The following is a 144,179-nucleotide window of genomic DNA, read 5'->3' on the forward strand; positions in this document are numbered from 1 at the left end:
AAACCGCACTGTGAGAGTGAATAATGTCTTTACCTCCCACGGAGGTGTATCTTTAATAGGAGTGTATATAGATAAAAACATCCAGAGATTCTGGTGGCAAGGGTGGGAGAACCGTCATTCCGATCTTTATTCTTCTCTGTTTTGTCCCTGTCCGGCCTTTGTGTCTGTCAAACTCCCTATAAAAATGGCTGGTAACCAATTGTTCCTAAACTCGATAAGGCGCATGCGCGCGAAATGCGTTGTCTAGGTTACCGGCCCAGCTTGCGCTCCAAGGCAGGATCCTCCTTCCGCTTCCTCCGTGATCACGGTGACGTCAGTTCCGGGATGCTGTGAGCTCCAGCAACTCCAGCTGTTCACGGAGCAATCTCCCCTCGCTACACCTGAGGAACAGACGGTTCTCCCACCTTGCCCTTGCCACCAGAATCTCTGGATGTTTTTATCTATATACACTCCTATTAAGGGTACACCTCCGTGGGAGGTAAAGACATTCACTCTCACAGCGCTGTTTGTTTTCTGGACACACGTAAAATAACTTGGACCAGTTCTTGTACCAGAAACCATTCCATCATTAAGTTTATTTTAAAAAAAAAGATGTTGGCAGAAAAGGATTTAAAGCAATAGTATTAAATGAAACAAAGCTACCCTACCCAAAAAGCCCATACCCTCCTAATGAATTCAAGTAAATTTCACCATAGCATCGATGCATGAAAGTGAACATTTCCATTTCAGCGAAATCCATTTTTATTACCATTCCCTTGACCTTCCCGAACACACATTTAGATTGGGGCACTTATACTATATATTTGTAAAGGATGATGTAATCAGTGTCTTAGCAAAGCATCTTTGTGAACATGAACCTGATGAACATCACTGAGGTCTGACTGTCCTGGACTTTCTATGAGACCCAGGAGTCAGGCTGCTGAATGGGGACTGAAGCTGTTTCTCCTACAAGTTAGGTGTCAGGACAGAATCCCTGTGAAGCTGAACATCCAGCTAGTCAGACAATTAACACTTGTGTATTTAAGCTGTTTTCATGTTTCCCTAGATTTCAGCAATAAACACTATCAAAAGTATTCAGAATTCTATCATATGTAACAAAAGTCTGATATTGCAATTCAAGCAACCCACTTAAACTTTGCAGCCTATTTATTTAGATGTTGCAAAATGAATCAGGTTTACAAGCACTTGCTTTAAAAGGAATGTAAAAGAATGAGTTGTTTCTGATGTATCTAATAAGTTGCAATTTACAGACTGGCAAGCTTTCAAATAATACCTTTTTTTTTTTTTTTTTTTTTTAACTTTTGTGGTGATAAAATGGCTCTTTGATCAACAAATCAATGACAACACCATGTCAATGCTGACATGATAATTGCATGGCTGTATTGATAAACAAAGGGTTAAATTTTGTGTTAGGGTTACCGTTAACATTAGGTTTAGGGCTTACATTAGGGCTAGGCAGGCCATAGACGTTGAAAATTTCTTTCTTGCAGCCTCGTTCAATTCCCCCATTGAGACAACAGAGGAGTCCCTCCCTCGAGCTATAAGACAATGACTATTGCTATAACAGCCGCTAGCGATAATGGCATGTAAAATCTGGCAGGCTGGTTGTACCCAAGTTGATCGATCAATCATCTTGGGTACAGTCAGCCTTCCCATACATGGTGTGAATCTCAGTTGGTTCCTGCTAAAACAGGTGAGATTCGAACCATCTATGGCAGGTTTTAGAGTTAGTGTAAAGCTGGATACACACTTACAGGTTTCTTTTTCGTTCAACCAGAGGATTGGAAGCAAAAACTGACAGATCCCTGAATCCACACAAGCGATGTGTACAGTGGTGTATTTAGGTTTTGTGCTGCCCTAGGCAACACAAAACTCATCTGCCCCCAAGGACATCGACCAACACCCCTGGCCCCTTCTTTCATCCCTTCTTCTGGGGGGAGGTGCTGCCCCCCTGAAAAATGCCACCCTAGGCAAGTGCTGTGTTTTCGTTGTAGTAAATACACCCCTAGATTTGTATGCAGGGCTCTCTCCTGCTGAGACACTGCATTCTGAGAGCAGTGACTCCAGCAGTTTAAAAAAGGAGCAAACTACCAATGGCCTGACAAAGATGAAAAAGACCCAAACGAATCCACTGCCCAGTGGACTCCAAAAACAGTTAACCAGCACTGGGGCCCTGGATCTCCCATTGGAGTGCTCATTCCCACTGCGAGTGTTAGTAAGGCCTCGAGAAAAGGTCAGTTGAACAAAGCCAATTCTTCAATGGCAACAAAGTTAGACTGAATAACATGAACAATTGACTAGAAGGCCCATCACCACTCCAGATGATCCCTGATATGTTTGGTGACTTCTCCCTCTCTCTCAGAATTTTCAGCAGCAGGGCCTACTGACCATAGCTCAGTCTCTGGAGTGCTGAGCGCATCACTCCCCTCACAACAGTATAGTCTCTGCCAGGTGCACAATGGCAGCTCTCAGTACAGCAACAGTTGGATTCAGCACAGGAGCAGAAACATTGTCTCTGGTGGGCTCAGCCCCGTACTCAGCTCTCAGTAGCATGGTCTCTGTCCACAGGTTCCAGCAGCAGCTTTCTAAATTTCTCTTCAGCCATAATACAGTCGCCTGGGCATGCTGCACTGTCTACCAATAACAGAGTGGGAGTACCAAACCTAAGAGGAAAGAATGTTCTGCTGCACAGCTTAAAGGGCCAACAACCAGGCAGCTGGATTACCATGCAAACGCCAAGCAAAGCTCTCAGAGAAGCTTTTGTAAATAGGCTAAACTGAATAATAGAAAAATTAGACCAAAAAACAGGCCAACTTCTGTTTCTTTTTTAGATGCTGGTACTTTTCACTGTACAGCTTTTACTTATTGGCATGCATTAGGCATGTTATGTTGAGTAATCAATTAAACTGTACAAAAAAGGAAAATGAACATTGTAAACTAATGAGTAAAGTTTCATTCTACCTTTTGTTTTGTCTATCATGTTAGATTTGTTAAGGACCCATTCACACTACTGCGTTGTGGCAACATTAGTACTGCATCTCACTACAGCAAGTATTGTCATTCTGAATGGCCCCCCAAACTACATTACAAATGGAAATATATTGCAGAGCAGTGAAACGCCTGTTAATGCCCTATTGTATGTTGTGGTACTCTTCCAGAAAATACATGCACCATGTTTGGTGTATTCTAGTGTGATAGGCAGCTTGTTAATGCACCACAACAATGTGAATTGGCCATAAAGCTCTTGGTCATGGGGGGGCTTATTAAATAGAGAAAAGACAAATGTAAAAAGTGAATATAGTAGTTATAATCACCATGAAAAGTTTGTTGTGAAATTATTATAAACAACACATTTTAGATTTTGAAAAATTATGAGAGCATGGTGACCTTTCAACTTTCAGTACGTACACAGGGATTCTGTCTACTACAGGCTTTTGTTCTGCTGATATAACCCTTTGATTATATGGATTGAGCAATAATGCTGGAAGAATAGGTTATAGAAAGTCAGGCTGGTTGCAGCATTGTGTGCATGAGAGTAATAAATAGCTAGTAAATCACAAAAGTATATTCCACTCAAATGTTGTTTGAAAAGAAAAAAAAAATGTTAGACTTTTTGAAAAAAATAGACATCATGTAAAACTCTTTTCTCTTCATTCTAGTTTTTTTTTTACTGTTTTTGCATTGCCTGCAGCACATACGCAAGACAGTTTATACTTTTGGCTTACTCACGGTATCTGTAAGATGCTGAGAATGGAGCTGAGTGCTGAGACACTGTAATTGCAGTGTGAATGCGGTGTGAAGGCAGGCCAGAGAAACAGTGCATGCTATGTACACTTCCACATTATGCCAAGTGCTGCTGCCCCTGGACTCTGCTACATTACTTCTTTAACCACTTCAATACTGGGCACTTTCACCCCTTTCCAGCACAGGTCACTTTTCAGCTGTCAGTGCTGTCGCACTCTAAATGACAATTGCATGGTCATTCAACACTGTACCCATATGAATTTTTTATATTTTTTTTTTAGACAGATAGAGAGCTTTCTTTTGGTGGTATTTCTTAATTTTTGTTATAATATTTTGCAAATTAAGTAATTTTCCTTCTTCACTGATGTGCTCTGATGGGCACTGATGAGGCTACACTGATGAACACTGATGAGGCTGCAATGATGGTCACTGATGAGGCTGCACTGATGTGCGCTGATAGGCACTGATTAGGTTGCACTGATGAGGCAGCACTGAGGGGCACTGATAAGCTGCACTGATGAGGAGGCACTGATTAGGCGGAAATGATAGGCAGCACTGATGGGCCCTGATAAGCGCACTGATGGGTACTGAATTGCTGCACTGATTGGCACCAATGATCAGTGCCCTGAATATCAAGGTAAACCATGTACTGACAGCCTTGCCAGTTATTAGCTCTCCTTTCCTTACGCAGACACAATGTGTGAGGAAAGAACTGACGATAGCAAGTCGGTTTTCATGTGATCAGTTGTGATTGGGCACAGCTGATCACTTGGTAAAGGGCCCCTGTGACTGGCCGTTCACAGAGCACACGGAATCACTGGATGTTAAAATAATTTTTGCTAGCAATTGCTCTAACCCCCCACCCCCATAAAAAAGTGTATATTTTAAGAAAGCAGAGACTCTGGAGAAAAAAATCCTGTGCTGTTTACAAACATACATTGTTAGACAAGTGGTTAAAATGAAGCTTTGAGATGCATAAAGGAACCACAACCTTCCTGCTCACTGCTTCAGTTTCCATTAAGGGATTTATGTACTGCCCCCTAGCCCAGCTCTTCACCAAAGTTGGCCCTGGGGCTATGTCAGCAATCACACTTATGAGAAGCCTCTGGCTCCAGTCATTCCAGGTGTAGTCCAAAGGAGGACACCCGAGACCGATGAGAAACAGGGGCCCAGGTTATCAGGTGCATGCACTCAGGGATACCTTTCCTACCACCATCAAGCAGGTGGGACCCTGCTCCAGTAGGCTACCAGGCTACCACTTACTTAAGACCAGAATCAGATGCAATTTCCACACTTCCCAGGTATTAGCTATATTGTAAATTTCTTAAAAAGAATACCTGACCAGTCCAACACTTATGACAGCTGTCCAAGCCATTACCTTATGTTAGGGATCCTGTGCAGAACTTACATAGTTTCAAGGTTAGTCTGGCTGAAAAAAGACAAAAATCCATCCAGTTCAACCATTAAAAAAAAAAAAAAAAAAAAAAAAAAAAGTTAGTTATAATCCTACACCCTACATCCAGAGGAAGACGAAAAAAACCCAGCAAAGCATGGTCCAATTTGCTCTTGCAGGGGAAAAAATTCCTTCCTGATCCCCCAAGAGGCAATCAGATATTTCCTGGATCAACGTTACCTATAAATGTTAGCATCCAGTTATATTATGTGTATCTAGGAAACAATCCAGGCCTTTTTTTAAAGCCCCCTGAGCCACTGAGCTGGCCAGAATCAGCTCTTGAGGGAGTCTATTCCACATTTTCACAGCTCTCACTGTGAAGAAACCTTTCCATGTTTGGAGATTACATTTCTTTTTCTCCAGATGTAGAGTGCTCCCTTGTCCTCTGTGATGAGCTCAGGGTGAATAACTCTACACCGAGTTCACTATATGAACCACTGATGTATTTATACATGTTGATCATATCTCCCTGTCAGGGATTCCTTTGTGCAGCCGTGCGACGGCACCGGATCCCTTCATGCTGAGGCGGTGCAAGTGCGCATGCGCAGTAGCGTACACGTCACCGCAAGGCGGGCTATTTAAACCTGCAATACAGTTTAGTCAATGCCTTCTGGTCTATAACGTTCTGCACTTCATAACCTGATTCTGTTGCCTGTATCTGATATGACCTGACTAAGAGAACTCCGCCTGCACTGACCCTTATCCCTGACTATCTGCTTGCCTGCTCCCTTGTACTTGATTTGCTTGTTTGATCCTAACCCAGCTTGTCTGACTCTGCTGCACCTACTTACCTGTATCTGCACCTGGCTTGTATCCTGATTGCTGCCATACTTACCTGCTGCTGCACCCACTGTCCTGCACCTGGCCTGCATTCTGGTTACTGCCATACCTGCCTGCTGCCGCATCCACGCTCCTGTGTCCGTTCCCGGTCTGCATCCTGATTGCCGCACCCACGTTCCTGCATCCACACCTGGCCTGCATCCGGATCTCCTGGGTCTTCACTTGCCTGCTACCAGCTCCAGACCCACCCAGCACTCGTGCCACTCCTGGCTCTGCACCCTCTGTTCACACTATCAGGGGCTCCGAGCGGGAGTAGTAAGAGGACGCCTCCTCTCCAGGTCAGGCTCCCCAACCAGGTACATGACACTCCCCTTAATCTCCTCTTCTCAAGAGAGAATGAATTCAGTTCCTCTAATCTTTCCTCATAGCTGAGCTCCTCCATGCCTCTTATCAGTTTGGTTGCCCTTCTCTGTATTTTCTCTAGTGCCCCAATGTTTTTTTGTGAATTGGTGCCCAAAACAGAACTGCATATTCCAGAACTTGATCTTGATCCTGCATCTGTTTGCCTGGCTGCTGCTGAACATAGCTTGTGACCGGACTACATGCTGCCTCTGAAATGACTCCTTTGTTTCCAAGCTCAAGTTCACTGCTCCAGCTTCCTGGTACCTGCACCCTTCCGCTGCCCTAGCAGTCCCTGTCTCACCTGACTCTTGCCCCCTAACCACTCCCCCTTAAATACTTTGCTCCTACCTCCCTTGAGTAATATGAGGTCATAAAACCAGAACAGCCCTAACAGGAGCCTCCACCCTACTAAATCTACCCCACTCTTATTCTTCAATAATCTAGTGATTTTAGGAGATGCTTGATGTGGAACACCCCTGCAAGCTCTAGGCTGCCTCAGGCAGTTATAATCTATAAAATAATACCAATTTTTTTTAGTACATTTGTTCTTAAATGCTTTGGCCATAACTACACATCTATGTTTACCAGTCCTTGCACTAGAACACTAGTTCTTATGACAACTGTCTAAAAAGGAAATTACCCTTGAAAATTACCTTTCCTATTGCATTCCTTGTTTTCCCCCTCAATGGGACACGGAAAAAATAAATTTAGGAGTCTTTTAACCATTACCAACTCTACCAAAAACAAAACTGTTTTGGCAATGGATACACCTTAAGGCATATTCCAGTCTGCAGATTCACATACGAAGTTTGTTGGCACCATTAGTCTTGACGCTGCACAAATGGCCATTCTTTAAATATTGGGTTGATTTAATATCTTGATTTATCTAACCACATATTTTGTCGCATTTTAGAAAGCATTTGTTTACGAGCAAAATGTTGGAATGAAAACATTATCTGTCAGCACCAAATGAAGGTGACCCTGACTGAGAAATCATTACATATTCACAAAATTATTCTTACCAAAATGGATCTGTCATCAATACTAAAAAGCAATTCTAAAATATACTACATTTAAAGTGAACCTGTACTGATAAAAGAAGGTATGCTGACATTGTTGATTTATCGCCATGAAAATGCTAGGAGCATGGCTGCAACAAGCATGCATTCCAAGAGTTTTGACTTCAGTTTCTACATAACTGCCCCATGTCAGTGACTCAGACCTGTTAATTTACTGTTATGCATTTGGTTAAAGTCAGGGATTAGGGGATAAGGTTGAGTTTTGAGGGGCTATGTTTAGCATACCTAAACACAAAATGAAACATTTAAATTTTGCAGTGTTATGTTGCTATGGTGGCTTCTCTAAAGAGGAGCAACAGTCACCCTTGGACGGCAGCATATGTGGAGAGGATATTGTAGGATGGACCAGTAGACTTAGACAGACTTTACAGAAGTGACTAACAAATCAAAGCCTAACAGTTTTTTTTGCTTTCGGGATAAAGGTTTTATACAAATAATTAAAAGCTGACCATTGCAAGCACCCCTGTCATTTTTAAATGGTTTGTCTTAACCCTCTAATTGTCACTTTTACTAGATAGCTTGGTATGTTAAAGAAAGTTGAGTAGTAGACATACTGGCTGGATCACCAAGTGAAAATACAGGAAAAAAAGTCTAAAATATGCTGCCACATTTAAAGATAGTACGCTGCAATACATTAAAGTTTGATTTTGGTATTAGATATACTTTCAGTTTATGAGATAGGTTACATACTCAGTGTTAGGTTGATGATTGGGGGTAAAGGGTTATTTTAGAGTTAAATTACATTTTAGGGCTCAGGTGACTGCTAGGAATGAGCAGACCAAGCAAAATGCAGTTCACTGCAGGTTTGGCTAACCTAAGTCTGCCTCCTGCACATGAGCATCTGAGCTCTTTCCACCTAAAATGTTCTATTTTTTGCATATGCCTATATGCTAATGTTTACACTAGCACCACTGTACACCTGAGTGCAGTAGCACACAGTTATTCATGCTTTCTGCTGTCTTTCGTGACCGCCCAGGCTGAATAAGGGCCTAGCATAAATTTAACGAGGAACCCTATACCTTTTTTGTTTGCACAAACATTTATCTTAAAAAAACCCCAAAAAAACCCTCACAATAGAGTTCCTGGGAAGAGAAGACAGCAAAGCCTCCCCTCTTGCAAAACACTTTATACCCACAGTGACAGGATACTAATCTCCAAAAGGATGTGGGGATTTGTGTGGGGGGGGACTGAACCTGGAATCCTATTTATAATAAAGGACCCCATAGATATCCCCTGGAGTGTTGGGTACATTAGTACCACCTATCAGTCATTCCCAAAGAAAAGTTAAAAGTAAATAAAAAACAGATGCTATGACAAAGTCCTTTATTTTAAAAAGGAATGAAATAAGGTCATATAATGTTAATCTAGCATCAGTCACATTGGCTAACAATGTGCTATAGTTCCTAATCAATCACGATGACCTGCTGCCATAATAACTCAATGCACAACAATATTTCCCCACTGCTACTCCCACTGCATATGGCAGATCCCTGAGCAGCTACTGTTTGTAAACAAACCAGCCGGGGATCATTGGTGACGTCACTGATCAATATGGTCATAACCATATTTGGACAATGATGTTGTTCATCCCTAGTGAGGGGGAGTTAGGCTCATCATACACGTCACAACTTAATTGTATAATCTCCTTTAGATCTACCAACAAATATGTTAGTCAAGGTCTTGTCTGATTGGATACGGTTGGACAGGATAGTTTAGGTAGATCCCCATATAACAATTTAGTAGATCTAAAGTTCATTGTACAAAGATTGTATAGTCAGATTGTAATGTATATTGCAATCCTTAGATGCACTGGATGGTCTACGGTTTAGATTACAATTAGGGTTAAAGAAGAACACTAAACCAAAATGTTTAAACTTTTATCCCCCAGAGAAGCAAGTGCATATAGCCATCTCAAGTGCACTAGATAAGCACTCAGCCTACTCCAATGTACCCTGACTATAAAAGAAGGGTTGTAAAACCCCACTAGCAGAGGCCCTTTAAATAGTTTTGCAGAGAAGTTGAAGAAATACTGTATTGTCTCATGTACTGTCTCCCACTATAATGTACAGCACTGAGCAAACTTTTTGGCGCTATATAAATACTGTATAATAATAATATCAAATCATGTTTTTGTTCAGTGCAATATCATCTTATTGGGTAGACTAACATATGGTCATTTAGTAAAATTGGCATCAAGGAAGTGGCCACTTGTTATGGCTCACCCGGGAGGTGACACAGGCTTACTCAAGGCACAGGGTCTAAGTGACAGTTGATCTTCATCATTGCTTCTGATAGTGAAGATGGGCCAGAAACAGAAGCGGTCTTGGTTTTCTTCACTGCAAACAGTGTATATTATTTAGTCTGTGTGAAAGTTATAGTGTCTACAAACTATGAGATATATGTCTGAAAATTGATCGTTTGAGACCCTACAAATGCCGGTCGCTGGTATGGGGTGGTGATCAGGACGTTGGTATGAGGCATGGAAGTGATCAGGACACTGGTATGGTGATGATCAAGATGCTGGTATGGTGGTGATCAGGACACTGGTATGGTGTATGGCGGTGATCAGAACTCTGGTATGGGGTGTGGCAGTGCTCAGGATGCTGGTATGAAATATGTGGTAATCATAACACTGACATTGGGTATGGCGGTGATCACGATGCTGTTATGGGCTATGGCAGTGATTAGGGAGCTGGTATTGTGTATGGAGGTGATCAGGCTGTTGGTATGGTGTATGGTGGGGACCATGGCACTGGTATGGCATATGGTGGTGATCATGACGCTGATATTGGGGTGATAAGGATGCTGGTATGGGGGTGATCAGGACATTGGTATTGTGTAAGGCTGTGTTTTTGTGAGCACTGGGACAGATGACAGGTGTTGGCTGCAATTTTTATTAGGACTTCAATAGGGCAAAGATCAGGGACACTGGGTGGCTGGCACTACAGTCCGTGAGTTTACAAGGAGCCTGACAGGCCGCTGTACACTCACAGGCTGCATCATCGCTTCTCTCTGCTCTCATAGTGAGAGCAAAGAGAACTGATGCTTACTTTCAGTTTCTATTGTTTGTTATGGGATTGCTGTGATTGGACACAGCAATCACATGGTAAAATACCATGGGATCATCTGGACACAGTGGTAATGCGATCTGCTGTGTCCAGGTGACCCTAGGATCGCAGGGCTCTGGGCTGCGCAGTCTGTGAGCTGTGCATGAGTTGCTGTTGTGAACTGATGTACAGGTACCTTAAAACGCATTGGCACTGCTTCCCATCCACCGTTTATAGACAATGGGCAGATGGGAAGCAGTTAGACATACAGAGAATGGGCACCTCTGCCAATTGATGGAGTCACCTGGTTCAACACTCACCTGAGAATCCAGCAGAGGATCCAGATGAAATTGAGAGCAACCTTTCCTATCCTGTGTGGAGACAGATTATTTTTCACCTGCAATTATGTATGGTTGCATGTATTCACCCTACGGGGTCACTGCAACCTCGGCAGATGTAAGTTACTTTCTTTTAGATTTTATGGAGAAACCTTTTAGAGGTAATCATTATATTTGAGTCATTCACTACACTATAAGGGCTGTCCCTCCCCCCTCTTTTCTTTTCCAATAGACTATCCGAATAGCCTCAAGGGTCTACAGGAATATCAGGAACCGTGTACACAAAAAAATAGAACTGAAAAGCAACTGGAGAGAAACTACAGTAAGAAGTAAATCCATCCCCCCAATCCCTACTAAACTGAGACCACATCTGAAAGGTATGAGAACCTAGTGAGCCTTCTCTAATATAAGTCTACACCCTTACAGCCTAGAGCTACTTGTTTGTGTCTTCACACACAGCTTTTAAGGGACTGTAAAAGAAAGGAAAAAAGAAAAAGGCGATATTTGCAAACTTGCGTGATTTACCAAGATATGTTGACAAAAAGAAAAGAAAAACTAATGTGTGCTTAATCTTCAATGGGTCATACAACTGTTTATAGACAATGGTCCTGGACTTCGGCCTGTTCAGGTTTTCTTTGTATGATCACTGCCAGTGACTATAGCCGCCAGCAGTGATTATTGTATTCTGATGAGAGAAACTGAGAAACCTGCCACTGTTAGAATACAATAGCGCAGAGAGAGGGATCCCACATCCACCCTGACTGTGTTGATGGGTGAATCGAGCAATTTTCGTTTCTTCAACCTGTGGTTGAAGGAAAGAAAATTGCATAATCTATGGCCAACCTTAGACTTAGGACAGTCAATTGTGCAGGTACAAGCTACGGGTAATCTCTTGGCAGTAATTCATCAGCTTGGTTTGACCTAAATTAGAGTAAACAGTGGTCAAATTTTCTAAACTGCTCAATTGAATGTTCCCTGAGACACTCACCAAATGTCAACCACCTATTTAGAAATTGAAAACAGTCACATCACGTGTCATCTCATGTCTGCGGGGAAATTTGTTAGAACATTTGTGAGTTCACAGATACTTGTTACTCAAAGCATTCCAAATTAACTAAATGTACTCAAATATAACTATGTTTTTACTATATCTACCGTATTTTTCGCACCATAAGACGCACTTTTTTTCCCCCCAAAAAGGGGGGAAAATGTCAGTGCGTCTTATGGAGCGAATATAAAGCGGCCGGTCCGGTATTTTTGCGGCCACCATGTCAGAATACCGGGCCGGCCGCTCAGCTGTTGTCTCCTGCAGGGCCTTACCTGTTCCTCGCTCCAGCGCTTCACAGTCTTCCCGCGCTGGCTTCTGTGACAGCCGGGTGCCCACTGCGCATGTGCTGCGCTTTGTGAATGATCCGGTGTCTTCTGGGACACATGAAGGGTCCCAGAGGGCGCCGGGCCATTCACAAAGCGAAGCGCTTCTCGCACCTGCGCAGTGGGCACCCGGCTGTCACAGAAGCCGGCCCGGGAAGAAGAGGAAAGGCAACTCCGCGGAAGTGGGAGCGGGTACCTGTCAAATTCAGGTAACCGCTCCCCCTCCCTTCCCAAAGGTCAGCAGTCTCTGGTCATCCCCTGCACTGTCTGCAGTCTCTGGTCATCCCCTGCACTGTCTGCAGTCTCTGGTCATTCCCTGCACTGTCTGCAGTCTCTGGTCATTCCCTGCACTGTCCGCAGTCTCTGGTCATTCCCTGCACTGTGTCCGCAGTCTCTGGTCATTCCCTGCACTGTCTGCAGTCTCTGGTCATCCCTGTACTGTCTGCAGTCTCTGGTCATCCCTGCACTGTCCGCAGTCTCTGGTCATTCCCTGCACTGTGTCCGCAGTCTCTGGTCATTCCCTGCACTGTGTCCGCAGTCTCTGGTCATTCCCTGCACTGTCCGCAGTCTCTGGTCATTCCCTGCACTGTCCGCAGTCTCTGGTCATTCCCTGCACTGTCCGCAGTCTCTGGTCATTCCCTGTACTGTGTCCGCAGTCTCTGGTCATCTCCTGTACTGTGTCCGCAGTCTCTGGTCATCTCCTGCACTGTGTCCGCAGTCTCTGGTCATTCCCTGTACTGTGTCCGCAGTCTCTGGTCATCTGCACTATGTCTGCAGTCTCTGGTCATCTCCTGTACTATGTCCGCAGTCTCTGGTCATCTCCTATACTGTGTCTGCAGTCTCTGGTCATCTCCTGCACTGTTTCTGCAGTCTCTGGTCATCTCCTGTACTGTGTCCGCAGTCTCTGGTCATCTCCTGTACTGTGTCCGCAGTCTCTGGTCATCTCCTGTACTGTTTCTGCAGTCTCTGGTCATCTCCTGTACTGTGTCCGCAGTCTCTGGTCATCTCCTGTACTGTGTCCGCAGTCTCTGGTCATCTCCTGCACTGTTTCTGCAGTCTCTGGTCATCTCCTGTACTGTGTCCGCAGTCTCTGGTCATCCCCTGTACTGTGTCCGCAGTCTCTGGTCATCTCCTGTACTGTGTCCGCAGTCTCTGGTCGTCTCCTGTACTGTGTCCGCAGTCTCTGGTCATCTCCTGTACTGTTTCTGCAGTCTCTGGTCATCTCCTGTACTATGTCTGCAGTCTCTGGTCATCTCCTGTACTGTGTCCGCAGTCTCTGGTCATCTCCTGCACTGTTTCTGCAGTCTCTGGTCATCTCCTGTACTGTGTCCGCAGTCTCTGGTCATCTCCTGTACTGTGTCCGCAGTCTCTGGTCATCTCCTGTACTGTGTCCGCAGTCTCTGGTCATCTCCTGTACTGTGTCCGCAGTCTCTGGTCATCTCCTGTACTGTGTCCGCAGTCTCTGGTCATCTCCTGTACTGTGTCTGCAGTCCATTGGTTCAGAATATTTTTTTTTCTTGTTTTTCACCTCTAAAACCTAGGTGCGTCTTATGGTCAGGTGCGTCTTATGGAGCGAAAAATACGGTATATAGTAAGCATAAAATCACATACAGTACACCTAAACAGTGTAAATTTAATATTTAAGCATAGGGCAGGTCATCAGTTAGTAGAACAGGACATTCCCAGAATGTTTGGTTAACTTTCAAGGAATGTAATAAAAAAGTAGATAATAGAAAATGATACATGGATGCATGCATTTTGTTTTATTAAAAAAAAACATTTTTATAAAAAGTCAGAACTGGCGAAAGCCTCTTTAAAACCAACAGTTGGCAGATCATGGCACTCCATCTGTTGAGAGCTCAGCATGACCTGTTGGAAAGCCAAGCTGTTTGGGCATACTGTATCTGTGATGGTATCTTACTTTCATTCTGCGAGTAACAAAATGTTAGTTTTTAATGGGTTATAGTTTCAAGCTCAGAAAAAAGGCAAATGGGTGCAACATGATGAAAGAATAATCAGCCTAGATACCTACATAAAGCTTTGCTTAGCTAGATCTATTTGGCATTTTAACAGATACTGGCCCAAGTAAAGTAACAAATGAAGGATGAGGAAACTTATGGAGATCTTGGCTCTTCTTGCTCAAGGATTGCCAGCTCAAGGTTTGGCTGTCCTATTTGTGACCACAGCAGCTCTTCCATTGACATGCCTGGTCTTGTGTTCCTCACTGGGGAACCAAAACCTACACAAATGTGCCTTTGTCTATAGACATTTAAGATATAGTTCTTAATGTACAAGAGTGTGATGGTATCTTGCCACAACATGATAATGCCAAAAACTTTTTTTATTAACCTGTTTTCTGTGCTGTGTGTATTTGGTCAGCTGTTGGTAAAACGACTCGGTTTTCCTTCAGTCCTTCCAGCAAGAGCTTTTTGTAATGTAAATGGGCTTAGACATGTTTTAATTTTTAAAGACATTGAATAAAATATGAGCCCATGTGCCAGTTGCTCTTTTATGTGCAGAAAGATTTAGACACTCGCTTGCTTATATAAATGCTTTTACTTATCTCTCGTCCTACATTCAAATCTCTAAAGTAAATAACGTTCTTCCTGACAGGCAGAGAAGCAGATAAAATAAGCAGCACAGAGGAAATTAAATGGTGGCCGCTGCCACTGAATCTAGGAAGCCTGTGTAATGGAGTGTGTTCATGTTTGTGTGGTGGTGTAGAGATCGATATGCAGACTTTCAAAAAATGATAGATTCTTTTTCAAGTATCTTATAACATATCTAGTAATTTGTGATGACAACCCCATAATTATAAAGTAATGATGTCACAAAGTAAAGATTTTGTAGCATTTAAAGGGTAGTGATGTCACACCTGTGAAAAATATCTTGTATTGGGCGCATATTGTGGTAATGTTAGCACTGAAAACGAATTTAAACATTTACAAGTGTAAGGAAAAATGTCTTATTAACTGGCATCCATTTTGTTTAATGCCTCCATTTTAGATGTGTGAACAAGCTAGTTTCATTTTTTTATATGTCACTTGTAACAACTCTCAAAAAGTGTTATAATTATTATTATATTATACATTATAAGTATTATACACTGCTCAAAAAATTAAAAGAACACTTTATTAGAGTATAGCATCAAGCCAATTAAACTCCTGGGATATTGATCTAGTCAGTTAAGTAGCATAGGGGGTTGTTAATCCGTTTCAGCTACTTTGGTGTTAATGAAATTAACAACAGCTACACTATATGGGCAACAATAAGATGACCTCCAAACAGGAATGGTTTTACAGGTGGAGGCCACTGACATTTTTTTTCCCTGCTCATCTTTACTGACTGTTTTTCACTAGTTTTGCATTTGGCTAGGGTCAGTGTCACTATTGGTGGCATGAGGCCATACCTGGACCCTACAGGGGTTGCACAGGCAGTCCCACTCCTCCAGGATGGCACATCCATACATGCCATTGCCAGAAGGTTTGCTGTGTCTCCCAGCACAGTCTCAAGAGCATGGAGGAGATTTCAGGAGACAAATAGTTACTCTAGGAGAGCTGAACAGGGCCATAGAAGGTCCTTAACCCATCAGCAGGACCGGTATCTGCTCCTTTGTGCAGGGAGGAACAGGATGAGACTGCCAGAGCCCTACAAAATGACCTCCAGCAGGCCACTGGTGTGAATATCTCTGACCAAACAATCAGAAAAAGACTTTATGAGTGTGGCCTGAGGGCCCAACATCCTCCAGTGGGTCCTGTGGTCACTGCCTGGTACCATAGAGCTCAATTGGCATTTGCCATTTAACACTAGAATTGTCAGGCCTGCCACAGATCAGAGCAGGTTCACCCTGAACACATGTAACAGATGTGAAAGGGTCTGGAGAAGCCATGGAGAATGTTATGCTGCCTGTAACCTCATTCAGTATGACTGTTTTGGTGGTGGGTCAGTGATGGTCTGGGGAGGCATATCCATGGAGGGATGCACAGACCTCTAGAGGCTATACAATGGCAACCTGACTGCCATTACGTATTGGGATGAAATCTTTGACTCATTGTCAGACCCTACGCTGATGCAGTAGGTCCTGGGTTGCACCTCAGACTGACCAGGAGCTCAGTGATGCCCTGCTCCAAATCTGGGAAGAAGTACCCTAGGACACCATCAGTCATCTCATTAGGAGCATGCCCTGACGTTGTCAGGCATGCACACAAGCATGTGGGGGCCATACAAACTACTGAGTACCATTGCAATGAAATTTCAGCAAAATGGATTAGCCTGATGCATCATTTTTTCACTTTGATTTTCGGGGTCTCTTTGAATTCAGTCTTCTGTAGGTTGATCATTTTAATTTCCTTCAAACGATGGGGCATCTTTACGTTCCTAACACATTAGCTAGTCCATATCAGTATAGATATCCAGCATGATATTTTTCCCCATTGAGATTTAATGTGTTTTCAAAGTTTTCCTTTAATTTTTTTGAGCAGTGTATTATATTATACAAGGTTTATATTAACAGCACCTTACAAAGGGGAGACCAATGATACAGTTACAATACAATTCAATACAAGAAGAATCAGAGGACTCCTCTCATTGGAGTTTACAATCTAAAAGGAGTCAAGTGATACAAAAAGGTAAAAGGTAAAAGTTCAGTTTATTAGAGTCAAAGACCTTTTATAGCCGAGCAAATGATTTTAGGTTCATTTAGTTTCCATTTGAGATCAGTTTGCTATGGATTCATAGGAACATCCTAGCACCGTCTGACCTGCATTTGATCTCCTTCTAAGCTGCAAAAAGCTTCTTCAAGCTGCTGTCAGGAGCATGGAAATACTCCTGTTCTTTGACAGCTGCTGGTCTCATTCCAGCATCTTGATTTTGGCTATGATGCATCCCTGTCTGTCTTTCCACCTGCAAGGAGATTTATGTGGTCAGTCTCTGGGTAGTGACCAAACCTGATTTAATCCAGCAAAGCCTGCAGTCTCATGCTTTCAAGATTACATTTGTAAAACATGCTGCAAGCTCCCTGTTTGTCTGTCCTGCTCTGCTGTTTGGATTCCCCCGTTTATGACCTTGGATCAGATAATCGACTATTCTCTGAACTCTGCCTGCCTTTTGACTATGGATCTGATTCGGACTATTCTGAACCTTTCCTGCCTTGTACCTGGACTGTCATTGAGCCACTTTGCCTGTCTGCTCACTGCAAGCATCTGTTTGCTGTGCTCAGTTTGCACCTGACCCAGCATGGTAGCCAGGTACTATAGCATTGTGTATATGTCCTGGGGGCAACCGAGTACCGTAGGCCTGTGTGCCTTATGGGAAAGGGGGCTGCTATAGATGAAGAACACAGAAGCCAGCTATAGTGTCTGACCATGCGTTAGGGGTAAGCATAACAGTTGCTGTGGCATTCCCATTGACTTGTACGAGTAGGTAAGCCATTCTCACATGAACAAAAGCCCGTGTTTGATGGCTCTTTTGAATGTTGTACGAGAACTGCACAATTTTTTCTGTGCTTATAATAGGAAGTGACTAGGGGAAACTTTCTAATGGGCTGCACAGGCTTTAGGTAGATGGCCTGCCAAAGACAGGGCCCAACCACCAATTTACCATCACATTGTTCAATTGCTTTTCCTGCATTTTCATCCCAGGTTCACAGGCAGAGCAATACTAATGTAGTAGAAGCATACTGCAATAAATATATTTTCCGATGTGGTTAATGTGAGCAATGACCCATATGCAAACATTATACAAGCATTTGGTAAATGCTTGGAAATGCTCCTTGTATGAACAAGTGTTCCTCATGTTCCAGTGGCAGTATCTCCTCATTTGCAGTCTACTACCACTTCCTATCATAGATTTTTACTCTTCTAGTTGCATTCTTAGTAATATGAAATGCATGAAGAATGTAAGAGCAGTTGGACTCTCTTGAGTTGATCACATCACATAGGGGATCAAAGTGTTGCTGTTACAGCATCAAAAAAATATAATAAAGGTTAAAAGTACCTTCAGCCCATAAAATCTACCTAAAAACAAATAATCAGTATCCAAGGCTCAATTGAGATTATTGCACAGAAAGACATCTGCATCTGAGAATATGTATCTCCCCTCAAAGAGAAAAAAATTATCACTGGTTCTGATAACCTCCTGAAATCCTTACGTATACACATCTGTGAATTTTACACTTTTTTTTATAGAAACATTCCTAATTCCTGAAATATCTTCAGTAGCTGGAAATGTGTTAGTGTCTTTAAGAATGATTGGTCTATATCTGTGATCTAGCAGAGACATCTGTTCCCATGAACAATCCTGAAGGCCACTTAGCATTTTTCTATGCATCATTTACTTTTCTCACAGAAGAAAGAAAATGCTATTTACATACTTTATTATTGTAACATTTGACCATGACCACTTTCCTGGTTTGCCCAATAAATATTCGACTCACTGTTAGATGGTCAGCAATAATGATTACATAAACAACTGCCATATAAAAGTTGACTGATAGATAAATGTCTCCAGAAAAAAAACCCTCAAAATTACTTACTCTGAACATTTTATATTGGACATTTTTAAAATGTCTTAATGGAGAACCCTTTTTTTAAATAAAAAATATTTGGGCTAATCAAAAAGAACTAGACCTGCAATTACGCTGCTTGCACACTCACAGACTGCAGTGCCAACCAGCCCTAGTGTCCCCGATCACTGCCCCAGTGTAACCATAATAAAAAATGCAGCCAAACACTGCCATACACCATAACAATGTCCTGATCACCGCCATACCAGTATCCTAGGGTTGCCACCTCATTCCTCCAGTAAACCCTATAATTTTCACACAGGCTAAATAATAAACACTATTTGGGGTTATTTTGTACTAAAAAAAGTAGCAGAATATATTTTGGCCTAATTTTATGAAGAAAGATTATTTGCAAAATTTTATAACAAAAACAAAGCAAAACATTTTTTGTCAACATTTTCGGACTTTTTTCAATTATATAACAAGAAATAAAAAAAAAAAAGTGGTGACCAAATACCATGAAAGGAAAACTATTTGTGTGGAAAAAAAATTATAAAAAATTATTTGTTTACAGTGTTGTATGACCTCGCAATTGTCATTCAAAGTGCAACAGTGCTGAAAGCTGAAAATTGGCCTGGACTGGAAAGGGGGGACAGGTCTGGAGTTGGAATGGCTAATAGAACTTCAGTAATCCATGTGGATCACTTTAGCCATTCACTGATTGATGGTAATTGTTGCTTTTTAAAAGAATCACACACCTTCAGCACAACATGGCTTATTGAAAAGAACTGAGAGCAGCAATTACTGACATCTACTTGAGTTTCAGGAGCTTATCAGAACTGCATATATTAGAAATAATGAGCAGCATACAGTTTCCTGTTTGGATATCTCACTGGAGGGGATAGCAGTCATCTTTTCCCCATCCTGCAAAAGCTGATAAGCTGCCACAATAGGCTGTACAGTAGAGGCTAATACAATGTGAAAACCTTCAAATTCTAAGGACAGAGTGTGACAATGTAACAATACTATTTATAGCCAAATGTTTTATTTATGGGAAATGTTCTTTCACCTCCCATGAGTTATCAGCCTAGATCTTGGCGCTTGTAGAGGTTAACATGAGGCTGTTAGGCTTCGGTTCCAGTAAAACAGATATACAGTTTTTAAGGACTAGTTTATTGTTAAGTCAGCCATACATGGTGCGATTTTCTTTTCTGCAACCATGGACAATGCATCGACATGATCTATGTATGAGCAAAATACACACAAATAATATGTGATAAAATATTTCTGTACTTGCCAGTATCCAGCAATTAACTCTAAATAAAGACATACTGTATATACTGAGAATAACGGATTCTTTTTCTGGAAAGCCATATCATAGGTTATAAAGTAAGTACAGTCCAATTGACCAGTCCACCTGTGGGGGTAATGGTTGCAGCTTGTGTCTATAAACTTGCATTTCAGAAAACCTGCTAGCCAATAGGTCAACTTTAGCTGGAAGATCCCAAAGTAGACTCTGCTGGAATCTAGTGAACATTTTCTTCACTCCAGGTGAATCTATATTAGAATATCAAGGTCTTCTTTATTTTTTTGTGGCAACTTTTGCCACATATACAGTACATCTCCTTGATGCTTGAAGATTACAATGGTGGGCATGGGGGGAATGGAGGAAGATTTCAAGGAAACCAGGAGCCAGCAGCACAAAAGGGACAAAGCATAAATCCTTAATAAAAAGTCATATCCCTGGTGCTTATTTTTGTGTTTTTTTTTCATTTATTTTGACTACACTTTATTTTTTGCGGCAACGTTGCTAGATGCACACTGACATCTCATTGATTTAATGTTCATATGAGCTGAAGGAAACTCCTGTCTTTCAGCTATGAAGACCCATCCATATTACTATCATATACTCTGCCGGAATAACATTTGGACAATGTATTCTTTCTTTTGTATCCTTCTCAATATGTATTTATAGCTCTCTGGCTTCACCCTCGTATTGACCTTAACCATCACTTGCATGAAGCTAAATTATTGTATCTGGATTTAGCAGTGAAAGCTCCTGTGTAATTTACCTTCACTGGGCAGAATGACAGAGAGCTGCTAACAGTGCTCTACAATGAATGCACTCCTAATAACACACTTACATACTGAATATGGAAAATGCTTAACAATGGCTTCAAGTACCTAGCAACCCAAAGTAAGAATATAACTATTAAGAAATGTATAATAAAAAGCACCCACTTTTATTCTGTGTATCTCTCATAGTAAAGGTCAGTGGAAATGAGTCATTTGATTTGCAAATCAAAATATTATTTTCTAAAATGTATCTTATAGGGCAAGTTTAGTACTTAAGAAAAAAAAAAAAAAAGTAATTCACACACCCCACAGGCCCTTACTTACCTCCTCTGACAGCAGCGGCACCTTGAATTGTCTACAACCCAGAGAGTAAAAATCTGGTGCCAGAAACATTGAAACTGAAGCACCACACCACTGGCCCAGATACAACTTTAGTCCAATAAAGTGTAGACCTACACCCTTAAAATGGTATAAAATCAATCATTAGAAAAATTATGGACAGGCAGGATTTTTATAACAGAATATACCCTAGAGGTCTGTTCTGTCATAAATCTCTCCACTGCCTGTCAGCGAGTAATGTGATCTAAGCCACACATGCGCAGCTCAGACCACATTTACGGCCCTCTCTGTGTTTACGGCCCTGTGCTATGATGTGACTCCCATGTGCATGCATGGGAGTAACATTGCCCTGGCACAGCCAAATGGCGGAATATCACAAATCTGGAAGAATGTCTGAGTGAAGATGGAAGCTGTCGGGGACAAGGGAGAGTAGTGACTGCGCAGCGCTGGATGGCTCCGTCTGTAGCTAAGTCTGTCATAATGTGATAGTTTCCAGTGCATACTGGTACATTATAGTTTAAAGCTGCTGGGGGAACCATTTTTTTAAATAATAAGAAAAACTTTTCTACTGCTTGTAAGAGCTGCTGAGCATTTTTTGGGTTCTCTGTCTGTTCTGAGCCTGATTTGGAAGCACAACCCCTGCTGACACCATCGTAAGACCTTTTACAAGGAGAATCCCCTGGCCCTGAAACAAGAAGCAATCACACAGTTTAAGGTGAACCAATATTCTAATTGCATTGAGATTAAAGTAAAAAAAAATGCAAAAACAAAAGGAATAAACAGTAAGCATGTACAATAGTTAGACACTCTGAAAGGCTCAGCCAAAAAATCAAGTAGAGTACTGCTTTAGAACAAATCCAAAATGTCCTGCAGGACCAGAGTTTAAACACCAATTCCCATACTGAGATATATTCCCAAAATGAGATGTAGTAGGCTGTCTAGAATTTGGTCTAAATCACTTTAGGGTTCTCAGTGACTGGGAACAAGGTTTAACTCTAAAGATGGATAAATAGATAGTAATACCCTCTTTAGTACCACCCCAGAACATAAAAACAGCTATTCTGCGAGCTTGTTGGGGCCCTAGTTGGTGCACATTAAGGTTGAGGTCCTTTTTATTTGAGAGCAAGATATCCTGAAGGATAAAAAGCAGAGTAGTAGGGAAACTTCTCCTAACTGATGGTAGCAGAAATAGAAAGGGTCCCTTTGTGGGAATAAATGAAGGCACATATTGATATAGACAAGGAGGGGCCATGAGTAGACTTTGGTAGAATTTGTATTCCAATAATTAGGGAATTGGCTTAATGAAACAAGTTCCTTTACAGTTGTAATGTATTGAAGTTGAGGTATTAATAGTGTTACTGTCTCCCAAGACATGTGTGCTGCAGGTCACATTACTGAATTGGGCTAAGAAGTCTGTATTTCAAGTGGAAGACTGTGATGCAACGTGTACTGCACTGAAGTAAATTAAAAAAACAGCAGGATAACTGATAACTAGAGACAATTTGGGTTTTGATACCCTCTATCAGGTACCTGGTGATGGAGGCCAATGGAGAGTGGGCTTCCCTTGCGGCTAAGTTCTAGACTCCCCTGAAAGTGGGACAGCGGGAGTCAGGCCCAAAGTGGCACAGGTCGCCTGTAGGAGTGCTTGTTGGTGGTCTACCCAGGAGCACAGCTGATGCACGGAGATGAGGTCTGCAGACAGATGGCGCCTGTGCGAGGTATGCAAGCCCTTTCAGGAATAGAAGATTACTGGATAGCTGGTTCAAGCCAAGGTCAGGTACCAGGTGGTAATCAGAGCAGACATAGTCAGATGGGTTAGCCAAGCCGAGGTCAGATCAGGGGTTAAGCAGAGTAGACAGGTCCAAGAGCAAGTCGAGTCGGTATCAGGAAGTCACAGATCACGATAACACAGGAAACAGGAACAAAATTCGGGGAGCTAGAGATCATCCAGCAACTTGAGGGAGTGAAAAGCCTCCTTATAAAGGCCGTTTGGTGCCAAAATTGGGCCTGATCGGGCATTTCCACCAGTACCCTACATGGCCGCAGAAATACACACGTCTTCCAGGACTTCTGCCATGGATATAACCCTGACACCCTCTCACCAAGTCTGTAGTTTTAGCAAAGAGAACAACATTTTCTTGGGGGGGGCCCTTGTCCTCTTGGTCCCTCTGAGAATGAAGTGATACTGGTCACAATTCCATGATCTCTCTGACTGCAGGGTCAACTCTCCTGCTTGTCAGCAACAGCCTGGACCCCCTGAGTCCTGCGCTAGTGTCCAGCACATGTCCTCACCCTCACAGAGTCTTTCTCCTCCTCCCCTGGAAGTTCCAGGGCTTTAGATTATATAAGCTCCCACTACAAGTCTGTAATAGCTAAACTGTGAAACACACATCGTATGTACTCTCCAGCACCTCAGGATATGCACAGCCAAAAGGGAAGCCAAGGGTACCAGGACAGCGACAACCAAAGGAAATGCTTCAGGGGTGCAGCCCTCCTCAGATGGGGAAATCAGCCACTGGATAGAGAGAAAACAGGTGGCGCACACACCTAGTGCATTATCCAAGGTTTATTGTAAGAGTGAAAGAATAATAAAAATGGCTGATGCGTTTTGGGGACGAATCCCTTTCCTCAGAGCTGATGACCAACCTCTGATGCTGATGTATGATGAATGGAAAGTAAGAGCCTTGCTGTTGATGCCTTACTTTCAACATCAACAGCAAGGCTCTTACTTTCCATTCATCTTACATACACATATATGGTGGGAATGTCCTAAAGTTCAGAAGTTCTGCCAGGAAATAATCCAATATATAGAGGAGATTTCGGGGACTACCATACAGAAGGACCCGTGGGTTTGTGTATTTTATAATACTGAGACATCTGTAAAACAATATAAAAATAGTGCATTATATCACCTAATTAGTACGGCTAAAGGTTTTATTCCCAAATTCTGGTTAGCCCAAGAGCCCCCAAAAATAAAGAATTGGGTAAAGAGAGTTCAATACATAAATAGGATGGAGGAGCTATATCATTTGGAGGAGGATAAAATGGAAAAATTTAGAAAAGTGTGGAGCAGATGGTATGACTTGAAAACATCTCAAAGATATTGGGATGCTGTAGGAGTTTACGGTAGTAAGAGTTGGGAGAGTTTAAATGAGTAGCTTTGGGTCCTCTGATGAAGGAATGAGAGAGAGGAGGTATGAAAAACGGGATATAAATATAGGCCGAAAAATATAGGAAGTTATTGAAAGAATATGGAATGTGGACTGGGGGGGAAGTGGGGGAATAGGTTTAATTTAAGCGGAATTTATGTAATTTTTGAATTGTTGGATACAATGTGGATTTTTGTAATGGAAAACATTTAATAAAAGATTTAAAAAAATATATATACATTGCACATGGATATTAGATGTTGTATTATATGGACAACGTTATTTGTTTGCAATATATTGCCTTCAAGTTTTTGATTCTCTATGTTCACATTTGGAGATTTGTTATTGTGTTTTTTTTATTTTTATGCTGATGTGATACACAATTTGTTGATTTATTTTACATTTTTTGTGGTAAAAGTTATGTATTATTGCATTTGGTGATATACAGTTGGTGCATATATATATATATATATATATATATATATGTAGCACTGCCCCTTGGGACAAGCTGGAATATATTATGGGTCCTGCGCTCAATAGATCCAACCCTAAGCAAACCCAATCCCTCTGGCACAACTGATAATGAATAGCAAATACCCCGCCAAGAAATTTGCTGACACAGGGTTAAATGAAACAAGAACAATTTTATGGAGAATGAAATGCAGTGTAGAGGGGTGGGGTTCCCCTTTCAACTTCAAAACTTACTTTTCTTCTTTTATGCAATGCAGTAAATTTGGTCTGCCACTAGAGGGCTTCACAGCCAAGAGTCTCCGGATGGCAGAGTCGCACTTTAAGCAGAATACAACTGATATCAAACAAATAAACTTACTTATACTCTATCAATGAAATGTATTACCCACACCGGTGTATGATTCTGCTTCTGAGGGGCGTTAGCCAAAAATCACCTCAGAGTCAGAACAGAATGCAATAAAGAGGTACCTCTAATAAGGCTACTAAGCCAGATTCCCCCACTTCAGTCCTTGTAACGGTGGAGCTCTAGTTGGTGCATGTTTAGTCCTTACAATGAAGTAAATAGCAGCTGAAGGCTTCTTTGGAGTTTCAGCTGGTGTGGGTTACATCCAATTTCACTAGGTTTCTGGGCTGAGAGGGTCCAACCTCAGTGTCTAAACACAAAGCACCCCAAGACCAGGGGCAGTCGCAGGATGCAATCTCCCAGTATGTGTCAGTCCCCGGGGCAGACAGTCTCAATTACACTGGTGGTGAGGGGCAAAGCAGGCATGGGAATCTGTGGCTTGCACAGGGCCCCGGATGGGTGAGATCCCAGCAGTGGGGTGCGGATGTCCCAGTCTATATGCAAAGTGTAAATGGTGTGTCTTACTCTCTCCAGTGGGACAGCTCACCAGACTCTGAACACACAGCAGGGTCCCTCTATCCGCGCTGGGTGCTGTAGTGCCTCCTCCTCTGCTTGGACGGGCTCCACATGTCCCTGTCTTTTCTCCAGCCTCGTGTCTCCCTGTTCTCCCCTTCACTTCCTGCTTCCTCTCCCTCCCAGCGTTCTTTGCTGTGTAGTGGATGAGTCATGAACTTGGCAGAATGCCCAGGTTTTACAAATAGGGGAGAGAGAGGAAAAGCTGACTGCTGAACATGCGATTCCTTCTGAATCTTCTTGTACAAGGAGCCTGCTACATATATATATATATATATATATATATATATATATATATATATATATATATATATGATAGGATTGATTTATATGCATTTAGTGCAACACATTTTGTTGAGTGATTTTATTTCACTTCAAATGGCAGCTGCTTAGGTTACGTGTATAGCGCTAGGTAGCTTATAAGGAACATTTATAAATTTAGCTAGCAAATGCTGTAAGAAAGCACTGATCACACAGGAGACCCTTGCAGCACTCCCAGACAGACCAGGACCCACCTGAAACTTTTTCTTGTAATCAACCAACTGGCTGGAGGAGGATTCCCTGTGCATTTGAGTTACACACGGACTCGTTTAGCGGATAGGCTTGCTAAGCGGAGGATCTCTCCGCTGATCCCTGCTGAGCAAGTGGATGACAGCTCTGTGTCTGCTCCACTGCTACAGAGCAGACACAGAGCTGCTCACTCTCCTAAATCCCCTGTCCGTTTTCATACAACCCCATCTGACAGATGGAAGTGAAATTGGATCCCCATCCATCCTTTTTTGGCAGATCGGATTGGATGCTGCTCCGTAGAGGAGGAAGAAGGTTCCGATCGGGTCTGCCTGAAAAACGGGCCGGCTTCTGATTGTAACGCCCATGTGAAAGAGCCCTTAGACATAGTCTTTGTATTTTTTTTTTCTGACAGGTCCTTAGGAAGGTCATTCACTACTTAACTTTATTGATGACAGTAGCCACCAGGAGTGGAAATGGCAAGCTTTCTAAGATGAGACACAGCACTAAAATTCAGACAGAGCTCTACTTTTATTGAAAGATCGGAATTGTGAATGTAATTTTTACTGCCAATTTAATATCGGTTTCCAACTATCTTTTCCAGAGTTCCTATTAAAAAGCGTCTGTCATTTCCTTTTACAGCAGAAGCCAATATCTACAGAGAAGCTCTGGAGAATAAAACTGTTATTGCTTTCAAATTCTCCACATCAGCCATTGGAGTGGTATCATCAAAGTTGTTATTGCAATCTAATGATTCAACTTATACGATGGATGCAACCAGATGGAGAATGCATATTGTAGGATCCCAGGATTTCCTCTTGACAACCCATCATATAAAGGCAGGGAAAGGTAAGGGGCCATGCAAAATACAGCTATGTTTTAGGCCTCCTTCACACCTATAAAGTGTGTTGCATTTTGCAGCTGCATGCACATTAACTTACAGGATTGTGCGCTTTAATGTACAATGACAATAGACCACAATGCACCAGAAACTGGACATATACCCTTTTTTTTTTATATGTACCACACAAGCAGTGGAGAGCATTTGTAAGTTGTGATGAGATGGCTTTCAAAATAAATGGCACTACAATGGCAATTGTATGTTGCAGTAAAAGTAACACAGTAAAATCGAACCACACAGATGTGAAGCCAGCCTTAGTCTTTTTGTATGCGAAGTAAAGGGGAATTTGATCTCATATCAGCATATTTAAAGTACATCTAAACCCAAAACCAAAAATGTAATATATTGCAGATGACTAGTTCTTGGTGTGGTGGCTGCATGGTTTCTTCCTTTACTTTCATCTGATAATAATGCAAATAACATATTTCCTGTCTCTGGGTGGATATATCACTCCTCTACTGTATTTATGATGGGAGCCAGGGTTGTCAATCTTGGCTGCTTTCCTGGTATGGATGGACTCTAAACAAGTCCTATTTTTTCATCTCCATTGCATGAAGAGCAGGGCAATTTGTTGTTTACAGCAGATATTTAGTAAGGAAGATATCCTTCAGTGCATCTCAAAAGTTATTGGGTTTAGCCATCCTGTAAACTTGGTATGTGATTGTTTTGGTTTTATTCTCTTGCCAGGTCTTGTTATTTTTTTTTTGCTGTGGTTATGAGATGCATTCATTGACAAGGTTTGCCTCAGTGTTAGCCAGATCAAGTCATATGCTACCTGTTCTGTCTCTCCAATCCAAGTATTGAAAGTGTGATCTCTGTAACTTACAGTTGTGATGAGATAGTGATAACTCCAATCTCAGTTGAATACCACAGTGAGTGACCACATACAGAAGATCTCTTGTAGATCTTGTGAAGTTTATTCCATAAACTGAGAGATTCTTACAACAATGAACATATGATAGGTCAAAAGATCATAATGTGTCCTGCTTCATGACATGAGACTAGAGCTGCAATGCATTTCTTGGAAAAGGGGTGGGCTATCTATACAGCATTAACTAAACCAAAGAAAAAGAGAGAGCAGAGACAAAATATAGAAAATACTTAAAGGCATATGACAGTCATGTGAAACATGACACTACCATTCTGTGTTTGTAGAAGATGATTGATTTACATGATTGAGCCCAACAATATTTCAACATTATTTCTTACTGAGGACCCCCAGCTCATTAATTAATAAAAACACACATTTGCCATAATGTTGATATATTGCGAATATATTCCCAAAACTTCACAAGAGTAAGTTTAGGGTTATGTCAAGGGGTAAGTTTATTTGGTAGAGTTAAAGATTAAATCAAAAGTTAAGTTCAGAGGTTTCTTTAGGTTAAGGAGAAGGTTTAAAGTCCAATTTCTAGAGGAATGGAGTTTTGGATGCAGTATTACCCATCACCCACATTATTCATAGATATTATAAATGTTTTATTGTCTAAAGTTCATAGGTCTTTGCACTAATAATTAAACGATCATTAGTTTATTAACCTGTTTTAAAGACCTTTGTCTGGACCAACACCTTATTGATAAAATAGAACTTCTAATCAGTATATTTCTCAAGTTACGTTCCTATTCTGTGATGTTGTGGAAAGTTAGGGCAGACAAAAATAATCATGTTCTTTGCAAATTCTGTCTTGGGATGACATATTGGGGTTGATTACAAAATCTGGTGCAGCTCTGCATAGAAACCAATGAGCTTCCAGGTTTTTTTGTCAAATCTTAATTAAAGAAGATAATGATAGAAGATTGGTTACCATGTACAGCTGCACCAAATGTTGTACTCTCTTATATGAATAATAATATGCATGTATGAGCACACAAAGCTCACTTTATCACTTATAGCAGGGGTGTCCAACCTTTTGACTCTCCTGGACTGTCTTTCTTCGTGCATTATCGTGGTGAAACACAAGTTTATTTGAAAGCATATAACTACATACTCACAAAGCAAAAGGGGGATAAAACAGATAGAAAGCAGACCTTTGGTGAGGTAGGCTAACACGTTTTGGGAGACTACTCCTTTCTTCTGAGCTCTGACTGGTCCTGATGTGCAGTGCATTACAGGAGGCTAGGATCTAGTAGCATTCATGTAGTTATGCTGGGATACATTTACCTATTTTCAAGGGACACATAACTATGCACAAGTTATGTTTTTGTATATCTGCCTGGAGTTTAGAGTTAAAATCATCTCCACTTCATCTGCTGGTAGCTGGGTCAAGTGTTTTTCTTTCTAGGGCCATAGATATTTTTTTTTTAATGGACTTTTAGCTTTTTTAGCCTTGGGAACCCAGAAGAATAAAATTAGGTGGTACACTCAGTGCATCAGGTGCCTGGTGTGGCTGTCAGCCCTAGATGCTGTTCAGCGGACAATCTGGGGAGGGGTGGCAGCCTACCATCTATGCCCTAGTTTCCATTACCTACTGTCAAGGACCGACTGACAGAAGCCTCTAGCGCCCCACAGGCCGTAATTCCCAAGGCGCGGAATCTAAGCCCCGACCTGCTTGTTCACCAGAGCCCCTGATGGTGGGGATGGACTTGGAGCAGACCGAAACCAGGTTGCGGCCCCTGGGTAAAACCAGCCGTGGTAGAGGTACTTGCCAGTGGCAAGTAGCGGGTGCGAGCCTGATGCGAAGAGGTGAATTAAGCGTAGTCAGACAGGCCGGGTCGGTATCGGTGGAGGCAGAACGGTACAGAGCGGCAGGCAGAGGAATAAACGGGTCACAGGCCAGGTTCAGTAACAGGAGGTCAATATGTTCAGGAGCAAACAGAAGAATGGTCAGACAAGCCAGGAATCAGAGCAGGAGATGGTCAACGGATCAGGGTCAGGCAGGGTCGGCAAAAAGCAATCTCTCATGACACAACAGGATAACAGGAATAAGACCATACGGCACTTGAGCATTGCAAGAGCCGGTCTTTAAATAGAGCGCCCTGTGCTGTCATTGGTGACAAATGCGCGCTCGTGTCTGCGAGTGCACATGCGCGGCCGCCATGCGCGTATCTCGGCAATCTGCGCATGCGCAGACCTACATGCTGCGGCAAACCCTGACACCTACACCTTGTTGCTCAATCTACTCCCCCACCTATTGATTCTGCTGAGACCAATCACATGACTAATTATGAAACCTAAGCGAAGCCCTTCCAGCCCCCTTGGTTAGGTACAAATGTAAAGAGGTACTGCCACCTGCTTTCAAACAGATGAAGTCAATCAGCATATCATCTTGGATCATTTAGAAGATAAAGGTTTTTTAAGCTATTTTGTCATAAAGAATTATTAGAACAAAGTGTAAATAAATAATTAGCAGAAGCTTCAGTCTGATGATATGTAAATTATTTGTTGATTTTTTTTTTTTTAATGAGCTCAATTCAGTACATTTTGTTTTTCATGAAGGATGAAGGATTTGTGAAAATGTTATTAAAGATTCATTTTCATTCCTTTCGCAATTAAAAATCTAATGTTTCTAGCAATCTGCTGCATTAATTGGTACCTCTGCAAACAGTAGATTGATTCCTGTGATTTTGGTATGTGTGATTGTTGTATGTTTCCAAATACTTCAAGTCTCATTACACTTTGGCATTCCCAAGTGCAACTTGGATGGTTCAAGATTCAAATCTTAAATGCAATATATAGTGATCTTGTATATGTATTTATTAGGAGCTGAAATGTAAAAAATTATTTTAATCTTTTCCTTTTTTTTTTAATGTAAGTTAAAGTTTCTGGATCTCTTTATCACCTTTGTAGGAAAAAAAGCTTTACAGACTTCAATAGCTGAATCTGAAATTTCCACCAATACAGTATGTGAATCAAAAATGTGAGTCAGAGGAGTGACTTTGGCCCCTGTTCTGCCCCTCTGAAATTATTATTTGTTATACACTGACCAGCCTCTTTATTAGGTACACCTGTTCAATTGCTTGGTAATACAACTCGCTAATCAGCCAATGACATGGGAGCAACTCAATGCATTTAGGCATCTAGACATGGTGAAGACGACTTGCTGAAGATCAAACCGAACATCAGAATGGGGAAGAAAGGTGTTTTAAGTGACTTTGAACATGACATGGTTGTTGGTGCCAGATGGGCTGGTCTGAGTATTTCTATAAAATACTGAGTATTTCAATAAAATGCTGATCTGCTTGGATTTTTACATGCAGCCATCTCTAGAGTTTACAGAGAATGGTCCGAAAAAGAGAAAATATCCAGTGACCAGCAGTTGTGTGGATGAAAATGCCTTGTTGATGTCAGAAATCAGAAGAGAAATGACAGACTGGTTCAAGATGATAGAAAGGCAACAGCAACTCAAATACTCACTAGTTACAACCAAGGTATGCAGAATACCATCTCTGAATGCACAACACATCAAACTTTGAAGCAGATGGGCTACAGCAGAAGACCACGCCGGGTGCCACTCCTGTCAGCTACAAACAGAAAATGAAGGCTACAATTTGCACAGGCTCACCAAAATTGGACAATAAAAGGTTGGAAAAACATTGCCTTGTCTGCTGAGTCTTGATTATCTACCTGAGTATTGTTGCTGACCATGTCCATCCCTTTATGACTACAGTGTAACATTCTTCTGATGGCTACTTACAGCAGGAAAATTCACCATGTCACAAAGCTCGAATCATCTGAAATTGGTTTCTTGAATATGACAGTAAGTTCACTTACTCCAACGGCCTCCATAGTCATAAGATCTCAATCCAATAGAGCACCTTTGGGATGTGGTGGAATGGGAGATTCACATCACGAATGTGCAACCGACGAATCTGCAGGAACTGCGTAATGCTATCATGTCAATATGGACCAAAATCTCTGAGGAATGTTTCCAACACCTTGTTGAATCTATGCCACAAAGAATTAAGGAAGTTCTGAAGGCAAAAGGGGTCCAACCCAGTAGTAGCAAGGTGTACCTAATAAAGTGGCCAGTGAGTGTATATTAAACATTTAATTGTAGAAGAAAGATATTTCAAACAGTTGACTGAGATGCTTTAAGCATAATCATGAAAAGGAGAAGCATGTTAAGTAAATTTGATTCCAGTGAGGTGTTTTTTCATTTTTGGAATAGGTTAAACTTCAGGTTTTAGATCTGCTGAGTAGAAGGTATGGTAACAGTGGAACAAAGCCAAACACGTGCACTTTGGGGATGGCAATAGTTGAAGTATAAGTACAAGCATTATTGCCATGGAGCAAAATTGAATCAAAATAGATGGTTTATGGTATACACATATATATAGGATTACTAATGATATGCTCCTCCATCTCAACTCTCCCTAATGGCCTTAAAAAGTTTCAGTTGACCCTTGAATGTAAAACAGTTTAAATACTTATACACCTAAATAATAAAATACAGATGACCCAAAACTATGACGTTTTTCCCATGCCATAACAGTACCCTCTGCTTATTCCCTTTTAGTTACAAAAAGGCACACTTTCCTATAGTAGCATTACTCCTTTGCAGCTGAATTTGAAAAAAACCTTAGCTTTTTTCTGATTTAGCTCATTAGCCTAGAGAAAGTGTGACAGTGCTGTGCCTTGTCACATTGTGAAAAGGGTTTGGTATCTCCCAGGATTCTCATCCAGGCAGGTTGAGAGGCTCCAGGGTGCTTGTCTCACACCAAGGAAACTGGTCTTTCAGTGTCCTAGTTGGCTGTTAAAATCTGATTTGTTAGCTGGAGCCTGGAGATTATTTATAGACTTGGGTGGGATGAAATCTTCAATCCTGGGTCCTGATTTTTGGAACCAGCGGCGTACTTATTGTGCAGGTGCGTACTAGGCTTTTTGTAGAGTCTGGACTAAGGCTCTGGGCTCTACAATGGCAAACAAGGGAGGTCTCTGCCCAGGAGTCAGGAGAGACAAGTGGAAGCCAGAGCAACAAGGGTTGCTAAGGGTACAGACCCAAACTTGTGTGTGAAGACTGTAAGAGGAAGACAAGGGCCTAAAGAGTATGGACAGTGAAGCAGTGCTGTGTGTGAGCCAGGAAGCTGATTGACCCTGCAAGAGAAATTCACGTTTTGTGTTTTCTGAAGTTTCTTTTAATAAAACTGGGCATGAAAAACACTTAAGAAGAAAAGCAAGTAGCTTCGTCCTTAGAGTTCTACCATTTGAAATGAGTTCTTACAAAAGTCCCATATAATGAAAGACTTACTACTTTCCTAAAACTATCATTGCCATGCAAATTACAATCGCTGGCTGCCATCACTGGACCTGCTATATGAAAGTCCCATTTGTGATATACTGTACAGTATATCATTTGACTTACCTGTTTTACAGACTATTAGACCCAGTATAGTCCTGGTTATATAGATACTCCAGTTTCAGTTTATTTATCCTTAAATATTTAGATGTAAGGAAAAAAAAAATATTCTTCCAAGTGTTCTTTTTAATTGATATAAACATACACTTGTTTTACAGCAATATCCTAAAATATAGATGTAGGATGCAACCGAAATGCTTGTTTGTTGTACATGTGAAGAAGAAAAATTCAGCATTAATCGGAGTGTGCTGCAGATACACAACAAAACTTCAGCACTGCTGGTGGTTTTACTGTTTCGCTCATAAAAGCGACTGAGAGTATCTATTAATATTTTACTGCAGTGTTGTAAGTTCTGAAGGGGGATACCACAGTTTGTGATACCGAATCTGACGTGGAGGATTGAGCGGTTGGCTGTGCTTAACAGCAAAAAAGCGGTTTGACCCTGTGGGGATGCTTCATGAAGGTGAGGTGGCAATCTTACTGGGGAAGGATTATACTTTTTGTTCACCTGCTAGATTTATATTGATCGCTGGAGGTTTCTATATATCCAGCCATATTGAAGATTACACACGTGGACGATTTGTTTATTGATTATTAATAATTGGTGGCATGTGTTTTTGTGGACTTTGTTATAAATTTAAGTTATGTGTTTATCATAGAGTGTCACTGGATTTTCATTTGTGGATTCACTCAATATTTAATTATTTTTAATTTTTTTTTTCTTCCTGCTATTTATATAGCAGTATAGTCCCAAGTTTAGGGACTAGAGCACGGCAATTTATTTTGGTACATGTGGGCACTTGTTGAGTGGTGGTTGCACATATATGTTGAAGGATTTGTTATAGTCCTTGTAGATTGTCTTATAGTCAGGGTTAATTTATCCTGACCATCCTATTGTTTGTTTTTATAGGCACAATAGTGCCATTTGTCAGTCTGTTTCCACTGCACCTTTGGGCAATCATTTATGCCAAGTGTTTTATCACGTGTGGTTTAAAACAAGTTTGTGATTTCACCCTGTTTAGGGACACAAGTGGGTTTATGTATTGTGTTTTTATGCGTTTTGCACATTTATATTTTGTTTCATATGGTTTATCAAACATCACTGTGTAAGCTTGTATAATAATATGAAGAATTGAGTATGGTATAATTACACACAGGAGGATTAACAAGGGGAGTAATTGAAACCTCATTTTTGATTTAATTATTTATATAAGTGTGGGAGAGCAGCACCAATTTTGTTATAAAGCTTCAGCACTGCTGGTGGTTTTACTGTTTTGCTCATAAAAGGGACTGAGAGTATCTATTAATATTTTACTGCAGTGTTGTAAAACAGACCAAGTATATATTTATACTAACTGGGAAGTGTACCTGTAATTACACTATTTTTCATACACTATTCAAGGTCTGTGAAGGACGTAGCTCAGCAAAGTGCCAAATTAGCGGCATGCAGCCATTTTGTTTTTTTAAAATGACCAAACATGTGAGATGAAGCATTTGGAACTGTTCCCAGGCATAAGTGTGAATTTCTATGACACCTCAAATGCAAACTGCTGAATATATCAGCTGAAAAGAGGGGTAAGTAATACAAAAAGCAAAGTAGGGAGGTAACCTAGTTCTAACATCAGCAATGAGCAGACTGGAAGTAGCAGCAAAAGGGCACTGCTCCCACTATTTTCTGAAACCTGCAAGGTGAATACTTTTTCAAGACTAGAGGCTCTTAGAGGAGTGAAGCAAGGACAAAAAGGGGCACCCTAAAACTTGCACCTTCCCATCAAATTTGCAAGGGCTGCCCCCATATTCCTATGCTGACTTGTTTCCTTTAAAGAATAAAGTATAGCATTAATGTTTACTAATGTGTTAAGTTCACCAGGGGACAAAATACATGTACTGTCTGTCTCATCAGATGCTGGAGCTCGGTGTGATAGGAAGTCCTCTCGGCTCTATCATACTGGCAGAGCAAGAGAGAAGACTTTTTCTTACACTGTCACTGAGGCACCTGGTGCATACTCACTGGAGGTGCCACAGCCATGAGGGGCAGCACCATGGAACACAAAAAAAATGTCTGGTGGATGTGGCACCCCCAGGAAGTATGCACCAGGACACAAAAAAATGTTCTGGCATCAGTGTGAGGAAAATGCCTGAAGTTATTGATCCGGGGGGGGGGGTTGGGTTGAATACCTTGTTTCATTGGTCAGTTGGACGAAAAAAATGCCCCAGCATTAGTGGTCAGTTGCTTCTTAACATCCAGACCCCAGATCAGCCTCATTTCATCCACATTTCAGACCACCAAGCAGCACCTCTTGAGATCTCAGATCAATCCCCTATAATCTACTTCTAGTCCACTAATCAGCCCCCTCTTTGGACCTCAGATTAGCCTCCTTTAATCTCTTTTTCAGATCCCCAATCAACCCCTCTGCAGATCTCAGATCAGCCCCCCTCCACCATCTAAAACCCCTTCAAACCTCAGACAAGCAATGTGCCCCAAAACAAGAGAAGTTCATCCTTAAATTCTTCTGCAGCTCAAGTCATATGACTTTTCTTAAGCTTTAAACTATTTGTAAGGCCAAACTTTTTTTTTTTTTTTTAGTTCTGGATAGAATGGAAAAGGATTGAATTGTTGTCATGCTTTTATTGTTATCAGGACCTCCAGTGGAGAGATTTTTCCTTCCTGTGTCCAGGCGACAATGGTTTTACTAAAGGGAACATCTCCAACATGGACTCAGACAGCAATAAAAATGTAACAAGCGCTCTAGCCTTACCCATCTCTACTGAAAAAAAATGGCATTATATGCATTTTAAACACATGATGAAAAGAAAACAATGACAAAACTACTGTATATATTTGCATTAAAAATTGATGATGGTAGATTCTGGGTAAAATGGCAGTTTTCACGGTATCAAAATAATCTATTTTACTCAGTTGTGTGTCTCATTCAATGCCTGGGCTCTACAGAATATTAGTGTCTTTGAATAAATTTTAGCTTAATGTTAGTGAAGATAGTTAATCAAATTACATTAAATAAAACTCTTTAGCTAGCAGTGTGTATATTAAAGTGATTGTAAAGCTTTTAAAAAAATGTTTTAATTAAAATAACAAACATGTAATAATTATCTGCTCTGTGCAATGGTGTTGCACAGAACGGCCCAAAACCTCCTCTTCTAGGGTCCCCCGCAGGTGCTCTCTGCTACCCCTGTGTATCTGCTCCCATAACAAGCACTTGCTACAGGGACAAACATGCAGACTCGCTCCCAAGCCATGCTGTGTGTGTCTATAGGCACACACAACGCAGCTTGGCCCAGCCCCCTCTCCCTCCTCATAGAATCTTACTGACAGCAGCAGGAGCCAGTGGCTGTTCTCAGCCAAGCCTGTGAGAGAGGGGAGAGGTGAGTGCTGCTGCAGACAGGAAAGCACTGGATTGAGAATGGACTCAGATAAGTGTTTTACGGAGGGGCTGTGGGGGAGCTGCTATTTTTTTACCTCAATGCAGAGAATGCATTAATGTGTTACTAAACCCATAACCCTGCATTCACTATATCTGGTCTCCCACCGCACTCAGAACATATACATGCAATTATTTTAGTAAATATAAACTGCTAAATACCTTTTCTCATCAGCAGTTTATAGCAGTACTGTGACTTCTATCAGTGTCCATCCGAGCACTGGTTAATCTTGTAGGAGTAGTTTTCATTCTGCCCTGATTGTCCTATGAGGCTGCATAACAACTGACCCTCTGTCTGGACAGTGCCAGTTGGCCCTCTGCTGATCAAATGCACCCTCCCAAAGAAAAAAAAAACTCTCTAACAATACACACTAAACTGAGCATATGCAAAGTGACTCCTGGAGCACTGTAGTATCAGCAGATAGATTGGGGACAACAGAGGAAGGGAAGATCAGGATCAAACAGCCTTTTTACACAATGCAGAGGATTAACCCCTTAGATTCCACAGTGAGTATAAGAAGCATGCTTTACTGCATATACAGACTGATTTTACTGTTGTGGGTTTAGTAACAAGGTTAAAAAAAACTTTTTGATTTTAGAACTATTTAGGTGCAGCTCGGATAGACTAAGAAACAGGATGTAGGAAATAAAGGTACTATGGGACAGTACTAGGTATCCCAGAGTGATGTAATCCAGATCAATGACAAAAAAGATGAAAGCAAAATACTGAAGTATACATTTAATGCAATTTTAACAAATCCAGTTGTGCACATGTCTTTGAAAAGCTCGCCAGTGACCTAACAGAAAGTTATTACTTTATGTCTTGAAGTAACTTACACAGAAAGACAGCCACAATTTAACATACAAGGCAGATGTATAGATTTTATACAATTAGCTAGACCAAATCCTCTTCCTCTTCCATTCAACATCGGCTTTTTCCAATAGCCCCATTTCCATCACCTGATTCTATAGTAACCCTAATAAACCCCTTTGTATCTTCTCATTCCCTATATTGTCCAGGGGTATTGGGAAAATACGGGGAATGGGATGATGCAAAGTGATTTTTCAGGGGGCAAGGAATCAGGTGATGGAAAATGGGTTAGTGAAAGAAATGTTCAAATACTTATTTCCCTATCTGACCCTTGAGTAACATCCTAATAATTTGTCAAGTAATGCCTTTTTCTAACACCTTACACCCACCTACCTTAGATTTATCCAGCTAAAAGTTTGAACCTGCAACACTTGAATGCACAGTGTTGTGATCGTTTATGCCTGTGACATATTTCTGTATAATCACTGGATTATGGGTTTTGCAGCCTTCCAGTTACTGGTACATCTTTACTGATCACTGGCACTATAGCACTGTAGGCCATACAAATGCAAGGAGTTTGTATGCCAATAAAAAAAATATGATTTCATGGAAACCTTTTGCTGCACTTATAGGGAACAGCAATCATCTAGATTATGAAGCTTGATTTCACCAGTTAACGTCTTGCGGTGCTCTGCAGTATTTTTTTTGTCCTTCAAGAGATGAAGGTGACTGACAAAATGCACATAAAAAGCCTGTCAACTCATTAATATTCAACAGGTGGTCTGATATCTGAATAATAAACAGCTTGAAAAAATGCTTTTGACCAGACAATGTCACCAGCCTGTAAAGGATTTTCCAAAAGGAATTTATGGAGTAATGCCCTGGATGTCACTGGGAAGGGAAGTGAGGGGACACTTCTACAATGGGCAAACAGACAACCATAAATGTAACAAGAAACAGTGCAGCGCTCAAGAATTAATAAATAAATGAAAACCAAGTATATATATATATATATATATATATATATATATATATACCGTATATAAAAAAGTCTGTGCAATATCCGTGGTATCGTCTGGTAAGGTGAATACACATCCGGAGTATATACTGCCTCGAAATAATAGCAATGCGCACTCACCAGAAACGCATGGATTATGCGCATGTAGGGTTAATCATCCCAGATATCAGATCCAACGAAGACCGAGTGGTGGGCGTCCTACTCACGGTGGGTCATCAGAAACACCAAGACTGATCCAGAGGTCCCTTTAAGGCTACTCAGGTAATCCACACTGATGGTATTAATCCCTCTTCAGGCTGGTAAAGGCACCCTTTCTGTGGGAGTAACAGCTCCACAAAGGAGCCCCAAAAAACAGGTGCCAGAGATAGTGTAGTATGCTCTTAAGTGTTTTTATTGGTCAAACATAGCAATAGGGCAGTATGCATATCACAACATAAGTGTAGAGGTGAAAGACAGCATTTACTGACCCCAATAAAGATGGCCGCCGGGCCTCCTCGTGGCTCCGGCGGTAGGAAGTGACGTCACGCTCTGCACAGCTCCTCCTTAGGCCTTTCGTGCTACAGGCACATCATCAGAGGTACAGCCTCCCCTCTGATGATGTGCCTGTAGCACGAAAGGCCTAAGGAGGAGCTGTGCAGAGCGTGACGTCACTTCCTACCGCCGGAGCCACGAGGAGGCCCGGTGGCCATCTTTATTGGGGTCAGTAAATGCTGTCTTTCACCTCTACACTTATGTTGTGATATGCATACTGCCCTATTGCTATGTTTGACCAATAAAAACACTGAGGAGCATACTACACTATCTCTGGCACCTGTTTTTTGGGGCTCCTTTGTGGAGCTGTTACTCCCACAGAAAGGGTGCCTTTACCAGCCTGAAGAGGGATTAATACCATCAGTGTGGATTACCTGAGTAGCCTTAAAGGGACCTCTGGATCAGTCTTGGTGTTTCTGATGACCCACCGTGAGTAGGACGCCCACCACTTGGTCTTCGTTGGATCTGATATCTGGGATGATTAACCCTACATGCGCATAATCCATGCGTTTCTGGTGAGTGAGCATTGCTATTATCTTGAGGCAGTATATACTCCGGATGTGTATTCACCTTACCAGACGATACCACGGATATTGCACAGACTTTTATATATATATATATATATACTTGGTTTTCATTTATTTATTAATTCTTGAGCGCTGCACTGTTTCTTGTTACATTGATATACTTATATTCTAAAGGTATTGTGGTTACCTGAAGTGTTCCAGCTGCTATATATATTTAAGAGCGCTTACTACACATTTCTTTATTATTAGACAACCATAAATCATTTTTGCAAAGGATGGGAAGCAAGAAAAACCTGACAAATTAACTAACTTGCCCTCACTCTATCTAAAATTAAAAAACAAAAAACAACCGCAATCCTACTTTACGTTGTTTGTAGACAAAAGAGGAATGTTGAGAGTGCAGAGATGGTCCAATTGCCATCCAGTGTATCTCTCTGCTGGCTTGCACAGAAACGCCCTTGTTCAGATTTGCCTTTGAAGACAGAGAATGAGGAAAGCATTGGTAGGCAACTCCCAGGGATGCTTATAATGGGGCAGTATAATCTAAGTCGAGAGTTTATTTTTACCTGTCTAATCGATTTATCCACCAAGATCAGTCAGCCAGTAGGCATCTGCTTATAGAGATGAGTCTGTTCCAATCAAACTCAGTGAGATCAGACAACTGTCATCTTATGTGTTTGGCCAATTTTATCTGTCTTAATCCCTCAGTGAAAAGAAGATCAGAGCTGGTGACCTCTTTAGAGGTTAAATTAGTGTTCCCTAACACATCAATGCGTTAATAGAGTATTGATTTATCAGAAAATTATTCTAGACTGTGACATTTATTGGTGGAACTGACAAAGGACATTAGGTCAAAGGCTACTGTCTGCTTATATTGGCTGCATGGTGACACAGCTAGTAATTATGTTAATTAACAACAAGGTTCTGTTCTGCTCTTGGCAACTACACTTAACATATGTGCTGTGAGGCAGATAAAACAGATCAGACAAGACAACAAAATAGATTTCACAAAGTTTATTGCATGATGATCCTTGAAAATATCTTAGATTACCATAGAAACCAAGAAAATGCTGCCAGTAAATCAGCTATACAGGAGAGCAGCCCATAGGAAGGAGACAGACGCCTAGTTCAGGTGAAACTGGCAACAATCTCCTGACTATGGGCAGACCTTGTCACTTTTTCCTCCTCTCCAGAGCCTACACAGAGATTAGATCTAAGGCTTCCAGAGATGTTAAACATCCTTCATTCAGCTACATGAGCAACACATGGAAGCAGGTATTTTTCTGCAGTTGCTGGTACATTGTGACCAGAGGCAGAATTGCGTATTGCAATCCTGCAGCACAAGGTGCGGTTATTTGCAGGAACTCCAGGTAAGAAATTTTACAACAGATTAACAAAAACATTATTTTGCATGCGACTGTACACAGCGAGGCACGATGACAAAACACAGAGAAAAGTAGATCTAAGTTGTACATACATTTTAAAGGATAAAATCAGAATTTGACAGACCTGATTGCTCTGACACTGGCTTTTGAGGTAAATGCCAGCTACCCTGTGATTGTCAGATTCAGCAGGAAGGTCTACATACAGTATATGATCATGTGTACTAAAAAGGCGTGCAACACTTGATTCAGCGACTTTTTGTAATTTCAGCTAAACATTACATGCTGAATTATATTGCAACATCTGTAAGATCAATAAACGTTTACATTCCACTATTATATGTTTTAGCATTGGAAAACGTGACATAAAGAATGTTAAATACTTTACAGACTATGCACCTGTGTCACTTTTTTGAAAAAAAAATGAATCTATCAACATCTGACCTGATAAGTGGCCATATAGTTAATTATATAGTGCATTTTATCACACTTTGAGTACTTTTGATGTTATTGCAATATAGCTACAGGTGACTGCCGATTATCCAGCAAAGGGTAAGATCATCAGATCTAACAAGACTACAAATGTGATCACATGTACTAAAGATAAAGAACTTGTGATTTGGCCATTTTTTTTAATATATTAAATAATTTGAGACCAAGAGTGCACAGCTTAATAATCAGTGTGAACATCAATTACAACATATAAATAAGCAAGTCCAATAAAGCAATACATAGGAATTAACATAAAAGTCCCAAACTCCAAGTGGAGTGAGTAACTGGGAAAATCTCTTTATAAAAAAAAGGGGAAATCTTTCACATTCATAAAAAACACACCTCAGAGTTCTTTCACTGCATGCTCTATAAAACACACCAAAATATTTTGACTCTCTTGCTCTGTCAGTCAGAACTCCAAGGCTCCACCGCATCCAAGAAAAAGGAACCATGGAAGCCACATTGTGTAAAACTGCAAACGTAAGATTAAATAGTCAGAATGCAGAATAAAAACAATAGTGCCAGTAATACTATAAAGCTGGTCATGGTAATTAGATGGTCCGCTTCCGGGTTTCGAGATGCGTAATGACGTCACCAACGTTGGCTCTTCCCTATGTGATATCTTCTGGGGAGTTTTATAAAGAAGATATTTTCCCAGTTACTCCCTACACTTGGAATTTTGGACTTTATGTTAATTCTTATGTATTGCTTTCTTGGACTTCACATGTGGTGATTGATGTTTATACTGATTATTAATAGCTGCACTCTTGGTGTCAATTCATGGAATTGATTCCCCTGTCCACACATTCGATGTGGATATGGGAACCTTCCCTGGGTCATTGTATTCTGACAGCAGGGAGACTCCCCCACTTCCATACCACCAGAATACACTAATCAACTGATCTAACTGAAATTTTCCAGCAGTCCCGTGTCTTTGTCCCTGTCTTATGAATGGGAACGGCCATACATGGATTGAAATTCAGCCAGTTTCTGTTAAACCAGCCAAATGTCGATCCATGTATGGCCATCTTAACTGTGTTATGGGACCTATCAGCTGTACTTAAACTTTTGCTCCCTTCAATAAACACAGTTCATCCTTTAAACAAATGCTTGTAGTGTGTAATTCCTTCAGACATAAATTATTGAAGAAGCTATTTTAAATGTTATTGTGCACTTACAGAATATTTACATTGTAAAGTTATGAGACATAAACACATTTAGGAAAAATGCTTTCCCAGTCAGCTATAATTACAAGTTGGAGACAATGTAAGAGTAATGGCAGTATTAGTTTATATATGTAGTATGTGCTTACCATACAGTGTACACTTAACATGTATATTAAACAGTTCACGCACAGTGCGCATACCTGTATGTTTGTGTGTGTGTGTATATATATATTATATATACACACACACATATATATACATATACACATACATATACACATACATACACACACACACTCACAGTTCAATGCAAAAGTCTTAGGCAGGCGTAAAAAAAAAAAAAAAAGTGCTTTTAGAAATAGAAGTGCTCATAGTTTATTTTTTATAAATTAACAAAATGGAAAGCAACTGGACAGAAGCAAAATCTAAATAAAATCAATATTTGGTGTGACCACCCTTTGCCTTCAAAACACCATCAATTCTATATCCTCATTCATAGCCAGCCTTACTGGTAATTTATTGGAACTTAATCCTGCTATGGCTCTATTAGGTATTAACTAACCTAAATATATACCCTCCTCAATACAGAACAATTATAACACATATGTATTATTATACCTGCAAGGCTCACTATATCTAACCTTTGGAAAAGTAAAGATGCTCCTAATTTATCTGCTATTATTCGATTAAACACCCAAGCTCATTATGAGTTAATGATGGCGCGTAAGAATTATACTGTGTCAAAATTTAAAGAAAAGTGGCAAAATTGGTTATCCCACCCTAAAGCCTCTAATTACTCAAAGAAATGTTACCAAGACTGATTCTTAAGTTTGTAAATGTATTACCATTGAAACTATTACATTAAGCCTGTTTAATAGTTTTTCTGCCTTCTCTCTTTGCATCTGTTTTATTTTAAAGCAGTGATCTATTACAAAATTTAAGGTCCACTCTGTGTACAGTCTGAACCCACTAAGGGGTATGCAGGGTATATTACAATATCATCTAAAATATTCATACTTTGAAGGGTTATGCGAATATTTATTCATTTATTTCAGGTACTTATACAGTGCTGTCAATTTACACAGCGCTTTACACACACACACACATATATATATATATATATATATATATATATATATATATATATATATTCTGTACATTCACATCAGTCCCTAACACTTAAGGGGCGTACAATCTAAGGTCCCTGACTCACATCCATACATGCACGTACAAGGGCCAATTTAGTCAGGAGCCAATTTACCTACCAACCTGTGTTTGGAGTGTGGAAGGAAACCAGAGGAAGCCCATGCAGGCACAGGGAGAACAGTTAAAAAAAAAAAACAGCATCGATTCTTCTAAGTATACTTGCACACTATGCAGGTAGGTTTTTTTCAAACATCTTGGATCTTCTGTGGATGTAGGCTGCCTCAAATCCTTCTGTATCTTCGTGTAATCCCAGACAGACTCAATGATGTTGAGATCAGGGCTCTGTGGTGGCTAAATCAGCACTCCTTGTTCTTAATGCTAAAGATAGTTCCTAATGGCATTGGCTGTATGTTTGGGGTCCTAATCCTACTGCAGGATACATTTTGGCCAAACGCACGCCTCCCTGATGGCATGACTTGATAAGTATCTGAATGTATTTCCTAAGACATGATTGATCCTGACCAAATCTCCAACACTATTTGCACAAATGCGGCCCCAAACTTGCAAGGAACCTCAGCCATGCTGTGCTGTTGCCTGCAGATACTCATTACTGTACCACTCTCTAGTCCTTTGGCTAATAAACACCTTCTGCTACAGCCAAATATTTAAAATTTTGACTCATCAGTCCAGGGCACCTGCTGCAATTTTTCTGCACCCCCGTTCCTATAGTTTTGTGCATAGTTGAAATGCTTAGCCTTGTTTCCACTGTGGAGGTATGGATTTTTGGGCTGCAACTCTTCCATGTAGACCACTTAAAAAAAAAAGTAGGTGCACGGTCTGCTTCAAACTTAATGTGGTAATAAATCTGTTTAAAAATGTATTTCAAATCATACCCCCTGCAGGTTAATGCCATACTCTGCTAGTATGCACTACATATTAGCACGATATGGCAAACTTACCTGTCAAAATGCACCCGCCAATATTCTGCTGTCACTGATCTCATGGATCCTGGGTGCTTCCATCTTTGCCTGGTCTTCCTTCTGTATCTTTGGCCACTTCAATGGCTAAGCTGCGATCAAGTCACACCACCATGGCACAGTTCAAATGCCGTTAATGCAAGTTGGGCTGCCCATGTGCAGCTCAGTGTACATGAGTGCTAACATGCAGGGGAAGCATTTGTGACATTACTGATAGGGTCTCTACTGTCATAAAAACAACTTGTCAGCAATTTTGAAAAAGTGAAAATAATACCACTTTAAGGTTTAGTGAATATTTTAACATTAATTGATTCACGTTAATCATTAACCACTTGCCTACCAGGCACTTATACCCCCTTCCTTACCAGGCCAATTTTCAGCTTTCAGCGCTGCTGCACTTTGATTGACAATTGCGCGGTCATGCAACATTGTACCCATATGAAATTTTGATCATTTTTTTCTCACAAATAGAGCTTTCTTTTGGTGGTATTTAATCGCCACTGGGCGCTTTACTTTTTGCGCTATAAATTAAAAAAAGTGCAAAAAATTTGAAAAAAAAAAAAAGTTTATTTGTATCTTTTATAAAATTTTTCAAACAGGTATCTTTTCTCCTTCACTGATTTGCGTTGATGAGGCGGCACTGATGGGCACTGATAAGCGGCACTGATGGGCACTGATAGGCAGCACTAAAGGGCACTGATAGGCAGTACTAATGAGGTGGCACGGATAGGCGGCACTGATAGACAGCACTGATATGCAGCACTGATAGGCGGCACTAATAGGTGACACTGATGATGGGTACTGACAGACGGCACTGACTGGCATCACTTCTGGGCACTGACTGGCGGCACTGACTGGCACAACCCCTGGGCACTGACTGGTGGCACTGACTGGCAGCACTGCTGGGCTGCACTGGTGGGTGGCACTGGTGGGCAGCACTGGTGGGTGGGCACAGGTGGGTGGCACTGGTGGGCACAGGTGGGTGGCACTGGTGGGCACAGGTGGGTGGGCACAGGTGGGTGGCACTGCTGGGCACATGTAGGCGGCACCTCTGGGCACAGGTAGGTGGCACTGCAGAGTGGCACAGGTGGGTGCACTGCTGGGCACAGGTGGGGGCACTGCTGGGCACAGGTGGGGGCACTGCTGGGAACGGGTGGGCGGGGCAAGTGGGCGCACTGCTGGGCGGAACTTGCGGGTGTCACTGCTGGGCACCGATCATCAGGGCACTGATCATCAGTGCCCTGATGATCGGTGCCGATCCCCGCTCTGACAACTGCCGGTTCTCGGCAGTACTTTCCTCACGATCTGACAGCGTGAGGAAAGTGCAGCCGAGAACCGGCACTTGCATTTCCCTGTGATCAGCGTGTCATTGGACACCGCTGATCACGTGGTAAAAGGCTGGTGGGATCGGCCTTTCACCACATCACGTGATCAGCTGTGTCCGTAGGACACAGCGATCACGGAGATCGCCGGGTGTGCGCCCCCTGGGGCGCGCAGGAGAGCGCGTTCTGGGAGGACGTCATATGACATCCACTCAGAACTGGCCGGCCGCGGTGAAGCCGTCATTCGGCTATGCGCGGTCGGCAAGAGGTTAAAGTGGTTGTAAAGGCTCAAGGTTTTTTTTACCTTGCCATACCATTGTATGCACGAAGGTAAAAAACTTTCTGTGCGTAGCAGCTCCCCCCAGCGCCCCTAACACTTATCTGAGCCCCATCTCAATCCAGTGATATCCACAAGAGCCCTGGTTCTCCAGGGTCTCTCACTCCTGATTGGCTGAGGCAGCAGGGGCAGCCATTGGCTCCTGCTGCTGTAAATCACAGCCAGTGAGCCAATCAGGAGAGGGAGGGGTGGGGCCGAGCTGCAGCTCTATGTGTAAATGGACACGCAGAGCCACAGCTGCTTGCTATGGGGGCACCCAACAGGAGGGAGGGGCCAGGAGTGCTGGGCAGGGGACCCAAGAAGAGAACCCAGGCTGCTCTGTGCAAAACCAGAGCAGGTAAGTATGACATGTTTGTATTAAAAAAAAGATGTTAGTATCACTTTAAAGATTAAATGTCACATACAAGTTGCATTTTCCCTAGATACACTATGATCTTTTAGGTCGGAATATTTTGCCAAAAAACAATAGGACATTGTGAGAGCTCTATGCTAGAGTTAGGTTAAGACTAAAGGATAGCTGAACTCAAGAAAACAAATGTAATATATTACACCTTGCCAGTCCATAGATGTGGTGCATTAATTTTGTTTTTGAGGGCTAAAAACATTTTCAGCAAGTGCAGAAAACCCCTACTATGCTAGAAATGCAATGTTCTTGTTACTTTTCGTGAATTAAACTTAATCACAAACAGTGTTATTTTCCCAAGTTATCTTCTGCATGCTAGTAATTTCCCTTCTCCCATGTGATAGATATGAAGAGGAGAAGATGTTTTTGTAGTTCAAACCAGAAGAGCAGCCTGGATGACAACCAAGGTAAAGGAGGAATGAGAGAGTATAGCCACCCTACAACAGGAAGTGTATTACTGGTGGAATCACCAAAAGAAAAAGTAAAAACAAAAAAGCAGGCAACTCTTGAATTCTGGTACCTATAGACTTAGACACTTTCAGGATGCTTCCGGCCTGAAATCTGATGTACTGTACCTCTTTAACAGATATTTTAACCTCCTCTTGATATGTGGCACCTTCAGCAATTATCCTTTATCTGTCCTCTGTCCTCTGTCCTTAGAAGAGGGGTGGTCTTGAGGCCGGAATTGTCCTTTGAACGTCTTTATGTGGCTGCAGGCCCATCCTCCCATACGGTTTTGACTGCATATAAACTATTGATTGTGCCATCTGAGGATTTTATGCCCTCATTCTTGTTAACATGGGAGAGGCACTTAAAGACTGGAATTTTCTTCCAAAAGCTGATGAGAGAAATCAAGCACCCAGCTAGGAGTCCCTCACCAGACAAAAACAGTAGATCACAGATCCCCAGATTATAGTGAAGCCAAAAACTAAATTTAGCCTAGCAGCCTAACTAGAAGAGGGCGCTTCATGAAAAGGTTTTAGGAACGGGGGTAAAAAGGTCTTGAACAGATAATGCAAACTCCTATCAGTACTATGTAAAAATGTTTCCCCGGTCATCCAACGTCTGCTAGTAGTGATGGAAAGCAGAGGGCACACTCCTTCACATATTTTGGACATATGACAATACTCCGAGGCTTCTGGGCCCAGGTGAAGACCATTAATAAACAATTGATGGACTGGGATCTGGGGACTGACCCAGCCAAATATCTGTTACTTTCTCACCTTCCTTGACAGATACAAGAAAACTATGCCGATTCCCCTTGAGAATGCAGCAAAGGCATTTATTTCCTGGAATCAGAAAATTTCCACACTATGACTGTCTAAAATTACCAAAACTCATCATATGGAAAATATTACTGCCACTTCTAAGGGGAAGGACACAAAGTTCAGGCGCACATGGTTCTACTGGACAATGTTCAACTGCTCTTGGAAAATGAGATACTACTGGCAGGTGATGACTAACGCTGTTGGGACCTCCTCCTTATGTCCACAGATGGAGGGTGAGAAGTACATATTGGGATACTCCCTCCCTTCCCTTTTTTCCCCACCCCACCTGTGTTTTTTTTTCTTCCTATTTTTGCACTCTAAAAAATTCTAGGACTAGGTAGGAATCTGCAAGCCAACTTGCTTGTTCATGTTAATGCAGAGGAAGGGTGGATTATGGTTATACTGACTTTTCAGGTTATACAGTTTTGAACAGGAATTGTTAAGTGTATCTTAATCTTTCCTGTGTCTGTAGATCTGTATTATATTGGTACTGTAGCACCCTCCTAGGTTGCTAGGGGCTGAGTAGCAGCCCAGGTGCAATAGTTAGAGCGGGGTAAAATTGTGGTCAGAGCTGAGAGGCTCTGTAGAACAGCTCTCCGAGACATTCCCCAGTAAGGAGTGGCTGATCTGCACTTTTGAGGGATCCTGACCAATCCCAAACAGGAGGTTTGGCATGGGGTCAGGACAGTCCTTTAAAGTGAGAGCCTGCTCAGCAGCAGGAGAGTTCGTGTGGAAGATGAAAATTGAGAGGCTGGAGAACAGGAGCCAGGGAAGAAGCCCCAATGGGAAGGGGCTCATCTGCAAGCTGGGAAGCTGGAAAGGAGGAAAGCTTAGGGACCCCAGCGCGAGGACCACCTATGCAGCAGGGAAGGAGCAGCACAGCTAGAAGGCCTGGTAGCAGCTACTGACCCATCAGCAGCCTAGGATAAGGACTGAGTGAGTAGACCTTCACTCCATGGGCCAGTAAGGAAAAGGAGCACTTTGGTGGGAAACTGAATTAGCTTAATACCTGGGACTGTCTTCTTTTAAAGTGGCAGATACTGGATCCCCTGCCCAGGGATTCACCCAGAATAGCTGGATTGGGAGAGTCTGGGGTGGTACTACAGAAGATGCTGGCTAACTTGCCGAGAAGAAGGATCTGTTCTTTTGTTCTTAAAGAGACTTGTATATAGTTCCAGGAAAGTGTGTCCTCTGTTGTCATTACCCTTTGGGCATCCCATACACCCCTTACCCCATCCAAGTTGAATTCCCCTAATAAAAAATCCAAAAACCAAGCTCAAGGACTGGTTACCATCTCCTGGATGCAAGTCTGAATGAAGGAAATGCGTGGCTGTACAGGACTATAGGGGGACCCAAATCTCTAGTGACTCCTAAGGGGGTAGTGCTACGAAACATTTGGCTACCCTGTCATAACAAAACTCTTATAAATAAAAAGAATAAAAAAAGGAATATGAAAAATGAAACTGAATGCAGCCACCACATCTAAGGACTGGAAAGCTACAATGTATTACAATTTTGTTTTGAGGTTTAGATATGCTTTAATGATTAAATTAAGAGTTAAATCTGGAATTTAGATATGGCAATTTTCACAGTTACCTTGGTCCAGCTTGTAAATATGTAAGTTTGTGCCATATCTGAGAGATCCCCCAGAAGCTGGAGATCACTGTACTATTCACTGCCACTACAATGGCAGACACTTGGCATAGGACTTGGAACTTAGTGGAGATCACTGCAGTAGTGGCGTTGATGACAGTTTGGAGTACTGCTTATTATTCAAGTTTACAGTTCTGAACTGACAGCACCATAAACTAATGCAGCTGAATATTTCATAATAACCTGCTTCATTCCAGGCCTTGGCACCCTCACAAATGACATCAGTGGGGAATGCTAAAAAATTGAACAGTGGGACAGTGTTGCCTCATATTCCTGTTCTGTCCCATTTCTATACATTTTTTCTGTAATGTATTAAACTGCACGAGGTTACTGTTGTATACTGAGCTGAAATTAGTGGAGTTTTAGAGCAACTACAACTTGTTTACTTTACAGTATGTGATCTGCAAGATACCTCTGCTGACCCCTCCTCTTTAAGCCTAGTTAGGTCAGTCCTTGCTAAACCTTCCCTGCTTCTTCCATAGTCACTCAGTTGTAGTTCATAGAGACAAAGCTTAGGAACGCCATTGTCTTCTAACACTTCAAAAGAATGGAAAAACATCCTCTGTACTGCAATAGCTGAAGTAAAATTGCATTGGGTTCACCATATTGTATGTGTCTTATTGAAGAGTTACACTGCCTGTGGATGGTGCCAAGTGAGCAAGTAACTATGCTCCCTCCCTCCTAGATTGTAAGCTCCAAGGAGCAGGGCCCTCGAACCCCTCGTGTATTGTATTGTTACTGTACTGTCTTGTGTTCTGTCTCCCATTATAATGTACAGCGCTGAGCAAACTGTTGGCGCTATATAAATACTATATAATAATACTGTCCAGACAGATTGGGTCTAAGGAGGCATATCAATGCATAAGGTGGCGTTTGAAACAAAACAATCCCTCTTTTGTATTTTGCCACTAACAGTGCTATATGGTAGAATGATTGAAAATTGTTCTAAAGACTAAACATTTTTTTATTTTAATGTATTCCTTGCATTAAGGTAAAAAATGTTTAAGCATCGGTTTTGGCCCCTCACCCCCCTTTTACTTACCTGAGCCCTCGTTCAATCTATCGCTGTGCACCTCTGCAGCTCTTCTCTCTCCTCACTTCCATGTCTCACTGGCTTTGCTGGGGTACCGGGAGCCATTGGCTCTCACTGCTGTCAATCAAAACCAGTATGAGGTTGATGGGAGCGGGGCCGAGTCCTGCTGTCTGTGTCAATAGATGCAGCATTGGGGCTCGGAAGCAGCTTCTCATGGGGGCACTGGACAGCGAGGAGATGCCAGGAGCACCAGAGGAGGACCTGAGAAAAGCAGGTTCGGGGCCGCTCTCTGCAATTCCATTGCACAGAGCAGGTAAGTATAGAGATGCTTATTTTTTAAATTTTCCTTTACAATCACTGGAAGTCTTTGGTGCATCTAAGCAATCATTTGGCAGAGAGAATTTCTTTCTTTTTCAGTTACAACTACAGTTATTGCACGGGCAGACAAAGCTGATGAATTATCCTATCTACATCAATCCTCCCCATCATAATCCTGCTATTCTAAAGATGAAATTGGTGCTACTGTATTATGGACAGTTGTCTCCGACTGCCCCCCAATTGGATGTCATATGACCCTTGTTATGTCACATTTACTTTTCTGGTCTATCCCAACAAAACAAAGTAAACGTTCCCTTAACCGCGTTCCCACTGCCCTATAGCAGATATACTGCTACAAGACAGCAGGGGTGTGTAAAATCACGTATATATACACAAGATGTTGCAATGCCATTCATGGCCTTGGCTGTAATCACCGGGTCCCAGCCGCTGATGACTTGCTGGCATCAGGTGATCGAGTCGGATTACCGACAGAGGGAGAGAACTGTAAGCAAACCAAACAGTTCTCTCCCCTGTCAGCTCCTGCTCACTGCTATGTATGGCTTTGTATAGCAGAGCCATGCAAAGCAGTGTGATTACAGTGAAGCACACAGACACAGCACACTGTAAAACCGCAAACAGTTAACCCTTTGATCGCCCCTCATGTTAACCCCTTCCTGCCCAGTGCCATTAGTACAGTGTTAGTGCTTTTTATTAGCACTGATCACTGTATTGGTATCACTGCGAATGTCAGGGACACCAAGTCAGTTCCTACCAGTGTCAGAATGCCCGCCACAGTCCTCCTATAAGTTGCTGATCGCCGCCATTACTAGTAGAAAAAAAAAAATAACCCAGTATATATACCGCCATTTGTAAATGCTATAACTTTCAAGTAAACCAATTAATTTACAGGTATTGGGATTTATTTTAGCAAAGACATGTAGCAGAATACATTTTGGCCTAAATGTATGATGAAATTTTATTTTCAACATTTTTTTACTGGATATGTTTTATAGCAAAAAGTCAAAAATATATTTTTTACACTCAAAATTGTCTTTTTTTTTATAGCATAAAAACCGCAGAGGTGATCAAATACCACAGAAAGAAAGCTCCACCCATGGGAAAAAAAGGACGTAAATTTAATTTGGGTGCAGCGTTGCATGACCACGCAATTGTCAGTTAAACTAACGCAGCGCTGTATCGCAAAAAATTGCCTGGTCCAGAAGGGGGGTAAATCCTCTGGAGGGCAAGTGAAAGGGAAATGCAATTAAGCTGTACCAAACAATGCCTGTGCCACAGAGTGAGACTGCATCCCGTATTGATACAAAGACTCAGAACCAGATGGCGCAGTTAATGTAATAAATGATTAAATCGTGCTTGCAGCACATTTGTAGTAGAAAAAGACATCCAGGTGTAATTATTATTGTGCCATCCCGTGTTAATGGTACTGTGTGTAACAAGAGCAGCAAATCCATTAGATCTATCTGATCTCATTTGGAAATGCATCTTAAAACATTTCAGATAAATCTAATAGCTCCTATATAATTACAAGTTATATTTTATCTGGTAGAATAAATTAAGTCATTCAAAAGCAACTGTCATATAATCACGTATAACTGATTCTGCAGATTATTAAAGGTTCCATTTAACTTGCTTTTAATCATATTTGTGAATTTGTCTTTTTTATGTGAAAGTTCTGTCGTGTTATGTATAAAGACAGACAAAATAGCTTTTTCCAATTAGATGTTAAAGAACATATGTATCCTAAACTTTACTTTTTTTTTTAGTAGGGAGCTAAAGTGTGTGTATATATATATATATATATGTCCAATGTAAAAAGAAAAAACTCCAACCGAGACCTCTACGCCTCCAAAGCTACTTCCCACCACTAGAGGGGGGCCCTTACCAACAGTCTTTAACATGGGCATTGGGACAGGTTGGAGGGGTGCAACACCACAATAGAAATGTGTAAAATTTGTCTTAGCCTAAAACCAGAAGTATTGAAATTTTGGTTGGGCCTACAGCAGGAAGCATTCAATGAGACAACCGTTGCGTGCGTTTTCATCCAGTGCGTTTCTTGGAAAGGGTCAGGGACTTTTTTTTTTTTAATACAAAATGTTGTGTTTTTGATTCTATAGACTTCAATGGGAATGCTGCAGAAAAGCATGTATTGCGTTTTTGCTTCATTTGCAATAAAATCTGCCTAACAAGAAAAATAAAAAAAATTAACCCCCCCACCCCTCGAAAAAACACATCAAAAACACTGCAAAAAAGCAATGCAAAATGCAATGCAGAAACGCCTCAAACGCAACCTACATAGGTGTGAATCTAGGGTTATAAAGATAGAGGGATTTGGAGATGTATGGCAAAGCTCAAGACTTCACAGGTTTTGGAATGTGGTGGCCTGGAGTTCTGCTACGCATGGCATAGTTGCCAACAGTCCTGAAACGCCCAGGATGCTCACGGAATTTGGACATCTGTCATGGACAGTTCTTGTACTGGGTAGAGTCACCAAAATTTTGATTTGTCACGGACAGTCAGCTCTATCCTGTGACATTGATGCAGTTGCGTGCTGCTGGCGATGCTGTACACCGATATCCTCTGTTCAGTGTCTGAATACATCCCACTCAGCCCTGCGATCCCCCTGTCCCCCTTGCTGGGACTGCCAATCAAAGATTACAGTGATGCTCGCCTCTCTTACCTGATTGGTTGGCCCTGTGAGGGGGTTGGACCAGCCGAGGGGTGACCACGTCAGCCCACCTTTAGCCCTTAGGGCTCATTCACACTTGACTGTTTTACCAACTCGCCCCTATAGCGTTTGGCAAGCGTTGGTCCAGTGTTTGCGGAGCGTTGAGCGCTTGGCAAACGCCGCATGCGCGTTTCAGCGGCGATTGCTAGGCGTTTGCTGAGCGTTAAAAACACCCTACAAGCGCCTATAATGAAGTTTGAATGGTGTTACCGCTCCGCAAATGCCCCGCAACCACGTTGCAACCGCACTCGCCGGCTGGGCGTTTGCGGAGCGGCACGATAGACTAGAATAGGAGGCTTCAATGCCTCCTGACTCGACCAGAGGCATCCGTTTTGCCGCGCCGCTCCCGTTAGAACAGCACCATGTGCTGCAATGTGCAGAATTGTCCGAGGCGTTTGGGAAGGAGGAGAAACGCTTCCCAAACGCCTTTCTGCCGCCTGCACACAACGCTAGTGTGAACGTAGCCTTACAGTAGTAGGGAGCATAAGTGAGGCAGAGAAGAAGCTGCGGCAAGGCGGACTCCAGGGACTCAGGAGGCCTGCAGACAGGATGACAACAGAAAGAGAGGAGACAGAGTGACCGGAAGAGGATTGGAGGACAGAGGTGGTGCAGCGCCAGCCAGCCTGAGAGTGGACGACCAGACCAGCGACCTGACTCACAGGTAAGTTGCTGACTTTATTTGGAGTGGCGGTTAGGTTTATGGCCTCAGATAGAGAGTTTTTATTTGGGGGGGTTGGGGAACAGTGGGTGGAGATTGTCTAATTTGGCTGTGAGGGTCTTTGTTTTTTTGAGGGTGGGGATCAGTGGGTGAGGGTTGTCTCATTTGGCTGTGATGGAGGAGTGAATCTGTTTTTTGGGGGGCAGGGTAATGGTTCCCCTCCCACCTAAAAACAAACACAAGAGACTCACTCCTCCCTCACAGCCAAATGAGACAACCCTCACCCACTGATCCCCACCCTCAAAAAAATAAAAAATAAAATCTAGCTCCTCTCAGGTCATGATTACTCCCCCCCCCAAAAAAAAAACACCAAAAAAACAGACTCACACTCAAAGCCAACTGAGAAGATTCCCCCCACTCCCGAAAAAACAGTCTCTGACCAGCTCCTGTACTACGCCTGCAGTCTCTGACAAACTCCTGTACTATGCCTGCAGTCTGACAAATCAGTGAGTGTGGATCAGTTCTTAATGTTTACAATTTTAAAGTTTTTTTTTTAGATACGTTTATGTGTGTGTGTATATTTTTTGGGGGGATGTTGGGGTGGATAGCAAAATTGCATGGGGGGAGCCCAAGAAAATCTTAGACTCCCCTTTAAGCCATGCCCAATATTTAGCACAATTTAAACCACACCCATTTTGGCACAGTGCACTTAGTGTGCCGCCATCTTTTTGGGGCTAAGTCATGCCTACAGTTATATGCTCCACCCCTAATTAGCATACCGATCCTACGCTAGCTTTCTGGACATACAGAAAAAAAAAGTGTCCCTAAAAATTATTTTTTAAATGTTGGCAACTATGTCCTTTGCTACATTGCAATTATGCTTCTCAAACTGTTCCTTGAAGATCAACCACTGGTAAAGACAAATTAACCACTTCAAGTCCAGACACTTTCACCCCCTTCCGGTCCAGGCCAATGTTCAGTGTAGCCCAGTGCTGGCTAACTTACCTGTGCCATCGCAAGATATTTATAATAGGAACTATGTTGAGCTAATGCTCCTTCTAGTGTTTAGTTGTAATAATGACATTTTGTTCAGAGGCACCGAGAAAGAGAGGAGGACCCAACAAAGAGTTGGGGATTTTGGGACATGTAGTCCAGAAGGCTACGATTTGCAGGGAGCCAAGACTGTTCTGAACTACAAGTTCCAGCTGGATGGAGGAAGAGAAGTAGAATGCTGGGAGAGGATATATATTTTGGACTCCGGAGAAAGCTCTTCCTCTTGGGACTACGGGCTGAAGCTGCAAGGAGGGAAGCAGTGAAGAGTTAAAGAAGAAGTTCACCTTTTTAGGCAGAATTTCACTTTTCATAACAAATAGAAGTGTTTTCCAATGCCATTTCTGACCCAGCCATCCCAATGTGCTTTTCTCTCACTTCATCCAAAGAAAATTACATTTTTTGGCAGTTTATCTGAGATTTTGAACCGATTTTCAGATTGCATTATTTCCTGTCAATGGTCCCTCAGCATTCACTTCCTGTAGGCCATCTCCCAGAAGATTTCACTTCCCATCATCTATGTAGTACAAGGGCCGGTCTGATTTGAAACCAATTGAATAGATTGTTCAGGTGGGTCCTCCTATTCCTTAGTTCTGGTAAATCTAAAGGAAATTGTACAGAGATTGTAAAATCAGAATGCATAGGGCAGAGCCATCTTTATACAAGTACATAGGAGGGAGTGGACGGAGACACTCAGTTATCAGGACCCGTTCACATCTCTGCATAGAGAAAACTCACATTCTCGAATGCATTTGTTTTGGAGCGTTTTCACTCGTTGCGTATAGGGCAACCCATTAACTTGAATAGGCTGCCATACACACAATTGCCCAGAAACACTCCAGAACTTTTTTTCTGAAACACAAAGCAAAGCACACATTTTCCCCTTTCGTCTTTCAGGCCAGCACCTTGAGAGACCTCGGCTCCTCCCCCTCTGAGGAAACACCTCCACCCTAAAATAAAAGAGCTACACTCCCCTCCGACCTCAGTTCAGGTGTTTTCTCCGGTGGGGAGACACGAGGAGGCGCAAGGTGCTGTCGCACAGATGGCAGGGAAGCCGAGGGCCGGATAGCCGGCTGAGAGGCTCGACGCAGCCGGGAGTGAAGGCCGGAGTGTCCGGCTGCATATCCTCCCTGGGCAGGCTGCGGTGCAGTGGGCGTGCACCCTGGGTGATGGGGGTAGGCATGTACCTGCTCTTCACCCCCCGACCCCCTCCGGCGAGTTGGGGCATCGGGGTGGCTGTGGTGAGATCTGGAGAGGACCGGGGTGGAGTCCCGCTCCTTCCCATGCTGGCGGTCAGGTGACTTTGCTGGGCATCGGGAGACAGCGATTTCCGGTGGAAGGGGAGGGGCTTCGCCCAGGGCTGCGACTTCCGCTTCCGGTCGCGGCCCTCACACCACGGCGGCGCGAGATTCAAAAGGGCGGTGTGGTGCACAGCTGCCTGGGGGACAGGCCAGCACCAGGTGACCACCCTCCTGAGCGGGATGTCGGAGGCACCGGGACCAGGAGATGCCAGCACCAGCCAGACACGGGTAAGGTGCCTCAGTGGAGGCCTCCCCTACCTGTTGGCCCCTAGCTCAAGGGGTATTCCCGGACCCTTGGGTGGTGAGGGTGTGTTAAGGGGTAGGGCAGGGGGTCTGCGGTGGGAGCAGGCCCTTAGGCTCTGCTGGGAAGGAGAAGGGGGGGTGGCTTGGTGTGAGGTTAGGTTTGTCAGGCTTCCCTCCTGCCCCTACTTTGTGTCTTTCAGGGCAAGGCTCGGGCTAAGCTCCAGCACCAGGAGCCTAAAAGGAGATGCCCATCCTGCAAGGAAATTTTAAAAGAAACCTGGAAAAAGGTTCTTTGTGGCCCATGTATAGAGGGGTTAGTAAGGGAGGCCTGAACAGGGGGACTTAGCCAGGTCTGTGAAGGAGTTGGCTAGCACCTTCGACTCCTTCAAATCCCTCATGGAAAGGTTTGCCCTTCCCCAACCTACACCTTCCCCCCCCCCCCGGTAGCCTCAGTAAGTCGGAGCGGGGAACCCCTCGTGACTGGAGAGGAGGAAGGGCCATTGGGGGATTCCCAGTCTGAAGTGAAATTGCAGGGGAGGGTCCCTCGGAGGAAGGCAGGGGTCTCTTCCGGTACAAATTGACCCTAGAGGAGGATGATGAGCTCCTGGGGGCTATATACGAGACTCTGGACATTAAGGAGGAGGTTAAGACCTTATCTCTCCATGACCAAAATGTATCAGGGATTGGAGGAGCAAAAGCACAGAATATTTCCTGTGCATGACATTTTGGTGGAGACAATTAGTCAGGAGTGGCAGGATCCAGAAAGGAAGCCGTTCTTCTCTAAGGCGTTGAGAAGGAGGTTTCCGTTTAGTGAGGACCCAGAGGCGGTGTGGAACAAGAACCCTAAGCTAGATTAGATGCGGCCTTTTCCCAAACGACTAGGACGACAGATCTGGCGTTTGAAGACATGGGGGTCTTACCGGATCTATTAGACAGGAGGGCGGAATCTCTCCTTAGGAAGGCCTGGGATTCGACCCTGTACAACCTGAAGCCGGCCATGGCCATGACGGTGGCAGCGAGAAACTTAGAATACTGGCTTACACAATTGCAGTCCCATATTGTGGCAGACTCTCCCAGGGAAAAAATCTTGGCCTCCTTTGAGACCCTTTTGCAAGGGGTAGGATATATCGCAGACGCTTCCGCGGAGTCGGTGAGGTTGGGGGCTAGGTCAGCTGCCCTGACCAATTTGGCTAGAAGAGCGCTGTGGTTAAAAACGTGGCAGGGGGACATCACTTTGAAGGTTGGATTGTGCGGCATCCCCCTCACAGGAGACTGTCTATTCGGCCCAGGGTTGGAGGAATTGTTGGAGCAGACGGCTGACAGGAAGAAGTCCTTCCCCCTCAAAAGGAAGTTGCAGGAGGGGGGGGGGGCGATTTTTCGCCCTCCTGAGCAGCCCCGGAGACCGCAGTGACTCGGTTTCTCCTGTGGGAGGGAGACTGGCGGCCTTTCTCCCGCAGTGGGAAGCCGTGGTCTCCAGCCCCTTCATTTTGGATATCATCAGAAGGGGTTATCGGTTGGAGTTTGCAGGACCGCCACCCGAGAAGTTCCTTGTGACGACCCGTCCACGGGATCCGGTGAAGGCCGCTGCCCTGGTGGACGCCTTGGAGGACCTAGAGGACCGAAGGGTCATCACCAGGGTCCCGATAAGGGAGCAAGGGAAGGGGGTTTATTCCCATGTGTTCTTGGTTCAAAAGCAGTCTGGGGCGTTCAGGCTGATTTTGAACCTGAAACCCCTGAACAGGTCAGTGTGCTACCAGAGATTCCACATGGACTCCATCTTTACAGTCAGGTCCCTAATCCCGTCAGGTGCTTTCATGGCGTCCATAGATTTGAAGGACGCCTATCTGCACGTGCCCGTTGCGGAACCTTCTCAGCGGTTCCTCAGGTTGGCAGAAGGGGGAGAGGGAGGAGTTCGACATTGGCAGTTCAGGGCTCTTCCATTCGGGCTTTCCTCCTCGCTGAGAATATTTACCAAGGTTTTGACGGAGGCACTGATTCCTATTCACATGAAGGGGATTTCAGTAATAGCCTATCTGGACGACTTGCTGCTCTTCGCAGATTCAGAGGCTCACCTTCAGCAGAATCTGGTTATAGTGAGGGGCCATCTAGAAAACCTGGGATGGATTTTGAATCTAGAGAAGTCCTGTCTGGTGCCTTCTCAGAGAGTGGTTTACTTAGCTTACACTCTGGATTCAGTAAGTCAGAAGACCAGTCTGACTTCGGAGAAGGTTACCAAGTTGGAGGCAGGGATCAGATTGGTGCAGGGGAGCAGGTCGATATCCATAAGGCAGGCCATGTCAGTACTGGGATTACTAACAGCTTCTATTCCAGCAGTACAGTGGGCAAGTTTGCATATGTGTCCCCTCCAGCTGTGGGTCCTGAGAGTTTGGGACAGGAGGGCTCACTCCTTAGAGGACCGGGTCCTGGTTCACGCCAGTGTGAAGAGGTCTCTGTGGTGGTGGAGGAGATCGTCCAGCATAGCCCCGGGGCTGTTGTGGTGCTTTCGGGTGTCCAGGGAGGTCACGACAGATGCCAGCTCCAGGGGTGGGGAGCCCACCTGGGAGGCTTAGTGGCTCAGAGGGAATGGTCCTTAGCGCAGAAGGGCGAATCCTCAAATTCAAGGGAGTTGAGGGCAGTGGGGGAGGCTCTGCACGCCTTCCAAATGAGGGTCACGGGCCAGCACGTGCGAGTCCTAACAGACAATGCCACGGTGGTGGCTTATATAAACAGGCAGGGAGGAACAAGGAGCAAGGGCCTTGGAGCATTAGCTGTTGTCCTGGGCAGAGGTGAACTTGGCGTCCCTGTCTGCAGTACACTTAAGAGGGGATCTAAACCAGAAGGCAGATTTCCTGAGCGGGACATGGCTCAGGGAGTCGGAATGGGCCTTGAACCCCGAGGTCTTTCAAGAGATTGTGCAGAGGTGGGGATCCCCGGACGTGGATCTTTTTGCCTCGGGAAGAAACAACAAGGTCCCGAACTTCTTCTCCCTATCCCGCAGGGACGGGTCAAGAGCGGTGGACGCGTTAAGTCAGAGGTGGGATTACCAGCTGTGTTACGCTTTCCCCCCGGTTCCCTTGCTTCCCCTGGTTCTAAGGAAGTTCAGGACAGAGGGGACCTCGTTAATCCTGATAGCTCCCTTCTGGCCGCGACGGGCGTGGTTTGCGACCCTAAGAAGTTTAGCCTCTCGTCCACCTGGGGGCTGCCACCAAGGGAAGATTTGTTAACGCAGGGGCTGGTCCTTTGCCCCAGCATGGGAAGATTGAGGTTAACGGCCTGGTTTCTGAGGCAGCTCCTCTTAGAGAAAGGTTTCTCGCCCAGGGTAGTGGCAACATTACTGGCCAGTAGGAAAGAGGAGACCCAGGCCATTTATGGTAGGGTCTGGAGTCGCTTTACAGCCTGGTGTGACCAGGCGTCAGTAGCAACCCATAGTTTAGTTTCGGTGTTAGAATTCCTCCAGGTGGGGGCAGACAAGGGGTTGTCTGTTAGCACGCTCAAGGGCCAGGTCTCAGCCCTCAGCGTGTTCCTAGAGACGCCCTTAGCCAGGGAGGCGTTGGTGGTTAGATTTTTTAAAGCTCTGGTGAGACAGAGGCCTCCGAGGACCAGACCGTTTCCGATGTGGGATTTGGCCAAGGTGCTCGGAGTGATGACTAGGGCTCCGTTCGAGCCCCTGGAGTCCTGCCCGATTGGTGAGCTCACCATTAAGAGAGCCTTTTTGGTGGCAATTACCACAGCGAGGAGGGTATGTGAACTAGAGGCCCTATTGATCAGAACACCTTATCTCTGTATTTTTTCAGACAGAATAGTTTTTAGGACGGACCCTTCCTTCATTCCGAAGGTGGCCCAGACATTCCAGAGGGCACAGTACATAGTCCTTCCCTCGTTTTTTCCTGACCCGGTTGGGGTAGATCAGGAAAAACTTCATTTTTTGGATGTAAGAAGGTGCGTACTCCAGTATCTAGAGAGGACTAGGGAGTTTAGGAGCACCAAATCCTTTTTTGTTTTTTTCAAGGGGGCTAGAAGAGGCAAGAAGGCGTCTAGAAGGACGCTGGCCAGTTGGTTGCGTCTGGCAATTCAGGAGCATACCGGGCTGAGGGCCTGGAGGCCCCGGAAGGTATCAGGGCGCATTCCACCCGAGCGGTAGCAGCTACCCAGGCAGAGCTAGCAGGGGCTTCCCCAGGGCAGATCTGCAGAGCGGCAACATGGTCCAACTATGACACGTTTGCCAAGCATTACAGACTGGACCTGGTCTCGGTGCAGGAGCAGGCCTTTGGTCGTAAGGTCTTGCAAGCAGTTAGCCCGCCCGAGGGGTGAGTACTCGCTTATCTTCTCAAGGTGCTGGCCTGAAAGACGAAAGGGGAAAAATCAAGTTACACTTACAGTAACGTCTTTTCCAGGAGTCTTTCAGGCCAGCACCAGTTTCCCACCCAGTGTTGATATTGGTTATCTGAGGATGGCTTATTACGATTATGTTGTGTCTCCCCAGGTGACCGGAGGATGCTTGGAGAACTGAGGTCGGAGGGGAGTGGAGCTCTTATTTTAGGGTGGAGGTGTTTCCTCAGAAGGGGAGGAGCCGAGGTCTCTCAAGGTGCAGGCCTGAAAGACTCCTGGAAAAGACGTTACCGTAAGTGTAACTTGATTTTTCTGTGCAGTTTACCATGCGTTCGGAAACACACAGATGTGAATGGAGCCTCATTGTTCTGTGTAAACGCACCATTTTCACTTTCAGGCCCCATTCACACCTAGAGAAGAGGGAGCTCATGTTTTTTGGCTCGTTTTTCCAGTGACACACATAAGGCAGTCTGTTCATTTCAACGAGCTGTGCTACACGTTGCAAATTAGCTCATGGGACATTTTGGCATGGTCTGTGTTGAGCATTTTGTTAATGCACATTTTGCTGCATTTTTCACCTGTTTTTCATGTGCAAAATGTGTGCTTGTTTCTGTGTTTGGTGTGTCGTTAACAATTAATGACACTGAAAGCACGACTAGTTAATTTTAGGTGTATAAATGTGACCATACACTATACAATCTGATTGTACAATCTCCTTTAGATTTACCAAAACCAAGGGCGGACTGACCATTTGGAAACCCGGGCACTGCCTGAGGGCCTGGGGTCAGTAGGGGGCCCCATGAGATGCCCCTGGTACCTTTTTCATAGGCTTTTTTGAGTTTGGGCAGGACACAGGGGCCCCATGATCCCCTATTGCTCGGGGGCCCCATGAGTTTTCAGTTCGCCCCTGACCAAAACTATATAAAAGCAGGACACAGCATTTATCCAGTCACTCTATATCCAATCAAGCAGACCCTTGCACTATATCAGGGGTGTCCCGTGGGCTGCATGTGGCCTGAGAACATCTGAGGGGATGCTGGGGTAGCCAGGCGAATGCACGTGGGGAGAGATCCTGGGCATGCTGTGTAAAAAATAGTTGATGCGTGAAGGGTGTGTACTAATGAGGTCAGTGCAGGATGTGTGTGCTAAAGAGACCAGCTGGTAATCTGCTTCCTGGGTCCTACTGGCTCCTCTGTCCTCTATCTACATTCCAGGAAGTGAAAAAGCTTTCTAAGAAATTTACCAAAGGCTAAGGTAAGATCTTGCTCTCCAGATCAAAGAGAGCTTGAATATTTTTGCAACTGAGGTACATTATTGGTATATTGGTGCAAAGGGGAGCTGGATTTTAGAAATAAAAGGTGAACTTAGCTTTTAAGTAGGCCGCGCAATTCGGATGGTGTAAAGAGTCTTTGGTGGGTGAGCTACAGACCTGCAAGCAGATCATCCTTCCCCAGCTTCCCGTTGGCAGAGTGACTGACCAGAAACGTGTGCTTCGTCACCGCCACAGCGGAATCCCAGTGTTACAAAGGGCTCAGCCAGGCGCCCCCTATGCTGGTTGCAGATTCTGCAGGAGGTCTTCCAGGACATCCTGATTCCCTTGAGCCGCGGTGTTATCAGGAATGGTGAGCAGACAGACACCCACACTGTGTACACTCCTCACTAAGGGGCACTGCATGCAGACACCTTCTACCCCACGTCTTTTCATGTGATGTCCCCTATGTGATAAAGTTATGTAAAAAAAATTTTTTATTGCAAAAAAAATAAAGCTACATCCAAGTACATAGCATCCCTGCCCAAAAAACTGAGACCCCTTCCCACCCCCACATATATGCATGTATGAAAATAAAAGCACACGTTGGGGCACCTACATGTGAAAACTTCAATTGCGATACACGTTACATGTCGCCGCGCACGCTGGAGTCAGAGTAATATTTCTAGAACAATACCTCCTTTGTAATATTAAACTGATGACCTATAGGGGCTTCTGAAGCATCATCTACAGAAAATATAGGGTACTGCAGTTTGTCGCCATTTCACAGGCGCACACAAATTTTAAGTTTTGCATATTGGGTATCTGTTTACTCGGCACAACCTCATCTTTTATATTTTGCCAAAAATTTGGGTAATTCATTGAGTTTGTTTGCCCTAAAATGTACTTTAGTGTGTTTTTTACTGAAATTCTGCATTTTCTAGACCTTTGCAGTAATATCTGGTAACATAAATAATTGTAACTACCACTATTTTATTCTCTAGGGTGTCTGCTTTCAGAAAATATATGTTTGTGGGATTTGTATAATCTTCAGGCCTGAAATAATTTTTTAAACGTGTGCAAAAATGGCTCTGACAGCGAAAGGGCTAAATGTGGTGACTGCATTAGTTTACTTTTTTAAAACTTATTTCCCTCTGTTTTCACCTGGTGATTTGGTCAGCAACACACATCCTGTACAAACGTGCCTAAATTCTGGATGAAGGAGCAACAGAGACACTTTTCGACAGCAGCATTGTCAGTCTGTTTGGAGGGGAGTGTTAGAGGTACTAGCAGATTTAGATACACTAAACAAATTAAAGCCAAACTCCAGCTCACACTTTTTAAGTAGTTACAGCAACAGTTTTGTTCCTTTTGGGATAAAGGTTTTATATAAATAACTGACCATTGTAATCACCCCTGCCAATGATAAATAGTTTGTCTCAATGCTCTAACGGCTACATCTGCAGCACAGCTTGTCCTGTCGAAAAACAACAGACTTACAGGCTAGATCACCAGGTGAAAATAAAGGAAAGAAAGCCTAAAAAGAAAACTAAAACAGCTATTATATATAAATATTAATAAGCTGCAATATATTACATGTTGCTTTTGTATTTAATACATCTTTAAACTTAGAGAAAGGATCAATGAGACTCACACACTACACAGAATTTAGAAGCAATGTCTGCAGATGTAACATACAAATACATGTACACATATACAGTATTAACACACCAAACAGAAACCAGGTTGTTCAGATATTTACATAAACATCTGCAGATTTTACAATACTGAGCAACAGAATGATTTATTTATTTATTTCAGGTACTTATATAGCGCCGTCAAGTTACACAGCGCTTTACATATATATTGTACATTCACATCAGTCCCTAACCCTCAAGGGGCGTACAATCTAAGGTCCCTAACTCACATTCATATACAAGGGCCAATTTAGACAGGAACCAATTGACCTACCAGCATCCTTTTAATGGTACATATATAATTTTATAGTATACTGGTCACCACAAGGAGTAAGCCCTTTGCTTATCATTGCTCTTTTCTTTTAAAAACAAAATTATATGAGTAATTGGCAGTAATTTATTATAATATTGAAACTTTTGAATCATATTATGCAATTTGGAGTCTTATAGTGTTGATGCATTTGTTTTATGCAGATTAGTACTGAAGGGCTTATCTGTATAGGGTGTGACTTGCTATCCACAAGGCAATGTTTCTGCTACCCAGATGGTCACTGATAACACTGCTGCTAAACATACAGGGTAGACAAGAAATAAAGTTACATTAATATTAAATATGATGAAACCTAAACCTAAGAGTGTATTAACCACTTGCCCTCCAAAGGATTTACCCCCCTTGCTGACCAGGCCATTTGTTGCGATACCGTGCTGCATTACTTTAACAATTGCGCTGCCATGCAACGCTGTACATAAATGAAATCTTTGTCTTTTTTTTCCCACAAATAGAGCTTTCTTTCAGTGGTATTTGATCACCTCTGCGGGTTTTTATTTTTTGCGCTATAAACAAGAAAACTACAATTTTGAAAAAAACCCCAAAAAACAAATTTTTTACTTTTTGCTATAAAACATATCCAATAAAAAAATTTAAATAATCACATTTCTGTATAAATGTAAGCCAAAATGTATTGTGCCCATGTCGTTGCTAAAAAATTCCTGCTATGTGTTGATTAGTTGATTTGCTTGAAAGTTATAGCGTCTACAAATGGCGGTGTGTGTATATATGTATATATATATATATATATATATATATGTGAATTTTTTTTTTTTTATACTAGCAATGGTGGCGATCGACTTATAGCGGGACTGTGGCGACAATTCTGACACTGGGTGGGAACTGACTGCCACTGACATCCCCAGTGACACTAATACAGTGATCAGTGCTCTTAAAAAGCATTGACGCTGTACTAATGACACTGCGCAGGAAGGGGTTAAGATCTGGGGCGATCAAAGGGTTAACTGTGTGCTGTGTGTGTTTTTACATTGTGTACTGTCTGTGTTTAACTACAGATACATGCTGCTTTGTATTTCTCTACTGTGCAGAGAAATACAAAGCAGCATGTCCTTGCTGACAGGATAGAGACCTGTGTTGTTTACACACAGGTCTCTCCCCTGTCAACTTTCCCCGACGATCACCGAGTGTCTCTAGCTGCCAATAGCGGTGTAATTAGGGCGGCACACACATGTTCCCCCTACCCGGAAATGCAAATCACACACACATCTCTCTCTCTCTCTCTCTCTCTCTCTCTCTCTCTATATATATATATAATATCTCTATATATCTACACACACACATGATATGCACGTATATAAACGGGCCACTCTGTACCAGTACTTCTACTATAGGGCGGCGGGTAATTGGTTAATAAAAGTATCTACATGAAACGATTAAAAATCTTTGTTACAGTATCTACTGTACGTTTCCAGCCTTTAAAAAAGGTAGAATAACCACTCATAGGATTACATCAAGATTGACATTGTTGACCTCTCATTCTGAAAATTCAAGTTGCCTGGCTGTCAGGATGACCCTCTAGCTTTAGTTCTTGGAAAGTGACTTAGAAAGTATAAAAGCCACTGGTAAATATAATTGGCAAGCAAATAACATTTCCAAAAGCAAATCATTAATTGCAGCTTCCATAGGTATCTTGGCACAGGCTTCCTGGAAAGACTTTGTAATTTTTAAAAAACAATTGTCAAGATTAATCATATCCTTCTGCCGGGCTGAATGAAAGGTAGCAAAGTATAGGCTCACATATCTACTAAACAAAAGCAATTGAGATGCTGGATTTCATCACCCTACTGATGTTGTGAACACCATGTGCCCTTTAATAAATGAAAAGTAATTAACAGAGATGGAAAGTAATGCCTCCATGTCTACTGCTTGTGACTGGATGGGAATATTTTAATATCTAATCTGCAGGTGCTATAGGATATGAGATCTGGTAACATAATAATATTTTCAAATATGTAACTTTTCATAATGCAATTAAAGTCCTACATAGAAAAACATTCTCATAATAAAATAATAATAGTAATGCAATTACAGTCTTGAATACAATATGCCATCATAATAAAATGCCAACTGCACATCATTGTCAACCACAAATAACTCAAATGGTTATAGTTACAAATAGGAAGATAGCATTGAGAGCAATGTACAGTGAGTACTTATCACTCCTCCTGAAAGGGGAATTCTTAGGCCTCATTCACATGGCACTTGACTCCAGCTGCTGTGGATTCCTGCAGGTGAATTCATAGGTGGTTACAGACCTGTAATTAGGAACAGATGGTCACCCCAGGATGCATGTAGCTTGGGTCCAGGAGCAATCATCTGTTAATAACCACAGGTAATCACTTCTTATGTGATTATATTCAAGCATCCATAGACAGCTGAGGCCACAGGCAGTCTGTCATTGATTTGTATAGACTGAGCAATTGCAACTGTCTGCACCTACCTGTAAATCCAGCCACAGGAATCTGCTGGATTCTTGGTGCAAATGGAGTTAATTCTGTAAGGAGAATGAGTCTTTTTCACACTGGCAGTCCTGCATTTAGCCTTCCTAGACCAGAAAGAGTTATCTTTTATGCCTCCTAGATCACTTTTTTAGATGTTCCTGCTTTAAGCGGAGTTCCACCCATTTTTACTAATTTACCTTATTCGATAGTCCCTGTGAAAAGAAGCACAAGTCAGAATTTTATTTTTATGCATACCTTATTATCCTCTGCAAGCCTGCAGTTCCGGTCCCGATCGCCTAAGCGATGACGTAGATAGGCGATCTGCAAGGTCTCCTGGGATGTCATTTCCTGTATCCCAGGAGTCCTTTGGTTTCCTGTGCTCGCGAGCCTTCCTTGCAGTGCTGTACAGATTGCCTGATGGGGGCGGGAACTTCATCCATCCCCGTCATTGCTATGGCAACCTGTACTGCACACGAGGTGCCGAGCATTGTCTTTACTGCGCATGCGTGAGAATAAGTGTTGCATGCTGGGATAGCCAGCAGCACGAATTCAGGAAATAAAGACCTGTGGGCTTCAGATGCCCACAGCCTTCATGGCGACTGTCTGCTTCACTGATCCTGGTAAATATGAACGATATGCAAAGTAATTACAATGATTATAATATTGAATTATTCCAATTCTGAATGATATTTGTAATGTTATCGTGGATCTGCTTTTAAAAAAAAAATGTTTTAGGGGGACTGGAACTCTGCTTTTAGGTCCCATGCACCCTGGGTGTTTGACCCCAGTGCATGAGGCTTTTAGGTGTGGTCTGAGGGCACTGGTGCATTGTTCAGCTCCACTGATGGCAGCCTGTGAGAGGCTAGCAGTTGCTGTAGCTGGATGGTTCACCCAGCGGTACAAACATTTAGGGCATTGTGCGCTCCGGGATGAATGCCCAGAATGCAGACCGTCTACTGTGCATGTAGCCTTATAGTAGATTAAGCCATGTTTGGGTCTCTTTCACACTGGGCATATCAATGCATACCCCATGTCAGGGCCGTATTTACCTGCACAGCCCCAAACATATGGATATCATATTGGGAGCAGCCGTTGTGTCTGTGCAGTTTCTGAATGAAAGTTGATTCAATTGGACTGCCTGGAAGAGGGGTAAACACAGCCCTTACACGGGGTATGCATTGATATGTGTCATGTGAATGGGGCCTTACATGTGTATAGTTGCGTTTAGCTGCATTCCTGGATGCACAGAATTCTATGTTCTCCAAATGCAGCTTAACTGGCCACACCTACAGGTGAAACTCGAAAAATTAGAATATCGTGCAAAAGTTAATTTATTTCAGTAATGCAACTTAAAAGGTGAAACTAATATATATGAGATAGACTCATTACATGCAAAGCAAGATACTTCAAGCTGTGATGTCATAATTGGGATGATTATGGCTTACAGCTCATGAAAACCCCAAATCCACAATCTCAGAAAATTAGAATATTGTGAAAAGGTGCAATATTCTAGGCTCAAAATGTCCCACTCTAATCACTTAATTAAGCCATAACACCTGTAAAGGGTTCCTGAGCCTTTAAATGGTCTCTCAGTCTGGTTCAGTAGGAATCAAAATCATGGGAAAGACTGCTGACCTGACAGTTGTGCAGAAAACCATCATTGACACCCTCCATAAGGAGGGAAAGCCTCAAAAGGTAATTGCAAAAGAAGTTGGATGTTCCCAATGTGCTGTTTCAAAGCACATTAATAAAGTTATGTGGAAGGGAAAAGTGTGGAAGAAAATGGTGCACAAGCAGCAGGGATGACCGCAGCCTGGAGAGGATTGTCAAGAAAAGGCCATTCAAAAGTGTTGGGGACTTTCACAAGGAGTGGACTGAGGCTGGAGTCAGTGCATCAAGAGCCACCACACACAGACGGATCCTAGACATGGGCTTCAAATGTCGTATTCCTTGTCAAACCGCTCCTGAACAACAAACGTTAGAAGCGTCTTACCTGGGCTAAAGAAAAACAGACCTGGTCTGTTGCTCAGTGGTCCAAAGTCCTCTTTTCTGAAGAGAGCAACTTTTGCATCTCATTTGGAAACCAAGGACCCAGAGTATGGAGGAAAAATGGAGAGGCACACACTGCAAGATGCTTGAAGTCCAGTGTGAAGTTTCCACGGTCTGTGTTGATTTGGGGAGCCATGTCATCTGCTGGTGTTGGTCCAATGTGTGTTTAACTGCACTTGAACTAGCTTAGTCAGCAGGATTAAAACCTGGGCGGAGAAACCCTAATGGATTCCTAGTTCATGGCCTTAACCACTCAGCCAAAACTACAGCTAAATTGTTCTGGGACACACGGTTCAGTCATGTCCCAATTGCATTCTTTCAGACCAAGGCCTGAATTTTGAGCCGCTGTTCATGTCTGAAATGTGCCTCAGTGTTATCCAATACCACCCCTTACCACATGCAGGACAATGGAGCTTGTGAATGGTTCAATGTTGTGGACTCTTGAGCAGGGTCACAGAGATCGCTGGCACTACAATAACATGGTACACAAGGCACGGGCGATACTCTGATGTTCAGCCACTATGACCGCTTACCTTAGATCTCCTACTGGGCTCCCCAGAGCACCCTACATCCCAGACACCTAGCACTTGGCTACGAGCACAGTGTAGAGACCCATCTTCCAGAGACAGAGCTTAGGTTCAGGGAAAGGTTATGAAGGAGTAGAGACAGTCCAGGAACACGCCAACCTTCCTAGAAGCCTTTCCACCTGGGTACGGGCCCGCCAGGCTGCATTCTGCTCCTTGAGACAGACACCTCTGGGTTTTCTATCTACTGTAGCATTGCTGCCATATAACCTGTGAGTGTTCCTGGTCAGGCAGCCTTCTTGCCAGGACCATTGTGTGTTACTGGACTTCCTTTACAATGTATTCATGTTACTGCACTTGTGTGTTTTCGCCTGCTGCATAACCCTGTGCTTACCCACAAATATACAAAGAAAAGAAACTGCCAACAGAATTACTTATACAAGTAATATATTAACATGACATCACCATGCATAGCGGCCACCAGCCGGAAGGAACCTGTAGTTGACACTATGATCACTACAGCCCATGGGATTGTGATGCCTTTTCATCTTATACCAAATGTAAGTGTAATATCTCATCTTAAATAAATTGTATATAAGGATGTACTCAAGGCTTTTTTTTCCTCAGAGAATAGGTGCAGGAACTCCCCCTTCTGAGTCACTTCTTGTCTACGCCCCCTACCCTCCTCCCAGTACCACCCCTTTTAAAGACTACAGAGTCAAGTATAATTTTGTGGTGCTAAGTAATTTGTATGTAATTTGTCCATTAACAACTAGAAAAGCAGTAAATTAGATTCTCCATAGCCAGCAGCAATAGGCCCTCCCCAGCAACAATAGACCACCCCAGCAACAATAGATTTTCTAGCAGCCAGCAACAATAGACCTCTCCCTCAACAGCAGATCCCTATTCAGCAACAATTGACCCCCCCAACAATATAAGCCCCGCACCAACAATAAACCTCCCTAGCAAAAGTAGACTGTCACGCAAAAATAGATGCCCTCCAGCAACAATAGATCTCATGACAGCCAGCAACAATAGACCCCTCTCTCAAAAGTAGATCCCATTCAGCAATAATTGACTCCACACCAACAATAGACCTCGCTAGCAACAAAAGAACACCATGCAAAAATACACCCCTTCAGCAATAGATACCCCAGCAGCCTGCACACCCCAGCACTCCTTGCCATTACATACACTATATTGCCAAAAGTATTGGGACACCCCTCCAAATCATTGGATTCAAGTGTTCCAATCACCTCCATGGCCACAGGTATATAAAATCAAGCACCTAGGCATGCAGACTGCTTCTACAAATGTTGGTGAAAGAATGGGGTAAATTCAAGCGTGGTACCATGATAGGTTGTTACCTGTGCAATAAGTCCATCTGTGAAATTTCCTTGCTACTAAATATTCCACAGTCAACTGTTAGTGGTGTTATAACAAAGTGGTAGCAACTGTGTTATAACAAAGTGGAATCAACTGGGAACAACAGCAACTCAGCCACAAAGTGGTAGGCCACATAAAATGACAGAGCAGGGTCAGAGCATGCTGAAGCACACAGTGCGCAGAAGTCGCCAACTGTCTGCAGAGTCAATAGCTAAAGACCTCCAAACTTCTTGTGGCCTTCAGATAAGCACAATAACCGTGTGCAGAGAACTTCATGGAATGGGTTTCTATGGCTAAGCAGCTGCATCCAAGCCTTACATTACCAAGTTCAATGCAAATTGTTGGATGCAGTGGTGTAAAGCACGCTGCCTCTGGACTCTAGAGAAGTGGATATATGTTCTCTGGAGTAACGAATCATGCTTCTCTGTCTGGCAATCCAAGGGAGGTGTTTGGGTTTGACAGTTGCCAGAACAGTACTTGCCTGACTGCATTGTGCCAAGTGTAAAGTTTGGTGGAGGGGGATTATGGTGTGGGGTTGTTTTTCAGGGGTTGGGCTTGGTCCCTTAGTTCCAGTAAAGGGAACTCTTAAGGTGTCAACATACAATACATTTTTGACAATTTTGTGCTTCCAACTTTGTGGGAACAGTTTGGGGATGGCCCCTTCCTGTTCCAACATGACCATGCACCAGTGCACAAAGCAAGATCCATAAAGACATGGATGAGCGGGTTTGGGGTGGAGGAACTTGACTGGCCTGCACAGAGTCCTGACCTCAACCCAGTAGAACACCTTGGGGATGAATTAGAGTGGAGACTGCAAGCCAGGCCTTCTCGTCCAACATCAGTGTCTGACCTCATAAATCCGCTTGTGGAAGAATGGTCAAACAGTCCCATAGACATACTCCTAAACCTTGAGGACAGCCTTCCCAGAAGAGTTAAAGCTGCCATAGCTGCAAAGGGTGGGCCAACACAATACTGAATCCTACAGACTTAAGACTGGGATGCCATTAAAGTTCATGTCCGTGTAAAGGCCACGTATCCCAATACTTTTTGCAATATAGTGTACATTCTGTGCTGGAGGTGCTGGAACTGCATTCCCCCGCATAACCACTGAAAACAAAAAGCCCTGGATATACTGCACCATGAAAATTTGTATTTTTTATGTCCCTACTGATTGGAAGTGAAGTTGGAGTGGAGCCAAGGGTCAGAGTGCTGCTCCATCATCCATCGTGGTTTTGTTCGGGGTTTATCCCTAAAGCACTGTTGGCTTTTCATTTGTTTTGAAAGCCAAATAATTCTGGTAAGCACTCAATTTCCCTTTCCTCCTCACTGGATTTCTGGATTGTTTTTCTCTGGAGTTAGCCCTATTGGATTAGTGGATGTCCCCCTGTTGGATTTTTGGAAGCACTTTCTGCACACTTGTGGACTTTGTTATATTTTTTTCAACACTTGAGCACAAACATTTTTTGGGAAAAGACTGATTTTTATTTTCACTTTTATTTTGATTCTTAAGTTTAATGTATTGATTGTTTTATGATAGCGCTGCCCTTTGTGTGAAAAAATGTCATCACTTTTAGTTACTGTTCATTCAATAAAAGACACTCGACGTTCACATTAGTAGGGTGGTAAGATTCAGCATCTCAATTGCTTTCATGCTGGCATGAAATTGTGTGACCTAGTGTTGTCATGTTGCAGGATAACATTCCCTTAGTCCTTGTGAAATTGTTCTCATAGTTTTTCCAGCTGAAGCCTGCCCTGTAACTTTTTTCTGATGTGAATTTTTGAGTCTGTATTCCATGCACTGACGTTTTGTTTCTGGTTTATAATGGTCACTTATGTTTCATCTCTTGTCACTGAGAAATGACAAAACGTCTGGCTCACTTTAATATCAACTCCCTTAGCTTTCATCTTAGCTGTGAGCTTCCAAGTAACTCGTTGCACATAAACCTTGTGGTTCCCAAGAATTGCAATAATGTGACCCGCATGCTGTAGTGAAATGCTTAGTCTGTTTGATATTTCTTTGAGTAATCTTCCAAGTATCATTTGAACTGAACTCCAGGAGTGATCTATATTGCATAAATACATTGGTCCAGCTTGCACACAATGTAGGTATACATGGTTCATACCTGTGGGACTCTGGGAGAGCTGGAAATCACCGTAGTAATCTGTGCTGCTAAACTGAGTGCTGCATGACCAACCCCCTGTGGTCAGTGTACTATGGTGAAGCCGCTGAAACAGAACCCCAGCAGGACCCAGAAAATTGTAGGTGTTGCAGCAGTAGTACAGACTACTACAGTGATTTTCAGTTTCTTTAGCAGCTCATGAGGTATTTGCCAATCTGGACCAATGTAAGTACGCAATACAGATCATTCCCAGAGTTTAGCCTGAAAATGTATATCTAGGTAGCCGCCCTCTCTTGCTTGCTCCCAAGATGAATTATGATCTATGGGATTTGTCTTGTGCTTAGAGCAGTACACATGACTGCAGCTAATGTGCACTATATAATAGAAATAGATCTCCTGAGCCACTATATACAGATGGGTAATTTAAGCAGCCAGTATTGGAAATGCCACAGCCACGGCACCAAGACAATAAACTAAAATAAAACAAACAATACGGCGCTATATTAAAATTAACATGCACGCCACTCAATAGTATATGGCCCAGATATACAAAAAACCGTATGCACAAATATATATATCATCGGTGTGGGGTGAAGCAGACAGATATGAGGATATCATGCATTAAAGTGACATAGATATAACTTAGTGAATAGTGTCCTTGTGTAACAAACAAATTCCATGCAGATGTGAACTGCAATGTGCCAATCCTCTATAGCTGGGGTGCCCCCTCACCTTCCTGCCCAGGCCCCTAAGGACCAATGAGCCTTGGGTAATGAGTAGAATGTTCCTCCGGATATCAGGTGGATCCCTCCGGCAGTAATGGTGGAACTCCCTCCTCTTGGCTATATCATTAATGGTGGATGATACCAGTGGTGTCTCTCCAGTATATGGCTCTCCAACACGGTCACCAGTAAGGCAAGAGAGACTCATATAGTATAAAACCTTTTATTAAATTCCAAAAAGAACTAAAAACCTACTTACACAGAACTGCAAGCAGACAGGCCTTCACACCACTCAAGGGGTGTACTGTATGTCGGAAAACGGAGCACCAAGATGGCGCCCGCGCCGGATATGACGTCAAGCCGTCGATCGTCAAAAGCTCCTCCCACTCGTGTATCTACGCGTTACGTCACTGGGACACGTGACTTCGTCAGGATATACGCCTTCTGCTGGTGGAGCTTAATTTATCTAGCCGATTGGCCAATCAACATTCCTAGTAGGCGGATCTAAGCCGCCATTAAAGTGAAGTGCAATCCCCGATCACAGGAATGAGCACCCTTAAGGCGGCCCTCTACGGATGTATACGGCAATATATGAATACAGTGCCAGAATGCATAGCAAGTGGGGTACTTTTAAATTAATAAATAAGATGTAATTAAACATGTATTGCATAAAAGGTAATTTAAAATTATTACCAGCAATATAATGTAAGGAGCCCACTACCGATGTATAATCGCTATGAACCAATTAGATACGATTACCCCCAAGATAATTTTTTAGAGAGAAGCAGAGTAGCAGGAAGTCCGGAAAGGGAGAGAAGGAGGAGCCCCCCAAGAAATACAGAGGCTGCAGAGCAGGAGCAAAAGAAAAAAGAAAAAGAGACCACTAGGGGTTGGAGTATTCAACCTCAGTGGGGCAGACCTCTCTAGGGAAGAACTAGAGGTACTAGACAAAGGTTTGAAGTTTGCTCCACCTAAACCTGCTAATAAATTCAATGTTTATGTAGATATGCTTAAGTTTACTAGGAAACTCAACATTAAAAAATATTTCTTAGGAACATCAGGAAGCATAAATAGCACAAGTAGAGTGGCCAGTAAATTTACACATACCGACCTAAGGAATAAATCATTGTTCAATCCTCAGATTGTCAAAAACAATCAGATTGAAGTCTTTAAAAAGATGATACAACAAGACATTGAGAAACTTAAATTACCATGTATACCCTGTAATAATATGATCCAAGTAGGTATAAAGAAATTGTCACAGCGGGAGGACATAGTAGTCAGACCAGCTGACAAAGGAGGTGGGATAGTAGTTCTATCAAAAGACCATTATTTGAAGGAACTTAATTCACAATTGGCGGACACCACTACATACAAAATCTTACAAAAGGATCCAACTATTAAATATAGAAAAGAATTGGAGACCCTGGTAAATAAGGGACTACAGGATAAGATCCTAAATAAAAAAGAAGCAAGATTTCTGATACCTGATACATGTAGGATACCGGTCATCTATCTAGTCCCTAAAATCCATAAGGATCTCCATAACCCCCCGGGGAGACCTATAGTGAACGGCATTGATTCCATCTTATCCAGACTGGGACAATATGTAGACATTTTCTTGCAACCCCTAGTTAAAGTGACACAAGTTTACCTTAGGGATACTAAGCATTTGATTCAAATACTTGATACTATTCAAGACACAAATAACCTGAGAGTAGCCACTGCGGCTGTCTCCTCTTTATACACTATAATTGACCATGAAAATACAATTGCGTCCACAAGCTGGGGCCTGAGTAAATATAGTAATCTGTTAGGGAAACAACAAAAGTACATCATCGATTGCTTAGATTTTTGCCTCGCCCACAATTACTTTTGGCATGGACATCAATATTTTAAACAGATCAAAGGAGTTGCCATGGGCGCTCGCTTCGCTCCAAGTGTGGCCAATTTGTTTATGGCCCACTGGGAACAACATTCTATCTATTATCAAACACCCAAGGAATTAGCGTTATATAAATGGTATATTGATGACGTGATAATCTTCTGGCGGGGGGATGAGATATCCCTACAGTCATTCTTACAATCACTTAATACTAATGATAAAAGCATCTTACTTTCATGGGAAACTAGCGAGGAATCCATTCATTTTCTGGATCTCAATATCTTAATTAAAAGAAACAAACAAATTGGTTACCACCACTTATTTCAAAAACGTAGACCGTAATGGCTACATTGCCTTGGACAGTTGCCACTATCCTCAGTGGCTCCTGAATATTCCCAAGGGACAATTTGTCCGCTTGAGGAGAAATTGCACTACTATAGAAGATTACAATAACCAGGTCCAAAAGCTAGGTGATAGATTTGAACAAAAAGGCTATAGTAAACACTTTATTTCTAGGAAGATTGAAGAAGTGGAGAAAATGGATAGAGCCCAATTACTTAGGGACAAGAATAGGGAGGAACATCTAGATGACCATGTATCCATTATCTTGGACTATAATATGCATTATAAGAAAATAGAGAAATTATTTAGGAAATACTGGCCCATCCTCCAATCGGACCCTCATTTAGAAAAGGTTATACCTGCTAAACCAAAATTTATATACAGGAAGGCCCCTAATATTAGAACTAGTATAGTTAAAAATGTGATCGACCCTCCTCAGACTAATCGTAGTACTACTCTCTTTGATCTAAAGGGCTTTTACCCGTGTAAAACATGTTACGCGTGTAAGGCAACAAAGGGGGTTAACATGAGAACGAAACAATTTCAAGCAACCACCACAGGAGTGACATACACCATTAAGGATTTTATAACATGTCACACTGAGGGAGTAGTGTATTGCCTACAGTGTGAGTGTGGGTTACAGTACATAGGAAGAACAAAGAGGCCCATGTGGAAGAGGATCAGGGAACATGTACAAAACATAAAAAAGGGCCATTCCAAACATAGTGTTTCCAGACATTTTGCTACCCACCATCATAGCGATCCTTCTAAACTCAAATTCTGGGGCATAGAGAAGTTTAAAAGTCACTGGAGAGGGAAAAATAAGGTTCGATCGATTAGCCAAATTGAATCCAAATGGATTTTTCTTTTGAGGTCTCAAGCCCCAAGGGGTCTTAATGTTGAATTCGACCTGAATTGCTTCATCAGTAATTTCTAATCAGGTCCTAATCATTTGATTATCTATGATTTCAAGGTCTTTATTATATACATTAGGTATTCTTATTGTTTTTATGTATATATATAAATATGTCATATAAAGTAGCCATTACAATGGTGTACTGTATAAGAGGGCTCTTGTAGCATGTTTCGGTTTTTTATTATTCTATTTTTATCTCTCACTTAGACTCTCTGTGTACCATTGTACAACAGTATTTATCCCTATTTTAAATTACCTTTTATCCAACACATTATATTTTACTTATTATTAATTCACAAGTACCCCATTTGCTATACATTCTGGCAGTGTAACCGTAGAGGGCCGCCTTAAATGTGCTCATTTCTGCGACCGGGGTTTGCACTTTACTTTAATGGTGGCTGAGATCTGCCTATTAGGAATATTTATCCCTATTTTAAATTACCTTTTATGCAATACATGTTTAATTGCATCTTATTTATTAATTTAAAAGTACCCCACTTGCTATGCATTCTGGCACTGTATTCATATATTGCCGTATACATCCGTAGAGGGCCGCCTTAAGGGTGCTCATTCCTGTGATCGGGGATTGCACTTCACTTTAATGGCGGCTTAGATCCGCCTACTAGGAATGTTGATTGGCCAATCGGCTAGATAAATTAAGCTCCTCCAGCAGAAGGCGTATATCCTGACGAAGTCACGTGTCCCAGTGACGTAACGCGTAGATACGCGAGTGGGAGGAGCTTTTGACGATCGACGGCTTGACGTCATATCCGGCACGGGCGCCATCTTGGTGCTCCGTTTTCTGACATACAGTACACCCCTTGAGTGGTGTGAAGGCCTGTCTGCTTGCAGTTCTGTGTAAGTAGGTTTTTAGTTCTTTTTGGAATTTAATAAAAGGTTTTATACTATATGAGTCTCTCTTGCCTTACTGGTGACCGTGTTGGAGAGCCATACACTGGAGAGACACCACTGGTATCATCCACCATTAATGTTATAGCCAAGAGGAGGGAGTTCCACCATTACTGCCGGAGGGATCCACCTGATATCCGGAGGAACATTCTACTCATTACCCAAGGCTCATTGGTCCTTAGGGGCCTGGGCAGGAAGGTGAGGGGGCACCCCAGCTATAGAGGATTGGCACATTGAAGTTCACATCTGCATGGAATTTGTTTGTTACACAAGGACACTATTCACTAAGTTATATCTATGTCACTTTAATGCATGATATCTTCATATCTGTCTGCTTCACCCCACACCGATGATATATATATTTGTGCATATGGTTTTTTGTATATCTGGGCCATATACTATTGAGTGGCGTGCATGTTAATTTTAATATAGCGCCGTATTGTTTGTTTTATTTTAGCTAATGTGCACTGCTTGTCCCAAAAACATGGAAGTGAGTGGGAAAAGGAGAGGTCCAGGAGTTCATGAAACATATTACAAGGAGGCAGACAAATATAGTGATGTGTCGATTTCAAGAAAAATAAGCATTTAGGTAGTGAATGTTTATGGATTAATCTTGTTTAGTGTCACTGTTGTAACTATCAACCCCACCCCAAAGCACCCCCCCCAATGCTGAGGACATGTGGCCTGGTATGGTTCAGGAGGGGTGGGCTGCAAGCTCGGATAAGAGTCTGGTATGGATTTTGGGGGGTACCCCATGCCATTTTTTTTTTTTACATTTTGGCATGGGGGTTCCCCTCAAAATCCATACTAGACCCAAAGGGCTCAGTATAGATGGGAGGGGAAATCCCACTCCGTTTTTTTCTTTTAAATTTAATTGCCGGGCAATGCTGACAATATTTTTGACATTCAGCTGTCAGCGGGGAATCCGGCTGACAGCTGAAACATTAAAGAATGTTTCTTTACTAAAATACTACATGACTTAATATTATAACTATATAATGTGGTATTTTAGTAGCTGAGTGGTATCTTACTACATACTCAGATGCAGTAAGATACCGCTCAGTAAATTGTCCCTGTTCATAGTTCGCAGAAGAACTTTCGGTAGGTTCAAATGTTTGGCTGCGAACTCAGTAGGGTGGCGTTCGGCCCATCACTACTTCCAGTATCCAACAGACACTCTTCAGTGAGGGAGAAGTCAATGCCCACAATAACACGGGACAGCTAGACCCTTTCCTACTTCCATTGGGAACTCTTCAATGAGCTCTCCAGATCAGGTCTTTTTAGGTGAGACCACTTAGCTAGCTCCATCAGGGATAGACCCCCAAGCTCTGCCACAACAAACTCCATCTAAAACTGCTTCAGAGGGGCAGAGCCCCTGAGGCTGTGAAACTTCCTTAGCAGGACAAGGACAGAGCTGCTCCATGTATAAGACTATGTATGTCATTCTCCAGCCACCTACTGGGCACACCTTTCCAAGGTTTGGTTGAAGCACCATAAATAGAGATGAGCGAATCGAACCAGGCGAACCGGAATTCGATACGAATTTCAGGAAAAATTTGATTCGCGTCGAATCCGAATATATGCCTACTTCGGGTGCGCGAATCGGATTTTTCCCGATCAGCCGGCAAAAGTGTCCCTGCAGAGAGCTCCGCTATTTCTGACAGTTCTCTGACAGAAGGAACACATGTACAGCGGTTGAAACATTGTATCTATTAGTTTCCATTTAGGATACAGATGTTTCAACCGCTGTACATGTGAAGAAGCTGTCAGAGAACTGTCAGAAATAGAGGAACTCTGCACATACACTTTTTGCCGGTTTGGAATTCTTATTTTCATCCTACTTCTTCTTCTTCTTCTACTTCTTCATCCTCATCCTCAGAAGAAGAAGAAGAGGATGAGGATGAGGAAGAAGAAGTAGGATGAAAATAAGAATAATTCCAAGCCGGCAAAAAGTGTATGTGCAGAGTTCCTCTATTCTGCAGATACACTTAGAGGAGCTCTGCACATACACTTTTTGCCGGCTTGGAATTAATCTTATTTTCATCCTACTTCTTCTTCTTCTTCTTCATCCTCATCCTCATCCTCAGAAGAAGAAGAAGAGGATGAGGATGAAGAAGAAGAAGAAGAAGTAGGATGAAAATAAGAATAATTCCAAGCCGGCAAAAAGTGTATGTGCAGAGTTCCTCTATTCTGCAGATACACTTAGAGGAGCTCTGCACATACACTTTTTGCCGGCTTGGAATTAATCTTATTTTCATCCTACTTCTTCTTCTTCTTCTTCTTCATCCTCAGAAGAAGAAGAGGATGAGGATGAAGAAGAAGAAGTAGGATGAAAATAAGAATAATTCCAAGCCGGCAAAAAGTGTATGTGCAGAGCTCCTCTATTCTGCAGATACACTTAGAGGAGCTCTGCACATACACTTTTTGCCGGCTTGGAATTAATCTTATTTTCATCCTACTTCTTCTTCTTCTCCTTCTTCATCCTCATCCTCAGAAGAAGAAGTAGAGGATGAGGATGAGGATGAAGAAGAAGAAGAAGAAGAAGAAGTAGGATGAAAATAAGAATAATTCCAAGCCGGCAAAAAGTGTATCTGCAGAGCTCCTCTAAGTGTATCTGCAGAATGTCATTTATGGAAACAAATAGATACAATGTTTCAACCGCTGTATGGAGGGAATGTCCCAGAACTGTCATAAATAGTCTATTTATGACAGTTCTGGGACATTCACTCCATACAGCGGTTGAAACATTGTATCTATTTGTTTCCATAAATGACATTCTGCAGATACACTTAGAGGAGCTCTGCAGATACACTTTTTGCCGGCTTGGAATTATTCTTATTTTCATCCTACTTCTTCTTCTTCATCCTCATCCTCATCCTCTACTTCTTCTTCTGAGGATGAGGATGAGGAGGATGAGGAGGATGAGGATGAGGATGAAGAAGAAGAAGAAGAAGAAGTAGGATGAAAATAAGAATAATTCCAAGCCGGCAAAAAGTGTATCTGCAGAGCTCCTCTAAGTGTATCTGCAGAATGTCATTTATGGAAACAAATAGATACAATGTTTCAACCGCTGTATGGAGTGAATGTCCCAGAACTGTCAGAAATAGACTATTTATGACAGTTCTGGGACATTCCCTCCATACAGCGGTTGAAACCGCTGTATGGAGGGAATGTCCCACAACTGTCAGAAATAGACTATTTCTGACAGTTCTGGGACATTCACTCCATACATGTCCCAGAACTGTCAGAAATAGACTATTTCTGACAGTTCTGGGACATTCCCTCCATACAGCGGTTGAAACCGCTGTATGGAGTGAATGTCACAGAACTGTCAGAAATAGACAGAAACTGTCACAGAACTGTCCTTCTCATCCTCCTCCTTCTTCTCATCCTTCTCATCCTTCTTCTCATCCTTCTCCTTCTTCTCATCCTTCTCCTTCTTCTCCTTCTTCTCATCCTTCTCCTTCTTCTCCTTCTTCTCATCCTTCTCCTTTTTCTCATCCTTCTCCTTCTCCTTCTTCTCATCCTTCTCCTTCTCCTCCTTCTCATCCTTCTCCTTCTTCTCATCCTTCTCCTTCCCCTTCTTCTCATCCTTCTCCTTCTCCTTCCTCATCTCCAAGGGCATTTAAATTAAAGGTACAGTGTTCTGCACTAATTTAAAGGCTCTCTGAAGCCTAGAAACCCTTTTTATAAGTTAACTTCGTAGCGAATTAATTCGCATCGAATCGAATTTCTTCCTGGAATTTGCCGAATCAGCCGAATCGAATTTTTGAAAAATTCGCTCATCTCTAACCATAAATATTGAAGCTGACTTTCCAGCCCCCTATGATTCTAGAATCCTCTAGAACAGTGGTCTCCAAACTGTGGTGCAGGGGCCGGATGTGGCCTTTGTTTACTTTTATCCAGCCCTAGGAGCACTTTTCCTCCCACTGACACAAGACACTATTCCTTTCCTACCACCAACAATGGGGCAAAATTACTGCTATTGACAACAATGAGGCACTATTTCTCCTATTGACACCAACGATGTGGCAGTATTCCTCCCACTGACACCATTGATGGGGTACTGTTTCCCCCCACTGACACAATAGGACACCATTCCTAAAACTGACACCAATGATGGGGTACTGTTTCCCCCCACTGACACAATAGGACACCATTCCTAAAACTGACACCAATGATGGGACACTATTCCTCCCACTGACACAATTGGGCACTTTTCCTCCCACTTACACCAATGAAGGGGCACTATTCCTCCCCGTAATACCAAAGATGCATTGTTTACTCCCACTGACGCGGGGCCAATTTCTACTCCCAATGGCCACAGTCTGGCCCCGCGAAAGTCTGATGGACAGTAAACTGGCCCTATGTTTAGAAAGTTTGGAGACTCCTGATCTAGAATGTTGGGGGAAACAATCAAACCTTCAGCCTGTGAGATCCAGACAGCCCAAAGCAAACCACAACTGCTCCACTTATTACAGAAGAATCAAAAGAACTACATTTACCTAACATCTTAGCAGAGTAACTAGGAGGGTGCTATAAAAAGTTGATGAATCTGACATTCATATAAATTGTTGTTTTAAAACTAACAGTAGTCAAAATTATAAAGTGCAATTATTTTACGTTTTAATGGGGTTTTTTTGCCTATAGAATGCATAGAAAGATTATTTATTTCATGTACTTATATAGCGCTGTCAATTTACAAACGCTTTACATATATATTGTACATTCACATCACTCCCTAACCATCAAGGAGCTTACAATCTAAGGTAATTTAACAAAGAGCCTAGTTTTGGGAGGAGTAGCACAATGCATTTTGGTGTACTTCTACTTATGCCCATGCTGTGTGTGAGGACTTAGAAATTCATACACTCTTTATGCCTCTTAGAAAATAACTTTGGGTGTCTTCTTTCTAAAATGTGGTCATTTTGTGGGTGTTTCCACTGGCTTGGTGCTCCAGGCAAGGCTCATGCTTCCACTAGGCAAACTAGGCAGCTGCCTAGGGTGAACTACCACCTAGGGGCAGTTGGGCACAGCACAGGCCCGCGTTCTGTGTGGCCTATGAACCTCTTGTATGAATTCTTCATTCTCTACACAGGTAATGATTAGGGAATGATGGTATCTTTACTCTGCACAATTGTCTCACAGCCTGTCAACACACATGACTATTTAGTACCTTCTTCTACACAGCTGGAGCCAATTGGGAAGCCAAGGGAAGTGGTGTAGTACTAGGAGGCCGCCTGTCCTCACTGAAAGCCGCACCCTGGACTCCAGACTCCAGCAGGAGCCATCAGAGGTGAGCTGAGCCTAGTGGGGCCATGGAGGTGATGGGAGGAGGGGGGCAGAGAATGGTCGGGGGGGAAGGGAATGGATGCTGATTGTGTGGGATGCCGCCACATCATGAATGATCCTTCAGCTGAGGGGAGGGGCTGCAGAGGGGGAGGAAGAAAGGACAGAGAAAGATTTTGGGTGTCTGGGGCCAGTGTAGCAGCTGAGCTTTCGCTCCTTCCAGTGATCTTCTCAGACTCAGTCCCTTGCTGTAAGCCAACTGGTGGCTGCTGATCGCTGTGGAGTTTTGTAATTCTGTCTTTTTTTTGTTAATTTGGTGTATAATTTTGTTAATATATGCTGTATTTTGCCTATAATATTGGTGCTGGTGACATCTTATGACACTTAATTATGTAAATTAAAAGAAATTTAGCAGTTTCAGGTTTTGTTGATTTAATATTTTCTACTGTTTATAAAAAAATTTTGGGGGTGGGAGGTGGATGAAAGTAGCTGATCTTGCCCAGGGCGCAAAATAGTCTAGCACCAGCCCTGGCTCCAGGACCTCCAAAAATATGATAGGTAGTCAAAAATTAGATGCTGCTTGGACTTTGGGCTCCTCTATGTGGCTAGGCTGTGAAAAAGTCTCACACATGTAGTATCTCCATACTCAGAAGTAGCAGAATGTGTTTTGAATTGCAATTGTAAGTATGTGTGTGAGAAAAAAAAGTCTTGTTCAAATTACCATTTTGGGAAAAAAAAAATTGACCTTCATTATTTTCCAATGATCAATTATGACATCATTCATTTGACATAGTTTGACAGTTCAGTTGAGGCAATAATCAGTTGTGACAGTTATCACTCACTGAATGCTTTAACTGTAGCTGTCTTTGGAAACGGTTAAATTGATGGACAAATAAGCAAAGCTGACATTGCTGTGTTTGGATTGGTTACTTAGCCACATAGTTAGACACTAGGGAGAGATACATAATGCTAAACATCACTCTTAAAATCCTCGGCATATCTTTTTACAGTGTACTAAAGCTGCTAGCGTAAGATAGGATCAATACAATTAAAATGTAATTTTGCTTTTCAACAGGACTCACTCGCCTTTTTTTTTTTTCTGCTGCAGTCATCGATCAAGTTAAACTCAATTAAACCCTCTACATTTATTACTGTAATAAAGTAATAAATATGCTTGTGGTTATGTTTTTGGTACTTTTGCTGCAGCAAGGTATACAAACCCTTTGCTGCAGCACCCTGGAGAGTCAGACTGCAGCTCTTACACACAATGCAGCACCCCAGGTCTTTAACAGTCACTTCTGCACACTGATCCAATTTACAGCATTCCCAAGGACTGTGAGCTGTTAATTGGAACAGTGTTCAGGGAGGTGTCAAACTGTCGGAGACCCGCGCTGCTGCGGTATGTGTGAGAGAAGCATTCTGATTCCCCAGAGTGCTGCAGCAAAAGGTATTTAAATCCTTTGTTGCAGCAAAAGGTATGAAAAAACCAACAAGATTATGTGACCCATGATAAATGCTTAAGAGTCCCTGCTCAGGCGGTCAAGGTCTGATGAAATGAATGCCACTGAGCAGTGAGGTTGCAGGCTGAGGAAAGATCCATCCAGACCCAAAGCATACTGCAGAAATAGGAAGAGATAGCCCGGCCGAGTGGTTAGCAGGTAAAAACAGCCTCAGCTTGATTCATCAGACCACGACTCCAACATGTTTCGCCTCGCCCTCGGGACTTATTCATGCAGATCTTCCTATTTCCACAAGAGTATGTATTACTGTATATGCAGTCAGTAATTGGCAGAGAAAGTTTATATGTACATTAAGAGCAAACTCCATCCAAAACCTTTTTTAGCTTTCAAAAGAGTGTGGAGATAGCATATCTGCCACATAGGGAGAGCATTAAAACGATGCTGCAGCTCACTTATAGCCTTGTATTGTGAGAAAAGCACAACAGTAAAGCACAACCATTGTCTAGCACTATAAAACATGTAAATTTCATGAGTAATGATGGCTGCTTCCTTGTACTTGTACTGCAGGAAGCCTCATTTTCTCATGCATTTGTATATTTTCTACCAAAAGAGGTTCAGTTCAGTAAGTTCTCATATATACATTATTTGCCATACATTTAGATCATTTTTTGGTCATATGATTGTTATTTTTAGCTCTCCTGTATGGAAAATAATAGTTGTTACGGCACATCATTTTTATAGCTTAATGGGGAAGAGGTGTAGGCAGGTGTAGTTTGGACTCCCTGCATAGGTGGCACTGTTCAGCAGCTGCCATGCAGAGAGACAGCGAAGGGACAGGGGAACCCATGTTCCTCTGAGGCCTCTGTAGGTATCATCAGGTGATCAGCTGTCTGATTGGACACTGCTACCCTGGTTCCTGGTTGACCCCTGTGGCTATTTTTGGCATGGGCAGTGCTAATAAACAGCACTGTCCCGTTTTTGGTTGACACGCATTTTGCACAGTGAAATCAGGGACAGAAATCCCACTGGACATGAACAAAGTTTCTACCCTAGAGAGAGGTTCCAGTGGAGGAGGAACAGAATAGAGTCTGTTTCTTGAGTCTTCAACCAGGTACCTCATTGCAATCTACCTTCCAGCCACCTCCTCTGGCAAATTCTGTTGAGTATCAACAATGTGTACTGATTTTCTGTGCTTAGTTCTCTGTAAGTGTCACCAGGCCAGTGCAGCCGTGTATACACTACCTTCTCGGAACCTCGGATTCAATATCAATATACTTTCTGCACTACTTGGCCTCCATGTGTGTTCTTTCCACTCTGGGTAGCCAGCGGCCTTTTGTTGACCCTTTTGTCTACCATGTGCTCTATGATGCTTACATGAAATAGCATTGATATTTTATAGCAAGTAATGCAGAAAGCGTATGTTGTCTAATGATTCAAGTGTGATGTTTATTAATAGATAGCACTTCAAAGCATGGTCTGAGTCACCAATTGCCTCTTCTTGCCCTGGCTAACAACCATCTAACGCTAGAGATCCTGAAAAGCTTGTAGGACACAGTCTTTAGAGAAAGAAAAGAATGTGAAGAACAATGCCTGTTGCTGATCGTTCTACCACTCAATCACTGGGTTAGTATAAGGACATCATATTACAGGATTTTCCTATGTTGGGTTACATTTTGTGTCAGTTATCTCAACAGATTTGAGCACTGTATCACTTTTATCAAACCATGCTTGGCTATACATCTGTCTTCTACTTCAAACTTGTTCAACACCATGTAGCTGGCCAGCTAAGACCAGTCCTAGGTTGCTAATATGGTTCACATATAAGTGTATACCAAACCTGCCAATAACCTCAGTACAGTGTATATGTGTATTGTTAAAGCCACAAGCAGAATCATTGCTGTAATTTGTCTTTGATTGTTATATGACATTTATATATTCATTGTGTTAGCAGAAGCAGAAAAGGAAAATATGCCTTTAAGAGTTAGTTAAAGGTGAGCCAATCACAGACCGCCTCATACTGTACAGAGCCTTAACCAATCACAGCCAGTTTCACATTTGTGCCTGTGTAAAACTCCCTGCTAGGATTTTCTAGAGACACATGCTCACCAGACAGAGGAGGAAACAGACAAAGTTCCAATCAGAGAAGCTCCATGGAAGTAGAGAAGGCCAAATAGGTATTTAATGCACTTGTGTGTTCCTCTATTGTTTAACAGTGCAGGTAGATCTGTGTCTAAAAACTGTTGTATGTGTTTACTTGTAGTTCCACCGAACTTATGAATCAAGTCACTGTAGAGTAATCTAACGAATTTATAAATCCAAGTGAATTTATCAATCTATCGAAATATACAGAACGAATTTATCAAATCTATTGAACCTATCGAGATAAGCTATCGAATCAACCCAATGTAATACGAATTAAACCATTGTAATATTAAAGAAACAAGCCATTGTAAGCAGTGTTATATGAAGAAGATTGAAGTTGTTATTAAAGAAGTTAACTAAAGTATTCGGTGTGCTCTTTAAACCTACTGCATCCATAGAGCGGCATTGGAGGAATTACAGAGTAAAGTCAGTCTAATCAAACAAAGAAACAGCAATTGCATAATTTTTCTAATGCCACAGCGCACAAGGCACCAAAGGGTGCTGCGCCTGCCACACACCATGAAGGTGCACTGATTCATGGCTTGGGAGCAGTGTACCTTATACTTGTCAAATTCAGCTTGACAAATTATTTTAGCAAGGTGAAACCCTAAATTAAAAAAGTATAGCCAAAGCTTTTTTGGCCATACTTTTCTTCTGGGTCACAGGAGTAAACTTACTTTTGCACTCCCCTGTATTAAACAATGAAGAGACAATGGTGTAGTCACTTCCAATTTCAGATCCTCCATTTCTTGGCCAGTAAAACCAGGACAACATCCAACCCTGCAGATCTGTTAGAATAGATACAGTGAAAGGCAGGAGAAATATTGGTGTCTATTAGACTCGTAATGTCTCCATAAAGAGTACCTGTCGCCTGCTTATTGCTAGCACAGTGCAGTTTATTAATAAAGTTTATCTTTATTAATAAAATAAGTATATACATGAAAAAAAATTTCAAATAGCAATAAAACTATAAAAAATGTGTAAAAGAAAAATTGCCATACCTCCCTTTGCCCCGCACACACCCACAAACGCTGCAAAGGAGAAGCATGTGTATGTAAACCGCGGTCGCACCTCACATGTGACATATTGTCGCGTTGTGTCACAGGGAGAGCAATAATTCTAGCACAAGAGCTCCTGGTTAGCTCTAAACTGACGAGCTGTAAAGGCTTTTAAAGCTTCATCTATGGATATTTTTGGGTAGTGTAGTTTCTTGCAATATCATGGGGCAAGCAATTTCAAGACTTGTCATGCTTGGTATCTATTTACTCATTGCAAGCTCATCTTTTATATTTATCACAAAAATGGGTATTACATCAAATGTGCATTTGAGAAACAGTTGCACAAATATCACGTGAGCTAAAAAAATGCAACTAAAACTTTTGATTCTACAGGGCCTCTGCTTTCAGAAAATATATTATGTTCTGGGGGGAAAACTAAATAATTATGGCCAAAAATTAAGATTTTTACATGTGTGCAAAAAAATGAAAAATATTGTTCTAATGCCGAACTAGTCAAAGTGGTTGTAAGCCCTCACATATACCCAGTGAAGTCACTGACCTCAAGTGATACACAGAGATTAAACAAATAATCCTACTTAGGTTGTACCTCTTTATCTACAGTCATCTTTGCTCCACATCCATTCAAAGTGAAGAACACAGCATCTCTCAGCTCTGAAAAGCAGGGGGTGAGGAGCTGAAGTTACGTCAGTGAGGAGAGCTCTGAGAGCTGATTGGAGGGAAGGGACACACCCCTTTCACACAGCACACAGGAACAGAGCTTAGGATGTCAATCATAGGCTGTATGCTGCAGCTCCCTCCCGTCACCATTTTTCTCTTGGTGTCAGGAAAAAAAACATGTCAGAAGTGACTTGTGCAGATAGCAAAAGAATGAGGCATAAATGACACTTAGTGCTCTGAACTTGGACAAGTACACAATATAGAGAGATATCCTTTGTTCAAATTTCATATCTGAGGTTGACAACCACTTTAAAGAAATTCTAGAAGGTGCAATAGCACACTCCAGCACCCCCCCCCCCCGACTCTATGAAACAAGTGTGGAACATCACTGTACCCATTGTCACTCCCTCTAGCCTCGTAACTGAAGGCCCATAGGAGGAATATTCTGCAGGAGCCTGAGCCCTATACCTGCCATTCACCCATTGTGGTTGCAATGCTTTTCAGGCTCAAATGCAAAATAAAAAAAATGAATACGTAGATATGCCCCTGCCCATATGCCATGGTCAAAAAACTGGAAGAAAGAAAAACTGAAAGGATATTTAATTTTCAAGAGGACTTGAGAAAATAAAATTAAGTATGGGATTGCTTACTATGGGCAACACATTTAATTTTTTGCAATCTTTATGAATTTGGCACAATTTTATGGCTTTTAAAACCTTTTTCTTGGTACCTGCTGCTGAACCCCACCCCAGACCAAAAAATTGTCTATGGCCCTGTGATTATGGATTGGCAATATGCGGTCTATGGGATGATAAAACCACCACTGGCGTGGCTGGAATCACTGGATCCATGGCTCCAGAGGTTATGAACAATTACTTTTACCAGTTTCAACCTGACTGGTTTTCACTGGGAGTCATTACCTACATCTTGGCCACAAAATATCTGCCATTTAAAAGCAGGAGCTTTGATCAATACAGGAGAGAGGTGAACTTCATCCATCAGGATTACCCTCCTGACATGGACCTGGAGAACTCTAAATATCCACAGGAAAGGTTTCTAGACCTACTGCTGCTGCTCTAGGGGTATAATGTAGGTTTGCTGATAAGTCATCTGCATGACCATTGTGTAGTTTGGCTTTGCTGTCCCATTGTAAAGTTTCAGTTATGCTATATTGGGCTGAAAAGGATCACCCAGGAGGAGACGTACAGTAGTCAGAGTTCTTTCCTAACCTATACAGAGCCAAGTGAAGTAACTTTTTTACTCATGTACACAAGTCCTCATAGATAACTATTCATTATGTTATAGCTGTTTTGAAATATCTGGAGGAGAGACTGGGGATCAGGGAAGACATCAGATCCCACATCTTCATGAAATCCATCAACTGGAAAGAACTAGAGGAAGGAGAAGCATCATCCCCTTTTCTAGAGGAAACAGTAAGTACACAAATCCTAATGGGATAAAATTACTATATATCTGACAGATTGGAGCAATGCTGTGTCCTTACAGATCATGTAGGAAACACAGACATATTCCAGCCTACAGGAAAACCTCACAGACTAATCAGTTGACTGATCCATTTTCCATGAGAGGAGAAGATAAGAAGATATCTTTCTATACACCAGACACAATGGTGCACAGTTGGGAGTGAGAGTCAAAGTGAGATGGTACAATGATACATGATACCATCTCTATGAGGTCTATAAGATGTGACATCAGCCATCATGACATGGTGGAAGTAATGGGCGTAGACACATAGGGGGGATTTACTAAAGCTGGTTCACTCATAATCTGGTACAGCTGTGCATGGTAGCCAATCAGCTTCTAACCTCAGCTTGTTTAGTTAAGCTCTAGCAATAAAACCTGGAAGGTGATTGGTTTCCATGCAGAAGTGCATGAGATTCTGAGTGATACAGTTTTAGTAAATAAACTCCATAGCTTGCTTCTAGATTTGTATCCTATCTGCTCTCCCACTGCATGGAAATGAGGAAGAAGAGATCGGCTCTAGTTTGTATTGAGAGAGCTGGTCATTATTAAACAATAAGATCTATAAACACTGAATATGACGTATGTGTTTTTTTTTTTACAGCCCATGGAAATGGACGGCCGACTTTTCCCATCAGCTATAATGCCAAAACCATCAGAGAATCCAGGAAAGGAGATATGCGTACCCATGTTCACATACATCAACAGCATGTGAATTTGCAGAAGACAACATCGTCCTGCAAAGATTCAAGAATAAAAAACAAATTCTACGCATAGTTGACAATTTAACATCACAGAAATTTTACAACCATTGTTAACACCATAGATGGTTGATCCAGGGAGAAATTCACCAATCACCTTCAGGGGTCAGGAAGGAATTTTTTCCCTATTGGAGCAAATTATGCCATGCTTCACAAGGGGTTTTTGCCTTCCTCTGGATCAACAGGTGGATCTCATAATGTACCATCACCTGCTAAGGCTCAAATTCTGTACATACAGAAGAAACCGCCAAGAATTTGGAATTTGTGTCCTGCACCTACAGTGTTTCCCTTTTGATAGAAACTGCTAAGGTTTGTGCCTTGTGTCAAAAGACACAGTGAATCCGCCAAGAGTTTCTTCCCTGTAGGGTGCAGTATTTTTATACTGTAACCACTAAGCTTTGCTCTGTATGTTTTTTCTTTGGGCTTCTTCTAGGTCTTGCATATACTGCGCAATAACTATTGGAGCCCAGTGGATAAATTTGAGGCCCTTCATATACAGTGGGGCAAAAAAGTATTTAGTCAGCCACCAATTGTGCAAGTTCTCCCACTTAAAACGATGAGAGAGGCCTGTAATTGGCATCATAGGTAGACCTCAACTATGAGAGACAAAATGAGAAAAAAAAATCTAAACAATCACATTGGCTGATTTGGAAAGAATTTATTTGCAAATTATGGTGCAAAATAAGTATTTGATCAATATCAAAAGTTCATCCACAGCAAAATGGCGGATCCGGAGTCGCGCATGCGCACTGAGTCAAACTCCGATAAAATGGCTGCGTAGTGCGCGCCATTTCCCCTATTTATATGCTATCAACCAGTCACGTTGTTGGTTCTCCCTCTGATGAAGTGCCATTGCATGAAAGGCCTCAGATGGAACCAGACAGCACCTGACATCACCGCCGCCGGAGCTAGGAGGAAGCCTGGCGTCCATTTTAACTCAGGGTTAGTGATTTATATATGGATGTTACTATACCCTGCTTGATTTACTGCTATTACAATAAAGCTTACTGAATCTACTACACTATGGGCACCTGTTTTGTGGCTCCTATATGGAGCTATTAAGCCTACAGGTTACCCCAGGGATACAAGTGTGACCAGAGGAAAAGAAGCCCTGTACTCAGGCTAAGCACCTAATCCATCCTTAAGGGGACCTCTGGACCCAGCAGATCTCTTTGTTATTCCCTATGACTTGATGACTACACCATAGAGGAAAAAGTTCACCGGACTATCCTGCCTATCTACAGATACCTTGAGGGTTTATATTATATGCGCATTATCCATGCGCTTCCAGTGAGTGCGCACTTTAACTGCTGGTCGGAGTCACTAGTCAATCTGCTGCTGATTTTATCCTGGGATTAAACACTCTGTACGGGATATTTTCATATCATTTGCTCTGTATGTACAGAGAATAAATCGAGCAAACATCATACACCCTCAGCTGTACTTACCTCCCAGGGTGCTGAGCTGTCAGTGCCCATTGACCCCGTGTAGCTGTCCGTGGATTTAAAATCCCTGCTCTTTTCCCTCTTCTATCTGCAGCTCTTCTGGGACGGATTACAGTGGTGGTCTGTGCTGGAGATCACCAGCCAGAATATCACTGATCCGTCCCAGAAGCGCTGCAGAGTAGAAGCAGAAGAGCAGGGATTTCAAAGCCACTGCACAGGCTGTGTGCGCACTGACAGCTCAGTACCCACAGAGGTAGGTACAGCAGGGAAAAGGTGAACACTCTAAGTATTGAGCACCACTGTTTACTCTACACCACAGATTGTTGGTCCAGGGAATAATCCGATCGCCTTCGGGGGTCAGGAAGGAATTGTTTTCCCTATTGGAGTAAATTACACCATGTTGCACAAGGGGTTTTTTGCCTTCCTCTGGATCAACTGTGCATTATGGAGTTCACCTGCAGAACATACCATCAAATCCTATACATACAGAAGAAACAACCAAGAACTTGTGCCCTGCACCTACAGCGTTGCCTTTTGATAGGAACCAATGAGCTTTGTGCTCTGTGTCAAACGACATGGTGAAACTACCAAGAAGTTCTTCCCTGTAGGTGCAGTGTTTTTATACTGGAACTGCTAAGCTTTGCTCTATATGTATAGGGAAGAAAAAACTGGCAAGGGAGGGATTACTTTGACACAGTTGGGCAGCTTAAACATGTTTTGCAATATATGTAAACCAAAAATCCCTCTTTCCCAAGTCATCTTCTAGGACATCCCACATGAGAGAGAGGCTCCTCCCAGGAAACACCCACTCCACCTTTTTCTCCTATAAGTAGCCTCTCTCCCAGGGGGACCCTCAGTATTAGTGTTTCCTCCAGCCAGGACAAAGCTACTCCCGTTTGTTTTTTTTGTTTTTTTCCCCTGGCTGTCTGGCGAGGTGCTGACGCCCCCCTTCCTCCTCTTCTTAGCAAGGCAGGGGCCTTGTGGGGTGGCTTCAGCCAGGTTTTTCACCCTGAAGCACCCCTTTAGGATGGGGGAGACAGACCCCCGGATGGTCCAAGCGGGGCTCTCCAGGGGGTAGAGCCTGCTCCGCCGACCTATTTGGTAGTGCCTTCCCTTGTGGGACAGAGGTAAGCTTGCCTTCCTCCTGGATCTCGGCAGCATGGAACCAGGAAGTGCGGGACACCGCGGCCACGTCATTTCGGCCGGAGGAACAGGAAGCGGACTACTGCCATTTTGGTTATGGGCGGCGGACCGCAAATTTGCCCACGCCACTGCCACATCATCCACCGGTGCCCATGAGAGGGAGGTCGGCATGCTGGGACCCCAGGAAGGGGGCGGAGCCCTGTCAACCCTGCAAAAACAGCCACACTGAGGGCAGGCTGCAGCGAGAATGGAGGCAGATCTGTCGGAGCTGGGGGAGGCCCGGGGGGGGGAAATCGGGGGTTCTTCTCTCTACAGCACCCTAGGGCTTTCTGGGTGCTTGTGGGTGCACATAGGTCAGTCCCCCGGGGCCCCTCGGCTTACAGGATACCTTGTGTATCTTTGTCCCTAGATGGGCCCACAAGAGGAGGATAGAGGGGGAAGAGAAACTCCTTGTGAGTCAAAGAAAAAATGCGCTACCTGCAGGAAGAAGCTAGCTAGCGCTTGGTGGAAGCAACTGTTCCAAGAATTGATAAGCTAATTAAGGAGTCGGGATCCCTCTTTAAAGATTTTCTGCAAAACATGACGCAGGAGATGTCTAAAATCTTTCAAAAATTTAGGGAGCAGTGGCAGGAACCAGCCCCGGTTGAGCCTCAACCTGGCACTTCAGGAATTTTCCTTCCAGCACTTCGGACTCGGAGGAAGGCGAGGCAGAAGATCAGGATCACAGATCGCAAAGGTTCCTTTTTCCAGTAGAAGATACGGAAGGCCTCTTGAAGGTGATCTATGATACTCTGGATCTAGAAGAGGAACAACCGGATCTCTCTCTGCATGACCAGCTATACGCAGGGTTACAAAAAAGAAGCGGCCGCACATTCCCCGTTCATTCTACCATAAAAAGGGAATAGGAAGAGCCGGAAAAGAAGGCTCTCTTTCCTAAAAACCTTAAAATGCGATTTCCGTTTAAAGAAGAAGATGCGTCCGTGTGGGAATCCTGCCCGAAGCCAGATGCCCCCCTTTCAAGGATTTCGAAATCGACGGACTTATCTTTTGACGATGGCGGTTCCCTTAAGGACCCAATGGACCGCAAAAGCAGACACATTCCTTAAGAGAGCGTGGTAAGCATCTGCAGTGAGCTTTAAACCAGCAGTAGCAACAACCTGCGTTTCCAGAACCTTAGATGTATGGCTGGGACAGCTCCACTCACCTTGAACAAGGTACATCAGCGGAGGAGATCCTGAAATCACTACCAGTTTTGGAAAAATCAGTGGCTTTTATCGTGGACGCGTCAGGCGGAGACTATCAGTTATACAGCAAGATCGACTGCACTCATAAATTCAGCCCGAAGAGCATTCTGGTCTTGGCAGGGGGACGTTGCCTCCAAATCCAGGCTCTGTGGCCTGCCCTTCGAGGGAAAGCTCCTCTTCGGGCCAGAACTAACCTCGGTCCTAGAAAGGTCGGCCGAACAAAAGGAAAGGATTTCCTGTCCCCAGCAAGCAAACGAGACGGAAATTTTTTCGCCCCAACAGGCAGTACGCAACAAGGGAGGCTAGATTTCAGGAGCAGAGGAGCAGCTGGGGCTCTAAAAGGGGCAGGAACGAGTTGAGGGGGAAGGGAGGCTTCCTCTTCAACCCCAACCAGGTTAAATCCAAGACTCAGCCCAAGTGACTGGCGAAGCCAAGTGGGAGGAAGACTGTGACACTTCCACACACAATGGCTGAAGATTACCCAGAACGCATTCATCCTAGACACAATTCGCAACTGTTACAGGATAGATTTTTCAAAACTCCCCCCCTCGAAGATTTTTCGCGACCCCCTTGCCAAGGGACAGGGAAAAGGTAGACGCACTGGTGAACCTCCTGGAAGGGATGCTCCAGCAGAACATGGTTTATCAGCTGGAGGAGGAAGAGAGGGGAAGTGGATTCTATTCCCATTTCTTTCTAAGAAGGAAGGAACTTACAGAATGATACTCAACCTGAGGAAGGTCAACGAATTTGTAGAACCCAAAAAGTTACGCATGGAAACAATACACACGGCGAAAGAACTCCTGCCGCCGGGCGTATTTATGGCTTCAATAGACCTGAAGGATGCATATCTTCAAGTCCCGATAAGGGAAGAATCGAGGAAGTTTCTGAGGTTTGCACTGAAAGGCGAACGAAGAACGATCTTATTTCAATTCAATGCACTCACCTTTGGTCTGTTGTCAGCTCCAAGAATATTCACAAAGATCCTAGAGGAACCTCTACAGGCCCTGAGGTTAGAGGGGGTAAACATCACCCCCTATCTGGACAACCTGCTCTTATTTGCGGACACGGAAAGAGGCCTGGAATCCCATGTGTAACACGCAATATCCTTCCTGTCACAAACGTGCGCAACACACAGTGAAGGACGCAGACTATTTTATTGAGAGTATCCATTTATCCCTTATTCTCCTTCCCCCTCCCTTCCTAAGAGGCCCAGCAACATGTGGCCAGTATGTGTGTGAGTTAGGAATGTCACAGGAGGGTCATAGGAGCTGTAAAAGCCCCCAAGAGAGTTGGAGTGTCTCTGTCCACAGAACCTGCCAATTGTAACACCTCCTAAGAGATAAGGCAAGCTTTCTCAGGAGTTGAAAGAGATTCTAACCTCATAAAACCTAACTCTGTATAGGTGACAGAATCAGATAACTTCTGGTAAATCCATTTTTCCCCTATGTCTCATATCTTGAAATATGAGAGATGTACATAAAAACCGAACACCTCGTCAGATGGCCAATGAGCAGACGAACAGTTTGATGGGTCACTCGCCTTTGTCTCGGACACTCAGGGAAGCAGAAACATAGATCTCATGAACCATGCAGTATATAATTTCATAATTCATATCTAATTAATCCTCAGATTTGTCTGCATAATAATCTACCCACGGGTGGACTGTCACTTGTGCAGATGAAAAGTTATAGGCAAATATGAGTTATGGGAGATTTTTGCTCTAGTTGAGGCATCCACCCATATTTCCATGCCCTAAGTGGAGATTGGCCCTTGACTGCAGAGCCACCCCCCTGCTGGGGACTTTAAAACAGGCTGTCAGGCCTAAGAGGAATAAAGTTGAAGAATTCTCCAATTTTTCCATGTTAACATAGGGAGATCAAAGCACCCTTGTGCTCTGAAACTTGGATCTGCTAACCCAGGACTTTGGCAAGTACTTTAACCCTTTCACCTCTCTCTGATATCTCTTTGCTGTGCTATGGTTCTTTGTATATTTATATATATAATCTTAGTTACATCTTTGTTCTGTCAATATTTTTATTGCTCCAGTTTGACCTTTTAGTAATAAATCGTTCTGAAAGTGTTGAACTGTTTCTACAGCTCTGTATTGCAACTCACAAATTCCTGCCTCTAAAGAGGCGCTACTGTGGTTGTTTAAACCTCTGTATAACCGGCCTGCGGATCATTTTATACAGACGATCTCAATCATTATAGTGTTATAGCTGATAACGCCGAGTTTCCTCTCTGTCCAAAAAGAAGGTGGTGGCAGTGTGAAGGGTTAATTGCGTAATTAACCTGACCCAGTAACAATTGCTCAGGCTGCCGATACATCGATCTGTATCCATTAGCTGGAAAATCGTTGTGCAGGGTGCAGCTGGGTGTGGCATTGTTATGCACGTCACATCGCGGTTTTAGATCGGCTAGCCCTTCGGTCACGAGTTTGTGTGAGAAGGTCTGGGGTCTGACGCCGCAATCGTGACACTTCCTAGAAAACCTAGGGTTGTTAATGGAGAAATCACAGCTAGTCCCTTCCAGGAGGATCACGTATTTGGGGTACATTCTAGATTCCACAAATACTTGCTTATACCTGACCACAGAGAAAGCACTCAAACTACAGCAAGATATGAAGACCTTCCGGGGTATGGCAACCTGCACAGTCAGAAATGCAATGAAGCTTGTCGGGCACATGACAGCCGCACATACCGGGGGTACAATGGGCACAGCTACACTCCAGAGTGTTGCAGAACCACATCCTCCCCCACTGGGATGGCAGCCAAGCATCCCTAGATTCCAGTATCCGCCTCACACACAAAGGCAGAGAATCACTAAGATGGTGGGGGAATATCCACACATTGGAAGCAGGAAGGAAGTGGAAGCAAGTCAACCCAGTAAGAATCACCACAGATGCAAGTATGTGGGGGTGGGGTGCGCATATGGAGGACTGCCTGGCCCAGGGCAAGTGGGACACAGAGATCTCGGGGAGGTTGTCAAACTTCAAAGAATTATTGGCAATCTTCAAAGCTTTCACAGCTTTTCAGAAGAAGATAGTAGGGAAAGAGGTTCAGATCTTGTCCGACAATACAACGGCAGTCGCATACTTAAACAGGCAGGGGGGCACGAGGTCCCCGAGACTGATGGAACTGGCGGAAACCCTCCTGAGCTGGGCAGAAAGGAACCTAAAATCCATCACGGTGTTGCATTTGAAAGGGGATCTAAATCAGCTGGCGGACCAGTTGAGCCGGGAAGAAGTCATCCAGACAGAGTGGTGCCTCAGCCATACAGCATTCGACAAAATCTGCACCAGATGGGGTACTCTCTCCATAGACCTCTTCGCCAACAGGAAAAACGCAAAACTAGAGAAGTACTTCTGCCTGCAAAAGGACCCCAGGGACAAAACACACTAGCCCAACAATGGGAAGAAAACCTCCTCTATGCTTTCCCACCGTTCAGATTGTCACCAAGGGTGATACAGAAGATACAGTCATCTCAAGCCAGGGTCATCCTAATTGCTCCATTTTGGCCCAAGTTCTCCTGGCTGATGGAACTGAGCCTAACGGACCCATGGATGACCACCCACGCACAACTTACTCGCCCAGGGGGGAGTGCTACACCCACACCCAGAAAAACTATTCCTGACAGCTTGGCTTCTGAGCGGAACAGGCTAGCTGGGAAAGGGTTATCAGAAAGAGTGGTCAACATCTTAAATCGACAAACACCATACTCATTCACTCCCTTCTCATATCACGACTTAACTATTGTAACTCCCTCCTCACCGGCCTACCCCAACACAGGTTATCCCCGCTTCAGTCTATCCTGAATTCTGCGGCCAGACTCATCCACCTTACCAACTGCTCCATATCCGCCAACCCCCTCTGCCAATCCCTCCATTGGCTTCCGATTGCCCAACGCATAAAATTCAAAATACTAATATTGACGTACAAAGCTGTTCATAACACTGCCCCAAACTACATCACTGACCTGATATCCATCTACCTCCCAAAATTCACTCTCTGCTCCTCACAAGACCTCCTACTTTCCAGTTCCCTGGTCTCCTCCTCCCATGCCCGTCTCCAGGACTTCTCCCATCCTCTGGAACTCACCACCCCAATCCATCAGACTGTCACCTACCCTCCTCACCTTTAGGTGCACCCTGAAAACCCATCTCTTCAGAGAAGCCTACCCCGCCCTCACCTAACTGCTGATCTCCTCCGCTCCCCCCACAGCTACTTCCTCCTGTACCACTCTCCCCTCCCTCCTAGATTGTAAGCTCCAAGGAGCAGGGCCCTCGAACCCCTTGTGTATTTTATTGTATTGTTACTGTACTGTCCCATGTATTGTCTCCCATTGTAATGTACAGCGCTGAGCAAACTGTTGGCGCTATATAAATACTGTGTAATAATAATATTATATGATAAAATCTGGAAGAAATTTTCTTTCTGGAGAAGCAGGAACGAGTCGTCGGGGGCCCCCATCCTAAATACAGTACTTGAATTCCTTCAAGCCGGGGCAGACAAGAACCTGGCCGCCAATACTCTTAAGGTGCAAGTAACCGCTCTGTCAAACTTTCTGGAGCGAAGATTGGCAGAAGATCCCTTAGTAATCAGATTCCTGAGGGCTATCTCTAGACGCCAAGCTTTGTCCATACCAAAATACCCTATATGGGACCTGGGCACAGTTCTAAAGAGTCTTCAGCAAGAACAATTTGAACCCTTGGAGGAATGTTCTCTCAGGCATTTAACCCTTAAGAACACCCTCCTTATAGTACTAGTCTCCGCCCGCAGAGTCAGTGAATTGCAAGCTCTGTCGGTAATAGAACCATACTGCACGATCCTTTTGACAATCATCCTCCGCACGGATCCGGCATTTCTACCAAAGGTCGCATCGCATTTTCACAGATCACAAGAAATAGTAATACCATCCCTTGATGGAAACCCAAGCAAGGCAAAAGAAGGTGACTACAACAAAATTGATGTAAGGAGATGTTTAATTGCGTACATCGAGCGCACAAAAACATGGAGACGCTCGTCCAGTCTCTCCATCTTGTTCCAGGGCCCAAAGAAGAGATACAATGCCTCCAAAAGGCACCATCGCAAAATGGATAAGAGAGGCCATCTCAGGATACAAAACTACGTCTCTGGCACCTCCACTGGCTTAAAGGCGCATTCAACCAGGGCCACCGCAGCCTCCTAGGCAGAAAAGGCCGGGGCCTCCCCCGGACAGATCTGCAAAGCCGCAACGTGGTCCAGCTTTACCACCTTTGCCAGACACTACCGATTAGACCTGATTGGCAACAAGGACCAGGCTTTGGCAGGAAGGTCCTGCAAGCAAAGGCCCCGCCCTAATGTAAGTATTCTTATTCAGACCTCATGTGGAGCTGTCCTAGAAGATGACTTGGGAAAACGCAGTTATTTACCTGTTAACTGTATTTCCAGGAATCTTCTAGGACAGCGTAACTCCCTCCCGATTACTGTGTACTTATATGCTGATGTGCCATCATGTAATGAACCAGTGATATATTGTTTCTACTACCATTTTTTTATGCTTTCTCTTAGGCCTTCGGTCATATTCCTGTACTGAGGGTCCCCCTGGGAGAGAGGCTACTTCTAGGAGAAAAAGGTGGAGCGGGTGTTTCCTGGGAGGAGCCTATCTCTCATATGGAGCTGTCCTAGAAGATTCCTGGAAATACAGTTAACAGGTAAATAACTGCGTTTTTTTATGCAAAGTTTGCTAGAAATGTAGAACACAGCCAGGGCTGCTGCTAGTCTATTTTGCGCCCTAGACAAGATCAGCTACTTTACTTGCACCCCCCCCCCAAAAAAAAAAAAAATCACCCCTCCTAGCACACCTCCTTTCTCGTAAAATGATCCACCCTAGCCCATATCCTCTCCCCCAAATCCCTCCTCCAAGCACAACCCTGTCCAAATTACCCTTCCCAGCACAAATCTTTCCTCCCCACCCAAATCTTCCTCCTAGCTCAATCCCCCCCATTCCCCCTCTCCGGACACAAATCCCTCCCAATCCCCTCTCCTGGCACAATCCTGATAATCCTCCCAATCCCCTCTCCTGATAACAACAGGAATCACCCAAATGGCCCTGATCAAAAATTTACATACCCTGGAATGTTTGGTACAGACACACAAGGTGACACACACAGGTTAAAATGGCAATTAAAGGTTAATTTCCCACATCTGTGGCTTTTAAATTGCAATTAGTGTTTGTGTATAAATAGTCAATGAGTTTACTAGCTCTCACATGGATGTACTGAGCCATGGAGAGCAGAAGAGGATTGTCAAAAGACATGCATAGGTCTTTTGACAGTTTCATTAACCTCCCTGGCGGTATGATTATTTCAGATTTTTGGTGCTGAAAGCGGTACCATTATTTTGCATGGAAATATGTATTTTTTTTTATTGTCGGCTGTAAATTTTAGGAATAACTCACTGAAATCTATCCGAACAAGAGTCTAGTAAACATTCCGGATATGATAAAACTTGAAACACGAAATCCTAAATTATAATTTAATAAATTTAATTCAATAATATAATCAAACCAATAACACTGAAATTTGAAATATAGCGCCAAGTTCGCACATTGCTGAGCTCAGTCGCAGAATCATTTTCAGTGTCTGATGACGAATTTCCCCATGTATCATTATCACTCAATTCTGCAAGTGGTTCTGATTTACTATCGCTGTTCTCTAGCTGCTCTAGCGGTCTAAAACCGCTTTTGACCTAAAAGGACACTTTTTGGGCGCCATGGACTTTTCTAAGTTTCCAGGGAGAAAGAACAGTCAAAATGCAGGCAGGGCACAGGACAAAGCACTAGGGACAAAATGTATGTGAATTGGTTTGAAACAGTAATGTTTTACTATTTAATATTCGTTTAGAAAAAAAATGACATTTAAAATTTTTAAATTTGCCGCCGGTTCCGGCGCCCGTACGTCCCGACGTCACAGGGACCGGAACACGGAAGCCGGATGCTGGCATCGGCCGGAGGAGATTGCCGGGGACGCTGCAGGGGACACATCACAAGAGCGAAGGACAAGGTAAGCGCTGCAGGGACTCCCTGAGCAACGCCGCATGGTAAGCCCGAGTGTAGCTCGGGGTTACCGCTTGTGGTACTGAAATTTTACCCCGAGCTACACTCGGGAATACCGCCAGGGAGGTTAAGGTAATGAAACTTTGTATAGATGGAAAAGGATATAAAAAGATATCCAAAGCCTTGAATATGCCAGTCAATACTGTTCAATCACTTGTTAGGAAGTAGAAAATTTGGGGTTCTCTTGACACCAAGCCAAGATTGCAGCCACAACTGCCTGAGGAATTGTTTGGGATATAAAGATAAAACAACAGGTAACCTCATGAGAAACACAGGCTGCTCTGGAAAAAGATGGTGTGGTTGTTTCAGGGAGCACAATATGATTCTTGAATAAAAATGAGCTACATGATCGAGTTGCCATTAAGAGCACTTTACTGCGCCAATGCCACAAAAAAGCAGTTACCATGTGCCTGGTAACACCTTGACATGCCTCACAGCTTTTTGCCACACTGCTATCTGGAGTGATGAGACCAAAATTGAGCTTTATGGTCACAAACAAAAGCACTATGTTTGGAGAAGGATCAGCAAGGCTCATAGCAACAAGAATACCATCCCCATTGTGAAGCATGTTGGTGACTTCTGGATGTTTTAGCGGTGTGTGAGCTCTAAAGACACAGGGAATCAAGTGAAAATTGATGTCAAGATAAATGCAGCATGTTAGAAAATACTGGCAGACAATTTGCATTCTTCTACACAGAAGCTGTGCATGGGATGCTCATGGACTTTCCAGCACAACAATGGCTTTAAGCACAAGGCCAAGTTGATCTTCCAGTGGTTACTACAGAAAAAGGTAAGGTTCTGGAGTGGCCATCACAGTCTCTTGACCTTAATATCATCAAGCCTCAGACAACTATGCATAAGAGTACCCGATGTCATTGATGCTAAAGGGGGCAATACACAGTATTAAGAACTAAGGGGATGCAGACTTTTGAACAGGAATCATTTCATTTGTTGCCATGTTTTGTTTTATGATTGTGCCAATCTGTTATGACCTACATTCGAATATGAATCCTATAAGATATAAAAGAAATGTGTTTTTCCTGCTCACTCATGTTTTCTTTAAAAATGATACTGTATGACTGCGTCATACAGCTAAAATTTATCCATAGAGTGTATTATACCCCGCGACGATTGGCTGTGATATATCCTGATAGATCGGTGACCTGTCCTCACTGTGATGTGGAGGTTGGCACGTTTCACCATATGTTTTGGGAGTGCTCTAAGATTCTCCCCTATTACCGCTGTTAGTCAATTGTCTATTCCCATTGATCCACTGATTATGTTGGTGGGTCTCCTGGCCCTCATAGAGACATCTAAGCATAATAGATTATTCATCTTCTGTGCTGTCTATTATCCTAGAAGGGAAATTTAGTTGAAATGGAAACAGTCCAATCAGCAATCAACAGTGCGCTTCCACTATATAAACTTACTTATATGAGTCGTAACTGTCCAGCTAAATTTGTTAGAATATGGACTGGGTGGGTGGAGGCTCAGGGTCTAACACTTGGGTTTTTTATCTTGCGGTTATGTCCAGTTGTATTGATTATCTGATTGGCTATTGTTTATATTCAAGGTTTGCTTTTCCTCTTTGCCCCTTCCTTTCGCTCCCCCTTTCCTTCCCTACTCCCCCCCCCCCCTTTTTCTCTCTCTTCCCCTCACCCCCCCCTTTCATTCTTTTCTTTGCCACTCCAGCTCGTGCCATTAGATCTTTTTCCTACATCTTTTTTGGTGAGAGATGACTATTTACAGTGCATTATATCGGTCTCTCCCAATCTGACTCAGGATGACTAGTTGACTCTATAGGTACTTTAGTATTGGAATCTCATGTGTATTGTATATCTACTGACTGCCGTAAGCTTGTTTGTTTTATGTACCTTGATTTGTTATACTTTTGTACAATTTCAATAAACGCAACTGTTAAAAAAAAATGTTACTGTATATTACCGATTCTCCAAGTGTATGCAAATGTTTGTTAGGACTACATACAGTTGAGCGCAAAGTGTTATGTAGTGCTCAGTTGTCACCATAGGAAAGGAATTGAGTTAATTGCAGGATTACCATGTTAAAATAAAGGAAAAAAACGTGAAAGAAAAAAGAATGAATGCAGCCACCATATCTAAGGTCTGGTAAACTGCAATACTATATATTTTTGTTCTTATGTTTTGGATACCCTCTAAGACTTCTTATGAGCGGAGTGACCTGATACTACATCAGTCACACTGACATTAGGGATGTTAGCTTTGTCTTTCTGTAGGACACTTAAAGTAGTGTTATGTCTATGACTCTCCATTGAAAATCTGTTGGGCACGGCTTATGTGAATTCTACCAATTAGCTGTCTTTATAGCTGCTGTGTACCGTGACCTTCTACATCTATATATTTTAAACAAAGCACTGGGAGTTGTATGATACACATTCTTCCCAGCTATTCTATTTAAGCACACATACAATAAAACTGCAAGTTGCTAGAAAGGTGTAATATGCGTCACCATCTATGACTTCTAACAATACTTTTGAAACAGTGAATTTCATTCTAGTATCATTGCCTCATATGACATACGTTTTCTCTGCTGCACAGGACCTGTCAATCATGAAGCAAGGATCATAGCGCAATGGCAGCCCAGCCCTCTCAGACTGGTTTGTGATCTGATTGATGTTGTCGTCATACGACACACCTACATATCTGGTACCGAAAATAAATCTCCTTTACAGCTCCAAAAATAGTGTAATTGCTCAATTTAAACACTGCTAGGATCCAAAGTGCTGCATTGATGTCAGCAGTATAACCATCATTATTATATTTACTATAGGGTGTAAAAACCATTGTGAGAAGTTGGTAAAGAATTTCAGATCCTGAATATTGTTTTTATGAAATAAGTGGAAAACACAGATTAACTAATCAAAATTTAGGAGCACAGAAAACAATTGACAGATTTAAAGAATAACTCCGCTTCTTTGGAAAAAATTATAGCAAATAAAAAAAACATAACATAGCATATAAAATTGTTGACATGTTATATTGTAACTGAATGTTAACAATTACCATTACTTTTCAATCTGCAGTCATTGTAATTTTCTGTAACATTTAATGCAAACGGAAACCTGGAGGCATTCTATACAGCAATGGTGTACAGAACACTCCCTGGAATGTAATTTCCTGCTCTTATGATTGACTCACTGATTTTCTTAGAAGTCTACACTAAGGCTGGTCATATACTATATCATTTTCTGTCCAATTTCCTTTAGATTTACCTTCAACTGTGTAGTGCAAGGGCCTGCCAGATTGGATACAACTGAAAGTGTTGTTTGGGTTTGACCTCCTATTATATGGTTTTTAGTAAATCTAAAGCATAAATCTCAAGAAAATTATATTAGATACAAGTCAAATTTTAGGCACACTTTGCAATAGGAATTTCAGTTTTGGATACTCTTTAGGGTTAAATACAGCACTACAGCTTTTGCCATCAGAATTAACTAAGCTTTCTGCACCATTATAATATCAGAAATGGTGTGTACCACATTAGCAGAGAAGATAGCACCTGCTTCAGGTCTTTCTGCACCACCTGCATCAGTTTTTCTTGGAGCCGCTTTGTCCATTACAGTGTCACGGCTTTTGTCCCATATATTCATATCTTGCACCAGTGCACAAAGCAAAGTCCATAAAGACATGGATGAGCGAGTTTGGGGTGGAGGAACTTGACTGGCCTGCACAGAGTCCTGACCTGAACCCGATAGAACACCTTTGGGATGAATTAGAGTGGAGACTGTAAGCCAGGCCTTCTTGTCCGACATCAGTGCCTGACCTCACAAATGTACTTCTGGAAGAATGGTTAAACATTCCCATAGACACACTCCTAAACCTTGTGGACAACCTTCCCAGAAGAGTTGAAGCTGTTATGGCCGCAAAGGGTGGGCCAACTCAATATTGAACCCTACGGACTAATGCCCCATACACATGATAAAATCGTACAATTTTGCAGAACCACTGATCGAACGATTTTCTCTTCCTTGATGAGCAGGATGTTTTAACCGATAACGATATTATGAACCAAACAATCCGGTTGAACAACAGTGAAAAATGTCGTTTCGCACACGAACGACTGATTTTCTATGCGGTGGTATGACGGTCTTATGAAAAAAATCTATCAAGCATGAGGTGAAACAGAAGATGACTCGGATGTTTATGTCCAAGGAATCTTCGTAAACACGAACGAAAAATCCAAATGTTAAAAGTGGATTGGCCTAATGAGATAATGAAACCAGAATTCTGCATATTATATTTTATATATCACTATTTATGTATATAGATAATGTAATAAATATTATATTCATTGCTGTTAATTGTTATGTATATCGCTCGTTCTGGCCGGAAGGACGTGTCTGCACGTACACCGGATCACTTCCACTTTTACGGAAGACGTCAACACTGTATTGCTGGAACGATTTTTTAGATTGGTTAATGTGGGCCACAATTTCGACCAACGAATGAACGCCTCTTGGTTGTTGGATGATCGATTGGTTGATTTTCAAACCGTGTATTCCCACCTTTAGATTGTGATGCCATTTAAGTTCACTTGTGTGTAAAAGCAGGCTTCCCAATACTTTTGGCAATATAGTGTGTGTGTGTGTATACACACACATATATATATATATACACACACATACACACACACACACACACACACACATATATATATATACACACACATACACACACACACACACACACACACACACATATATATACATACACACACACACACACATATATATATATACATACACACATTAAATATATATATATTATACACACACACTTGTTTTATTTTTAATGCTACTGTTTATCTTTTAAACAAGAATTTTTAATGAAATACAGGAGTATAATTTATATGAATTTTTCAGTGTTTTCTTTAAAACTAAACTCCAGCCCTAGTTTCAGTTGTACACACTGCTTTCCTGTGCTGAAATTGTGTACTGTGATTTCAGTGCACACTGTGAGCTTTAGTGTGCATTAGTAGATGCACCAAGTCGAATAGAGTCTGTCTTATTTCTTTATTTCCTGGCTGGAGGACATCCAACATCATCTAGCACTTTACTCCCCAGCTATGCTGCCCCTGAACCACTCATTTCATTTATTGGATTTCAGCTTTGTCAAACATGGAGTCTTATGGTGGCCATAGATGCTTTGATTTTTTTAATCGAATTGATCTGGAAATCAATCAAAAGATCAAATCCACAAGAAAATGGAATAGCCATAACTTCCCTTCCGATCGATTTTGATTCATTTTCAGTCGGATTCAATCAGACTGAGTCAATTTTCCAGGATGGAAAATTATCAATTATTTTTTGCCAGTTGGTAGAACCGAGATACTTTGTTCATGAATATGATCGGAATATGAGATTACATAGTGGAAACAGAGATTTGATCAATGCCTTATGATCATAAGCAATGAAATGGGTTCTTGACTATAGATTGATTATTCCAATCGGAAGAGATCGATCAGAAAGAAAATCGATTATTTATTGAAGTGTGTATGCATCACATGTGGGTGTTACCCAAGTCACTCTTCTGTTTTCAGGAAGCTACTGTATATACAGTTTCTTTTACGAGTCATGAGCTGCCTGCATTGCCTTGAGAAGCACAGAGACATAGGGGTGGATTTACTAAAGGCAGATAGACTTTGCAAGTCCAGTTTCTCCAGAGCTTAGTAAATAAGATTAAGATTCACTTTACAAAGAATGCTCAATCATCTGCAAGTAAGATTAAAAACAGCATTTCTGATTGCACATGATTGGATGATGGAAGTCAGCTGAGCTACCTCTAATTTACTAAGCTCTGGTTCAAATGCACTTGCAAAACTGCACAGTCTATTTGCCTTTAGTAATCCCACTCAGTAGTGATAATGTCACTAAGTCTAACATAAGGTATGTAATGAACACTGAAAACTTTTACCAAAAAATGTCATTAGTATATTGATAAGGGGAGTAGTGAGAAACCAGGTGTAGTACCCTCCTAGTTTAGCTAGAGGGAGCTAGAGTCCTGGTTGACAGTGAGAAAGGCTGAGTAGCAGCCTGGGTGTAATAGCCAGAAGGTCAACAGGTCCTCAACAGGAGGTTGGAAAGGGGCCAGGACATCCTTAAAAGTGTTGGAGCCTGCTCAGTTGCAGAAGAGTTCAGGTGGAAGACAGTGAGAAAGATTTGAGGCTGAAGGGCAGGAGGTTGCAAGGAAGCCCAGTGGGACAAGTCCCACCTGCAGGCCTGGAGCTGGAAAGGAAGAAGCTCAGCGTTTTACTGGCCCCTAGAGCAAGGACCACCTGTATGGCAGGGAAGGAAAGGCCCAGCTAAAAAAAGTCCTGGAAGCAGCCACCAACCACCAGAGGAAAGAATCTGATTGAGTACCCCTGCATCCCCTGTGCGGATAGGGGAAGAAGCACTCTGGTAGGAAACCAGATTTGCTGCCTAATTGGGACTGTCCGCTTTTAAAGTAACAGGTAAAAGATCCCCTGTTCAGGGATACCTCCAGATTGCTGTGTGGAGAGGAGAGGTTCATCTAGGATCTGGGAAGGTACATTAAGGAGATGCTGGCTAGCTCTCCAACAGACTGTTCTGTAGAGAAGGCTTGTAAATAGTTCCAGGAAATTGTCCTCAGTCCATCAGTTTCCTTGGGCATCCTGTACACCTCTAACCTTATCCCAGTTCAAATTGCCTCAATAAAACAACAAAATCAAAGCTCAAAGACTGACTCTGGATGCAAGCCTGTGTGAAGATGTGTGTTTCCTGGCTGTGCAGGACTATAGGGGGACCCAAATCTTCTAGCGACTCCTAAAGGGGTAGTGCTACACAGGAAAAGCAGATTACACATTAGCTTAAATTTGATATATTCTTCTGTGATACCCATGCCTTACAAAGCTTGGCCCTTCTATTCCTGCATACCTTTAATTGGCCTTTACTGCAGCCTTCACATATCCTGTTCTTGGCCTTGATACTTCTCTGGTTGAAAAGTGTCCGTAAAACCTCTATCAGGATTAGCAAAGTACAAAAAATACAAAAGTGGGCCAGCATGCTTAGTGCACTAGCAGAACTGCTTTTTATATCTACCTATATCCTGCATAACATGAAGAAAAATGTAAACCAAACTGGAATTTAGATCCATGATATTACCTTCAGATATTACCTACCCCACACTTACACCGTAGCACTAGAAATATTCCTTTTAAGATCATGTCTACATGAGCCAGTCTTGGCAGCGTAACACAGACTCTGTTTTCTGTGCGTATTTTTAACCTGACCTATGCAAATAGAAACTTGATTCTCTTTTACACAGCTCTGCTGGCCGTATCCCTTTACCTGACCCCATGTGCCTCCTATTGAGATGGATCACCTAAGGTAATCCTGGAGTTTTTACATTCGGGGCAAAGTAATAGGTTCACTGCAATGGAGGCATCAGAAGGTACCTGTTTTTTCATGCTACCAACCCACCCTGACACACCAACAGAGATTTCGGCAAAGGTTTTCACTTTCTTAAAGTTAAAGAAGTCTCACTTTGATTTTTATTCATTTGTTCTGTTCCCCAGGGGATACATTTCATGTGGTACCTTGTCCCATCTTCCAATGTGCTGTCTATGGCTAGCTGTGAGGATGAACAAAGCACCTCCCTTCCATGTGTAGCCATCCAATAATGCAGCTAGAAAAGAGATGGTTCCTTTAACACATGAAACTCTTCTCTGTCTCCAAGCACTTGCCTGAGACAAGCTTCTCATGAGGAATGTAGGGTGAGGGGGGAATGGAAGGGAAACCCGGCTTATTTCCACATGGCCAACACATGCAGCTAAGCTTCACCTATACATAATGGGTTGTAGGGTATCAAGCAGGTGTTCAGCCCAAACCACATATTGTCATGTGCATGGATATTTGTCCTAGACCTTTTCTTTCCATCTTCCTGGTTACCACATCTGTAAATCCTCCTAGACATGTGCAGAAGCAAAATATTCATTTTGTTTCATTTTTGATTTGTTAAAATGCTAATTTCGTTTTGTTGCATTTGTAATAAAATTAGTTTAGTTTCATTTTTTTTTTATTTGTTTTTGACTGGATTCAAATTTTTCCAATGGATTAGAAGTATTCAAATCGAATTTGAATCAAAATCATTTAATCTATCCGAATTCATTGTGAATACAAACTGGTTCTATTCTATTCTGAATAAAAGTTTGGAAATATGGCTATATTCATTCTATTCTTTTATTCTATTCTTTTCTGTTCCATTCTATTTTTTTCCTATTCTACTCCTTTATTTTCTATTATATTCTATTTTACTCTAGTCTTTTCTTTTCTATTTCATTCTATTCAGTTCGAAATTCAAATTTCGGAAGATGGTAATGTTCTATTTTATTCTAATATATTCTATTCAAAATTTGAATGTTGGAAGACAGCTATATTTTTTCTATGTTATTCTATTCATTTCTATTCCTTTATTTTCTATGTTATTTTATTTTCTATTCTGTTCTTTTTTTATACTTTTCTATTCTTTTCGAAATTTTTCGGTCAATGGCTATATTCTAATACACACAAGGGTTTATTTACTAAAGCCGGCTCACTCAGAATCTCGTGCACTTCTGCATAGAAACCAATCAGCTTACAGGTTTTATTGTTAAAGCTTAATTAAACAAGCTGAGGTTAGAAGCTGCTTGGCTACCTTGCACAGGTGAATGGGATTCTAAATGAACCAGCTTTAGTAAATAAACCCCAGTCTTTGAAGGAAATCAGCAATAGTCAGCAATATGTTTACATTTCAAATTTGTTTTCAAATTCAGTTTCCTTTTCAAATTCCTTTTGAATTCCTTATTTTGGATTAAATTTTATTTCATTATTTCAGATTTGTTTAAATTTGTCACTCTTGTAATTTAAAAATTCGAATACAGTACATCTGAACTGCCGAATAATGAAAATTTCATCCACATTTGGATTTGGAATGAAAAGGAACCGCACATGTCTAACCTCTTCCAACCTGGAATACTCACACTCATAGACCTATCTTTGACATGTGGTCCAGACAGAAGCTCCAGAGGTCCAGCTGACCATCCTAGGGCCCATGACTGTCAAAGCAGTAATCTATTTGCTAGCTGTTTGTTCATAAGGCTGTGGGGGAAATGTCAGATATCACAGCTAACTTTAGAAAGCACTTAGGAAGAGGGGACAATGGACCGCATGTCTTTTCTCCTGGGGAACAGAACATATTAAAAGAGGGCCACAGAGGAGCTGGGTAGAAGCTACCATATGGACCTACAGTTGTGTCCAAAATTATTCAACCCCCAATGCTGTAAAGGGGTTTAGGGACTATAGTGTACATTTGGAATTGTATTCAGAATCAAATCCTACAAGGACGTTGTAACTACCCAAATGCAACTAAAATGACATCAATTGTTTATGTAATACAGTAGTAAATGGTTCTTATGTGGTTTCTTCATTGCCACAATTATTCAACCCCTTAAAGACTACCACTCTGAAGAACAGAGGTTCATACAGGTGCTTTCCATCAGGTATTGAAAACACCTGTGGATGTCACCGAGCAGCAATCAAGCATAATAAGCACCAATTAGGCAGCTTTAAAATGACTGTGATACTCAGCTCCTTCTAGACATTTACTGGTGTGGTTACAAACATGGTGAAGGCAAGAGAATGGTCCAGGAAGACAAGAGAAGAGGTGATTTCTCTTCACAGGAAGGGCAATGGCTATAAGAAGATTGCAAAGATGTTAAACATACCAAGAGACACCTTAGGAAGCATCATTCGCAAATTCAAGGCAAAGGGCACTGTTGAAACGCTACCTGGTCGTGGCAGAAAGAAGATGCTGACTTCGACTGCTGTGCGCTACCTGAAGCGTAGAGTGGAGAGAAGTCCCCGTGTGACTGCTGAGGAACTGAGAAAAGATTTGTCAGATGTGGGTACAGAAGTTTCAGCCCAGACAATAAGACGCACACTGCGTAATGAAGGCCTCCGTGCCAGAACTCCCAGGCGTACCCCCTTGCTGTCTCCAAAGAATAAGAAGAGTCGACTGCAGTATGCCAAAAGCCATGTGGACAAACCACAAAAGTTGTGGGATAGTGTTCTGTGGACTGATGAAACAAAATTAGAACTGTTTGGGCCCATGGATCAACGCTATGTTTGGAGGAGGAAGAACAAGGCCTATGATGAAAAGAACACCTTGCCTACTGTGAAGCATGGTGGAGGGTCAATCATGCTTTGGGGCTGTTTTGCTTCTGCAGGTACAGGGAAGCTTCAGCGTGTGCAAGGTACCATGAATTCTCTTCAGTACCAGGAGATATTGGATGGAAACGTGATGCAGTCCGTCACACACCTGAGGCTTGGGAGACGTTGGACCTTTCAACAGGACAATGATCCCAAGCATACCTCCAAGTCCACTAGAGCATGGTTGCAGAGGAAAGGCTGGAACATTTTGGAGTGGCCATCGCAGTCACCAGACTTAAATCCGATTGAGAACCTCTGGTGGGACTTAAAGAAAGCAGTTGCAGTGCGCAAGCCTAAGAATGTGACTGAACTGGAGGCCTTTGCCCATGAAGAATGGGCGAAGATACCCGTAGATCGCTGCAAGACACTTGTGTCAAGCTATGCTTCACGTTTAAAAGCTGTTATAACTGTAAAAGGATGCTGTACTAAGTACTAAGATTGAATGTCACTTGGGGGTTGAATAAAACTGATAATGCTGTGAGCACAGAAAAGACATTTGTGGTTATTTCATTATAACTGTTATGTTATATTTGTCTGACCTACAAGTGCCTCTTTAATGTAAATGTAAGCAAGATGACTGAATGATCAAAAGCAATGTCAAACTGGCCAAAACACTCAATTTCAGTGGGGGTTGAATAATTTTGGACACAACTGTAGGAAGAGGGATCTTTGCCCAGGGACTCAGGTTTTTTTATCTGCTTACAGAAAGACGAAAGTCAAATTCAGGAACAAGGAAACGCTGGGACTGCTCTCAAATGGTCACAGATTTATCTGGCCGTCCTCTGGCTATTAGCATCTATTTTAGAAGTTGCTCTCAAAGGATCTACTGCTGATTCAGTATATCTGTCCATCTGTCTTCTCATTTTGTGCTTTTTGGGAATCCAGCACCCCTAAACCATCTCTCCACTTTGGGAACTGCAATAAATGGTATAAAGACCCTAGTGGCTGGAGCTTGATAATTGTCATAGGTTTGTCAGTGAGCTGTGGGATCCAGATGCAGAGTTGGCAGCACTGGAACAGGTTGGAGAACCCAATTATTTCCAGTATTTTCTCAGGGTGTCATCACTACATAAGTGATGAGTTACTTACCAGCTAAACAAGACAACTGCTAACTAGGAGTGACTGCTGCTATGTTAACAAATACTGAATTACCACTTCTGCTTTACAGAATGTAACTGCTGCTATGTCACAAGATACTGTACGAGATCACTACCATGTTATACTGTATGAGACTGAGCAACTAAATGCTACATTACAGTAGACTGTCCGCTGCCATATGACAGAAGGCTGACTTTACAAGTTTGCAAATCAGGAACATTGGAGTTTCTAATCTGCATAAATGTTCTGGGTTACTGACTCAAAACTTCGAAGCCAGAGGCTCAGCATGAAAGTCAGGCAACTAGAATTTGCAGAAAGAAAAGTCAGCAATGCCAGCCTCCATGTTTTAGTCAGGAATGATTAATGGAAAGAGAAAAGCAAATCTGTAATTGATGGTAATGCATGACAACCAATCAGGACCAAGCCTTAGGCAGCTTACAGTGGTTAAAGGAAACCTGTAATCAGATGTTTATACACACTAATGTTAACAAGGAGCATGAAACAACTGAGTAGAGCAGAGGGTGGATCATATCAGTCTGCTGCATCTCCTTCCCTGTCCAGTGAACAATCTAAACCTATTTAAAGTGTTACTAAACCCAGGACCCTGCATTCACTATATCTGGTCTCCCTCAGTACACAGAACATGGAAGGATAATTATTTTAGTAAATATAAACTGCTAAATATCCTTTCTCATCAGCAGTGAGAGCAGTCTTGTGTCTTCTATCAGTGTCCAGCAGAGCACATGTTAAAGCTTGTAGGAGAAGTTTTCTTTCTGCTCTAGGAAGATGTAGGACCCCTGACTTTGTCTGGACAGTGTTGGTTGGCCCTGTGTTGATCATATGCACTCTCTCAAGAACAAAAAAAAAAAACCTCTCTAGCAATACACACCAAACTGAACATGTGCAGAGTGACTCCACACGATATGTCTTATCAGGAGATAAGAGGGGGACAGTGGGAGAAGGGGAGGATCAGAGAAGACAGGATCAAACAGTGTTTGTAAATCTCAGGAGTAGATGGACGGATACAAAAATCCTCCATAAGCTAAAAAAGCTATTAGGGCTTCAGCTTTAAATAAACCCAGCTATGCTTTTTTTTATATCTATTTTGCAAGTTTGAGATAAAATGCATTGAACTTGTACAGTTTACATTATGTAAGAGTTGAGTCTGGCAGATAAATAACGTTTCAGTGAGTTCATAACTACTGTATGAGAGTAGAAAAACTCGTTATAAGTTTTGAAACTTTACAAAAGGGAAAGTGTGAAGTAGACCACAGTACATGAAAAATAAATGAGCTCTCAAGTAAAAGAAAAACACTATCTCAACAATATCTCAAAAAATGTATGACTATTATTTCTAGAACATAGTAGCAAAACCGACACCTATTTTGCTAAGTCAGACTTATTTTCCAAGATACCATAGTTGTTAGTAAAGAAAAATGTGTTTAACATTGTCTAGCAATGTTAAAATTAGGATCCAAGAGCTGCATAGAGCGTTGGTTCCCTGCCTAGCTGTTCAAGTCCTGTTCATTAGACATGTGTGTTTTTTATTTTGTTATGATTCGATTTTTCGGATAAAAATTTCATTTTCAGAGCTTCGGATGTGCAGTATACAAATCTCCTAATGGACATACAGTGGGGCAAAAAAGTATTTAGTCAGCCAACATCACTGCTCTAGAGGAGATCTGCATGGAGGAATGGGCCAACATACCAGCAACAGTGTGTGCCAACCTTGTGAAGACTTACAGGAAACGTTTGACCTCTGTCATTGCCAACAAAGGATATATAACAAAGTATTGAGATGAACTTTTGATATTGACCAAATACTTATTTTCCACTATAATTTGCAAATAAATTCTTTCCAAATCAGCCAATGTGATTGTCTGGATTTTTTTTCTCATTTTGTCTCTCATAGTTGAGGTCTACCTATGATGCCAATTACAGGCCTCTCTCATCTTTTTAAGTGGGAGAACTTGCACAATTGGTGGCTGACTAAATACTTCTTTGCCCCACTGTACTAAAGAGTGTCAACGAATCTGAAAAAAAGTTATAACAAAATTAACATTCATTCATTTCATTTGTTTAATTCCTGACATCACATGATGCGATAGTAGTTTGTGCCCATGGGGAAATGAATTCAGTTTTCAAATTTGTTCGCTTGAGGTAAATTTGTTTGCTAATTTGGATACAGATAATGAACGGATCCGAATTTTGTTCCATTTGTTATTTTAGATGCACATGACGCCAGTCAGTATTGTCCAATCAGTCCATGCCATTTCTCTTGGTGGGTTGTACTAGTGGCTGAATATATTGAATCCTTCTGGTTCTAATCATTATTGAATATGTAGCAATCTTCTGGAAAAGCTGCAAAATTTTTCGAACCCACCTGGACTAACGAATATACATAACAAATGGCCAAGATATGAAACAAATTTTGAAAATGAATCGGTTTAACATAAGGAATATGATGAAAATAATCTTCTTCTATGAATGAATGCATTGGTTATACGGTCTCAACCACCCTGGAAGGGAACTGACGTTCTTTTCCAGGCTTGGGCAATCATTCTTTTAGCTGATAGAAAAAGGTAGGAAGCGAGCTTTCACTGATGAGCAAACAGACCTGGAATGGGGCAGTGTAATAAGACAAACTTGGCTTCCCTACATATGGGCAGGTGGAACAAGGTAAATAGGAGGCCAAATACAAAGGACCAAAAACCAGTTAATCTATGGCACGTCCACCATGTGTGCAAAACATCACCCCAATGGCTACAACTAGAGATGAGCGAAGAAATGAAAAATTCGATTCGACTGATTCGGCGAATTCGTGGACAATATTCGATTCGAGTCGAATAAATTCGCTGTGAATTTAACTTAAAAAAGGGTGTTTCTAGGCTTCAGAGAGACTTAATATTAGTGCAGAACACTGTACCTTTAATTTAAATGCCCTTGGAGTCTGCTGGGGAAGAGAAATAATACTGTCAGTCAGTATGACATGCAGATGAGTGCCGTCGATCTTAGAATCACCGCACACTTCACTCATTTGGGCAGTCACGGGGCCAAAACCAGAGTGTGGAGCCACAGTGTGGCGGTGGAGGCAGCAGCAATGGGAGGCCATACAGCACCCTATGACAAAAATGGAAACCACCAGCAGTGTGAGGAGACCTGAAAGTGGCACATGGCAGAGTGTGGCGATAGAGACAGCAGCAATGGGAGGCCGTACAGGGACCCATGACACACTCTGGACCTGGCAGCAGCATGAGGAGGCGGTACAGGGGCCCATGACAGATTACGGGCCTGGCAGCAGCATGAGGAGTCGGTACAGGGGCCCATGGCAGATTACGGGCCTGGCAGCAGCAATGGGAGGCCGTACAGGGACCCATGACACACTCTGGACCTGGCAGCAGCATGGGGAGGCGGTACAGGGGCCCATGACAGATTACGGGCCTGGCAGCAGCATGAGGAGTCGGTACGGGGGCCCATGACACACTCTGGACCTGGCAGCAGCATGAGGAGGCGGTACAGGGGCGCATGACAGATTACGAGCCTGGCAGCAGCAACTTGGACAGGAGGACGTTCAGCTTCTGCACCGTCGGGTGCGTGCTCGCAAACTGTTGTCTCTTGGAAACGGATTCCAAGAAAGACTGCTGACGGAATCCGTGAAGAGGAGTAGCAGGAGAAGGAGCATCTGAACGAGCGGAATATGCCAACAAGCGACAACAGTGGCCCATGACAGATTACGGGCCTGGCAGCAGCATGAGGAGTCGGTACGGGGGCCCATGGCAGATTACGGGCCTGGCAGCAGCTATGGGAGGCCCGTAATCTGCCAGCACCCTATGACAAAAAATGGAACCCACCAGCAGTGTGAGGAGACCTGAAAGTGGCACATGGCAGAGTGTGGCGATGGAGACAGCAGCAATGGGAGGCCGTACAGGGACCCATGAGAGACTCTGGACCTGGCAGCAGCATGAGGAGGCGGTATAGGGGCCCATGGCAGATTAGGGGCCTGGCAGCAGCTATGGGAGGCCCGTAATCTGCCAGCACCCTATGACAAAAAATGGAACACACCAGCAGTGTGAGGAGACCTGAAAGTGGCACATGGCAGAGTGTGGCGATGGAGGCAGCAGCAATGGGAGGCCGTACAGGGACCCATGAGAGACTCTGGACTTGGCAGCAGCATGAGGAGGCGGTATAGGGGCCCATGGCAGATTAGGGGCCTGGCAGCAGCTATGGGAGGCCCGTAATCTGCCAGCACCCTATGACAAAAAATGGAACACACCAGCAGTGTGAGGAGACCTGAAAGTGGCACATGTTTGGGGCATGATTCATGGCGGATTTAGTCAGTTGTGTCAGGAACTGGTGGTTTGAAATCCAGACTAATCCACGCCTGATTCATTTTCACAAACGTGAGTCTCTCCACACTTTGGGTGGACAGTCGTGTCCTCCGCGGAGTTGCAATACCTCCTGCCGCACTAAACACGCGCTCCGATGCCACGCTACTGGCCGGGCATGACAGCCTTTCAAGGGCAAATTCAGCTAGTTGGGGCCAAAGGTCAAGTTTCGTTGCCCAGTAGTCAAGGGGATTGTCTACCTCGGTTGGCAGGGTGCTGTCCAAGTAGGCCTAAGCCTGTTGTTTGAGGTCCTGCTCCAGGTCCACCTGATGCTGCTGCTGCTGCTGCGGCTGGTTAGTAGTTTCCTCACTGCGCTGGTGAAGAAAGCTACTCATCATCGACTGCAGACTGAGGCAGCCGCTGCTGGTGGAGCTGCCACTGCTCCTACCACCCCACCCCTCCCCTGCTGCCATGGCAGCGGAACACGAGCGCACAGGGCCCACAGTGTCTGAGGATGGACGTTGGCGCAGACAGGCAGAGACCAGCTGACTACATAGGTGTTTTTTATAGTACGTTATTTTGGCCTCCCTCTCAGCAGGTGTGAAAAAGGCCACCATTTTTGAACGGTAGCGAGGGTCCAACAAGGTGGACAGCCAAAAGTCATCCCTCTGTCTGATGGTTATTATTCGGCTGTCGCTACGCAAGCAACCGAGCATGCTATGGGCCATTTGTGCCAAGGAATGCGAGGGACTCCCTGCCTCCATCTCCACAGCATACTGCCACGGTGCGTCTAGGTCCTCTGTCTCCTCTTCCTCCTCCTCTACCAGATGCTCCTGCTCCTCCACTCCTGTCCGCTGAGTGGAAAAACCACCCATTTCACTCAATAATTCCTGAGCACCAATGTCCTCCTCTACCTCCTCCTCTTCTTCCAGTCCTGCCCCCACAGGGGCCATGTGGCGTTGAGATCTGTGCGCCACGTCTACCGCACCCTGACCAGCCATTGTTAACAGCATTTGTTCCAGGACGTGCAACAGAGGAATGACGTCGTTCATCCCATAGTCCTGCCGACTCACGAATAGCGTGGCCTCCTCAAAGGGCCTGAGCAAGCGCAGGTGTCACGCATGAGCTGCCAATGGCTGACATCTAAGTTACACAGGGAGTACCTTTATCTGCTTTTAACATCAGGAAATCTGTGATGGCCTTTTGCTGTTCGTAAAGGCGGTCTAACATATGTAGGGTTGAATTCCACCTTGTTGCAACGTCACAGCATGAGGAGTCGGTATAGGGGCCCATGGCAGATTAGGGGCCTGGCAGCAGTTATGGGAGGCCCATAATCTGCCAGCACCCTATGACAAAAAATGGAACACACCAGCAGTGTGAGGAGACCTGAAAGTGGCACATGGCAGAGTGTGGCGATGGAGACAGCAGCAATGGGAGGCCGTACAGGGACCCATGAGAGACTCTGGACCTGGCAGCAGCATGAGGAGGCGGTATATAGGGGCCTACGGCAGATTAGGGGCCTGGCAGCAGCTATAGGAGGCCCGTAATCTGCCAGCACCCTATGTCAAAAAATTCAACACACCAGCAGTGTGTGAGGAGACCTGAAAGTGGCACATGGCAGAGTGTGGCGATGGAGACAGCAGCAATGGGAGGCCGTACAGGGACCCATGACAGACTCTGGACTTGGCAGCAGCATGAGGAGGCGGTATATAGGGGCTTATGGCAGATTAGGGGCCTGGCAGCAGCTATAGGAGGCCCGTAATCTGCCAGCACCCTATGTCAAAAAATTCAACACACCAGCAGTGTGAGGAGACCTGAAAGTGGCACATGGCAGAGTGTGGCGATGGAGACAGCAGCAATGGGAGGCCGTACAGGGACCCATGACAGACTCTGAACTTGGCAGCAGCATGAGGAGGCGGTATATAGGGGCCCATGGCAGATTAGGGGCCTGGCAGCAGCTATAGGAGGCCCGTAATCTGCCAGCACCCTATGTCAAAAAATTCAACACACCAGCAGTGTGAGGAGACCTGAAAGTGGCACATGGCAGAGTGTGGCGATGGAGACAGCAGCAATGGGAGGCCGTACAGGGACCCATGACAGACTCTGGACTTGGCAGCAGCATGAGGAGGCGGTATATAGGGGCCCATGGCAGATTAGGGGCCTGGCAGCAGCTATGGGAGGCCCGTAATCTGCCTGCACCCTATGTCAAAAAATTTAACACACCAGCAGTGTGAAGAGACCTGAAAGTGGCACATGGCAGCAGAGTGTGGCGATGGAGACAGCAGCAATGGGAGGCCGTACAGGGACCATGACAGACTCTGGACTTGGCAGCAGCATGAGGAGGCGGTATATAGGGGCCCATGGCAGATTAGGGGCCTGGCAGCAGCTATGTGAGGCCCGTAATCTGCCTGCACCCTATGTCAAAAAATTTAACACACCAGCAGTGTGAAGAGACCTGAAAGTGGCACATGGCAGCAGAGTGTGGCGATGGAGACAGCAGCAATGGGAGGCCGTACAGGGACCATGACAGACTCTGGACTTGGCAGCAGCATGAGGAGGCGGTATATAGGGGCCCATGGCAGATTAGGGGCCTGGCAGCAGCTATGTGAGGCCCGTAATCTGCCTGCACCCTATGTCAAAAAATTTAACACACCAGCAGTGTGAAGAGACCTGAAAGTGGCACATGGCAGCAGAGTGTGGCGATGGAGACAGCAGCAATGGGAGGCCGTACAGGGACCCATGAGAGACTCTAGACTTGGCAGCAGCATGAGGAGGCGGTATATAGGGGCCCATGGCAGATTAGGGGCCTGGCAGCAGCTATGTGAGGCCCGTAATCTGCCTGCACCCTATGTCAAAAAATTAAACACACCAGCAGTGTGAAGAGACCTGAAAGTGGCACATGGCAGCAGAGTGTGGCGATGGAGACAGCAGCAATGGGAGGCCGTACAGGGACCCATGAGAGACTCTAGACTTGGCAGCAGCATGAGGAGGCGGTATATAGGGGCCCATGGCAGATTAGGGGCCTGGCAGCAGCTATGTGAGGCCCGTAATCTGCCTGCACCCTATGTCAAAAAATTAAACACACCAGCAGTGTGAAGAGACCTGAAAGTGGCACATGGCAGCAGAGTGTGGCGATGGAGACAGCAGCAATGGGAGGCCGTACAGGGACCATGACAGACTCTGGACTTGGCAGCAGCATGAGGAGGCGGTATATAGGGGCCCATGGCAGATTAGGGGCCTGGCAGCAGCTATGTGAGGCCCGTAATCTGCCTGCACCCTATGTCAAAAAATTTAACACACCAGCAGTGTGAAGAGACCTGAAAGTGGCACATGGCAGCAGAGTGTGGCGATGGAGACAGCAGCAATGGGAGGCCGTACAGGGACCATGACAGACTCTGGACTTGGCAGCAGCATGAGGAGGCGGTATATAGGGGCCCATGGCAGATTAGGGGCCTGGCAGCAGCTATGTGAGGCCCGTAATCTGCCTGCACCCTATGTCAAAAAATTTAACACACCAGCAGTGTGAAGAGACCTGAAAGTGGCACATGGCAGCAGAGTGTGGCGATGGAGACAGCAGCAATGGGAGGCCGTACAGGGACCCATGAGAGACTCTAGACTTGGCAGCAGCATGAGGAGGCGGTATATAGGGGCCCATGGCAGATTAGGGGCCTGGCAGCAGCTATGTGAGGCCCGTAATCTGCCAGCACCCTATGTCAAAAAATTTAACACACCAGCAGTGTGAAGAGACCTGAAAGTGGCACATGGCATGAGAGACTCTGGACCTGGCAGCAGCAGGAGGAGGCGGTATAGGGGCCCATGGCTGATTAGGGGCCTGGCAGCAGCTATGTGAGGCCCGTTATCTTGCAGCACCCTATGTCAAAAAATTTAACACACCAGCAGTGTGAAGAGACCTGAAAGTGGCACATGGCAGCAGAGTGTGGCGATGGAGACAGCAGCAATGGGAGGCCGTACAGGGACCCATGAGAGACTCTGGACCTGGCAGCAGCAGGAGGAGGTGGTATATAGGGGCCCATGGCAGATTAGGGGCCTGGCAGCAGCTATGTGAGGCCCGTAATCTGCCTGCACCCTATGTCAAAAAATTTAACACACCAGCAGTGTGAAGAGACCTGAAAGTGGCACATGGCAGCAGAGTGTGGCGATGGAGACAGCAGCAATGGGAGGCCGTACAGGGACCCATGAGAGACTCTGGACCTGGCAGCAGCAGGAGGAGGTGGTATATAGGGGCCTATGGCAGATTAGGGGCCTGGCAGCAGCTATAGGAGGCCCGTAATCTGCCAGCACCCTATGTCAAAAAATTCAACACACCAGCAGTGTGAGGAGACCTGAAAGTGGCACATGTTTGAGGCATGATTCATGGCGGATTTAGTCAGTTGTGTCAGGAACTGGTGGTTTGAAATCCAGACTAATCCACGCCTGATTCATTTTCACAAACGTGAGTCTCTCCACACTTTGGGTGGACAGTCGTGTCCTCCGCGGAGTTACAATACCTCCTGCCGCACTAAACACGCGCTCCGATGCCACGCTACTGGCCGGGCATGACAGCCTTTCAAGGGCAAATTCAGCTAGTTGGGGCCAAAGGTCAAGTTTCGTTGCCCAGTAGTCAAGGGGATTGTCTACCTCGGTTGGCAGGGTGCTGTCCAAGTAGGCCCAAGCCTGTTGTTTGAGCTCCTGCTCCAGGTCCACCTGATGCTGCTGCTGCTGCTGCGGCTGGTTAGTAGTTTCCTCACTGCGCTGGTGAAGAAAGCTACTCATCATCGACTGCAGACTGAGGCAGCCGCTGCTGGTGGAGCTGCCACTGCTCCTACCACCCCACCCCTCCCCTGCTGCCATGCCAGCGGAACGCGAGCGCACAGGGCCCACAGTGTCTGAGGATGGACGATGGCGCACAAAGGCAGAGACCAACTGACTACATAGGTGGTTTTTATAGTACGTAATTTTGGCCTCCCTCTCAGCAGGTGTGAAAAAGGCCACCATTTTGGACCGGTAGCGAGGGTCCAACAAGGTGGACAGCCAAAAGTCATCCCTCTGTCTGATGGTTATTATTCGGCTGTCGCTACGCAAGCAACCGAGCATGCTATGGGCCATTTGTGCCAAGGAATGCGAGGGACTCCCTGCCTCCATCTCCACAGCATACTGCCACGGTGCGTCTGGGTCCTCTGTCTCCTCCTCCTCCTCCTCTACCAGATGCTCCTGCTCCTCCACTCCTGTCCGCTGAGTGGAAAAACCACCCATTTCACTCAATAATTCCTGAGCACAAATGTCCTCCTCTACCTCCTCCTCTTCTTCCTGTCCTGCCCCCACAGGGGTCATGTGGCGTTGAGATCTGTGCGCCACGTCTACCGCACCCTGACCAGCCATTGTTAACAGCATTTGTTCCAGGACGTGCAACAGAGGAATGACGTCGTTCATCCCATAGTCCTGCCGACTCACGAATAGCGTGGCCTCCTCAAAGGGCCTGAGCAAGCGGCAGGTGTCACGCATGAGCTGCCAATGGCTGACATCTAAGTTACACAGGGGAGTACCTTTATCCGCTTGTAACATCAGGAAATCGGTGATGGCCTTTCGCTGCTCGTAAAGGCGGTCTAACATGTGTAGGGTTGAATTCCACCTTGTTGCAACGTCGCAGATCAGGCGATGCTGTGGAATTCCGTTCTGCCGCTGCAGCTCAATGAGGGTGTTCTTTGCGGTGTAGGAATGGCTGAAATGCATGCACAGTTTACGTGACATTTTAAGGATGTCTTGCAGTGGGATGGTGGATTTTAGGAACCGCTTGACAACCAGATTGAACACGTGAGCCATGCATGGCGCATGGCACAACCTTCCTTGACGCAGAGCAGACACCATGTTCTTTCCGTTGTCAGTCAACATGGTTCCGATTTTTAGTTTGCGCGGAGACAGCCATCTGTCGATTTCTCTGTTCATTACACTCAGCAGTTCCTCCCCTGTGTGACTACGTTCGCCAAGGCATACCAGGTGCAGCACAGCGTGACACCGTTGCGCCCTGCACATGTGATATGCCGGTCGGGTAATGGGACTTGGCACGGGGGTGGCGGCTGAGGACACGGCGGAAAAAGAGGTGGTAGAGGCGGACATGCTTGCTGGACCAAGGACGTGCAAACGTGGAGGCAAAAGCGTCGTGACCTGTCCAAGTTGCTGGTGCGGCTGTGCCGGCACCACGTTCACCCAGTGGGCCGTAAATGACATGTACTGTCCCTGACCGTAGTTACAGCTCCACACGTCGGCGCTGCCGTGCACTTTGGCAGAGACCGACATGCTCAAAGACTGGCCCACCATCTCTTCTACATGTGAATGCAGGGCTGGCACTGCCTTTTGGGCAAAGAAATGACGGCTTGGCACTCTCCACCGCGGCGCGGCACAAGCCATCATTTCTCGGAAAGGTGCTGAGTCCACCAGTTGGAAAGGGAGGGACTGCAGCACCAGCAACTTGGACAGGAGGACGTTCAGCTTTTGCACCGTCGGGTGCGTGCTCGCAAACTGTTGTCTCTTGGATACGGATTCCAAGAAAGACTGTTGACGGAATCCGAGAAGAGGAGTAGCAGGAGAAGGAGCATCTGAACGAGCGGAAGATGCCAATGAGCGACAACTCCCCTCAGCAGAGGTGTTGGAGCCTTGACTGGCTGATAGAGGGCGATTGACGACGTCGGGTGACGGAGCAAGTAACGGAGCGGGTGATGGAGCGGGGGCTGGGGCAGGCAGAACCGCCGTATGTTTATCACGGTTTTCCCAGGCCAACGAATGGTGACGCTGCATATGCTGACGCAACGCTGTAGTCCCAACATGGGCCCCCTGGCCACGCTTGCATTTCTGGCCACATAGTCGACATACGGCTACGTTTACTTCCTCGGGCGGCTTGAGGAAAAATTGCCACACCACCGAGTAGGAAACTTTGCCCCCGCTACTCTTCACTGGCTGACTGCTACTTCCTCCGTGCGCACCGGCACCACTACTGGCCGTGGTGGTAGGCTGCAGTGGAGCTGGTGCTCTACTCCGTGGACGTTTGGCTCCACTGACACTGATGCGACCCTGCTGCTGTCTCCTGGGCAACCCACCGACTGTTTTGCTCGCTGCCAAGCTGCCACCCTCTTCTCCTGATGATGCGGAAGAAATTGCCTGATGACGACGAGGCTGCCAAGTGCGATCAACCTCCTCATCATCAAGTAGGGTCTCCGCCTCACTACTAGCCCCCTCGGCTGCGTCTGGGTCAGGAGACAGACCTGTCTCTAGACCGGCTACCGAGCCACTCTCCTCGCCAGTACTTGTTCGCTTGGCTGCTGAAAAGGCCGATGTCTCCCCCCGTTCCTGACCGCCCTCTGTTAGCTCTTCCTCACTGTACAGTGGGGCTGAGCCCACAGCATGCGATACTTCACTTGGTGAGGGAACAGCAAAGGACAGGGGCAGGTAGAGGACACGTGATTTCAGTGGGCTTGGTCCCGGGCCATGCCAACTAACGGTTGTGTCTGACGTACCCACCGACCGTTGGCTGTAGGTGTCAGAGGTGACCTGGGAAGAGGAAGACGACCGAGCCAACCAATCAATGACGGCAGGGTTGTCGGTGGAGACACGACCGCTGGATGACACCGGGAGCACTGGCCTCTGGCTGCGAATACTGCTGCCTCGACCCCTTCCTCTGCTGCCACGTCTGCTCGCTCCTAAAACATTGCCTCCTCTGCCACTCCTCTGCATGTTGTCTGACATACTATTTAATTCAACGATTAGGTGTCCCTGAGTAACAATTCTCTGGCACTCAGTAACAATTCTGTCTGTCCCTGAGTATGAATTCTGTGGCCCTGAGTAACAATTCTGTGTCTGTGCGAGTAACAATTCTGTGTCTGTGCGAGTAACAATTCTGTGTCTGTGCAAGTAACAATTTTGTGTCTGTGCGAGTAACAATTCTCTGGCACTCAGTAACAATTCTGTCTGTCCCTGAGTAACAATTCTCTGGCACTCAGTAACAATTCTGTCTGTCCCTGAGTAACAATTCTCTGGCACTCAGTAACAATTCTGTCTGTCCCTGAGTAACAATTCTCTGGCACTCAGTAACAATTCTGTCTGTCCCTGAGTAACAATTCTCTGGCACTCAGTAACAATTCTGTCTGTCCCTGAGTAACAATTCTCTGGCACTCAGTAACAATTCTGTCTGTCCCTGAGTAACAATTCTCTGGCACTCAGTAACAATTCTGTCTGTCCCTGAGTATGAATTCTGTGGCCCTGAGTAACAATTCTGTGTCTGCGCGAGTAACAATTCTGTGTCTGTGCAAGTAACAATTTTGTGTCTGTGCGAGTAACAATTCTCTGGCACTCAGTAACAATTCTGTCTGTCCCTGAGTATGAATTCTGTGGCCCTGAGTAACAATTCTGTCTCTGTGCGAGTAACAATTCTGTGTCTGTGCAAGTAACAATTTTGTGTCTGTGAGAGTAACAATTCTCTGGCACTCAGTAACAATTCTGTCTGTCCCTGAGTAACAATTCTCTGGCACTCAGTAACAATTCTGTCTGTCCCTGAGTATGAATTCTGTGGCCCTGAGTAACAATTGTGTGTCTGTGCAAGTAACAATTCTGTGTCTGTGCAAGTAACAATTTTGTGTCTGTGAGAGTAACAATTCTCTGGCACTCAGTAACAATTCTGTCTGTCCCTGAGTAACAATTCTCTGGCACTCAGTAACAATTCTGTCTGTCCCTGAGTATGAATTCTGTGGCCCTGAGTAACAATTCTGTCTCTGTGCGAGTAACAATTCTGTGTCTGTGCAAGTAACAATTTTGTGTCTGTGAGAGTAACAATTCTCTGGCACTCAGTAACAATTCTGTCTGTCCCTGAGTAAGAATTCTCTGGCACTCAGTAACAATTCTGTCTGTCCCTGAGTAACAATTCTCTGGCACTCAGTAACAATTCTGTCTGTCCCTGAGTAACAATTCTGTCTGTCCCTGAGTATGAATTCTGTGGCCCTGAGTAAGAATTCTCTGGCACTCAGTAACAATTCTGTCTGTCCCTGAGTATGAATTCTGTGGCCCTGAGTAACAATTGTGTGTCTGTGCAAGTAACAATTCTGTGTCTGTGCAAGTAACAATTTTGTGTCTGTGAGAGTAACAATTCTCTGGCACTCAGTAACAATTCTGTCTGTCCCTGAGTAAGAATTCTCTGGCACTCAGTAACAATTCTGTCTGTCCCTGAGTAACAATTCTGTCTGTCCCTGAGTATGAATTCTGTGGCCCTGAGTAAGAATTCTCTGGCACTCAGTAACAATTCTGTCTGTCCCTGAGTATGAATTCTGTGGCCCTGAGTAACAATTGTGTGTCTGTGCAAGTAACAATTCTGTGTCTGTGCAAGTAACAATTTTGTGTCTGTGAGAGTAACAATTCTCTGGCACTCAGTAACAATTCTGTCTGTCCCTGAGTAACAATTCTCTGGCACTCAGTAACAATTCTGTCTGTCCCTGAGTATGAATTCTGTGGCCCTGAGTAACAATTCTGTCTCTGTGCGAGTAACAATTCTGTGTCTGTGCAAGTAACAATTTTGTGTCTGTGAGAGTAACAATTCTCTGGCACTCAGTAACAATTCTGTCTGTCCCTGAGTAAGAATTCTCTGGCACTCAGTAACAATTCTGTCTGTCCCTGAGTAACAATTCTCTGGCACTCAGTAACAATTCTGTCTGTCCCTGAGTATGAATTCTGTGGCCCTGAGTAACAATTCTGTGTCTGTGCGAGTAACAATTCTGTGTCTGTGCAAGTAACAATTTTGTGTCTGTGCGAGTAACAATTCTCTGGCACTCAGTAACAATTCTGTCTGTCCCTGAGTAACAATTCTCTGGCACTCAGTAACAATTCTGTCTGTCCCTGAGTATGAATTCTGTGGCCCTGAGTAACAATTCTGTGTCTGTGCGAGTAACAATTCTGTGTCTGTGCAAGTAACAATTTTGTGTCTGTGCGAGTAACAATTCTCTGGCACTCAGTAACAATTCTGTCTGTCCCTGAGTAACAATTCTCTGGCACTCAGTAACAATTCTGTCTGTCCCTGAGTAACAATTCTCTGGCACTCAGTAACAATTCTGTCTGTCCCTGAGTAACAATTCTCTGGCGCTCAGTAACAATTCTGTCTGTCCCTGAGTATGAATTCTGTGGCCCTGAGTAACAATTCTGTGTCTGTGCGAGTAACAATTCTGTGTCTGTGCAAGTAACAATTTTGTGTCTGTGCGAGTAACAATTCTCTGGCACTCAGTAACAATTCTGTCTGTCCCTGAGTAACAATTCTCTGGCACTCAGTAACAATTCTGTCTGTCCCTGAGTAACAATTCTCTGGCACTCAGTAACAATTCTGTCTGTCCCTGAGTATGAATTCTGTGGCCCTGAGTAACAATTCTGTGTCTGCGCGAGTAACAATTCTGTGTCTGTGCAAGTAACAATTTTGTGTCTGTGCGAGTAACAATTCTCTGGCACTCAGTAACAATTCTGTCTGTCCCTGAGTAACAATTCTCTGGCACTCAGTAACAATTCTGTCTGTCCCTGAGTAACAATTCTCTGGCACTCAGTAACAATTCTGTCTGTCCCTGAGTAACAATTCTCTGGCACTCAGTAACAATTCTGTCTGTCCCTGAGTAACAATTCTCTGGCACTCAGTAACAATTCTGTCTGTCCCTGAGTAACAATTCTCTGGCACTCAGTAACAATTCTGTCTGTCCCTGAGTAACAATTCTCTGGCACTCAGTAACAATTCTGTCTGTCCCTGAGTAACAATTCTGTCTGTCCCTGAGAATGAATTCTGTGGCCCTGAGTAAGAATTCTCTGGCACTCAGTAACAATTCTGTCTGTCCCTGAGTAACAATTCTCTGGCACTCAGTAACAATTCTGTCTGTCCCTGAGTAAAAATTCTGTGGCCCTAATAACGTTTCTGTGGCCCTAAGTAACAATTCTCTGGCACTGAGTAACAATTCTGTCTGTCCCTGAGTATGAATTCTGTGGCCCTAACTAGCGTTTCTTTGTCCCTAAATAACGATTCTGTGGCCCTCATTAACAAGTCTGTGTCCCTGAGTAATGGTTCTCTGTCCCTAAGTAACTTCTCTCTGTCCCCAATTCTCGTTTCTGTGGCCCTAACTCTGTCCCTGTCCCTAGTACAGAGCGGTCTGCCTCTGTTCAATGACTGCAGGCAAATGAAGATTTCCAAAATGGCCGCTATATATACCTCGACCATTACACAGTGCTGGCTGGCTGGCTGCTGATTGGCTGATGCGATCACATGTCGTTGAGGAATGCATTATGGGGCAGCGCGCCTTGTCTGCGCGCCTTCCCCGACATCCCCGCTCCGTCGCCGCACATGTCAGCCGCCATTTTCTGAAAAATTTCGATTCGCGCGTCCGAATTAGGCTGTTTTTCGGATTCGGCACGAATCGAAATTTTTCCGATATTCGACTCGAATTCCACTTCGGATACTTCGATTCGCTCATCTCTAGCTACAACCCTCGGAAACAACGGTCACTATAGGATGGATTTGCATCAGCAATACAGGCAGGGACCCAATAACACAGGAGCACCTTATATGTCGCCTTCAAAGTCGCTGTGTTAAATTATCATTTAGCTATAGAGAGCCAGGTTCTGTTCCAGTCCGCCAAGTCTATCCCAGTTGCCAAGTTTTGTTCCCACTAAATGACATAGGAGGGTGGAGTGGGAGAAGGGCAACTATTCAGAGAGGGCTGGGATGAAGCTTGGGATCTTGGGTAGTGTGCTGAATACAGTAAGGTACATAATGGCGAGCACTGTGACAGCAGCAGCCAGCACATAGAGGGATGTTGGTGCAATGGTGAGTGTAGTGGAAGTAGGCAAAAGAGGTGGTGAGAGTGGAAGGGAGGAGATCAGGCACAGTGGTGAGGGTTAGTTTGCTGAGATGGAATGGGGGTAGGAGGATGGGGACCACCTGGGTGGTAGGAAAGTGGTGGTGGGGGGGGTGAGGGGATGGTAGGAAGGAGCAGTTGTTTCAGGTATGGGGATGGAAAGGGGGTTGTTACTTTGTAGACAGCGGTGCCTCCAAGAGGAGCTGTCAGTTTTAGCTCCAGATGTTGGCATCAGTCCCCCTGGCCAGATATTGGATGGGAGGAAGATGGTAGGGGATTGTTGGTGTGAGCTGCCAGGCTGTTGATTACAGTGTCTGTGTGAGCCACTGCAGAGGGAAGGTAGTAAGACGTTTTGTAGCAGGTCATGTCCCAATATAAACAGCTGCAGGGCCCATTCTGGATGTGGTTCCTACTGGGTTTGGCTGCTGTAGATAATGCTGGTCTATATTTAAATGTAGATGCTACTGGTAGTGTTTTTTGGGGGAAAAGACACCTGGCCCATGCATGATAGTGACACATTGTTTAAAAAGCTCTCTTTTCTATTTTCATTTAAACAAATTAGGCTTTACAGTCATTTTAACTTAAAAATATGTCAGTTGACTATGATACAGTGCTCTAGCAACTAAATATAATGTAGTTGGGGTTTACTTAACCACTGCTACTGAGCTTTCTATTAGATGTAACAATACAGAAAAACAGTTTAGAACTGGCCTGTGATATTCCAGTATAGAATCATGTTTTCACATGTATTATGTCAAAAGAACCATGAATAGAATAGAAGTCAGTGTTTCTGTTACCCTGAAAGCAAAACTGGATCTTTACCATGCAGAATAACCCAAATGCTGACAATTGTAACAAAAATGTTACATATAACCCATTTTTTTTTAGCTGAACTGTTTGAGCAAAACTCTCATACATACAAATGCATATGCCTGCAGGCAACGTATAAAGCAGCGCCTATGTTCCCGATTCAATTCCTGCACATTAGGCACTTTCTAAAATGTCTCTTCCCTTCTGTGTGCAGAAAGACAATCTGTTATTATGATCACAAGCGATCATCACCGTGACCTACTTGCACATGTCATACAAGTCTATGATATGCCAGTCTGTTGAGATAAGAGGAATGGTTTCCTGTTGATGGACTAGTGCTGCGCTTCCTCTCTATGCAAATTACGACGTGTGAATTTATTTGCGTTTATTTTCCTTTTCTCTCATTTCTGATGAGGAAGAACAGAAGAATGGTAATTCCTGATCAGCTACAGCTGGGATAAACCTTTCATCGGCAAACTGTAAAAAGCTAAAGTGATCCCAACATTTCCCTTATATGTGGGCAGAAATATTTGTAATGTTTGACATTTTAGAAGCTTATATATGGTGACTTGACTAGAATTAAACTTTACCCAAAAGTTGCATTTCAATCAGAGATGAGGAAAGGATGACAGAATAAATACCTATTTGGCTTTTTAAAGGATAAGTTCACCTCTGAGACCATGTAAGGGTTCATGTACACTGCAGCTCTTAAACTGACGTTCAGGAGCTGTTCAGCGGTTTTTTCAGCAGCCCCTGAACTCTCCCTAATGTTTTTCTATGTGTCCATGTACACTATGTCGTTTACAGGCAGTTGGGTTTACATTCTTTTTAAATGCACCAAACTTCCGTTCAGGAGTAGAGTTTACCGGCGTTTCAAATGCCAAATGCTTGTAAACACATGTAAACGTGGTTAACCTAGTTTAGAAGCGTTTTTAATTGTTCCATGTCCAGATGCTGTCTAGAGCCTTTTTTCATCACCAGAAATGCATGCAAAGCATTTTCCATGTATTCAAATGGACCCAGTACACCAGCGCAGTCAGTTCCAGGTTTTGCGTGGAGGAAAAAATGGTAGAATGTGCCGCATTATGATGGGATCCATAGTGAATACAACCAGAAAAGACAGGTAATCTCAACACATACTGCTCTCTCTGCTTCATCTCTCTCTATTCCTCTCAAAATGTCTGAAATAGTTAATAATTTACTATTTTTTAGGGCATTTGGAAAGGTCTCCTGAGGTTATCTTTTAAAAACGCTTCTAAACGCATAAACGCACATAAGCGCTCATAAACGCGGTATGCAAACGTGGCTAAACTGACGTTTTTTCACCTACGTTTTCCAGTCAGTTTCCATTGTTTAGAACAGTTTTCCAAATGCCTCGTGTACATGAGCCCTTACATGTTCCACCTCTCAAAAGTGGAAGCTCCGCTTATTTGCCTCCTCCCCCCTCCACTGCCATATTTGGCACCTTTTGGAGGGGAGCGGGGAGCAGATACCTGTTTCTGACAGGTATCCGCTCCCACTTCCGGCTCAGTTCGGCAAAGTGAGCCAGAAGTTCGGCCCCCCTCCTCCCTCCAGCAGTCTCCTGGGAACTTTCACAGGTCCCAGAAGACTGCTGGACCAATTAGGAGGCACAGCGTGACTTGCGCATGCGCAGTGGGCTGTGAAGCCTGGTGCCCACAGTTGAGATGTCGGCACTGTGGAGGAGAGAAGGGGAGAAGGAACAGCACAGGTGAGAACATCGCTGGACCCTGGGACAGGTAGGCGTGTGTTTGTAAAAAATCAGCAGCTACAGTTTTTGTAGCTGCTGACTTTTAATAAACACAAAAACAGCTGGAACTCCACTTTAATAGTGCATAAGAAAACATACATATAGTGTCACCTCTGTTAATCAGTGGGGTGCAAGGGTTTTATTTATTGAAGTATATTAAAAATGTATTAAAAATGTATGTGTTTGGGTATTTACATTAATTATGTTTTTTATTGTGGATTAATTCAATCATCACATTGTATAATAAATATATATGACACTATCAGAAAGCAAACAGATGATTACATTCAGGTTATCTGCGCCTATGAATTGAATTTAATTTATAATTTGGCAATGTGCTAATTTGATTTTTACAATTTGGTGGCGATTGAGGTGACCCTTATAACGAGGCAGTATTACGATATGTGTTTTACACAATTTAAGTTTAGTTAGGTTTAATTTAGGTCGTATCCCTGAATGCAGCCAGTGTGTATCCCAATACACATTATTAATGTACCGCATTTATATAGCGCCAACAGTTTGCACAGGCGCTTTGCAATATAATGGGACACAGTACAAGTACAATACATTTCAGTACAGAAGGAATAGGAGAGCACATGAATGGGACTGCTTGCACATGGATGCATGGAACACCTGAGCAAACTGTACAGGCAAAGACAGCTCTTCACACGGGTACACGCCCATATGAATGAAGCCTTAGGCTAGATCCACACTTGTGCCAGTGGTTGCGGGGGCAGGATTTGAACCTGTTCCTCAATTGCATCCAGGGCTGTGGATAAGGGGGTACCACCAGTCCCACTGTACGGGGCCCAGGCAGCTGGGTGAATCGGATGTGGCAGGAAAGGTGAACAGCGCAGTTACTGGAACCAATCCCCCGCATGGCTCTCTCTACAGCAGCTGAAAGCTGTGTTTTTCTCCTTTCCCCCTCCCCCCCAGCTGGTTTTCAGCTGCTGCAGAGAGATAAACATACAGGGGATCAGTTCCAGTAATTTACCAGCCCCTTCCATTCCTGAATGAACACAATGAGTGATCAGTACTGATCACTCGCTGTGTTCATTCATAACTGAAGCCTAGTAAACTGTGTTTTTGTGTGGGGATGGGGGGCGCCCTGTCAGGTTGGCTGTACGGGGCCCCATGGTTTCCAACAGCAGCCCTGCTTGCATCCAAAACATGCTGCTCTTTTACAGATGCTTTGGCTGCCATTCATTCTTTATTGAACTCCCATGCATCTAAACATGCAGTGCGTTTGCAGGAAATCTCATAGTGCAAAAGTGCCATGTGATTTTTTGGTGGCTGTGGTTTTAAAAAGGCCAAGGACCTTTTTTCCTGCATTTCTTGCAGGTACAAGTGACTGGGCTGCTATGAACGCGTAAACGTGCCCATATCGCACCGAATGCATAGGTTTGTACCAAGCCTTAGAAACAGAGCAGGACATAAGTGTTCTAATACATTATCCCAGGGGCGGACTGACCATTTGGAAACTCGGGCACTGCCCGAGGTCAGTAGGGGGCCCCATGAGATGCCCCTGTTACCTTTTTTATAGGCTTTTTTGAGTTTGGGCAAGGACACAAATGCCCCATGATCCCCTATTGCCCGGGGGCCCCATGAGTTGTCAGTCCGCCCCTGCATCATCCATAATATAATATACAAGTGTGTGATCCCCACAGCAGGTATGCACACCTGGGAACTAATTGCTGGAATACATGTATTATATACAAATATAGGAAAATATTAACAGACATATTCTGTAATAGGAATGTCAGCCTTTTTGATATTCACAAGAAAGCTTGCATTCACCTCTGAGCAGAGGGTTTTTCTAGTGATTATGAAGCCTTTTTTGGATTGTACAGGCATTCTACAAGCATAGTGTAAGTGTTCCTGCATGTGTGTCAAGCTTCAGGTTTTTGTTTTCTGGTCCGGGCAAAAGAGGAGAGCAGTTTTATAGGGGGAGAGAAATGTTTCACACATAAATGCAGAAAAACACGTGTTGTGCATTTACTGGTATACCTAACTATTTTGAGCGTAGGGTGTAGAGCGCAGTGCAAATGAGCATACAAGTGTGAACATGGACCATTAGAAAGAATGGGATTCTGAACGTTGATCATAGTCCAGTGTAGGGAAACAAGCTGAAAGAGTGAAAATGTCAAAATAAAAGTAAATACGACCTCCCAACGGGAAATAGACAAAGAAAAAATAAAATACTCGCAGTGGTGACTAAGGCCTCACTCACAAGGGTGTCCAGGGGTTGGTTAAAAACAGGTAACCGAGCCATGCTTTTACCTCCCCTGACTGCCCACCTAAATGACAATACTGTGGATTGCTTTTCAGATGGATGACAAAGGCTGCCGCAAGTGTGAACGCATCCTAAAGCTTTCATAAATACAGTGTAATGAATTCTGAAACTAGCAGAAAGCTTCTGTAGTCTAACAAACCAATGTGTTAAAATTATATCATTTTGTTATGTCTATTGGCAATATTAAAACCACAAGGAACAGACAGTATTGAAAAATTGTTGTCAGTTACTGCCAATACAAAAGTAGTCCTACTGCAAAGGCTCTATGTATATAATGTTATTTTATAAACATTGCAAAAGAAACATGATATACACTGAAGGAGTCATAAGTGGAACCCCACACAATAAGGTCCAATGAATCCATAGGCCCCTTTCACATGACTACTCTGATCAGGGCCGCCTGTCAATCTTTCACATGGACCTGATCGGATGGTCCATTCACCCCTATGGACCAGAGGTTCTAAGCAGACTTGTGTTCTTTTACACACACCTAACTCTAATCCGATCCAGTCCACTTGAAAAAACAAAAGGTGATCTGTCCTTCTCTGCCTTGGCGGATCGAAGGTCAGTCAGGTGTAAATGGACAGTTTACACCCACCTGGCCGCTCATAGAGCAGAGCTGGCTTGGACCTGCCATCTGCCTGCAGGGGATCAGCAGATCTTCTGCTGATCAGAGCAGAATCTGCCCCGTGTGAAAGGGGTCATAATGTTTGATATACTTGTAGCGCCCTCTACCTTCTAGCCCCCAGTTTATTGTTTGATTTTTCGAAGCAGAGGCTGAGTGGCAGCCAGGGATGAGTCAGCCTGTGACTGAGGCATGAGTTCACCTCAGGACAGGCTAGGGAGGTTCAAAGGTCAGAGCTTCTGGAGCCCTCCCATGTAGCACTACCCCCTTAGGAGTCATTGAGTTTTGGGTCCCCTTGAAGCTCTGCACAGCCAGGCAACATGCATTTTCTTCCACAATTTGCACTCAGAGTCAGTAAACAGTCTTCAGCCTTGGTTTTGTGATTTTTTAAGGGGTTTAGAACTTGGATGGGGTAGAGGGGTGTATGGAATGTCCAAGGAACTGCAAACTTGTGGACAAATTCCTTAGCAACTATGTACCAATGTAGACGAAATAGTCTCTCCTTTAAAAACCTTCCAGCTCTCTGATGCAGCTCCTCAGACCCCAGATGAATCCTCCTCTTCACCCAGCTGCCTGAGAGTATTTCCTGGGCAAGGGGGCCCAGAAACTGCCAACTTAGCACAGCAGCCCCAGATGAGAAGCTAGGTGGGGTTTCCACATGACTGCCCTCTCCTCTTATGCGGCCCAAGGGGGTATAAGAGTACTCACGTTGTCCTTCCGGATAGCTTAATAGGTTGGTGGCTGCCTTCAGGCCTTTCGCTGGGCTGGCTCCTTCCCTGCTGCTCAGGATATCCTCCCTTGGAGACAGTGGCACAGTGGAGGTCCTCTTCTTCAGCATTTGTCTGTAGGTAGGTCCCCTCCCAGGCTCCACACTACAGCCTCTCACTTCATCATCCACCCAACACTCTCCTGTCTATCCCAGGCTCTATGATTCTTAAGGGTTGCCTCCTCCCTTAAGCATGCAAATCCAAGCTTCCTCCCCTCCTTCATCCCCCCTCCAGAAAGTTCTCAGGTAGATAGAAACCGGAGAGGCTGGCATAGGTAGATATGCTTTGTTAATGCACTTTTTGTTATTTGCTTTATTAATAAGGTGCACACCACTTGAGCCACATTCCTGTTCATTTATTATGGTGCAGGAATGTTAGTTAAATCCCCTGATTGTTTGGATTAGCAGAAGTGAGGATCTTCTAGTGGGGTGGTTCGACTTTAGTAAATTAGGACTTTTGATACATCTTTAAAATACTGTATTGATACTCTTTCTGGAAACAAGTGGTTAAATGAATTACCAGATTACATTCAGATTACTATTTACATCAACCATTCTCAACCAGGATTCCATGAAACCCCAAGGTTCTTCCAGAGGTTGCTAGGGGTTCTTTTGGCAGATCTTTTTAAGAATATGTAAGGGGGTATTCTTTCAACTAAGCACGAATGTATGGCACATTCTTCACTCTGACCACCAATAGAAAGGGGCCCTTCTCCCACTCAACACCAATGTAAGGAGATTCTTTTACCACTGACCGCCAATGTAAGAGGGTTCTTCTGCCACCGACCATCAGTGTAAGAGGGTCTTTTAACTACTGAATATTAATATAAGAGGGTCTTTTTAACACTGACCATAAATGTAAGAGGATATTTTTACCACTGACCACCAATTAAAGGGGGAAAGTCTCCACTGATCTCCAATATGAAGAAACACAACAATTTCCGCTGTCTGTGTTTCTTTTCTCCCCATTATTATCAATTGTTTTATTCCATTATTATTACTGAGAAACATTTTGTGATATTGGACAGCCCATTGGTGTCAAATATGATAAGTATGCAACTTTCCTTAGCCATTTATTTATTTTTATAGATAAACAAACATATTGTCCACGCTAATGTTCCATGAGCTGTAGATATAATAATTATTAACAGGAATACCCTGAGACCTGTAAGTTATTTTAAGGGTTCTTTTGTGTTAAAAAGTTTGAGAAAGGCAGATTTAAATTTTCCTTTTAAGTTCAAAAGAAAGGTTCAACCCTCAATTACTGTATATTCTGCGAAAATTATAATTTCTGTATCATTTTACCTAAAGGAAAAAGCAGATACAATATTAAAGCCAGTGTGTATTTAAAATTATAGAACATTCTATTCTCCGCAAGAGACTAAACCTGTTTTAAATAAACTATGTTTTGGAATTAGAAAAAAAAGACTAAATTAATTATTAATGTTACAGCAACAGATTCTGCTGAAAACTATAGATTTTCTAATGTCCTTGCATTTTGTGTCTGGTGGAAACAATAGCTTTGCCTAAAGCCGGCCATCGATGGATTAAATCTGCTGCTCAACTAGCTGAGATTCGATCCATCTATGAGCAGGCTGGTTTTACCCAAGTCTATCCATCGATCAACTTGGGTATAACCAGCTTTATGGATTATATGAGATCACTGTCAGTGGCTATAGCTGCCAGTAGTAATCATTGTGATCTGCCGGTCGGGAAGGCTCCCTGTCGGTAGAACACAATAGCATTACAGTAGGGATTCTCCCATCAACACTGACTGTTTTGATGGGGAAATAGAGAGATTTTCTTTCCATCCGCCTGTGGAAGGAAAGAAAATTACATACACTATGGGCTGCTTTACACTATCCAAATTCCTAAACTAAGCTGTAACAGTCATCTGTTGGAGTCTACTCGTTGTGTAATCTCTATGTTGGTCTGTGCTGAATTTTACTTATGGATAATGACCTAATGCTTTCCCAAGAGATTACAGTATTCAGCTATTGGCAACTCAGCCTCAAGGTTTGCATCCTGGGGTTTAGGGGAGAGGATCACATGTTCTTCATAACCAGAAGTACAAGTAATTAGCAAGGATTCTTACTGACAATCATAGTGTACAGTGACATGTTCTCTTTAAGTTTAAAGTGACAGCTATGCACTGAGGGATGACAAGTGTCAACAACTAAAACTAGGGATCCTGCTCAGACATAGAATGGCTGATGTTTCTTTGCAGTCACATTTCTTTCAAAAGCACATGTACACTTTTTTCATATTAGCATTTCTACAAATGGGTTCAGATTTACTGGTTTATAAATACAGCTCAGAACAATGATATATGTGTCTGCGGCTCAGAACACCCACCTACTGAGAAGGAAAAGAGACTATAATTATACAGAGCAATTTTGTACTTTGCTGGAAAAGAAAAAAACAGCAGGTAGACCTCTGATAGGTCATGAAAAGCTTGTCTGAAGTCTTTGCCTCCTATACAGAAGACTCTAATGCCAGCTCGGCATGGGAAAAAATAAAACAGTTTATGTATCACACAATAATCACCTACCATCTACACAGAATGGCAAATCAGTCATCAGATGTCTGCCAGGGCTGTCCGTCTGCTACATTTTGTTGGTTTGATCTCATTAAAGTTCACTTACATGCTTTATGAACTCCTTCCTGTTTTTTCCCATTACACTGGACCCCAAGACAAATATATATTGAGTCATTTTTTGTCACGTACAGTGCATACTGGCTTTTTAAAATGAAAAATGCAATATTATAGAAATTGTATGAAACATTTAGTACAGTATAACACTTTCAGTAGTTAAAGCTCCATGAAAATAAAAAATAATCCACCCTTTTAGCGGGGGCTTCTCTCACTGGAAGAGTTAGTTGCTGGTTTAGTCTAGGGACAGAAGATTAGGGAATACTTACCTTATATACTGCTTCAGCAGGGTTCCTCCAGCTCTGTGACCAGTCCCCTGCAGATCCTCTAAAAGGATGCCACCACCTCTGGTTGCACTCCACCTTCCAAAACGTACAATACAGGGTTGATGTCCCTATATTGTATGTGATGATGCCAAGGTTCCACCCACATATAGGCAGATGCAGTATGAACTTTCAATGCAAGTGGCCCTTAACCGAAGTGGCAATGCAGATGGGTGCAGAAAGTTGAGAGGAACTAGGTTCCTCTATGATTTCCTCGGTCACATGTGGGCAGTGTAGATTGGTTTGATTGGAGGCTCGTTCCCCATGTGACTCTGGTGGTCATCTTGGTTCAGGCAGAGTCTGACCCCTGGGTCTGGTGTGCATTATGTGAGTGTAGGGACATGTGCTTACAGCCCATCACACCATGCTGCACCTAGCCCACATACAGACGAGAGCTTAGGGCAGTGGTGGAAAGAGCTGGAACAAGCTGGATTGTGGTATAAGGTAAGTGATACAGTCTGTTCTTAAATTCCCTGAGCCCTGTACCCTAGAGGCCTTTGCTAGCAGTTTTATGCATTATCTTTTATATACTTTTTTGAGGCATTATCAGGCCAGTCTGGTAGCACAATGAGCCCACTTCCTATTTAGATCTTCGTTCAGCAATGGGTGGTCCTCGATAACGCAGAGAGAGAAACTGATGTGATGATATCAGCACTGCTCTCAATGAATGAAGGGTGCTCTGGTGATGTCCCCCTCAGAGGGTAAATCAATGATAGATTACACTTACAGCATCGTTCAACTTACAAGATCCTACCAAGGTATGGGCTACTTTTTAAATACATTTTAACAAAGCTTAGCCTTTAAATTTTGCATTTTTTTTAGGATCAGAAGAAGAAAAGTCCCTCCAAATGTGGGACAGTTGGGACATATGGAAAGTGCAGTATTTCCTAATAAAAAACAGTCATGTTTCACCTTTAATATTACTAAAAAATGTCAAAATTGTCACAAAGCTTGAGTTGCTAGAACAGAACAGGCTTCCGTACCATATATTTAACAGTGGGTAAGTGCCTAAAGCATGATTTAGTACAGAGGGCCCTGTGATTGCTTCCTTGCATTGGTTGCTACCTCTACCATTACCGTTGCTACATGACTGCCCATGACTTATTTCACAAGCTGCTTTCTGAATATTCTTGAACCACTGCATTTGTTCTGTACTGCAGAGCACCTACAATAAACACTATTTTTACAAAGCAATTTTGCAATTTGAAAGAACAGAAAGAAAAGCTGGTCTAAGATGGTAAGGTCATGAAAGATTAGCTGCATGTAGCCTCAAACAAGAATTTCTACAGCCATGCTACATGAGAGAAGATAAAATGTTTTATGAACCAACGTGGTTTGTATTTTTACTAAAATCTGAATTTGACTGTTAATGCTCTACTAAATAAAAAACAGCATCAATTAGAAAAAGAGAAAAACAACTTCACCTAGCTATCTCATGCAGCTCGAAGTTGGTATAATTACTGAGAAATAATGGCTCAGTAGGGTAAGCTCTGTGCCACTGTGTTGGCGGATGAAGTGTAGGTTGGGAGCTCTACATTGTAAAAGCCAATACTTAACAAACACGCTATGGTGTGCTATCTGGCAAGGGAATTCACATCTATTGATAGGAGAGTGGAGTGGAGGAAATTGATGTGGCACAGCAGCACAAAGTAGGAACAAATCCATTTACATTCTAATGGCAGCGGCTCAGAATTCCCCATAGGTGAGCATACCAGAAAGAATAAAGTACAGCTACAGTACATAAAAAAGAAAAGCGTGGGGAATGGAAACACATCAGTATAACAAGCAAAGTAATGTATCATCGGCAGGGATACACAAAATTTGACACATTATATAAAGCATAAAAAAAAAATGACACACTTACTGAATGACTGGAAGAAAACTTGTGGAAAAAAGTGATGTAGCCCACCAGATAGGAAACACTCAGATGTGTTTATTTGCTGACAATTTCTAAACTGCACTTAAAAATGGCATCATTTGATTCATTTAGAACATGTTTTGGCTAAATAAATATTGTTATTTGCTGACATTGTCATTTTGTAAAGCGCTGTGCAAACTGTTGGCGCTATATAAATCCTGTATAATAATATAATAAAATTGTTAGAGCTCAACTAGAAAAATGATATTGCCTAATCCATGTAGGACAATTTTGTTGGCTGCCAGGCCAGCTATCATTTTATAATGTCTGCTAAGTGATAAATCTGTTTCTTTGCTGACTTTTTCCAAACTGTACTTGAAAAATGCCATCATCTGATTGGCTGCTTTTCCTTCAGATCAATGCTATAATTTAATAACTTCCCATATGATATTTTATTAAGTTGACTGGCCAGCATATGAAGTTTTGCAATTGTTGTGGTTTTTGGCACAGAAAAGGTGACTTGAGTTTTTGGATAAGCTATAGGATGAATGGTTATTTTAAATCCCCACTGCCACACATGATCATGAGCAAAAAAGCAACATTTTGTAGGGCTGTACCCTTCTGAGGAATATTTGAGATTGCAGGTGCTGCTTTGGGGTCCCCAAATACTCACAACATGGGCCCCAATTGTTTGCTTGACAAAACTCCTTGTTTTGCATTCAGCTATCACAGGGGGTCAGGACCTGAATCTGAACCCAGGGCCTCTGCTGCATCTTGCAGTCGTTCTTCTTGTTGGGCTACCTGAGATGCTGGCCAGCTCCCTGCCTGATTCCCTTGGACAAACTTACTTTCTGTCTTTTTTCTGATGAACTATGAACTCGTTGCTCATCCCATGAACTTCCTATTTAAGCCATGACTTTGCACTTCCTGTTTTCCAGATTATTGTGCTCTTCTCCAGCCATTGTTTTGCTCCTTATGGTCCTGCTGCCTTCTGTATCTTCATTACCATTCGTTACTGACCTTTGGCTTGTTCCTGGTCTATGCTTCCACTTGATTCCAACCTGCAACCATTTGTTACTGACCTTTGGCTTGTTCCTCAACAACGCTTCCGCTTGATGTTAACCTACAACCACTTGTTACTGACCTTTGGCTTGATTAACAACTAGGCTTCTACTTGATCCCAACCTGCTACATCCCAACCTGCTACATCTGCTACTGCACTCCAGATTGCTCAGTGTTAAGGACCAACCGGTGGTAGCCTCTAGCGTTCCGCAGACCAGAATTCCCCAGGAATCTAAGTCCCGACCTGCTTGTTCACCAGAGCCCCTGATGGTGGGGATGGACTTGGAGCAAGCCGAGATCAGGTCATGACCCCTGGGTGCAACCAGCTGTGATAGAGACACCTGTTGGTGGTACGCAGCAGGTGAGAGTCTGATGTGAGGAGGCAGAGTAAGCGAGGTCAGACAAGCCAGGTCGGTAACAGCGGGGCAGGTCGGTACAAACGGCAGGCAGAAGAATAAACGGGTCACGGTCCAGGTTAGGCAACAGGGGATTAAAAGGTGCAGGAGCAGGCAGTAGAATGGTCAGGCAAGCCAGGGGTCAGAGCAGGAGACATCAGCAGATCAGGATCAGGCAGGGTCAGCAGCAAAGTAAACTCACAGGACACAGGAAAGACCATACGGCAACTAAGCACTGTCAGAGCCTGTTCAAATAGGGCGCCCTGCACTCCTATTGGTGCCAGGCGCGATCGCGAGTGCGCATGCGCGAGTGCCGTTGCGGTCCCCTAGGTCCTAGTACCCGCACGCCAGCGCGCCTCGGCACACCACGCATGCGCAGATCCGCGCACCGCAATCCGGCCCGAGATCCCTGACACTCAGGATGGTGTGGCAATCTTAAGATTGTGACCTGGCACTACAATACAGCAAAACCTATCTTTATCAACAGGAGCTCTGGTGAAGACTGGTTATTGCATAGACTCTGCGTCTCGGGTGAGCCCGCATCACCCGCCAGAGAAATCTGCTTGTGTGTTTACCCTGCTGGTTTCTGTGTAAGTACTATAGCCATTGACCTCCGAGCCTGATCCCTGATTGTGACATAGGGGTCTCTACAGTTTTGATTACTGCAGGAGAGGGGAGGCAGGCACCAAACTGGAAGGGTAGAATGGGGGGTAAACAATGAGCCACCTGAGATACTGGCAAGCTCCCTGTCTGATTCCCTTGGACAAACTTACTTTGTGTTTTTTCTGGTGAACTATGAACTCGTTGCTCATCCCATGAACTTCCCATGAACTTCCTATTTAAGCCATGACATTGCACTACCTGTTTGCCAGATTATTGTGCTCTTCCCCAGCCATTATTTTGCGCCTTACAGTCCTGCTGCCATCTGTATCTTCATTACCATTTGTTACCGACCTTTTGCTTGTTCCTGGTCTATGCTTCGGCTTGATCCCGACCTGCAACCATTTGATATTGACCTTTGGATTGCTCCTCGACAACGCTTCCGCTTGATCTTAACCTACAACCACTTGTTACCGACCTTTGGCTTGATTACCAACTAGGCTTCTGCTTGATCCCAACCTGCTACATCTGCTACTACACCCCAGATTGCTCAGGATGGTGGGGCAAATCTTAAGAACTGTGGCCTGGCACTAGAATACAGCAAAACTTATCTTTAACATCAGGAGCTCTGATGAAGACCAGTTAGTGCATAGACTCTGCATCTCAGATGAGCCCACATCACCCGCCAGAGGAATCTGATTTTGTATTTACCCTGATGGTTTCTGTGTAAGTACTATAGCCATTGGCCTCCGAGCCTGACCCCTGATTGTGACATAGGGGTCTCTGCAGTTTTGACTACTGAGGGGAGGCAGGCACCAAATTGGAAGGGTAGAACGGGGGGTAAACAATGGATTGAAAGTAAAATGTTACACATTCTCATCTGTAGTATGAATCTCTAAGGCAGACTCTCTCAACCTTTTTCAATCAAGGCATCCTTTAAAATTATGCACTCTATTCTAAAATGTAAAAAAACTATTTTTTATAAATCTCAGTTTACAAACATAGGACACCCAGCACTAGAGGTGATTTATTTTTACAAAGCAAATACACTGTCAAGCGTCTGTGGTAGTGAGCCCTTGTAGATAATCAAATCGGGGTTCCCCAGGGCACGGAGTTTAAGCCCCAGCCTGCTTCTTCACCAGGTGCCTTGATGGTGGGGATGGACTTGAAGAAGGCTGGAACCCGGTGTAGCCCCCAGGTATGCCCATCTGAGGATGCAGAGACCACTCGCGTGTGCTGAGTACAAGCAGCAGGAGACAACATGAACTCCAGGTTACAAGCTGACAGCAGGATGGGCATCAAACAAGCACAGGTGGTGGATGAAGCCATGATCAGTACAGTAATACCTTGGTTCACCAAATTGGTCGCGAACTGAGGCAAATTTTTCCTTAGGGTTCAATGTAAATCAGGTTAATCCGTTCTGACCCCTATGAACGTGGTCGCGAACTGAATTTGGTCACCAACCGAATCAAATTTTCCCATAAGGTTTAATGCAAATAAGGTTTATTCGTCCTGAATTTTTTTTTTTTTTTGAGCCACAAAAATATGAAGCAAAAACACAGTATAGTACAGTATGACGAGAGAGAACACTAACCTTGTGTCAGGAATGGACTGACCAGCAATAGTGGGACTCACCTGCCTTATGAGCTGCAGT

The 144,179-nt window shown here is 43.5% G+C and overlaps 1 long non-coding RNA gene across 2 annotated transcripts; it reads left to right on the top strand.

Annotated features, from left to right (window-relative positions):
• The first annotated feature begins 26,977 nt into the window (after positions 1–26,977).
• LOC149460442 (uncharacterized) lies at positions 26,978–91,939 on the top strand. 2 transcript variants are annotated; one of them, XR_016313079.1, is made up of 4 exons: positions 26,978–27,023; positions 83,299–83,404; positions 89,981–90,108; positions 90,762–91,939. It is a non-coding gene; the product is annotated as an uncharacterized LOC149460442 (long non-coding RNA). The 2 variants fall into 2 exon arrangements; XR_016313080.1 differs by lacking the exons at positions 26,978–27,023; positions 83,299–83,404 and adding an exon at positions 84,975–85,153.
• The last annotated feature ends 52,240 nt before the right edge of the window (positions 91,940–144,179 follow it).

This window comes from Staurois parvus, unplaced genomic scaffold (genome assembly GCF_062004578.1).
Source record: "Staurois parvus isolate SC_StPar_1 unplaced genomic scaffold, SC_StPar_1.0 ptg000230l, whole genome shotgun sequence".
In the NCBI taxonomy this organism is placed as follows: domain Eukaryota; kingdom Metazoa; phylum Chordata; class Amphibia; order Anura; family Ranidae; genus Staurois; species Staurois parvus.